General features: G+C 39.5%; 7 protein-coding genes across 10 annotated transcripts in view; 4 read left to right on the forward strand and 3 right to left on the reverse strand.

Annotated features, from left to right (window-relative positions):
- Positions 1-10442: 10442 nt before the first annotated feature.
- dchs2 (dachsous cadherin-related 2) lies at positions 10443-51901 on the reverse strand (the record flags this gene model as incomplete). The annotated part of the gene is made up of 20 exons (XM_079813175.1): positions 10443-13054; positions 14559-14700; positions 14823-15109; positions 15237-15367; positions 15880-16031; positions 16282-16493; positions 16769-16882; positions 17066-17917; positions 20775-20984; positions 22137-22271; positions 26459-26698; positions 26788-27628; positions 30914-31071; positions 31194-31290; positions 32528-32715; positions 33086-34099; positions 37442-37678; positions 44679-44910; positions 44988-45161; positions 50168-51901. The coding sequence occupies 20 exons, from the start codon at positions 51899-51901 to the stop codon at positions 10443-10445; spliced, it is 9762 nt and encodes a 3253-aa protein (XP_079669301.1).
- Positions 51902-57798: 5897 nt separating this feature from the next.
- Positions 57799-85220, forward strand: plrg1 (pleiotropic regulator 1). The gene is made up of 15 exons (XM_079812928.1): positions 57799-57940; positions 58138-58244; positions 62787-62923; positions 63049-63102; positions 63658-63751; positions 68700-68790; positions 75279-75377; positions 75586-75678; positions 80394-80543; positions 80641-80742; positions 80834-80936; positions 81049-81157; positions 83181-83320; positions 83936-84129; positions 84577-85220. Exons 1-15 carry the CDS (start codon positions 57932-57934, stop codon positions 84634-84636), a joined length of 1542 nt encoding a protein of 513 aa, XP_079669054.1. The 5' UTR covers positions 57799-57931; the 3' UTR covers positions 84637-85220.
- A 3544-nt stretch (positions 85221-88764) lies between these two features.
- fgg (fibrinogen gamma chain) lies at positions 88765-95127 on the reverse strand. The gene is made up of 10 exons (XM_079812929.1): positions 95098-95127; positions 93698-93866; positions 93542-93598; positions 93248-93431; positions 92129-92213; positions 91881-92011; positions 91639-91772; positions 91180-91364; positions 90500-90777; positions 88765-90389 (listed from the first exon to the last, which is right to left on the reverse strand). Exons 2-10 carry the CDS (start codon positions 93755-93757, stop codon positions 90208-90210), a joined length of 1296 nt encoding a protein of 431 aa, XP_079669055.1. The 5' UTR covers positions 93758-93866; positions 95098-95127; the 3' UTR covers positions 88765-90207.
- Positions 95128-104943: 9816 nt separating this feature from the next.
- On the forward strand, positions 104944-106539 carry lrata (lecithin retinol acyltransferase a). Its single transcript, XM_079811517.1, has 2 exons — positions 104944-105477; positions 105761-106539. Exons 1-2 carry the CDS (start codon positions 104959-104961, stop codon positions 105911-105913), a joined length of 672 nt encoding a protein of 223 aa, XP_079667643.1. The 5' UTR covers positions 104944-104958; the 3' UTR covers positions 105914-106539.
- Positions 106540-110570: 4031 nt separating this feature from the next.
- On the forward strand, positions 110571-113420 carry LOC307123120 (lecithin retinol acyltransferase; the record flags this gene model as incomplete). The annotated part of the gene is given in 3 exon segments (XM_079811518.1): positions 110571-110654; positions 110658-111077; positions 113265-113420. Coding segments are annotated over 3 exon segments (660 nt in total).
- A 3749-nt stretch (positions 113421-117169) lies between these two features.
- npy2r (neuropeptide Y receptor Y2) lies at positions 117170-119898 on the forward strand. The gene is made up of 2 exons (XM_079811651.1): positions 117170-117366; positions 118409-119898. The coding sequence occupies exon 2, from the start codon at positions 118422-118424 to the stop codon at positions 119565-119567; it is 1146 nt and encodes a 381-aa protein (XP_079667777.1). The 5' UTR covers positions 117170-117366; positions 118409-118421; the 3' UTR covers positions 119568-119898.
- Positions 119899-129463: 9565 nt separating this feature from the next.
- map9 (microtubule-associated protein 9) overlaps positions 129464-144179 on the reverse strand; it is a 26734-nt gene continuing 12018 nt past the window's right edge. For 2 of the 4 annotated variants that reach the window (XM_079812934.1, XM_079812933.1), the window contains exons 9-14: positions 143098-143254; positions 139201-139290; positions 138540-138695; positions 130573-130718; positions 130220-130355; positions 129464-129807 (exon numbers count right to left, since the gene is read on the reverse strand). In XM_079812934.1, the coding sequence (XP_079669060.1) occupies positions 129688-129807; positions 130220-130355; positions 130573-130718; positions 138540-138695; positions 139201-139290; positions 143098-143254 (805 nt within the window). In that variant the 3' untranslated portion in view covers positions 129464-129687. Of the gene's footprint in view, positions 129808-130219; positions 130356-130572; positions 130719-138539; positions 138702-139200; positions 139291-143097; positions 143255-144179 lie in introns of all 4 variants that reach the window. The other 2 variants (XM_079812932.1, XM_079812931.1) reach the window with 1 other exon arrangement.

The following is a 144179-nucleotide window of genomic DNA, read 5'->3' on the forward strand; positions in this document are numbered from 1 at the left end:
CGTGATGAAGAGATAAACAGTGTTATTCACTTCATAATGTTATGCCTGATCGGTGTACTTTACACTTTTTTGGTACAATATGGCATGTATTTAAAAACAGTTGTAATCATACATTTGTAATCATACAGTTATACAGTATAGTACACTTTAAATTTAATGTAATATTGAATGACATACATTTATTAAAGTAAGCAAAAAGTGGACATTCAATACAAATAAATGATTTTCTTTGCAATAGTATCTATGCAATAGTCAAATACTATTACACACAAATATTTACACATTTACACATATTCAAATGTGGGTCTCAACATTTATAATTTTGGCAGATATGGATAAAGACTACTGCAGTGCATGGGAACAACATTTCTACAGTGCAAACAAGTATGAACTGAATAAGTGACAGAGCTGCTCTATCATTGAGCATGTTGTCACCTCATTCATAACTGTGACAAGCCAGACATAAGCGTGTTATCTGATCAGCAGTGTGATTCATTGGCTGCAGTGTGTCAAGATCATAAATGATAACCCTTCACCTCTCACTCTGATCTTTCAGATCTCAACCTTAAAGAAACATTTCAGTCATTAAAACAACCAGTGAACAACCAGGCACAAATAGTTTCTTCCAACTGGGTAGTGTCTGTCATCAACAACTTAATTTACATAAATTAAGTAATGAACAGAAAACATATTATCATATTTATTCCTATAGTGTTGTATTACACTATTTATGCTTCTACAAAACATTCAAAGTTAAAGGGTTAAATCACCCAAAAAATGTCATTGTCATTGAAAAACTTCTGTCATTAATTGAAGAGTTCAGATGCAAAAGCCTCTAAAAGCCACTTCGGTCAAAAATGAGATAACGATACTGAGTGAATGCTCTCCGCATATAGTATACATTCATAAAATACTTTCACGTCAAACCCACTAAATCCCAGCCTCAGCCCATTCAGAAGTACCGGTACGGTACATAGGTAGAAACCTATACATAGAAGCCTGACAAAAATGCTTATTTTAAAGAAAAACGTCAGACGGACTTATAGGCTTTTGCATCTGAAGTCTTCATTATAACTCATTTGTTAATAATTCATCCCTCATGTCGTTCCAAACCCGTAACACCTTCTTTCATCTTCGGAACACAAATTAAGATATTTTTGATGAAATCCGAGAGCTCTCTGACCCCCTCCATAGAGTGCAACGTAATTGAAACTTTCAAGGCCCAGAAAGGTAAAGACATCGTTAAAATAGTCCATGTGAATACAATGGTTCAACCTTAAAGGGTCAGTTCACAGAGAAATAAAAAAATTAGCCCATTACTTACTGCCCCTAATGTCATCCTAGGTGTATATGACATTCTTCTTTCAGACGAATAAAATCGGAGTTATATTAAAAAGGTACTCCTGGCTAATCCAAGCTTTATAATGGCAGTGATTGTTGTTTTTTTAAGTTTTTGAAGTCTTTATAAAGTAAAGTTCCGGCCGATCGCCTTCCGTATTCAACTTACGGAAAAAGTGTTGAAAGTGCCTCTCGCAGTTCTAAATGCTTACGCTACGCCTGACGACATTTCACACCAGTTGCGAAGTTGAATAGGCTGTAACTTTACTTAATAAAGTGTTAAATATGGCTATTTTTCTTACACAAACGTATCGATTCGCTTCAGAAGGCCTTTATTAAGCCCCCGGAGCCGTGTGGAGAAGTTATATAACGGACAGATTTCAAAAACAGAACAACAATCACTGCCATTATTTACTTTTTGTGTGCAAAAACAAACAAAACTAACCCTTTAAACACACTGGTAACCTTAGTGATATGAAAGTAACTTATTGCTCTATGTTTTATTTTCAGTGTGTAATATATTATGCTTGTACTATTGTATTGATTAATCAGATGTACTGAACAAATTTTACATTCTAACAGTTATGTAGTCAGGCCAGCATTTTTGTTTTTTAGTACGCAATGTAAGATAAACAATTATCTTTATGCTAGTTTTACATTGGCCCTACATAATTCAATTTAGCAGACTGCATTTTAGAGAAATGTATGAACTGAAAGCACAGAAATCATGAGAAACACATTTGTTGTGTTGATCTCAAATACATATGGACAATCTCAATATCAATCCATAAATTGTATACTTTACAAAGAATTGAGTAAAATGAGAAATACATTTGGTACTGTATTTGTAAATCTTTGTTACTGTTTGTTAATATAAATAAAGCTGTCCATTGATTGTTCATGTTAGTTCACAGTGCATTAAATAATGTTAACAAATACAACTTTTGATTTTTAAAATGTATTAATAAATGTTGAAATTAACATAAACAAAGATTAATAAATGTTGTAGAAATGCAGTTTATTGGTTCATGTTAACTATGTTGACAAATGAAACCTTATTGTAAAGAAATTTTCTATCAAACCATTTAGTTTGTATGAAAAACTAAAAGGTTAGAGTCTAAATTGACAAATTTCTCAAGTTAAACCAACATCTTTGGCAAAAGCAAGTCTGAGAAATAATCTGAAAGCCCAAATGTGCATAAAAATAAGGCATTCCCCTTGCTTTCTTCTCAAGGTCCAGAGAGCGATTTGGAACACATGAAAGTCATAGAGCTATAGTGTTCCACATGGTTTTGATAAGGTCTGATGCAAACAATAGAATGTGAGGGAAGCTGAGGCCTATTGTACAAAAATACATGAATTCATAAATATGCACATAGATTTAATGCATTCACTGTCACAAATCAAAAGTACTTAAGCTTTTAACTATGTGATAATCATAAATGTAGCTTATATTATATACAAAATGAATGTGAAAAACAACTTTATAAAAAATATAAACATTCCAAGACCAATTAATTTATAATCTGTTTAGCATGTAATACCAAAATATATGCACCTAGCTTGAGACAAGGTGTACACGGAAGCTTACAAATAGCTAGCTTCTGATAGGCTGAAGAAAGCCGCTCTCAGGCATTCAGGAGGTGTGGCAAGGTGATTACAGGGTCACCCGAGAAGTTCCCTTTGCTACATTGAAGACGACACTATGGGGAATTCACCAAATTAACGGAATGCATAGCTGATATAAAAAAATTGGATGACTAATCATTTCCTACTATTTTTAATAATAATAATAAAAAAAAACTGAGATTCTAATTATTGGACCAAAAACCTCTGCACATAATAACCTAGAATATTGTCTGTTCGAACTAGAACATGATGGCCCCTGAGGTCTGGAAGTACCTCAAAGCTATACAGTCATTTTCTCCAGGCAATTTATGTGCCATGAGAGATAATGCTCTCTCCATAGACCCCTAATGAAATGGCTCTCCATGACCACTCCCCAGCCCATGCGGGACACATCTATTGTCACTATCCTCCAGCGAAAGGGTGTCCCTAACATTGGACCTTGAGACAGGAAGGTTTATATGGTTTCTTCCATATGACAAGGGTACGAAGGCATCTGCTCGTAACCTTGATCATACAAAACGGGTTTCCCCTCTGGGACAACACCCTGGTTCTGAGCCACCACTTCACAGTTCGAGCCTGATTGAACGTTTGGAAAAACTTTGCGATGCTGTGTTTTTTCATCACGGGATTCCTAGATCTAATTGAAGGCATAGTCAATGTTAGACCTAAACCATGACAATCCGGTATATTTTGGGACTCACCACTCCGCTCTTGCAACGAGATGACCCCCTCAACACTCCCGCTGGAGTTCGTCAAGCTTGACACAGCCCCCCGCTGTGGACGCACCTCAGAAAACTCCATCAAAGGAGTGACCGGTACAGACAACCACGGCAGCACAGGGGGTGAGTAGATACAAGCCATTGACCAAATAGCAAACAGGGGAGTGTAGGGCAATGGTTTGGGCAGATTGTTGAGGAGAGTTTCAAACAGGGCACATTGAAAGACGCCGGTTTGTGTTTTCGCTGTTGGTTGTGGTCTGGGATTGCGTTCTACATCACCAGCAAGAAGTAATAATACGGTGAGTTGAACGAGCCCATGGCATGGGTTAGATGGCATTTCACGCGATGTGGAAGACATCTTTACGTATCCATTGAGGTTAAGTTTGGGGTACAGCAGGGGTTGGCTACTGCCAACACAGGTGTTTTCTTTGTTAAAGCGATGTTGCACAGACAGCAACAACCGCGCCACAATGTATGGAACTATAATAATAATAATAATAATAATAATAACTTTAATTTATATAGCGCCTTTCACAAGACCCAAGGACGCTTAACAAATAGCAAGGGAAGGGATGGACACGGGGGGGGGGGGGGGGGGGTAAGGATAAGAAGGAGAGAAACCAGAGCATCTATGGCCCATAGGCCTCAGTGAAGAGGTGTGTTTTAAGCTGGTTTTTAAAGGTTGCTAAAGATGTTGCAGAGCGGATGGCATGAGGAAGCTTGTTCCAGAGTGATGGTGCACCCACACAGAAAGCTCTATCGCCAAATGTCCGTAGCCTGGACTTAGGGACAGCGAGCAGGTCCTTGTCTGAGGACCGCAGGGACCGAGCTTGACAGTACGGATGGAGTAGATCCGTCAGATACTGAGGTGCAAGTCCATGTAGAGATTTGTACGTCAGTAGTAGGAATTTATATTTGATCCGTGATTTAACTGGCAGCCAATGAAGCTTCTTTAGGATTGGACTAATGTGAGAACCGAGATTTGTGTCCAGATAATCCAGTGATGTAGTGAAAATTTGGGCTTAGATGGTTTAGACAAACAGCACAAACAACACCCAGTACCTGCCAGGCTACATACGTGCACGTCAGGGTCCACCATCTTGCCACTGAAGACTCTTTGCCATTGAGCCCCAAGCACATTATATGGCCAAGGACGACATCTCGATTCTGAACTGCCATCTCCTGCGACTGGACTAGAATCAACCAATCATCTATATAATTGAGGACACAAATGCCCTGGAGTCTCACTGGAGCCAGTGCTGCATCCATGCATTTCGTAAAGGTGTGATGGGCTAGTGCTAGGCCGAATGGAAGAACCTGATACTAGACCGTTTTGCCCCCAAAAGTGAACCGCAAGAACTTCCTGTGTTGAAGTTGTTGAAGGATGAGGAGGAAACATGGAAGTAAGCATCCTGTAGATCTATTGTGACAGTTTTCGGACTTGATCTGAATCATGATGAGTGGAATAGTTGAATCTGAAACTCTTCAGAGAATGATTCAAGTGCTGAAGATCTAAAATAGGATGTAACCCACCATCCTTCTTTGGAACAATGAAGTACCGGCTATGAAACCTGGACTCTCTCTCAGGAGGAGGAATAAGCTCTATGCCAAGAGGGACTGAACTCGATCAGTACTTGACCCTACTCGGGGTTCACGACAGTCTCTAAAATTCCGCTGAACCTCAGTGGATGGGATCCGAACTGGATCCTTTAGCCTTTTTTCACCCTACTGAGACACATTGGGTAGAGGATTATATGCTTCTAGATAGTCAACTAGGGGGACCAGTCTCTCGAGACTGACCTCAGGTACTTTGCAGATAGATAGTTCGCTGCCATGAAGTGGCTACCCGGCAGTGAATGACCGATATAATTTTTCTACAGACCTCGTGAGAGGGAGTGAACTCTGCAGGGCCGCAGCGGGTGGACATTGCAGAATATGTTTGATGGAAACTGATGCAACCCCGAAACGTATAAGACGGCAGGGAAAGAACATAGATTTCAACCCACGACATCCCATAGCTGTTCTCCTTTGAGCCCAAGATGGATGAATAGATATGTACTGTTGAGCTCATAAGCCCGTGAGGATAACAGCCTTTTCCATGATCTCGAGATTTCAGAATGGAGAATGGAAAAAGAAGGGAAGGCCAAATCCTCCTCGGAAGAAGACAATCCCAACATCTGGCTCTTGCTCGGGGCAGAAGAAGCCGCAGAGCAGGCTTCTGTATCCCGAACGGGAGTGTTGTAAACGGCAAGTGAGGGTTGAGAAAGGGCTGAAGCTATCCTGAGCTCTGTTGTGCCTCCTCTGCGGACGTGGGACCCGAACCATGGAGAGCACAAGCCTAGCCTGCCTCATCAAACAAGGCCAGGTGAGAGCGGAGCTTTCTGAGTGGCAGCTGCACACAGTGTACACAGGCAGACCCCTTGAGAGCTTCCCGTGCATGCTCCACTCCCAGGCAATGTAAACAAAGCTTGTGTGTGTCCCCACCCGTGATGTATCTTGGGAGGCACACACTGCCTGAGTTGCCTTACGTTCACCATGACAGATAATACAATAATATACAATACAATAATAGACAACAATAAACAAGATGGACAATTTCACACATATAGCTCTTGCTGAAGAAGCTAACGCTGTTGTGTCCCGACGTGCCTTTGTAAGCTTCTGTGTGCACCATCACACGCTACGTCACGATGTAGCACCAATCAGGATTTACACATGTAGTTTTACACATGCTTCAGACGTTATCACGCAGAGGGGTTCCGCATAGTTTCGTCTTCAACGCAGTGCGAGTTCCCTCGAAATGGAACCTCATTAATTTCATTCATACCTTTTTGTCCACTTCAAAATGAAGACATAGACCAGCAGGCCTACGCACAGCAGAGAACCAACAAAAATATAGCTAAAATGAACTTGGGTTTTTTTTGGGCAAACCTTTGACCCCATCCTCATCATTTCCCTAAACGTCTGGTGTTGTGGAAATTGTTCAGTGGTGATGAACGTTCGGCCATCATTTATGCAGTGCTCTACTGTGCTGAAAAATAGTAAACAGAGAACTGGAGCTGCTGTTAAAGTCTGCTGTCTGTCATTTATCTGCATTCAACGCATCACTCTAAGCTGGCTGAAATCTAACACAGATGTGTAGTCTCTCTTTTTCATGTTCTTTGGCTGCTTTGTCTTAAAGGTCCTGGAATACTATTGACAAATGGCATGATTTAATGGTTTGGGATTGCAAGGTTTAATTTTTACCTAAGTGTTGGCAAATGCCTCAAAGCTCATGGAGTTGATGTGTAATAAACTTTTGATGGCTTCTGCACAAGCTGAAATTAAATGAAGGTATTCCAGAAAAGGGTTGGGTGGACAGTTGAAATCTGAACTTTCCAAACATTGGATGATTGGATGGATATAGGCAGTGAATGTTTGAAATCTTTGGTCTGTAGTTTATTATATTACGATGTTTATTTTAAATAAGCAGTGCACTTCAAATTAGGCAATAATGTATTTTCAGAAACATTGCCAAAGACATTTATTCAAGCTCTGCTCTAAGTTTTCATATTAAACACACAGAGATAAAATAGAAAATTAATACAGAAGACAGTTTTGGCATGTTAAGTTGGGGCATGAGGTGATTATCTATCTTAGGAAAGTAGGGAAAAAAGGAAAAGAAAGGAAACATTGTTTGTTATGATGCTTCTGTATGTTTGAACTTAGAATTGTTTCTCAAGTCTGCCCAAGCCTGAAAATTATTATCCATGTTATCCACATTGGAGCACATCTGTACACATTTAAGAGCTGCTTCATAGTGTTTTGTTTGAGTGCTACATTAAGCCCTATGTAGCATCCTAAAATTTAATACAGGCTTCTGAACCAAAGGTTAATTTGCTGTCTTCCAACACCATTGCTAAAACTCATGCAAGAAAGAGATCAGATTCCACCGTGGAATGATAAACTTGAAAAAGAATAAAGAATTTAAAACAAAAAATATACAAATGTATTGATATGTTTTCTATAAATTAGTTTTATTGAAATACGAGTTTTAATGAAATGTTTTTGTAATAGGGAGAAGAAGAAAAAAGACGCAGTATGTGAAAGTTTACACATGCTAAGTAATCAAATACACTGAAGAAGGGCCTGTAAATCAAGCAGATCAATACATAAAATACACACATTCCATGCTTATCAAAACAGCTTCCTTGGTGTCCAAAGATAGCATGGTTAGTTTGTTGTCACCAGTATGATCATGAATGTGCAGATCTGAAAAGGAGAGTCGCATGGTTTAGCTGTTTTTTGTTTTTTATAATCTGCTGGGGTGAAAAAGTTCAAAATAGATCACATAAGTTCAAAAGACTGTAAAGACTTCATAAAGACTGTAAGGGGTGGGGGCTGATTTGTGGGAAATGTGGTCATTGTCTTTTACTGAGTTTGGATTATAGGAGTTGTTAAAATGGCTAAGCCATTTCTACAACCTCACTCATGGTTTTAGAGCCCTTTATCATGGTTCTGGAACTTGGAATTGGCAAACAGGTGGCCACATTTAACAACTCCGCTATAAGAACGTAATTCTGCCTCTTTAAAGAAGCGGAACTAAGGTTTTGTTGGAACAAAGTATAAACAAAATATTTGGTCACAATATTTTGGTCATGTGACACACAAAGTCTTGCAGCTCATACTTTGCATGAAGCCTTTTGTGTAATTTCACTAAACTCATTTAATGTTTTGACATAACGAAGAAACAAAAAGTGAGAGAAATTCTAATAGTGAGGAGATTTTCTCATAATAACAGGCCTGAAAATGTGGGGATGCACACACTTGTTTTAAACTTCCAACTATATTTAAAATAAAATGTAAGACATAACAGAATGTTATGCCAGTTTAATCAAAGTTTCACAAAATAAAAAAAAGTACTGTCTGACTGCTTTTTTATACTTTTGAAAAGTGGATAAATAATTATTTAAGGACATCTGAATTAATAATATTTCCTAATTTTGCATCATGTTTTCCAAACTTTGTTCAGCATAATATAACAATGTGCTTTATAACTCAATTTCTCAAGATGGCACTATAGATCAGCTGAGATATAGAAAATAAAGTGCTATTACTTTCTATATCACAAACGTAAACAAATGGACCACCACAATTAAAGGAATAGATCACCTAAACATTTCATTCCAAAACTGTATGATGTTCTTTCATGAAACACAAAGGGTGATTTATTTTTAACATTCTGGCCACAAAAGTATCATAAAAATGGTCCAAACTACTTGTCTGTTATATTCAAATCTTTGGAAATTTAAGTTGTAATGACATCTGCAGTAAACTGCAATTGGATTGAGTCAGTGACTCAAGTGATATTCAGATGTTTTTGTTAACTGGATAAACCACAAAACAAAAACATATTTTTATTCTGGATCAACTGGATAATTGAAAGCTTAGATCATTTTAATAATAATAATACATTTTATTTGTAATGCACCTTTCTCATACTCAAAATGCTACAACATGTTACAAAATACAAAAACAAATAAGTATATAATAGAAATAATCATGATATTTACAAATGAAAAACTTTAATAAAAAAATTGTTTTGAGAAGTTTCCTAATAGAAACAGGTAATGAATTCCATAACTTTGGAGTAATGCAAGAAAAAGTCCTCCCTCCCATGGTTTTAAGTTCACAGAGAGGCTGATAAAGAGAAAGAGAACCAGCACAGCGAAGAGAACGAGAAGGTATGGCTGGTGTAATCAAATCACAAATGTAAACTGGAACCAACCCATGTACTGCTTTAAGATAAAATAAGAATTTTAAAATAAATGCGTACTTGAACTGGAAGCCAGTGGAAGAAGTGAAGAAGTGGTACACGAACACGAGCAGCTGCATTTTGTATGACTATATTGCTACCTTTGCCAGTAGACCTACAAAAAGTGAATTACAGTAATAAAGTAATACAGTAATTGGTGTAATAAAGGCACAAATAAGACTTTCTGCATCAGGTCTAGACAGAAAAGGTTTAATACGGGAGATATTGCAAAGATTAAAAAAAGCAACTTTGGTAATATTTTTTAAAATGAGTATTAAAAGTCAATTTTCATTTTTGGATGAACGACGTATATGTATGAAGTGTGAATTAAAACTGGTCTCAGTTATAAACAGAAAACAAAACATACCTTATAGCAGGGCTATATATTTGACAGTTTTCTTAACTATATGAGTTTAGGAAATAGAATATGACCCTGATTATTGGGTATTGTTAATCAAGTGGTAAATGTTTGTCAGTGCAGTTAATTATAATCGCTACATTGCTAATAATTTATCTTAACTTAATCTTAATTGTATTCGTACTTATATAGGTACTCCATATTGTACAATAAAGTGCTTGTTCAGTTATATATACTCAGTGTACTTAGAGAGATCCTTAGCGTTATCCTAGCCCACACAATTCAGAAATTCCAAAGCAAATACTTGGCAAAATAAAATTGAGATAATGAGAACAACAACTAATTTAAGTGAATCAGCAATAAAACAATTAAAAATGATAAAAAAAGCTAACATAATACATATTTTTGGTTTATGTGTTGTATTTTTATAACAATACAATATTATGATTATAACTTTGGTTATTAGCATTATTTATAAAAAAAACAGTCATTACAGTAATCTTGATTCATGCGACACCAAAACACAAAAGCACATTCTGACTTACAGTAGTGAAGATTTTTACATATATATATATATATATATATATATATTTAAAATACATGATTACACTTGAATCTCTGCATCATCCAAAATGTCTCTTGGCAGTGTTGCTATTTTTGTATAGCATCCCAAACCAGTTTCTGAAACCACTGGGGAGGTACTGGGTGTCCTAACGGTAAGTAATGACAGCGAGGGAGAGAAACTGGGAGTCATTGCTGAATGGGTCAACTCTGTGTTTCTAGTGGAAGTCTTGGTGTTTGTGGGCAATCTGACCAGAGGCAATCTTCTATGGGGCATTCTGGGAGGGACAGCACGTATTCCTGGTTGGGCAACTGCTGTGATGAGAGGAGGTGGGTGCAGAAGGCTCTGTGACTCTGGCTCCACATCACTGGCTCTCATCCCTTCATCTGGAAGCTTCCCAATGTCTGTAAAAACAGAGGCCAAAGATTGGAAGCGTGGCTGCCAATTGAGAAAGTAGTCCCAACCGTAGCTTCCATGTAGCTGTTCCTCAGAGGAAATCAGATTGGTGAGTGAGCCCTCAACTGTTTCCTGGTCATCAGGCATGGACATGCACCTTCTTATGACCTCCTCCACTTCCTTCATGTTGACTACCTGAGGAAGCATTCCCTCACCTCCTCCTTCATCTCTGAAATTATGGAGACTTTCAGAACTGGGCATATCCACTATTCTAACTATACCTATACTGGCACCAGAAAGTGGGTCTACGTCTACTGAGTGAAATGAGAGTTGGTCTGAGTCACCAGGAATCCCTGAGTCTGAGACTCTTGATGCCTGTTGTGTTGTGATAGAGCCAAGCTGTTTGTAACATGGAAACTTGTTGATCATCTTGATCTCTTGATCTTCAGCAGTCTCTTCCTCTGTAGATCCTCTTCCACTCGAGGCTTTTGAGTTTGAGTTTCTTGAAGGGTTTGGGATATCCATTCTTTCCCATGTGTCTATTGGTTCTTGTAAATCTTGAAGGTTAATACCACGGATACTGCTGTTCAGGTTGCCATCTGTTGTTCCTAAAGAATCAGTCTCAAGGTTGAGGTTAACAGATAAAGAGGTTGTGTTTTTTATAGCATTCTCTTTGGACCTGTACCTTAGAACAAGGGCAACGAAGCTAATTAAAAGTAGGAGGAACACTATCAATGACACAGTGAGACTTGCAGTGTGGACACTGAGATCAACACTTGACAGAGCTTTTGCTAAACTGGATATGTTCACAACTACATGACACATTGATGACCTGGAGTCCAGTTTAGGGCTGCTTGCTAGAACTATCAGGTCCTCTGTGGTCTCATTTGAGATCGATTTTCTTCTCTGATACACAGAGTTTGAAATATATAGACAGCCAGTTGTTTTGTTGACATTGAAAAATGGAGATGGGTTGACTAAAGAGTATTCCACTAAGCCATCCAGACCACCATCATAATCCATAGCCATCAGATGGCCTATACTTTGGCCAACCTTGGCATTGGTCGGCAGAGAGAAATGGTACACATTCTGAGTGAAGATAGGGCTAAACTCATCAATGCCTTCAATTTTGATTTGTACTCTCAAGGTTGCCACTTGATCTCCTTTGTCACGTGCCTCGACCACAAAGCAGAATTCACTCTCTCCTTCGTAGTCAAACATCTGCTTGGTGTAGATGTCTCCAGTAAGAGGATCAATACCAAAGGCTTCTTTCTTGTCTGGGTTGGTACTGTCATAGTCCACAAAACAGGGGGTTAAAATGGAATAAGTAAGTAGTCCGAAGATTCCTGCATCTTCATCAGCAGCATGTACCGTGCACACAGGGGTAAAAGCCGGCAGGTTTTCAGACACAGAGCAGTTGTAGGTAGGGAACATGAAAAATGGGGCATTGTCATTCTTATCAAGTACCAATATGTAAACAACAGCAAAAGATACTTTTCTGTCACTTGGAGCACCACAATCTGATGCTTGGACTGTTAAGGTAATTTTTTTATTCTCTTCATAGTCCAATGTCCCATTAACTTCAAGGACACCTGTTGCAGAGTTCACTCTGATCAAGCCTCTGCTGTTACCTGAGATGATGTTGTACATTACAGTCCCATTTGCCTCTAGATCAGGATCATAGGCAGAAATATGGATAAGGGCTGTACCTATGGGGCTGTTCTCAGTGACCTGTGCATGGTACTCTGCATTACTGAAAACAGGTGCATTGTCATTAATATCAAGGACTTTGACTGACACTACAGTTGAGCTGTTCAGGGGTGGGGCTCCCCTGTCTGTTACTGTCACAGTTAATGAATAAGTGTCTGTGGTCTCTTGATCCAATGTATCACAGAGCACTACTTGGCCAACAGTTCGGCTGTGGGCTTCAGCTGGAATGCTAACAACTTCAAGGCAGAACCGCCTTTCGTCATTTCCACCTATGATCGCATACTCCAAATGGGTGTTTTCATTTGAGTAGTCACTGTCCTCTGCTAATAGAGTGAGTAGAGTGCTTCCAACAGATACATCTTCGGGAACACTCACCTGGTATGAGTTCTGTGTGAAGAAGGGGGCATTATTGTTAAAGTCCACCACCTCTATGTCCACAGAAGTGACACTAAATAGATTGGGGTCACCACTGTCACGTGCCTCCACCAGTAGCCGTAACATGTTTCCATTTGCAACATAGTTCAGAGGCTTGTTGGTAAACACTGAACCTGTAGGCAGTAGAAAATGCAATTTTACACACAGGATTGTTTTATTATTAGAGCAAGATATACTAAATAGAACTACTGTAAAACTAAAATCACTCTAACTGAATAAAAACCCAACAAAAAATAATGACTAAGATACTGTATATATGCTCCCTTTTTCTGTTTTTATTAGCATTTATACAACAGTTAGTTCTTGTTCTCGATTTGGCTGATTGACTAAGAGCCTTTTCCAGGCATGCAATATTCTACTAATATCACCTGGAAACCGTTTCACAATTTGTATCACGCTGCTTGTTTCTGCCAGCATTTCTAACAGCGAGTGTCAATGGCGGAGGAGCAAACTCACTATAATTTTACAAATGCTACTGTTATTGTGTCACAGAATGTAGTTTCTAACTAGAATGCTGCGTTTGTCCTTTTGACTGAATTGTTTGCCTGTGTTTATTTCCTATTGTACAAACTTATACGTTTATAATGGCTATTTTTGTTCATTTCAATATTATTGTTCTTCAAATAATATTTTATTTTATATAAATAATGTTTTGTATTTGGTATTGAGAAAGGGTCTGTTAGTGATTATGATTTCGACTTCAGTGAAATAAACATTATTAGGCCATTAGATGGCAGCAAAAACTGTCTATGAATGAGGCAGTAGACTTTTTATATTGAAAGTGACTAAAACAAGGTTATAAACAAGGACATTATTTTTACTACCTCCCTTCAGATCCATTTGTATAAATCTTGCATACAACATGATACAGAAAAAAGTATTTTTTACACTATTTTCTGGAATATAGTGGAAACAGCCCAAACTGTCTGTGTGCTAGAGCATACAGGGCCTGTGTTACATACTTTCAAAATTGAATTTATAACCAAAACATTTTGGAGGGGTTATTACAGCTTAGACAACATCTACTTACATGTTTATCACGTTTAGCAGTGGTTTATGAAACTTCAAAGGGTTTCTTTTAAAATGACACCAAAATTGTGTGTTTTGACCACTGTATGTGAGTATGGGAAGCTTTTCAATTTGGGTAGGCCAAATCCAGGCGGAAATCCCAAAAATGGTCCCAGAGTTTAAGAGGTTAAACAACACCTTATAAGACGTAACTGACAAATACATTGACTAGTGTTGTCATGGGAAATCCTGTTAACTGTTAAAGAATAAATGCTATATCAGATGCAGGTAGTACACTCGCTTAGTTGATCTCTCTCTCTCATAATACTCTACTCTACATGATACAAGAAGCTTCAATGAAGCAACTCTGCGTTCCTTCGTTGCTAATTCTAAAGCGACGTTTTAGAATTAGTAACAGAGCCTTGGGCTCATCTGGTAAACTGTCAACTTGAGATTTGAATATGTGGTGGAAGGAAGTAGTTCTGCGCAAAAGAGTTTTTTTATTTATTTACACACTTGTGCCATCAAACTGTTGTATAAAAGCAAGCTTGCTTTGTTGTATTGTTTTAGTTAGAGATTTGTGAGCAAAGAATTTTTGTGGAAAATTACCATTGTCAGGATCAATGTAGAACCCTCTCATTGGGGAGGATAGAAGCCTATACGAAATTCTTCCATTTTGTCCAGAGTCTTTATCAGTTGCTAATACAGACACAACATATGTGTCTGCTGATGTATACTCTGGCAACAAAACCTGGATGTGTGCAGGAAAAGATGGTCAATACTATAAAATTATGAATACTGCATGATTGTATCCTAAAATACTTAAAAGTGATCAAGACCTCTTAAAATAGTTTAATATAATATTTGTTTTACCTGGTAAGACTCCTGAGAGAAGACTGGAGGGTTATCATTGACATCCAACACCTGGATGGCGAGTTCGGCCTCAGTTTGATGGACAGAGTCTGATGCTTCCACTCTCAATGTATAGACAGCTTGATCTTCATAGTCCAGGCTTCTAGTTGTGGTAATTACCCCTGAGTACTGGTCAATTGCAAAACTTCTGCTGGTCTGATCCTTATCTTTGAATCTGTATGTTGCTGAAGGACTAAGGTCTACATCATTTGCAATCACTTGGGTGACAATGTAGCCAACAGGGAGATCTGTGGAGATGGAGGAAAGAATATTTTCAATGTGTTGTTCTTTAACATTTTGAACACATGTTGAAACAAAAATAAAAAGGTGTGAAAATGCTGGGATTGTATCAGTAAACATAAATACGTTTCATACTTTCTGCAATGGACACTGGTTCCATGGATGGAATTGTTGGACTATTGTCATTTACATCTACAACCAAGACACGGACAGTACATGTGCCTGTAAGGGGAGGACTTCCCATGTCCTTGGCCTGAAGAATTAATCTGTGTTTGAAAAAAAAAAGTTTTTATTTAAAACAGAAATTCATAACCTTTAGGGCTAATAGGAAAAGGAATAAAGATACTATGGTGTCTAAAGGACTTCCATGATTGGTCAATCAATTTTCAATAGACCATTTCCATATAAACTTAAAGGGATAGTTCACCCAAATGAAAATTCTATCATCTTTCATTCACCCTCAAGTTGTTCCAAACCTGTATGAGTTTCTTTGTTCTGCTGAACACAAAATATAATATTTTGAAGAATGTTTGTGACCAAGAAGATAGAGCAACCATTGACTACCATAGTAGGGGGAAAAAATACTATGGTAGTCAATGGTTGCTCTATCTGCTTTGTTACAAACATTCTTCAAAATTTCTTCTGTTGTGTTCAGCAGAAAAAAAGAAACTCATACAGGTTTGGAACAACTTGAGGGTGAATGAATGATGACAGAATTTTCATTTTTGGGTGAACTATCTCTTTAATTGCAAGTAGAAGAAGCCAAGGTTTGTCATACTTGTAAGATGAGAAAATTTCTCTGTCCAAGACAGCATTGGTGGCAAGAATCCCACGAACAGAGTCGATCACAAACGCATTATTGTGGTTCCCATCCACAATGAAGTAACTGATCTGCCCATTTATACCACTGTCAGAATCTGTCGCCAATACCTACAAAATTACAGTTATATAATGTTAAAATTGGGATCTGGAATGCAAGTTAAAAATCATTATAATGATCATACACAACATGATTCAATTTGTACTCTCAATAGCAACTTGGTAACAAAATAATTATATAGGTTATATATGTTATATAAAGTCTTTATAACTGTTATTGTGTGAATCAGAGTTACAAGATAATTTCTTAATAATTACCATAATAACCATGGCATGGTCAAACAAATCCCAAGATTTGTACCTGCATGACATAGGTGTTATGAATTTGTCCCTCCCATACAGCTGTTCTGTAGTAGCTTTGCTTGAAAACTGGTGCATTATCATTGACGTCTTGCAGAGTGATGGCCACCCTGGCATAGGCTGTTTGGTGTCCATTTTCAGCCAGAACCACTAGATACATTTTAAACTGTACCTCAAAGTCTATCAGTCTCTGCTCCTTAACTGTGATATCACCTGTCAATAGTGATATTTAAGAAAGTTAAAAGCTTGACAATGCCCCTGGACCACATACTTTATACTACAAAGCATGATACTGTTTATTCTTCTACAACTGTTTGCTACATTTACTTTATCAATAATAAATATATTTAGAATTTTAGAAGTGCCTAACTGAAAGGTGTCTAAGTTAGTTTTTTTATTCTGTTGTCAACAAAACTGCCAAAAGAATTGAAGAATTATACAACCACTATTAATAATATTCATAATTATTATATATATACATTTCTCACCTGTAATTGGGTTAATAGTGAAGGCTTCATTTTCATTGCCGTTGAAAATACTGTACTTGATTTTTCCTTCATCTGCTATCTGGTCATGAGCTACAACATTTGCAACCCAAGAGCCTTAGAAATGATAGGTGGTACACACAAATGCAGTCAGTTTAGTATCCACATTTACTGACAATGTCAGAAATACAAGCTTTTTGAAAGGAAACCACTTTAAGTAAATCAATGGTGAAAATGTCAAGAGAAACCGTACAAAGGTTGAAAAATCTGTAAGCTTAAAAAAATTTGCTCAAAGTATACCTGTTTTGCTATTTTCTGGCATGGTGACTTCATAGAGTTCCTCAGTAAACTGCAACGGCAGCTCTTCACTGTTAAGCTGAATGAGCAGAAGGCAGCTAGAGGTGAGAGAAGGTTTACCTAGATCCATTGCCCGTATACGGAGCAGCTTTGTCCCAAACACCTCATTACTCAGGGGGACTTTCAACCTGACCGCTCCAGACCCATCAACCTGAAACAGCTCATCTTCTTCTGCAAGGCTAAACACTACTGTTCCATTGTCTCCTTGGTCCGGATCTTGGGCTGTAACTGTTATGATGGATCGATTAGGACGTGTGGTCATGGAAGAGACTGATACCCGCATGGGTTCCTTAACACATACAGGTGGATTGTCATTAATATCTTCTACTTGTATTGTAACTGTAGCGATCGAGCTACGTGGACCTTGGCTGCAGCCGTCAGTAGCTACAGCACGGAAGACATGCTGGGAACGAGTTTCACGGTCCAATGGCTTTGTGAGCCTTATCACACCAGTAGAGCCATCAACATAAAAGTTTCCAGAATTCTCCTCTTCTAATGAGAAGGTCACTGCACCATTGGGCCCCTCGTCGGGGTCCCATGCTATCAGATGTAGGATCTCTGAACCTGCACGGAGCCCCTCGCTAATGCTGGCACGAAAGCTTTTCCGAGTGAATGAGGGGCTGTTATCATTTTCATCTGAGAGAGAGACGTGCAGCTGTGCAGTGGAGCTCAGAGGTGGACGCCCGTGGTCAGTAGCAGTGATGAGGAGGGAGTAGTTGGATCGCTCTTCTCTGTCCAGGAGTCTAATGGTGCTGATCGCCCCAGTCACAGCGTCAATGCTGAAACACTCTTCAGCTTATAATAGGGGATGAAAAGTAAACATTTTCTGTTTATACACTACCAGTATATTTTATTATATTGAAGTTTATCAAATAAATATTTTTAAAATACCAACCGGTTAATAACATTAAAGGGTTAGTTCACCCAAAAATGAAAATTCTGTCATTAATTACTCACCCTCATGTCGTTCGACACCCGTAAGACCTCTGTTCATATTCAGAACACAAATGAAGATATTTTTGTTGAAAGCTGATGGCTGAGAAAGGCTTCAGATAGGCCTCCATTGGCATTCAGTACATTTATACTCCCAAGACAGATAAAAGGCACTTAAAATGTCGTTACAAAGTCCATCTCACCACAGTGACTCTACAATAATCTTACGATGCGACGACAATACAGGGAGTGCAGAATTATTAGGCAAGTTGATTTTCTGATCATATTTTTTTTCCAGGCACATTTGACCAATTCCAAACCACAGTAATCCTAATAACTACTATTGATTTAGTATTTAATAATGTATAAGTGATATATAATTGTTCATGAAGGCTGGAAATGAAAAACACCTTATATTCAGGTGTGCAGAATTATTAGGCATGTTTTCTTTTACAGATAAATTGAGCCAAAAAAAGAGATTTAACTCAGACTGAAAAGTCAAAAAGTATTAAATGCCCATGAGAAGGATGCAATACTAATGCAATACTAGACATTGCAGTTAAGGCATGACCATTGGACAGTGAAATGCTCGTTGGGTCAGCAGGGTCAGACAAAAACATGTGGCGGAGAAAAGACACCTGTTAACTGCAAAAGAATTAAGAATTAAGGTGAAGAATTAAGGGTGAAACCATCAGGAACCCTTTAGTCTCCAGCGCCACCATTTTCCAAAGCTGCAACCTACCTGGAGTCACCAGAAGTGCAAGGTGTCAGGATCTCAGAGACTTCAGTTAGGTACAGAATGCTAAAAAATTACCCCCACTAAATAAGAATCACAAGCTGAAGTGTTGTAAAATACATGAAGCCTGCTTTTTTATAGGCTTTATAGGTTTTATAGGTTGAGAGTGACTCTTGAAGGACCAGCACCACATCCTCTAGTACCACTGTTTGAAGAATTCATCTTCCAGAATCTGGCAGTACGTTTTGGGAGTTCATTTTAGTCCATCCTGAAGTCCGTTTTGCAGAGATGGACTAAAAATGAACTCCCAAAACGTACTGCCAGATTCTGGAAGATGAATTCTTCAAACAGTGGTACTAGAGGATGTGGTGCTGGTCCTTCAAGAGTCACTCTCAACCTATCTGTCCATAAAGCCTATAAAAAAACCTTCTTCATGTATTTTACAACACTTCAGCTTGTGATTCTTATCTAGTGGGGGTAATTTTTTAGGATTCTTTACCTAACTGAAGTCTCTGAGATCCTGACACCTTGCACTTCTGGAGACTCCAGGTAGGTTGCAGCTCTGGAAAATGGTGGCGCTGGAGACTAAAGGGTTCCTGATGGTTTCACCCTTAATTCTTCACCTTAATTCTTAATTCTTTTGCAGTTAACAGGTGTCTTTTCTTCACCACCTGTTTTTGTCAGATCCTGCTGACCCAACGAGCATTTCACTGTCCAATGGTCATGCCTTAACTGCAATGTCTAGTATTGCATCCTTCTCATGGGCATTTAATACTTTTTGACTTTTCAGTCTGAGTTAAATCTCTTTTTTGGCTCAATTTATCTGTAAAAGAAAACATGCCTAATAATTCTGCACACCTGAATATAAGGTGTTTTTCATTTCCAGCCTTCATGAACAATTATATATCACTTATACATTATTAAATACTAAATCAATAGTAGTTATTAGGATTACTGTGGTTTGGAATTGGTCAAATGTGCCTGGAAAAAAAATATGATCAGAAAATCAACGTGCCTAATAATTCTGCACTCCCTGTAGTTGTTGTGCGCAAAAAAAAATTCAAAATAACACCTTTATCCAGTTTGCTATTGCCTTCCGCGTGTGCCTCCACGACACATGCGCGAGAATATGACGTAGCGCCGGGGTTCGGGAATCCATGAAATGCACACTTAAGCCCCATTTTGAGCACTACGCCGAGACCTAAAGCACGATCAATGTAGAATCCAACAGCTTAGACACGCGCGTCTTCCTCTGATTGTAAACAAATCGCTTCTGGGTCATCTGTCTGAACGCCGGATCTGCGTCATATTCTCGCGCATGCGTCGTGGAGGCACACACGGAAGGCAGTAACAAGTTGGATAAAGGTGTTATTTTGATTTTTTTTGCGCACAAAAACTATTGTCGTCGCATCGTAAGATTATTGTAGAGTCACTGTGGTGAGATGGACTTTGTAACAATGTTTTAAGTGCCTTTAATTGGTCTTGGGAGTATAAGTGTGCTGAATGCCAATGGAGGCCTATCTGAAGCCTTTCTCAGCCATCAGCTTTCAACAAAAATATCTTCATTTGTGTTCCGAATATGAACAGAGGTCTTACGGGTCTCGAACGACATGAGGGTGAGTAATTAATGACAGAATTTTCATTTTTGAGTGAACTAACCCTTTAATATTTAGTTGAATCCTTTCATTGTACACAAGAACCTCACTTCAACAGGACACTTTAACAGTTATGTTACAGAACTACAAGCTGTTTCTGTTGAAGTAGGTATGTCCTCAATATAATAACTTCCATAAATTATATACTATTTAAAAAGGTAGGCCATGGAATGCCAGAATGGGAATGTAAAAGTACTGTTTCTACTTAGAGCTAAAATTAAATTTGAGATGTTTTCTAATCCCTTGTATCAATGCCTAAAATATCATAAAAGCAGTAAAATCAGTAAATGTCAATAATGTGAAGGACAGATGGATTTACTGTACTTACCTTTTATAGAGTACTGTATAGTTCCATTTAGTTCATTATCAACATCTGAGGCCTGGATGATGTGAATGACTCCAGGAGGCAAGTTCTCTGGGATAACTATGTGCAAATCAGGCTGAGAGAATTCTGGAGTGTTGTCGTTATCATCCAGGATAAAGCAAAGGACTGTTGCAGTGCCGGAGAGAGACGGAGTCCCACTGTCCTCTGCCTGAACTGTAAAGCAGCCAAAAACACATGCATTTTTATTGGCTAGTCAGTAGACGTAGGTCATAACAGCAATCACTCTGTGAGATGATCATGGTAAGTTTCTGACACTGTCAGAAAATTACAGCAGGCTATCTTTGGTGGCAAGACCATAATAACGGACGCCTTTGAACCTCTCTCACTGTACGATGTAGGACCACCATTTAGGAGTGTAACGATTCCACTGAAGAGGCAAGTTGAGAACCCAAGTGCAGTTTAATCAAAAATATCAAAACATAAAACAAAGACTTGGCAATACTCAAAACAAAGACTTGACTTGGCTAACCATAAACCTCACCTACACAGCAGGTTACAACATCAATAACAGACCAAGACACATGTCAAACATGAGGGCTTAAATACACAGACTAATGACAAGACAAGTGACACCTGTGAACAGTGATGAGACAATTAGCCAATGACATGACACAACACATGAGGGCATGGGAATCACATGACAATAAAACACATGACAAAACCAGTAAGCAAGGTAATGGGAAAACAAACGTGAAAACATGAACCAACACCAAAACACCCTGTGACAAGGAGCCACGGCCACAGAAATCGCCACAATTGGTCATCTTTCGTCTGGGACAGCCCAAAATCGTACAATGTGTACTGGGCATTAGGGGTACTCCAGGACCAGGGTTGGGAACCACTGATCAAAAATAACACTGTGGCTTGATATTTGCATTTGTGTTTCACAATAATCATTTCAACACTGCCTCTCCATCTTCATGTTATCCTACAGATTTCTGTTATTGTATTTGATGATTAGCTCTAATTGCCCATTAGACTTTTTAAGCAAACACTGACTTGCAAAACATCTGAAAACATTTACCATGCTAATAGTCCTATTCCAAACCATATAATTCTAAAAATAATATTAATACAGCAAAAAAAAAATTCTGTTAATGTATCTTTGTCAAAAATTCTTGCCTACCACTAAAAACTCATATAAATCATGGCCTTCAGAGGCAAGTTTGAATAGACAATCTGACTGTGTGAGTTCAAAATATCCAATAATTGTCAAACATTAACTTGAATAGTGTTCTAGATTCTGTACACTCATAAAAGGAAGGACAGTGAGGGAGGATTCAGGCAGATTCAGGAAGCTCTCACCTCTTAGAGTAAATCTGGATTGGATCTCTCTGTCTAGCCGAGTGGAGGTGCTTATCTGACCAGTGTGGGAGTTTATCGTGAAGAGCTCATATCCAGGACCGGGTAACAAGCTGTAGCCAACAGCAGAATTTGCCTCTGTGGGAAACACACACATACTCTTCATACAACTCTTCACAGATTGGTCATCAGATCAGAAGATGTTTGTGTCTACAAGAAGTTGCCCCCAACATCTTCTGATTATGATCGCATGACGTCATGACAGAGAATTGAAGTACAATTGTACTAGTAATTGCCTTTTTAATGTCTGCCCTCCTCCACTTTTGTGTTGCAGGTGCCAACAAATACAGGAGAGTTGAGTTGTGACGAGTATTTGACAGCTGAATAAGGTCTATTTACTGTACTGTCCAGCAAAATGCAATTTCTGAGCCTCTTATCTGACCTCTGAATTGAAAAAAGTTCTAAAGAAATAAAACCCACTACAATGAAAAGAAATGCCTAAAAGAAACAGAGACTCATACTCGAACACACGCGCGCACTCACGCACACACACACACACAGCATCCAAAATCGCATACTTCCCTACTATATAGTGGGCAGAAAACAGTATGTGACAAAAGTATGTCTGAATTCACAGTACTCATAAAAGAGTGGGCAAAAAGTACCAGGATGACCTACTACTTCCAGCAAAATTCTAAAGTGTGCATACGATGGACATTTGACTATCCCATGAGGCCACGGGAGAGGATTTGTGAATGGCGGTGAGGCGACGTAACTGACGCTGGTAGGTTACGTGTTAATGACAGCATGGTGAATGTATAATGTGCGGATTACAATCATACTACACACACACACATACTATATAGAACATATTTTTTTAGTGGTCATGAAGTAATTACTATTAATTAGTAATTACTTATCACAATAAGTACCTATTCAAGAGAGTATGCGATTTCGGACACCCAGAGTGACACTCATTCAGACACAAATACAGATACATACATTTGGGTCAATGACAAACAGAGTGTAGACAATCAAGAAAAAAAAAAAAAAATAGAAGGAATTAAAAAGGGTTTGAGTTTTGATCTTATTGATTTTAACTGTTTCCTGTTCAGTTTTCTGAGTTAGTTCATGTTTCCTGTGTCTTGTGCTGCCTTCACATGCTTTTTGAAATGTCCTGCTTCCCACTTCTGAAGTTGTGATTATACGAGCTTGTCGAATTTAAGTGCTTTGTTGTTGGAAAGAACCGGAACCATGGAGGACACCAGGATTATTCTTGATTATTTATTGGGAAAATCTTATTAAAGCTAAAATTATATTTAGCGTTCCATTCATTGATAACCATATAAACATTCACCACGCAATCTATAGTCATCTTGCTGACAATTCAGGAATTTCGGTCAAATACAGGTTATTTTTGCTGTGTATAATACATACAATATGATTAAAATGATTAGACATTTATGTAAATATGCACTACTTTAACGACAACACAAAGCGATGTAGCGGTTGTGGAAAAAAAAACAATAAAGAATATCAGTCATAGCAGCAATCGTTCTTCCCTCCGCCATGTTTGGTGAACATGATTTCACATCTTTGTTCACATCAGTGTTACTCACCTATCATTTCCCTCTGGTTTTAGGAATAAGTTAATGGGTAGGGTTAGGATTAGGGGTAGGAATAAGGTTAGAACATTTTCGGACAGGAATTTTGTTCCAGGATCAACAAAATATGCTGATCCATGTCTTACTTGGCAAAATCACAGTGACCGTCATGTTTAAAGTTAGTGGCCCGCCCATCTCGGGAACTTGGGTATCAAAATAATTCCAGAATTTCCCAGTGGTAAATACTACTTGAGAAGGCATTAATGTCCAATTTTTAACTATGAAACTCGTATTTATGATAATTAAGATAGTGAAGGCAGCATAAGTTCATAGTTGTCATGGTTTTTGATTTGCCCTCGTTTATTACACCTGTGTAATCTAGTTAATAATCTGTTATTGTCTATGTTTAAGGTTGTTCTGTTCAAGTTCTGGACAGAAAAAAAAAAGTTCTGAGAAACTGAGTTCTGAGTTTAGTTATTTTGATTTTGTTAATAAATAAGACTGCTGCATATAGATCCTGCTTTTTCAATAAAGTTTAGTAAATTAATTTAGCTGCAATTACGTTCACTGGGCAATTTTTGCTTTGTGCTGCCAAAAATATAAACATGAATTATAACTCAAAATTAAAAATGTTACTGACCCACATAATGACACACACACACACACACACACACACACACACACACACACACACACACACACACACACACACACACACACACACACACACACACACACACACACACACACACACACACACACACACACACACACACACACACACACACACACACACACACACACACACACACACACACACACACACATGAAATGAATTTGTGGTTTACTCTCCATTGGTGTAATGGTTTTATACTGTACAAACCATATATTCTATCCCCCTACACTGACCCTACAAACTAAACCTACCCATCACACAAATCTTTTGCCATTTGGCTTTTGAATAAATAATAAAAAGAAAACACTGTTTAATATGTTTTTTAAGCCATTTGGATTACGAGGACACAGGAAGTGTCCTTATAAACCATGTTTACGTTGTAATACCCATGTCATTATACACATTTGTGTCCTCATAAACCACATATAACTGTACACACACACACACACACACACACACACACACACACACACACACACACACACACACACACACACACACACACACACACACACACACACACACACACACACACACACACATTCAAAGAAACTCATGCTGGAAACTTCACCAGCAGCCACAAACATCATATATCAGCTTTATGGGTGTACTAAAATCAAACTGTATTAATGCAAAAGTAAGAGATAGTTGAATCAATTATTAACAGTATCAATCTTCATCTGATGACCATTTGGCACAGTTGTTTCACTGGGTTTTGTGAGGTTTAACGTAATGGAAGATAAAATCAAAGAACAAACCATAGACCACACTGCTGAAAGGAGTGAATTCTGGGAGAAAAAAATAACCGGCCTTTATTAGCACAGATGGCTTGAGTTAGTGAATCATCACACACAATTTCAAATATCCTGCAGGAGGCCTGACTGCTGTTATAGGATAACGTCAGAAGCGCAGAGACAGGCAGACACTGATACTGAGGCTGAGGTATTTTAAAAGGGCCTGGTAGATTTGTGAATATTTGGACTAGGGACAAGACGCACAGAATAACACACGGCGTGTGAAAAAGAACACAAAGACCCGTTGATTTATGTTAGCAATCAAGTTCAACGAAACATAATTCAGGTGGATGTATGTTTATAACAGCAGTCTGCTAACTAAATACATTTCTAGTCTGATGACCGAGGCCATCTGGACTTCCAGACTGAAATCATGATGGACAAATATGAAAAGAAATCCACTACCTCAATTTACTAATGCTGACATATTTTGCTACATGGAGATTTTTGCATGCTACTGTTACAGAAATGTGTATTATGGAATAGTGAATAACAATACTATACTATCAGAAAGCTAGGTGAGGTACACGCTTTCAGGCTCAGTCTGGCACTCTCACGCTACCCAATTAAATCTCACGAGTCACGTCAAATAACAAAACAGCACAAAACAAATCGGAGGATGGGATTTCTGAGTAACATAGGACTTATCTGGTCTAATGCCTGCTACAGACTGTGCGATTTCGGCAATCCTATAAGATCAATACAAATCACACTGAACGACATGGATCTAATAAACTAGGGAATGACATGTATGTAGATCTACTCCTGGAGATCTACCTTCCAGCAAAGTTGAGCTCCAATCCTGATCAAACACAACTGAACCAGCTAATTAAGATCCCCAGGAGCACTTGATAATTGCAGACAGGTGTGTTGGATAAGAGTTGGGTCTGAACTTTGCAGGTTGGGTCTGAAGTTGGCAACCCTGCTATTGATAAAAGCTTAACAGACAATTAAGCGAAATAGAAGGCAAATGTTAAGCAGGTGATAGAAATTTAGACCAAATGCAGACACTAAGGCCATTATGATTAACCCATGAAAAAGGGGAAGATAGAAGCTTTATGAAATGCTGTTTCTGGTTATGAAAATGGCGTGATGGGAACTGTGAGTAACCATACTGCCATCTTGTGGTGATTTCCATAATAGTTTGACTACCAACTGGTATTTTACTGGTAATGACTGTTAAATGTTGAACTAAATTGAGCTAAATTTTGTTATGTTCTCATTTTGAGTTTTTAAAAGGTGGTAGCCTACCTGAATCCAGGTCGATTGCAGTGACTGTGACAATGATCTCTCCAGGGTCTCTGTTCTCCATGACAGTGGTATTGTAAATGTGCTGCTGGAACACAGGAGGATGGTCATTAACATCCAAAACCTCCACTGTGAGTGTCTGAGTGGAGGACAGAGAGGGAACACCGCTGTCTCTAGCCTGGACGGTGAGAATGTGGACATGCTGGGATTCATAATCCAAGGATGAATTCAGGTACAGATGCCCTGTAAGACAGTTTTTTTTTTTTAAACAAGTGATTTTCTCTTAGACCTACATTTGCATCCCTAATATCATCCCATAATAAATTATTTACCTGTGTTTTCCATGTAAAAGTAGCCCCGCTCATTGCCTGAAATTACACTGTATATGACGTGTCCGTTACGTCCTTGGTCCTTATCTTTTGCCATAATATGATGAATCAACAGTCCCATCTCTGCGTCCTCTGAGACACAAGCTTCTTCCATGGAGACAAATGTGGGGCTGTTGTCGTTGATATCCAAAATAATCAGCTGAGCTATGACTGACGTATGTTTCCTATTTTTGGGTTCTTCTGTGTTGTCGCTGGAAGTCACTTTAAATACAATGTTCTCAGTGCGCTCACGGTCCAACTGTCCATTTGTTGTGACAACTCCAGTGTGAGGGTTGATGCTTAAAGGCAGTCCCTCTATTGCAGGGTCAGGGTCATAAGTCAAAGAATAATAAAGCTCACTGTAACGCAGACTTCCATCACCATCACGTGCATTAAAGACATACACCGCCGTTCCATTGATAACATCTTCGTAAACACAGAACACAACAAAGTTGTCATTGCCAGGGAACCAGGGGGTGTGGTCATTGACATCAACAACACTAATCGCCACAAATACAGTGACATTGAAAGTGGGAATAGCTTCTGCGCGTACAACCAAGAAGTAACGCTGTGTGACTTCGTAGTCCAGATGTTGTGCCACATAAAGCTCGCCACTTGCACTTTTGATGCCAAACTGCAAATTACCATCGCCCTCGACAATAGAATATCGTGTCTGCATATCTTGTGTATTAGAAATCCCAAGTGTTCCAATGACAGTTCCCAGTCTGGCATCTTCCTGCACAGTAAAGTGTTTGAGGCTCTGTAAATCCTTGGAGTTCCCATTTTGTTGGTCTAAGACATAAACCTGGAATAAAACACAATTTGAGTAACCATTCTTAAAATTTGCATGATTTATATAACACTTCTATTCCTAAAATCATGGTGAAAATTTAATAGTGAAAAATCTCCCCCTCGCTCCGTTTGCAATCACCAAACAGACCTGCCCCGTCCCCCTAAAGCGCAGGGCCCGGTGCAGTCGCACCAGCCTAAGGACGGCTTTGCTTGCAGAGTTACTTATAGTCAGTAGAATGTCAGTTGGAGGACCATCATAATAAAGTTAGCAGATATTAAGCAGACAGTCTACTAGAGCTGCACGGTTTATTGTTAAAAGACCGCAATCTCGATTCAAAGACCCACGCAATCTCATTCCTAAATGACAAAGACAAAAATCACACCGTAACATTCAAGGCCCTGTCCCAAATAGCACACTTCATATGCACTTTAACAGGGACTGTTAAAAATGTACAGTATATATCACTGAATTGTTCATTCAAAATGATTTGTCCAGTAATGAATCAAATTTATTTATGAATGAGTCATTGAATCATTCATTCAAACTGATTTTGGTAAATAATTAATTCAGATTAATTTAACATTTTAAATAGACTGCTGCAATTAACATTTTGTTGTTATCTCTATTTGAAACAAAAAAAATTGTGATATTCAATTTAACCACAATTGTGCAGCTCTACTAATAGGCCCACTCTAATGAGAGTTAGTTTGCATGTAGTTGTTTAATTACTTATCGTTACGGTAACACTTTAAAATACTTTCCCATCATTAACAAATAACCACAGTAACAAATGAGTAATACAATATTAACATTCTAATAACTGCTATTAACTAGTGTAAAATAAGACAAGAAGAGGCCAGAGCTTCAAGAGCTTGTGTTGGCAGCTCCGATTACCACTGAAAATGTCAGAAACTGTTAAACCTTTTATGTTCAAACCGGAGTTGGACAATGATGGAGAGACTCAAGAAGAAGTGACAACATGTAGAATGCAACAGGGTGTTTCTGAATAGTTAGTTGATTAATTTATGTAGCTGATGTGGCGTTAACTATCTTCAAATCATTGATTAGCATATTGTGTCTTATTAATAGATCAATTGCTTGGGTGGGAACTCTTGTAAGATGCCTTCAGAGCCAGAGAATATACAGGGAGTGCAGAATTATTAGGCACGTTGATTTTCTGATCATATTTTTTTTCCAGGCACATTTGACCAATTCCAAACCACAGTAATCCTAATAACTACTATTGATTTAGTATTTAATAATGTATAAGTGATATATAATTGTTCATGAAGGCTGGAAATGAAAATCACCTTATATTCAGGTGTGCAGAATTATTAGGCATGTTTTCTTTTACAGATAAATTGAGCCAAAAAAGAGATTTAACTCAGACTGAAAAGTCAAAAAGTATTAAATGCCCATGAGAAGGATGCAATACTAATGCAATACTAGACATTGCAGTTAAGGCATGACCATTGGACAGTGAAATGCTCGTTGGGTCAGCAGGATCTGACAAAAACAGGTGGTGAAGAAAAGACACCTGTTAACTGCAAAAGAATTAAGAATTAAGGTGAAGAATTAAGGGTGAAACCATCAGGAACCCTTTAGTCTCCAGCGCCACCATTTTCCAAAGCTGCAACCTACCTGGAGTCTCCAGAAGTGCAAGGTGTCAGGATCTCAGAGACTTCAGTTAGGTAAAGAATCCTAAAAAATGACCCCCACTAGATAAGAATCACAAGCTGAAGTGTTGTAAAATACATGAAGAAGGTTTTTTTATAGGCTTTATGGACAGATAGGTTGAGAATGACTCTTGAAGGACCAGCACCACATCCTCTAGTACCACTGTTTGAAGAATTCATCTTCCAGAATCTGGCAGGACGTTTTGGGAGTTCATTTTAGTCCATCCTGAAGTCTGTTTTGCAGAGATGTTTTCCTGATGGTTTCACCCTTAATTCTTCACCTTAATTCTTAATTCTTTTGCAGTTAACAGGTGTCTTTTCTTCACCACCTGTTTTTGTCAGATCCTGCTGACCCAACGAGCATTTCACTGTCCAATGGTCATGCCTTAACTGCAATGTCTAGTATTGCATTAGTATTGCATCCTTCTCATGGGCATTTAATACTTTTTGACTTTTCAGTCTGAGTTAAATCTCTTTTTTGGCTCAATTTATCTGTAAAAGAAAACATGCCTAATAATTCTGCACACCTGAATATAAGGTGATTTTCATTTCCAGCCTTCATGAACAATTATATATCACTTATACATTATTAAATACTAAATCAATAGTAGTTATTAGGATTACTGTGGTTTGGAATTGGTCAAATGTGCCTGGAAAAAAAATATGATCAGAAAATCAACGTGCCTAATAATTCTGCACTCCCTGTATGCTGCATGAAGATAGAACAGGTATAGTTTAGTTCAATTACGGTTATCATTTATGATGTCATCTTACTTTTATGCCATGCTACTGCATTTGAGTAACTTACTGTATTGCAATAAATATGAAAAGACAGATGTGACAGCTTAGGCAGACTCCTAAATGTGCTTTACTACAACAACTCTTCCTCTTCTCAACATGGCCTCCCTCCCTTTGTTGCGTTCCCAGGGGCAGGTTTTTTGTAAATTGTAGGGTTAGTGATGTCACTAACCTGGGAAGAAGCTTGTTGTAGTCCCTATAAGCCGTTTATTGTAGTCCTTAAAAAGCGACTTCTTTAAAAGACAATATCTCCCTTTGAACTTTGAGCGTCGTAACTTTGAAGATGTTGTTTATGCTCAAACAGCAACATTACACACTAACTAAAGTTAGAAAAGGGAAATCATAATCAACCACCCCTTTAAGTTACGAATCTCTGCCCACACAGAGATCTCTGACAAACCAAGAGGCTTGTTACTCAGCATCTCTGCAAATTTGCGTTTCAAAATTCAACAAACCTGACATGAAATTAATTCATACCACTCTAATTATAACACATTATTACAAGCTTATCGTTGAGAATGGGGCTAAGGTAAGGAGATAGTTTTGAATACTGGCTTGTTATGTACTTGCTCAAAAATGAATTTTTGATCATATTTAACAAAAAAAAAAGTTACGGACTGCAGCTTTAATTACCATATTAATAACTATAAATTATGCCTATGCAAAATGACATGCAACTAACTATAAACCAAACCAAACCCTAATCCTAACCCAATAGTACGTAAGGTAATGTAGTTACTTACTCAGCACTTAAATGTATAATTACAGTGTAACAAAGACACCTGAAATAAAGTGCAACCGAAAAGTAACCAATTTCACTAACTTGTATGTGAACAACTGCAGTCTCCTCCAGAGGAAAAAGCCCATTGTCTGTGGCAACCACTCTCAGGGTGTAGCGCATCTGCGGGTTTGAGGAGAATCGTGATGTCACCTTGACATCACCATTACGACTATCAATACTAAAGTGTCCCAGCTGATTATCTAAAAGTATGTGGAAGAAAACAAGACATCTCAGATTAAATCACAAAGAAATATTCCCTTCAATCAGAGGGATATAAGCAGCCATAAATTAAAAATAAATGGTCCTCTTCTCATCAGTTTACCTTTTATGGAGAATTTGACAGTTCCATTCTCTCCAGCATCCAGGTCTTTAGCAAACATACTGATTACAACAAAATTCACTGGAATGCCTGCCCACACCTGCACAAAAATATATACATATTTGCATACAGTATATGCATTTGTTAGATGCTGTTATCCAAAGTAATTATGATAAATGATAAATACCATGATATATATTTTTTCACAATTCTTTAATAAAATAGAGGGTTTAAGAGAACAGCATTTATTTGAAATATTTTTGTTTTTATAGCAATGTAAATGTCTACTGTCACTTTTGATCAATTTAATTCACCCTTGCTGAATAAAAATAATAATCTTACTGGCCCCAAATTTTGTAATGGTATTATAAATGTACAATATAAATACATTCATTTACATTCAGAAGAAAATGTCACTGAAACATTTTACTTATTGTGGATACCATGTCATCATAGATCAGGGGTTGGCAACCTATGGCACGCAGGCCAACAATGTCAAGCGAATGGGTAATTGTTGGCACATAAGTAAAATAGAGAGGCATTTAGGAGAAGTTAGGAGACAGAGATATTATGTAAGTGTGAGAATTAAACTACGCAAGTCAAAGAAATTGTGCAACTCTGACAAACCATTAGAGACAGCTGCACATGAGCATCTGAAAGCATGATGCAGATCAAAACAGCAGATGTATCAAACAAGTTAAGTTAGTTTTACTGACAGATTATAGTTTGTTCTGAAAAAACAAACAAACAAACAAACAGTTAATGCTATACATTTTGAAGATATTCAACTAAGCATATAGAGTCCTATTAAACATTCCACACACATCACAATGATGGTGATGTGCAAACTTCGTTCATGCATAGGGTTCAATAGTCACTTTTGAAATGTGCTTTTTAAAGTTTAATGTAAGCCTGAAAATGAACAAACTTGTAGGATTATGACAAATAAAAAAAAATAAAAAAATGGAAAATTGGTTCAGAAATATTTACAGTTCTGCACTATTTCTATGTTGCTAATCAAATAAGCAAGTTTGTGATTGATCAGGTTATGTTTGATCATCAGGTATCAACTTTCAAATGTTTGAACATTTAAAATATGGTTATGTGCATTTATTAAACATGGGGGAGGGTGGCGGTAATGGCACTGTGATTAGAAAAACTAGAAAAACCTAAAAACTAGAAAAACCTAAAAAGGGCACTTCATGACAAAAAGGTTGCCGACCCCTGTAATAAATTGTCAATGTACATGAACTGTATAATTGACCAGAAAGTTCATTTAATTATAAAACCTACAATTATATTTTGTATTGCTCGTGTTTTCTAGAAAAAGTATTGACCTGTACGTTTAGCTCTTTATTTGCAGGTAGGTGTGTGAACTGTGGGGGGTTATCGTTGACGTCTGTGACAAGGATGCGAACGATAGTGGTGGTGTTGAGACGAGGTCGACCCTGATCTGTGACCATCACCCTTAAAACATGCTGCGCCTGCTCCTCACGATCCAAAGCCACCAGGTTTATGATCTCACCTTCAGCCAGAGAAAGAGAAAGACGACAGAGCGTGAGAGAGAATGATACACTGAAGAAGAAAAAAAAGGTGGAAAATTTACTTGGAAACTATTTCACTTAGAATTTTAAAAATATATAAATATACATATATATATTTTTAAAATTATTTTTATTTTATATGATTCATTTGTTTTATTTCAGTCAGTTTCAGTTTTAGTTTTATTCAAAATACAAAATAATAAAAAAAACGTGTACAAAATATATGCAATCTCAATGCCTCAACATTTTTTCTTTCTTTGCTTTATGAATTTCTGGAATGCTTTTTTGACAAAGCAGTTTATGAAAGACCATTTGAATGAAATACAGCACTAATTCAACAGTAATTCTGACCTGTTCGTGTGTTGATGTTAAAGTATTTTCCATCAGACAGCAGGATGTAGGACAACACTCCATTGTTAAGCGAATCTCTGTCTGTAGCTTTTACCGTTCCAATCAGGCCATGAGGAGACGGTCCCTCCTGCACGCTGAAGAAGTACACATCCCTACTGAACACTGGCTTGTTGTCATTCTCATCCTGAACCATGACGACCACTGTTGCTGTGGCCTCTGTTTTGCTATTTTGTGCCTTTGCACACACGCAAAATCTATACATGGGTTCAGTTTCGTAGTCCAGACTGTAAGATACAATCATCCATCCAGTCTCTGGATGGATCCTGAAAGGTGGGACTCCAAAGAGAGGTTTAAGAGAGTAAGTGATGACAGGGGGCGCTTCTGGCTGGGTTCTGGTTCCATGAGCACGTACCTGAATCATTCTGGTGTCTTTTGGAGCACTTTCTCCGATTTCCACCTGGTAAATCAAAGTTTCAAAGGATAGTGTGTCTTCCACAAAGCCTAAGGAATCTATCTCTATCACAAGCCCTAATGTAGAGTTCAATGAAGGATGACCCTCATCCTCAGCTATAACACTGAGCTCGTACCTTTGGCTCGCACCTCTTGAGAGGTCGCCATTCAGCATAAGAGTCCCAAGATTGGGGTGTATAATAAACACGTCACTCTCAGGACGTAAAATATAGTGAATTCTGCCATTAAGGCCGCTGTCACTGTCGTGGGCATGTGCAATGAAGAGTGCCGTTCCTGGAGGGGTGTTATGGGATATGGTGATGTGTTCTGAGGTTTTCTGGAACACAGGAGGGTTGTCATTGACATCAATGATGGAAACATTGACCTGAGCACTGCTGTAGATAGGATGGGTTCCTGTGTGGAATTGTATGGTCAAAAGAACATAAGAAATGGACTCGTGGTCCAGGGGACAGGCAGTGGTGATGATGCCTGTCTGAGCATCTACTGAAAAAAGCCCTTGCAGATCACCTGAGGATATGACGTATGAGACTACCTCCACTGAATCTGCAATTAGAAAGACAAATACCAGCAAAATATCAATATGATATTTAGTTAACAGTTAAAGGCATAGTTGACACAGAAATTAAAATTCTGCCATTATAGTATATATGCCATTCCGAATATATACAGTGGTGGTCAAATTGGTTATTTTCCATGAGGACAATGACCCAAAACATTCTTCTAACTATTGCCGGAACTACCTGCGACGGAAAGAATCTGCTGGAACATTGAAAATGATGGACTGGCCTACTCAAAGTCCGGACCTCAACCCCAATCGAGCACGTTTTGTACATTTTGTACATGTACAATCACCTATTGTACATCCAAAGGAAGGACTTTGGCTTCAGTTGCAGAAGGCATGGGATAACATTGAAGTTCTCAGAGGAAATATATCGACACTATGCCAGATATATGTGCTGCTGTAATTGCTGCAAAAGGTGGACATACCAAATATTAAAATCATGTTTTGGAGGCAAAAAGAGGTCAATATATTCATATATCATATATCATATATCATATATCATATATATATATATATATATATATATATATATATATATATATATATATATATATATATATATATATATATATATATATATATATATATATATATATATATATATATATATATATATATATATATATATATATATATATACACACACATACAAACTCACACAAACTGTATGCTTATAAATTTAGAAAATACTGACATACATATGACCCTGTCATATGTGTTAAAACCAGTATTGCCGTTATCCTATTGTTTGACAGTTGAGACCTTGATACAGCTGGAGAAAACCAAAGCCCCCAGAGATTAAGGTAGTGCCCCCCTCTCCAACTCAGAAACCTAGAATTTCTGGCCCTTCATTTGACTTAAAGAGAGGGTTAATCAGCTAATCTAAACGTTAACCTCAATTGACTGTCTACTGCTCAACTATTAATGAGGAAGGCTAAACATTTGTGTGTGTATGTGTGTGAGCAAAAAACTAATCACACATCACTTAAATAAGTCAAGAATGGAGTGTTTTATATGATTAATTCAATGCTCATTATGCTTCATTTTATGATTAAAATGGGTAAATTCTTACTGCAAAACCAAATAACAACTGCTACCAGTCCTTTATGTCATCTTTTACGCATTTCCACAAAAGCACATATATGCACAATCACAACAGCAAATAATTATATAAAAAAAACTAAAATGACCTCAAAGCAGGTAGTTGTGAATCTCTGAGTTGGTTAAGTATGTGTGATTAGCCCTAACATAGCTAACTACTGAGCATGAGATACTGTTCACTAAAAACAATTGATTGTAGACTAAGAGCCAAAAGAAACAGAGCATAGAATATCTTGTTATCTACCCTAACAACCCTGCCAACTAGACTGATATTTAACCCTCTGATCAGCTTATCCCTGACCCACAAGCTGGATTAGTCATTGGGGTAACAATGTCTGGAAGTACTAGGTTACTAGTGGAAAGGAAAGCTGTAAAAAAAAGGGTGGATGCATTTTGACACCTTGGACTGCAATTGATTTGGTGTTGTGCTTCTAACGGAATTGTATATTTATCATTGATTATTGATACTTGAAAAAGTTTTCAATAAATAATTTCAAGTGATCAACACTCATTTCTTGAAATAAATGACACGGTTCAATATTTTGTCTATTTTATCTAATCTACCTGTACAGAACATAAAAATGTGTTAACACTTTACAATAAGGTTGTATTTGTTAACATTAGTTAATGCATTTGTTAACATTAATTAACAATTAACAAGGCTCATATCCAGCATTAGTTAATCTTTTTTAATTTTAACTTGTACATATATAATTCTTAACATTAATAGCTTTTTTTTTTAAACATTTAATGCATTAGTTAATGTGAACTAATATGAAATAACACCTCTTAAAAACATAATACCATAATCTTAGTTTATGTAATTTATACATATACATTTCCTAACATTCAGGGTGCATGCTCTGCGTCAACATTACTTAAATCAATAGTTACAATTAACTAACAATTAACTGCATGTTATTAAAAGCAATTAAGTTTTTGTGAATCTCAGCTAAAGAGTCACAAGCGCCCGCGCACACACACTCACACACCCTTTATGACGTCATACAGTCGGGGCCATACTTGTTCGACTTTCCGAAACTTGTTTGAATCCTGAAGGAGTGTATTTGGCACAGAAATACTCTGTCATATGTTCAACTCGTTTTTTTTCAAGACTCTTGTGAATGCAACTCATAGGTTGAATGACACGTCTGCCATAGCCTGACGGGGTCTGTATCGTTTTTAATCGTACTTTTAAACTTCGGGTTTCGGGTAGTAACCCGAGAAAAAAAAGAACTACAAAATTGGACTGCTTTACGGCATATACATCACTTCCACCACCACCCCCACTTCCTTAAATTCGGACGTGCGAGCCCAACTATCATTTGTTTGCCGGATGTTATAGTCATGGCCGAAGCAGCACAGAAAAATAAGAAAGCAAAGGTTTTGTCGGAGGAAAGCAAAAAGAGGAAACGAGAAAGTGATCGGATTAAAGGCAGGACGAGGATCAACATTGGGCCAGCGTTTGCTCGTTGGCGTGAGCTGAAGGAGGAGGGGCTACATTCTTGCAAGTAAATACGTAAGACGTACAAAATCATATTTTAGGATACCTAACATGTCTGTGATATGATTTGTCTTGCCTCAAGCTATAATGCAAATCGATTTTTCAAATTTGCAAATTAATCTATGGTAGCTTGATATTATAATATTGACTATATATGGTTATTACCTACCACTCAAACATTGAATTGAAGTATCATATAGATTCTGTAAAACGGGAACTAATAGACTAGGCTACTATAATGACGCTGGCTTGTAAACGTGAGCATCGCGATCATTTGGCGTTTGAAAAAAAATAAAACCCATGAAATTATATTCATATGACATGCTGAAACATATGCCACTGTAACGTTACCTGGGATGAAGACATTTCACACGTGACGCAAGCAGAACACCTGCATGTGAACTCCTCCTGCAGTGTTCAGGGCTATCATGGTTGTCATGTCAATAAATGCACGTGCGATGCATCCCCTGATGTAGAATGACAGTTTTCGACAGTAGTAGAGGACAATACTGTTTCCCAACTGTAGGGGGACCCCGAGAGCAAAACCTACCTAGTGCTGCTTTAACTAAACAGTTAACTAATTGTTAACAAATATAACCTTATTGTAAAGTGTTACCAAATAGGTTTCTTCTTCAACTATGGCATCACACTGTCCAGTTTCTAACAGGGCATAGTGTGACAGGCATAACATTTCAGAAAAAAGGCACTGAAAACTCACTGGCAGGGGTAACAGCCTGAACCAAACCAACAGTGGAGCCCACAGGTGCATCCTCAGAGATAGAGAAGGTGTAGTGGGCTTTCTGGAAAAGGGCAGGGGGCTGGTCACTCTGCAAGACGTTCACAGTGATGTTAGCAGGATGAATGGCAGACATGCCTCCTCCGTCCTGAGCAGAGACAGACAGCTTCACACTGCTACTGCGTAGCTGGGAAAGCGAAGAACTCAGGTAGACAGAACCTGAAGAACACACAAAACCTACATTGACATCTTAGAGGGCACATTCATAAGGTCTTAGCTATTATTGCAGTGAAAGGAAAGTTTACATTTGGCTATAAGTAGATTACAGACTTAAATGTAAGAGAATTTAAATTAAAAACCTTAGTAATTAAAGCTATGACATGTTAATTTCTAATAAAATTAAATTCTTTGACTGATAGATAACTAAGAAATTCACATGGTCATGATGATTTTTTTTTGTACACTATCTTACCCTCTCCCAGATTTTTTAAATAAACTGAACAGACTTTAAACAAACATTAGTTAACATCCATTACTTATGTTGATATGGTGGATATGTTTGTGGCTAGTTCCAATTTTGACAGATGGCTGGGGTCCCGCTAAATTCTGTCACCTTGATCTAACTTAAAATCCTTAGCATCTGTTGATTTAAACCAGGGGTGGGTAACCTTAGGCACACATGCCCCCACTGGCACACATAAAGGTAATCAGTGGCACGCAAGTGAAGGAGGGGAGAGTAATCTGTGTGTATTTTATTTAGCTGTTTGTTTTTGAAGTCCCTAGTACCTGCATACCCAAAAAAATAAACAAGAAAAAAGGAATTCAAAATTACTGGCAGACCGATATTTCACAGAAGAAGACATATCGAATGATATTTGCCATTTTTTAATTACCAACATTAAGTATACATTTTTTTTCTGTTTGGTCAGTAAGAGTCGGAAATGGGACTTTTAGTTTGAAAGTGCTGAGAATCTAGCACCAAAGCACAGACACACATGAGCATTCTCTGTCTTCATTTGTTTACTATAGTTTTGTTTAATAATCGAAAGGCAAACATTATAATACTCCTCTGTCATACTGAATCAGCATTCAGCAAATACACTTTTACATCATTTAAACAAGTCTTTGCGTATCTAATAAACATTTCATGCCACAGACCTCACAAATGTTGGTGAATCCGAAGAGATCATCCAAAGAGCTCTATGCTATATTGTTTTTGCGGCTGTCATATTCGCTGCATACAATGTAAAATGTACATTACCTCTAATCCACCTTTATTTGAGAAAATATGATTCTCAGTGCACAGAAAGTTATGCATGTGATATTTACTATATATCTTTAAATTATATATATATATGGCATATAATGTCAAAAAGGTAAAAGCTCTAAACCAATTATGCTTAGCAGGGATTTCCCTAAGCGAGTGAGACCATCCAGGCGATGTAAAAGAAGGAATATTTACTTCGACTTCTGAGCACTATTTAAGATTAAGCACACTTAGGACAGAAAGAATTGTTCATCTGTGTCACTGCTGCATAATCTCAACTGCTGTCTGCTAAATGCAACAAAATTAATGAGATGAGAAATATGTAACAATTAACGGCAGAACTGTGATTGTAATGGGATTATGGAGAAATAATGAGCAGACCCCCCTACTTCATTACAGTCTAATCTGATTAATGTAATGCGTCATGCGGCACGCCAAACAGCACAGCTCAGCTGTAGCTCTATGTGTGCGAAAAGCCAAGGACAGTGATAGTAACACATGCCATACAAATGACTTTAATATCTGTATTTAGTAATATATCAACTTAGACTATTAATGTGTTTTTTATACTGAACGTCTTATACATTGTATAGATTGTTATACTTATAATAACTTAAGGAAAAGTAAATGTTTATGTATCTATATTAGTCTCACTGTACTATAATTATTTACACAATTACTTTGAATATCACAGTATATTAGTATTATATTGTTGCCAGATTAAAAATGAACACTTAGCAAAACTAATTGTCACAAGCACGCCAGGCTCTACCCTCTCCCAGACACAACGATCACTATCACCCGAGTACTGATCACACACACCTGCACGTCATCATCACTGCAATCACCACCTGCACTTAAGCCCCACGCACGCACTCAGTCACTGTCCGGTATCGTTTGCACATGCTCACACTAAAGCTTGCTTCCACGGACTCACCTGACTACCTACCTGTTATCCCAAGTCTCCTGAGTGTCTCCTGAGTGTCTCCTGAGTGTCTCCTGAGTGTCTCCTGAGTGTCTCCTGAGTGTCTCCTGAGTGTCTCCTGAGTGTCTCCTGAGTGTCTCCTGAGTGTCTCCTGAGTGTCTCCTGAGTGTCTCCTGAGTGTCTCCTGAGTGTCTCCTGAGTGTCTCCTGGTCTCGTCTCCTGGCTCCCTGATCTACAATCAAGAACGTATCGTATTACCCATTGTCATCACCATTCTACTGGACTTACACTTCTGATACTCACCTCATCTGCTCACTTCCTGGTTCTGTCAAATAAACCCTGTTTACATCTGCCATCTGTTCTCCGTGTCACCTCTGTTTGTAACAGAATACCGGACCAACACCGCACAGCACCAGGATGAGGACCCCGGATCCCTTCAAGGAGCTCGTCGACGCTGTTCGGCGAGCTCTTCCCTCCAGCACACCTGCACCTTCACCAGCTAGCACTTCCGGGAACAACACCCCTGCTTCACCCCCCGAGTGTGCCAGTCCCATGGCCAGACCGGCGCCCTTCTCTGGTTCGGCGGAGGATTGCAACGGATTCCTGCTCCAATGTTCACTGGTCCTGGAGATGCAGCCGCACCTGTACCCACATGATCGCGCCAAAGTGGCGTTCATCACCTCGCAGATAGCTGGTAAAGCGCGCTCCGATGGGCGGAATCTCTATGGTACAACGACAGTCCTATGATCCAGACCCTGTCTGGGTTCATCCCACACTTTAAGGAGGTCTTTGGAAAACTGTCTTGGGATTCGTTGATCGGTGAACAACTCTACCACCTAAAACAAGGTACATTATCTGTAAATGAGTATGCCCTCCAGTTTCGGACCCTCGCTGCTGCCAGTGGGTGGAACGAGCAATCCCTGATCACGACCTACCGACAGGGTCTGGATCCTCGGGTGCGGCTGTATCTCGCTGCATACGAGGACACCATCGGGCTTGAACGTTTCATCCAACTCTCCATTCGCTTCGCCACTCGTATGCAGTCGTGTATCGAAGAACACCAGGGACAGCCGTCAGTCTCATCTTTCCTCCACCGACCAGATGGTGTCAGCCCTCCAGAACCAGCCCACGAGGCCATGCAACTGGAGAACTCCCGTCTGACAGCGGCTAAACGGCAGAGGCGGCTGACCCAAAATCTCTGTCTGTACTGTGGTCTTCCTGGGCATTACATCTCCGAATGCCCAGTCCGTCCTCCACGTCCCATGGTGAGTGCAATCATTCCTTCACTAAATAAGATGAAGCCACTCACCACTACTGTAGACCTTACTGCTGCCAGTATCTCCCTTCCAGTTACTGCCGTCCTCGACTCTGGGTCAGTCGGGAACTTAATCTCGGGCACCCTCTGCCGCCAGCTCAAGCTCCGCACGACTGCTACTCCGACCATCTACCAGATCCAGTCGATAACCGGGACACCCCTCAGTCGGAGGCAGGTTAGTCGCTCCGTGGGCCCCATTGGAGTGCAAGTGGGAATTCTCCACATGGAGCGGCTACATCTGCTGGTTCTGGAGGAATCCACCGCTGACATCATCCTAGGGCGCCCATGGTTAGAGCAACATAACCCAGTCATCTCCTGGAAGACAGGAGAAGTCCTGAAGTGGGGCGACAGCTGTTTCCCGGACTGCTTCCCATCGCCACCGTTATGTCCCTCTCCTCATTCCCAAGATCTCCCCATCTGCGCCACGTCCATCGAGAGTCTGGTAGAGAGACGTTCGGTGGATGTTCCCCCCTGCTATGCCCCCTTCAGTGACGTCTTCTGTCCCCAACGGGCTTCCAAGCTGCCTCACCATCGCCCATGGGACTGTGCCATCGATCTGCTGCCAGGTGAACCAGTGCCCAAAGGTAAAATCTATCCCCTCTCACTTCCGGAGGAGAAGGCCATGGAGGATTACATCAAGGAGGCACTGGAGCAAGGCTACATCCATCCATCTACTTCCCCTGCTGCTTTGAGTTTTTTCTTCGTGGCAAAGAAGGACGGAGGCTTGCGGCCCTGCATCGACTACCGAGTACTCAACAATATAACAGTTAAGTTCCGTTATCCCCTTCCTCTCGTCCAAGCTGCCCTGGAACATCTCCGTAGTGCCACTGTGTTCACAAAGTTGGACCTCCGCAGTGCGTACAACCTCGTTCGAATACGTGAGGGCGACAAGTGGAAGACCGCCTTTGTCACGCCCACCGGCCACTACGAATACCTTGTGATGCCCTATGGACTCGCCCCCTCCGTATTCCAGAACTTCATCCATGAGGTGCTCCGAGAGTGCCTTCACAAGTTCGTGCTGGTCTACATCGACATCTTGATCTACTCCCGGAGCCTGGCCGAACATCGCCATCACGTTGTGGAGGTCCTTCAACGCCTGAGGAACTTCCAGCCCTACCTCAAAGCCGAGAAATGCTCATTCCATCAGTCCTCAGTGCAGTTTCTCGGCTACAACATCGACCGCAGTGGCATCCGGATGGACGAGGGGAAGGTGGAAGCCATCCGGTCCTGGCCAACCCCCTCCACTGTCAAAACTCCAAAGATTCCTCGGCTTTGCCAACTTCTATCGTCGCTTCATCCATCTGTACAGTTCCATCGCCAGTCTCCTACGCAATAAGCCCAAGTCTCTGTCCTGGACCCCATCTGCCACCGAAGCCTTCCAGACCCTGAAGACCGCCTTCACAACCGCTCCCCTCCTGGTCCACCCAGATCCAGATCTGCCCTTCGTCGTTGAGGTGGACGCTTCCACCACCGGAGTGGGAGGGGTCCTTTCTCAGCAGCAGGGGAACCCCAGTCGTCTCCACCCATGTGCCTTCTTCTCGCGGAAGCTCAACCCGGCAGAGGTAAACTACGACATCGGGAACCGCAAACTCCTCGCCATCAAGCTCGCACTGGAGGAGTGGAGGCACTGGCTAGAGGGCGCCAAACATCCCTTCCTAGTGCTTACTGACCACAAGAACCTGGGGTATCTCCAAGAGGCAAAACGTCTAAATCCACGGCAAGCTAGATGGGCTCTATTCTTCACACGGTTTAACTTCAACATCTCCTATCGACCAGGTGCCAAAAACATCAAGGCGGACACCCTTTCCCACATCCACAGCCCCGAGGAGAAGTCAGAAGAGACAGAGCCCATCATCCCTACCCAGTTATTCCTTGGTCCTATCTCCTAGTCGGAGGAGACCCTGCCCTCTGCCAATAACTCCACCAACGTGCCGCCGGGTTGTCCTCCGGGCATGCAATTCCTTCCTCGAGCACGACGCACCCCTATCATCCACTCCTCCCACACGTCACTTGGCACTGGTCACCCTGGGGTCAATGAAACCCTCTCGCTGCAACGTCAACGCTTATGGTGGTCCCAGATGTCAGCAGATGTCAGAAGGTACGTGCAGGGATGTAGGGAATGTGCCATGTCAAAGTCCACGTCACCTGCCAGCTGGAAAGCTCCATCCTCTGCCCATTCCCAACCGCCCTTGTTCACACCTAGGGGTGGATTTTATCACGGATCTCTCAGACAATTGTACCTGCGTCCTCGTAGTGGTGGACCATTTCTCCAAGTCCTGCCAACTCCTCCCACTACGAGGATTACCTACTGCCCTGGAAACTGCCGAATTGATGTTCAATTACATCTTCCGCTATTATGGTATCCCTGAAGACATCGTATCGGACAGAGGTCCCCAGTTCATCTCCAAGGTATGGAAGGCCTTTTTCTCCCTCCTAGGTGTGACCGTCAGCCTCTCGTCAGGATACCATCCCCAAACGTATGGGCAGACGGAACATAAGATCCAGGAGATTGGCCGTTTCCTCCGTACCTTCTGTCATGACCACCAGGACTCCTGGAACCAGTTCCTAGGATGGGCCGAGTACGCACAGAACTCACTCCGTCAGCTTACCACCGGCCTTACCCCATTTCAGTGTGTGCTCGGCTATCAACCTCCCCTCTTCCCGTGGTCAGGGGAACCCTCCGATGTCCCTGCGGTTGATTACTGGTTCCGGGAGAGTGAGAGGGTCTGGGACTCAGCCCACCATCAACTTCAGCGGGCCCTTCGCAGACGCAGGATGACAGCCGACCTTCGCCGCTCAGAAGCGCCTACATTCCAGGTTGGGCAGAAGGTCTGGCTGTCAACCCGGGACATCAATAATGTCACAAGCACGCCAGGCTCCACCCTCTCCCAGACACAACGATCACTATCACCCGAGTACTGATCACACACACCTGCATGTCATCATCACTGCAATCACCACCTGCACTTAAGCCCCACGCACGCACTCAGTCACTGTCCGGTATCGTTTGCACATGCTCACACTAAAGCTTGCTTCCACGGACTCACCTGACTACCTACCTGTTATCCCAAGTCTCCTCGTCTCGTCTCCTGGCTCCCTGTCTCCATCGCTCCGTTGTCCTGTCGATCTACAATCAAGAACGTATCGTATTACCCATTGTCATCACCATTCTACTGGAATTACACTTCTGATACTCACCTCATCTGCTCACTTCCTGGTTCTGTCAAATAAACCCTGTTTACATCTGCCATCTGTTCTCCGTGTCACCTCTGTTTGTAACACTAATGATTTTGTTCACTGTATGTCTTTTACTTTGCCACAATTGCAACAATTGAGTACATCAGTCATCTTATAAAGCCTAATCACAGATTTCTGTAGGCACTCATTGCTGTATGACACTTCAACACTTTGCACCCATGTCCAGAAAGTATTTAAGAAGATGCTGTGTAAATCCTCCAACTGGGACTTGACAAAAGCAATTATATATCTGCTATGGAAGACTCTCAGTCTGACTGTCAAGACAAGCACGCACTATGATGTCTAAACAGATTATATGAGTTCTCTTGTCTGATTGACTATGACTATGGCTTTATACTTTATTTAAAATAAAAGACTCTCTTAGGTGAACATTGTAGTTTCGTGTACTATAAATAAAGGTGTCTGCAATACAGATTTCAGTCCCAGATAAAAACATTAACTTGGGGCATGTTACCTGTTGACTGGTCCACAGTGAATAAAGAGGCAGAATCTCCAGGCAGAAGCTCATAGATGATTTTTCCATTGTTTCCAGAATCTCGGTCAGAAGCGAAAATGCTGAAGAGCTCAGTGCCAGGTTGAGCATGGATGCTCACACTCGTGACATATTTCTCAGGATTAAAAACAGGAGCATTATCATTCACATCCTCCACATCAATGTGAACAAATGTCTGCGAACTGAGCCCATCCTATTCAAAAAGAAAACATAATTACTATCTTCTTATATGGAATTTCAAAATACCAGGATTAACAAACTTGAACTCACTTGATCTTCAGCTTTAATCAACAAGTCAAAGGTCACAAGGCCAGCTTCGTGATCAATATCTTGAGACACACAGATTTCCCCAGTAACAGAGTTGAAGTGAAAGAAAGGGTGGTCATCATACAGGGAGTATCGCACTGATCCAAACTCAGCATCATCCGCATCTATGGCAGTGACCTGGACCAGATGGAAATTTATAATTAAGGAAAATCTTATTGATACCTGCAGCTGATACAATTTCCTTGGCCTCCAATGCTAGAATCACTCCGAATCACATTTAATGTTGTGGTCACCCTAATATTCCCCCCTTTTTTTTTTTTTTTTTTACATTTCGCATAATGAATTCATTATTAATCTGTAACAATTCTGCACAGACTGTAAATCAGTGTTGCCACAGTTACTTTGAAAAAGTAATCTGATTACTGATTACTCATTTAAAAAATAACTTAGTTACTTTACAGATTACTTGATTTTAAAAGTCACTAAGTTAGATAACAAGTTACTTTAAAAGTTACATTCAGCAGTTGCCGACAACACCCCTGCCGCCTCAACACAGAAATGACAACCGTTTTTGCCTACACTCACTTTATTGTAAGTGCATTTTTAACAGTAACGTCTACAATGTATCTCCTGACATTTTAAGTTGAAATGAAAAAATTTTTCCTGAAAAAAAAACATGTTTCAATAAAAAATTTAATAAAGACAGTCTTTCTTGACTTCACTTAATATAAATACTCTCCCCGAGACGCAAGAAGAAAGCAAAAATATAAATTTTTACTAAGTAAAATGACTATAATAGTAACTCACAGTGACTTGGATAAATTACTTTAATCTGATTACTGGTTTAGAAAAAGTAACGCGTTAGATTACGCGTTACTGGTAAAAAGAAGTCAGATTTGAGTAACGCGTTACTGGCATCACTGCTGTAAATAAACTGCACCATCCTTCTAAAACTAGGAGCCTGCAATCCTGTAAAACCATCTGTGTATTAGGAGCACCAAAATGACCATATGGGCAAGCTTTATCTCATTAAATTTGGTTATGGTGTTGGCACAGCAAAGGGTGTCTCAGATTAACACTTCCATCTTCACTCTTTCAGATGACTAAAACCCGTAAAACCACTGAAAAACATCATGCAAGCACTTGTGATTTCCAAGTAATATGCAGGTGCTGAAAGACTGTGTAATGTGCTTTGTGTTTTCATCAAGACTAATTGAAGAGACGTCTTTTCAAACAGGTCAATTCATAACAATTTTATGTTTTGATGAACTGGTGGCAAATTCATACAATCATATTGTACAACATATGTTTGCATACAATATGCTTGTTATGGTTGGTAGCGCAGCAGGGATGAAAGCAGACTTGGACTTCAAACAATGGATGGGTTTAATGGTCGAAGGAAACAAACGGGAACAAAACACAGCATACAAACATCAGGAACATTAACATTTAGAACGGACAAGGAGTGTTGGGAGTGAGTTCAATATAAAGGGAGTGCAAACGATGATGACCAGGTGCAGGGAATCCGGGGAGAGCGGGAGAGACGATGAGGAAGTGAGTTCAGGTGTGAGACAGGGAGGATTCTGGGAAATGGAGTCCGGGACAGGCATGGAATGTAACAATGCTTACGCCCTCTGACAGTTAGGTTTAGGGTTGGGGTGGAACTTCATGTGTAATTCTTTATAAAAAATCTTACATTTTCTATTAATCAAATTGAACAAATTCTTACAAATTCGCAACCAATTCACCAATTTCTCATAATATTGGGTTAGATGGAGTGTAAATTAAGCTTTACTACAACATTATTATACACAATTTTAACATATTTTATTCAATTTAAAGCTTACGCTAAAATGCGTCTTTTGTAATACCTAAGTGGTCTAGATTGTGATAACATTGTTAACAGTATGTTAACTGAAATGTTTTAGCAGACTTGTCAGTTTGTCTTTCAGAAAATCTGACCAAAAATATTGATGCTCATCCTGCACTAAACAGACATGTCCAATCAAATCTTTTCTAGACTATGAATGTCCTTCTCCCAATACCATAATCAAGTACTGTGACAGCTATAGTATATTGTGCTTTTTTTTCAAAGGGGATGAACCTGAAATGAGAAATTACTATTTTTAGTACATCAAAATGGGAAAGAAAAGTATGGAAGCATGTTTCCGTTACGGAATAATTTTTTTAAAGATAATTGGGCCTTTTCATCACACATTTTTTCTGACTTTTTTTCTCAGCATTGCGAGATATACACTCACAATTGCAAGTTAGCAAGTTAGAAATTCAGAATTGCGAGTTGCTACTTTATATCACGCAATTCTGACTTTATATTTTGCAATTGCGACTTTATATATAGAATAAAAAATATAAAGCTTGGCTTGACAAGAACACTTTTCTATGGAAGCCTTCTTTCACCACAGAATAAAAAATAAAAAATACTTTTTATCTCGCAATTCTGACTTTATAACTCGCAATTGCGAATTTATATATCAAGCAATTCAGATTTTTTTTTTCAAAACTCGCAATTGTGAGAATATAAGCTGCAATTACCTTTTTTATTTTTTATTCTGTGAAAAGTGTTCTTGTCAAGCCATTCTCAAGGGGTCTTAAAGCTTTCCATTCAAATTTGCTATATTATGATTACACACAGCAGAAAATGTTGCTTGGATTATATCATTAGATCTTCATCACAAGTTGTCTGTTGTTGAATCATTGGGGTACGAGTTCTGTCCTGTCTTTAGCAGCACCTCATGATCTCAACCTTTCCGTCATAAAATAAATATTATACTGACTTTTATGAGCTCAGTGGTGGGTGGAAGGACTGGGACTTCTGGTCAAAGTCTAAAAGCAACTGTCTGGGATCATAAATTACAGAAACACTCTATGCACGCAAAGCTGATTGCGGCCATGATCAAAAAGATAGATATCTAAAAATATATCCTTTTAAATTATGGCCAAAGTAAATACCTATCAAACATGACATTTTCTCACAATATACAGTACTGTGTAAAAACATTTGCCTTTAGATGGCTATTTATATATTCTTTAGCGTGTCAGTAGGAAATAACAAGTACTCACTTTATATTAGGTGGCCCTAATGTAACTACTATTTACTAACATTTAAATTAATAATTTGATACAATGCACTTATTGTGTACATACATGTTTTTACATTGTACTTACATTAAAAAAAAATACCTGGATGTAATTACATCCTTAATAATTTCTGTGGTTACATTTATAATTACACTGTTGACACTTCCCTTACACCTAACCCTACCCTTATACTTACCCATACCACCACACCTGTCCCTAACTTTACCCGTATCCCACCTCAATATCAGCAAAAGTGTCTTGCAATACAATATGAATACAATAAGTATATTGTACTTATTTTTTGATGTCAGTACATAGTAGTTATGGCCACCTAATATAAAGTGGGACCAATAACAATTTCAGATGTCTACATTCCTTATGCAAATAAGGACATTTTTGTATGGACATGGAGTCCTACAACATATGGTGCGGCATACACAGAGCCCTGATCTCAACATCACAGAGTCAGTCTGGGATTACATGAAGAGACAAGCAATTGAGACTAAAGCCTAAATCTACAGAATTGCTGAAACTTCTCTAAGATGCAAACTTCCTTAAAAACTGTGCACAAAGTATATCTAGAATTAGTGCTGATTTGAAGGCAAATGGTGGTCACGACAAATATTGATTTGATTTAGTTTTTTAAAGTTCACTGATATAACAAAAACTATTCAAGGTGTTGTTTTTGAACATTCTCCCTCTACAGCAATTTTTTAGTGCCTAAAACCTTTGCACACACTCTTAAAAATAAAAGTTATTTGGCGGAGTGTATGGTTCCACGAAGAACCGTAAATATCCAAAGAATGCTTCCATTGCACAAAAGGTTCTTAGCGTAGAAAGGTTCTTTAGACTATTAAATGGTTAGAAAAAAAATGGTTCTTTAAAGATAATTTCCCAAAACGGTTCTTCAGGGAACCAAAAAGGGTTCTTCTATGGCATCGCCATGAAAACCCCTTTTTGGTCCTGGCACCTTTTAAGAGTGCAGTTCTGTAAAACTCATTGTTCTGAATGTTTTGGGACATGTAATCAATGGTGGCTGGAGAGAGACAACAAAATAATCTTTAACTAAAATATTTAAGATCCTTGTAAATGTATATTTATTCAAATTAATGAAAAGGGCTTGATGTGGAACTCAAGGTACACTAATGTTCAAAAGTTTGCGGTCGGTAAAATAATTATATAATATAAAATAATTATCTTATGCCTACTAAGGCTGCATTTATTTGATCAATTCAAATATTATTGTGACATTTTAATATGCTATTACTATTAAAACTGTTTTGCTGCTTAATATGTTTTGGGGAACTGTGATACTTTGTTTGTTGAATAGAAAGTTTAAAAGAACATACATAATGAAATAGAAACCTTTTGTAACATTATAAATGTCTTTAACTCTTACTTAATTAATTTAATCCATCTTACGGAATAGTAGTGTAGGTGTTTCCAATAAAATTTTGAAACTACAAACATGATTTCATTTGTCATGCCGAACACAATTGTGCCAGGCAACCATTTTTCACACAAGGAGGCAAAGCAGTGAGCAGTGTGTTGCAGGCTATTTTGCAACACTGCTGTCTTTGTCTCGACAAAAAGTCTTAGTACCCTCTCTGTTTTGAGAGCAAGTGTGTGTTGTCGTGAGAGTAACTGAGTGTTTCTTCTGACCTTGTGATCCCTACAATGATTTGTTTGTTGTGCACCAGTTTCATCCACGATAGTTAAGAATGCAATGGTTTTAATTTTTTAATTGCTTGTTTGTTTACAAATTAAAGGGATAGTTCACCAAAAATGAAAACAAATTTGACGGTGATAATATGACACTATTCTTTTTATGTCTAATTCATTCCAGTTTTTGCTTTGGTTACCCAAACAGTTACAACATTCTACAAAATATCTCTTTTTGTGAAAGTAAGTCATTCAGGTTTAGAACAACATGAGGGTGAGCAAATCATGACAGAATTTTTATATCTGGGTGAACTTTAATATTGACAAATCTTTTTTTTTCCTTACAAATAATAGTGGCATATTTTGATCACCATCAAACTGGCTGCAGTACAATTTCATGAAAAGGAGCGTAAAATAATTACCTGTAAGATGCATGTCCCAACAGCTGTGTGCTCTTTGACGGTTGCATTATAGAACTGTTGTTGGAATATGGGTTTATTGTCATTGACATCCACCACGTGGATGGTCACAGTGGCTGTGGAGGACAGAGAAGGAGAGCCACCATCGGAAGCCACCACCAAGAACCTCAGTTCCGTCTCTCTCTCATGGTCTAGGCCTGCAGCAGCAGTAATGACACCTGATGTCGGATCTATGTTTAACAGGTGCTCCTGCTCTGACTGTACAATAGAGTAGATGATTCCAGAATCCCCTCCTAGATCTCTGTCCATGGCCTTGACTCGGAAGAGAGCTGTTCCCTCACGCACATCTTCAGGAATGCTCTCATCATAGATGTTTTGTTCAAAAACGGGTGGGTTGTCATTCACATCTGTGATCTGAACCTGAAATGTTATCTCACTGCTCAGAGGAGGAGAGCCGAAATCTGTGGCAGTCACAGTGAGTTCATACATGTCCTTTATCTCTCGGTCCAGTGGGCCATCCACACAGAGAACGTAAAGAAAATCATCTGTGGGTTTGAGGGAGAACGTCCCATCCTCACCTTGGAGGAGAACATCAATCTTTTTGATATCTCCTAAATCTGGATCTGAGACTGCAATCCTGGCAACATAGTCTCCAGGTCTCGCTCCTTCGGATACTTCAGGTGCTCCGGCCTCATTTAGGAACAGGATGCTAATATTTGGGTGGTTGTCATTGACATCCAGTACTTTAATACTAACAAATGTGCTGGAGGATTCAGGCTGAATCCCAGAATCCCATGCTGTCACAATGAGCTCAAAAAATGAATGGTTTTCATAGTCCAAAAGCTTATTTACACTAATCATACCCGAGGAATTATCAATAATGAAAAACTCATTTGGATCACTTTGGCGGCGGTTTATCTCATAGGTGACTTGACCATTGCTGTCAAGATCTGAGTCTGTCGCAAATACCTGGCAGACCGGTGTCTTTAATGGGGTGTTTTCCAATAAGACAGCATGATACTCTGTCTGATTGAACACAGGCTGGTTGTCATTTTCATCAAGTACAGTAATATGCACTTGCAGCTGGCCTGTTTTGGGTGGTACACCACCATCAAATGCCTCAATTGTAAAACTGTAGAAGGCTGTAGTTTCTCTATCTAATCTTGCTAGCAGAATAAGGTCTAAACGGAACACTCCACCTCCACTGCTGCGGATCTCCACTTTAAAAAGTTTCCTCATGTCTCCGTCTGTAATTCTGTAGCCCTGGGTGCCATAATCACCCATATCCTGGTCCTGAGCTCCTTCCAACTCAAATTGGGTTCCCGGAGGGCTTAATTCAGACACATTAAGATGGATTGATTTGACAGGGAATACAGGGGAATGGTCGTTCACGTCCTTCACCTCGATGCTTACTTTAATAACCTCTCCTGTTAAGGCGGCGGCCGCGAACTCGTACTTATCTGTGCGCTCTCGATCCAACACCACGGCGGTGGAGATAATCCCGGTGTCTCCATTGATCTCAAAGTCTCTGAACACATCTGAATCTCTGCTCTCAGATATAAAGAATCCAGAAATTTTGTTTTGCGCTGGCAGTCCAACACTTAAATCCCCGACAATAGTTTTTGCAGGTAAACCTTCCTCTATGGAGAGACTGAGATTGAACACCTGCGCGCAACCGTCCTCACACAGTAATGTAAATAAGAGAAAATGTAATCCAGTCAGTACGTAAAACCCCATCTTCATGTGAAAACATTAGTAGGCTATAAGTTTGTTACATTCATTATAACGAGGAAACAACGTCTTCGCAGCTTCGAGCTGAAGTCTCCAAAGCGCTCCTCTTCTTCAGGGGCGAATGTTCCTCCGTTTCTTTCCAGCTTTTACAGTCTTCCGCTGTGTGTATGTGTAGGTTCAATATGTAATCGCCTTCTCCCGGTTAAGCAAATGCGGCACATGAGAAGAAGATCAGCATGAAGTGTCTTATGTTGAGCGGCTGCGGCACGCGCGCCTGATCACTCTCCCTGTCACGTGACGCGCAGTATCTTGAAGCAGGTGTAAAATGCATGCCATTTAGATTTTAAAAATTACATGATTATTATATTAATTATATTATATTATATTTTATTAAATATTAAATATTATATTATATTTATTATATTAGATAGGCTACTGTTACAGTTTTTCTCAATTGTTTACATAGCTACTGGTTGAGACACAATGACCACAACATGTAACTCATGCACCAACCCCCTGAACCAATTCTGCTAAACTACAAGCACAATTCATGCTTTACACTCAAATTGCAGTTCTAAAACACACTTTTTTCAAAACACTACACACAATTCTCTGCACTTGGCACAGTTTTCATGCAGAAAATCTCTTGTTTTCACAAGGAACACTCTGCAATATACACACTGACTCTTCACACGGGCAAACACCTGTCACAGTTTTACAATTAGCAAACAGAGCTTTCGCATAAAAGGGCAACGGGTGAGAAACCGAAGAGAGGATAGCGCATAGTTTAATTTTTTTTATTTTTTACTGTAACTGTATACAGTAAATTCTTCTGTTGTTTTGTATGTAGACCACTGAATGTGCAACTTTGTGTTGGTTGGGGTGTACACTGTGTACATTGTTTTTGTGGGAAAAATTGTTACTGTGTATTTGTGTGTTCTGAGTATGAAAAAAATATTCTCAAATATTTTACAACACACTTTTGTATGTACTGTCTGTTGCAAGTGTAACACTGAACCAAAAAAGACCTAAGTCATTATGATGAATGGAGAAGAAGTGTTTTCCATTCATCATAGTGTTTTACATTGAGCACATCAGTGTTCAACTGGTTCTTATAAATGTCTATTCATATGATGGTTTGTGTGTGTCATTTGAAAACAAAATACCATTTTGAAAAGAAATAATATTGTTTTGAATGTAAAGTTGCATTTTGCAGGAGAATTGAGGGGTTTTGCCCATGTGTGTGTGCTTTTGGATTTGCTGAGAATATGAGGAATGCTTTCAGAAAATGTGTGTAAACAATCAAGAAAAACTGTAAATAGTGCAGCATGAGACTGCTGGAATCCCCACAGCCAAAACAAAAGGTTTGGGGGATTTTCACAATAAATAAAGGTAATTCTGACTGAAATAAAACTAGGTTGTGATATTTTTAACTGAATTGAACAACAAGGTGCTGGAAACATTCCTCAGAGATTTTGGTCCATATTAACATGACAGCATTGCGCAGTTGCTGCAGATTTGTCGGCTGCACATCCATGATGCAAATCTTTTGTCCTGATGGAAGACCCACTATAAAATTTCTAGCAGAAACAGTCAGGTTTTTATTTTTTTTTATCTGTTAGAAACCATGATGTCATGTATCTGAACAAGATGTCCAGGACCTCCAGCAAATAAATAGGCCCACAAAAGTTCCAGTAGTATATTTAACCATGGGCATGGGGTACTTTTTATATTTTTGTTTGCACCAAACCCATCTGATGTGTTTGCAAACAAAAAATTTTTTTTGTTTGTTTCATCTTGAAGTTCCAGTCGTTTCTGAATTATGCTGGAGTTTGTTTTTGGATGAGCGAGGAGGATTTTTCTCGAAACCCTCCCAAACAACTTGTTTGTTGTTTGTTGTAGGTGCTGTAAGGTGCTTTTTGATGATTATTTTAGGCTTTCTGACACCAAATCTCAATAACCTCTACAATTCTCCATCTGTGATCCTTGGATAGTCTTTGTCCACTCAAACTCTCCTCCTCACTGTGCATTAGGACGATATAGACACATGTCCTCTTCCAGGCAGATTTGTAACATCTTTAGTTGATTGGAACTTCTTAATTATTGCCCTGCTGGTGGAAATGGGGATTTTCAATGCTTTAGCTATTTTCTTACAGCCACTTTCTACTTTGTGAATCTCAAAAATCTTTTGCTGCACATCAGAACTATATTCTTTGGTTTTACTCATTGTGATGAATGATTAAGGGAATTTGACCTTTGTGTTTTCCTTGTGTTTTATTCTCCTGTGAAACATAGCTAGATAATTTCATGTTCCTAGTCACCCTGGGGTGCTAAAAACATAAATATGAATGGGAATATACTTCAGAGATATTTTACTCATAAGAATTTCTAGGGTTGCCAATAATTGTGGCCAACATGCATTGGAAAAAAAAACATTGATCTAATAATGTGAGTTTCCCCCACTTTCAACTGTTTTACTTCAATGAAAGGTCAAAAGATCAAAAGGATAAACAATGCAGATTTATTTTCACAGCCGCCTTTGCTCATTTTACCAAGGGTGCCAATATTCGTGAATGGCACTGTATATACTGTATTTTGCTATTTTGCAAGTTCTCCCACTTAGAAATCATGGAGTGGTCTGAAATTGTCATCGTAGGTGCATGTCCACTGTGAGAGACATAATCTAAAAAAAAAATCCAGAAATCACAATGTATGATTTTCTAACTATTGATTTGTATGATACAGCTGCAAATAAGTATTTGAACACCTGAGAAAATCAATGTTAATATTTGGTACAGTAGCCTTTGTTTGCAATTACAGAGGTCAAACGTTTCCTGTAGTTTTTCACCAGGCGAGTTTTTCACCCACGAGGTGAGATCTTGCATGGAGCCCCAGTCCGAGGGAGATTGACAGTCATTTTTAGTTTCTTCCATTTTTTCCAATGATTGCTCCAACAGTGGACCTTTTTTCCACCAGGTTGCCTGGCAATTTCCCCGTAGCCCTTTCCAGCCTTGTGGAGGTGTACAATTTTGTCTCTAGTGTCTTTGGACAGCTCTTTGGTCTTGGCCATGTTAATAGTTGGATTCTTACTGTTGTATGGGGTGGACATGTGTCTTTATGCAGCTAACAACCTCAAACAGGTGCATCTAATTTAGGATAATAAATGGAGTGGAGGTGGACATTTTAAAGGCAGACTAACAGGTCTTTGAGGGTCAGAATTCTAGCTGAGAGACAGGTGTTCAAATACTTATTTGCAGATGTATCATACAAATAAATAGTTAAAAAATCATACATTGTGATTTCTGGATTTTTTTTTTTTAGATTATGTCTCACAGTGGACATGCACCTACGATGACAATTTCAGACCCCTCCATGATTTCTAAGTGGGAGAACTTGCAAAATAGCAGGGTGTTCAAATACTTATTTTCCTCATCCAGTTTGATTCATTCTGATAGATATTTCAGATCTTCTACCCCTGTAGATATTTAATAAAATGTTATGCTATATAATATATTAAAAGACAAAAAATATATACCATCAACCAACAAATATGTATTTGGCTTGGAGATGTATATGGAGATCACATAATTTTTTCCAATATTAAATTCTTGAGATACTGTAACTGTTCCATGGTTGAAGACATGAACATTTATGTGAACTTATTTTATTTATGTGAACTTATTGAACCATTTAATGATGCCAGCCAAACCAATAAAACCAATAAAGATAACCAATAAACAATAAAGAGACCAATAAAACAATGTGACCTATGAGAAAAGCATTTTTTATCTTGTCGACAACTTCTTTTGTCATTTATATTGATATAAATTGCTGAAATGTGATATGTCATGTTGTGTGTTGTCGAGAGGCCAGGGAGGAGTTAGGAAGGCTCAGTACAACAGAGTAACCCAAATGCCAGAGCTCATTTATTTTACAAGCCACATTTGCTTTAAATTAATTTAAAGAGATGGAAAATTCTGTCACCATTTACTCACCCTCAAGTTGTTCTAAACCTGTATGAATTTCTTACTTCTGCTGAACACAAGAGAAGATATTTTGAAGAATATCATTAACCAGTTGATGGACCCTGTCACAAGCTAAGCTTGGTGACATAAGGAATTACATGGACTTGACACACATGCAGACATCACAACCTGATTATGCCGGCATTTAACATCTTATAATCAGAAGGTGTTTAATTGTTTTACCCATAAATGAGTGTGATACTGGTTTTTATTTTTGTCTGTTTGCTCCAACATTTTGTTCAGTTCAATTATTCCTTTAAAAACAAACTCACAACCCAGTTTAATTTCAGTCATTTTTCTTGTGAGAATCGCCCAAACGTTTTGTTTTGTCTGTTGGCCTCCCATTTAGCTACATTTCGAATAAATCCAGATTATTATTATTATTATTATTTATTAATGCCATAACCAGAACAACATAACAAGATATATTCATTCAAAGGAAAAATACAGTAGCTAACCAAAGTAAAATAAACTAAAACAACATTTAGCTCCATATTATAAGCGGACTTTTGTGTCATTCTGACGTAGCGCTCCATATATATTTATGCGTATGCATATCTGTCTGATCCATAACTGTTATCCGATAAATCATAAACTTGCTAAATTTAACAGTAGTATTTCACCCAATTGCTCTTTTTGCCTTCAGTATGAAGAGACTATTAATCACTTGTTTTGGGACTGTACTTACTGTAAAGTCTTCTGGATTGATTTTTCAAATTTTGTTAAAAAATATTTATATCCAAACTTCTGTATAACCCCCAAAATTGTGTTTTTTGGTTATTCTTTGAAGTTAGACCCTACTCATTGTAAATTTATTATTAATTTATTGCTTTACTGTGCTAAATTTTACATTCATAAGTGTAAATTTTCAAAAAAAACTCCCTACTTTTTTATTTTCAGAAAAGATTTTGATATGTATTTAAACTTGTTAAGAAATTCTGATAATTCTATTGCATGTAAGACTCTTTTATGGTGTAAATCATTTAAGCTAGCTTAATTTGCTTTATTGTTTGTAACCCTCATTGTTCTTTGTTCTTTGTAATTGTAATTGTTGTTCTCTTGCATATTTAAAAAAAAAAAAAAAAAAAAAAAAAAAAAAAAAAAAAAAAAATGCATATCTGTCTGTAACGCTCTACCTAGTGATGGGGAGTCGACTCCACATAGCCCACTCTCGGCGTCGACTCTGTTGGTGTGTCCGAAATCGCTCACTTGTTAACTGATTCCCTAATCCCTGTGCATGGCAGTTGAGTGCACTATTAAGCAAGTGACCGAAATTAAGCGAGGAATTTAGACACTGACGTAGGGTGATGGTGATTCAGGGTGATTGGGACACTTTTTGCCTTTGAGATGACTTGGAAAAAGTGTCCTAATCACCCTGAATTTATTTTTCTATTACACCGCGTCAGAGAGCTGCGTCGCAGAAACGTTCTCACAAAGGCTTAACTTATCCATGTGGCTACTGACTCACTTTAGAAATAGATATCATCCATAGAGACTCTAGTTTGTGAGTTTAGCGCATCATTAGCCTATAAGAATAATTATTTAAAGAATACCTTATTTTTCGTTTATTTTCGACCACGGCTGTGAATTCGTGAATTTTCCCTCTGTAAAATCAGGTAACTGTTATTGGCAACAGGTAGCAATGTTAGTAACTTAGCTACTCATCAAGTCATCGCTAATTTGAACAGTCACACTAAAAGTGTGTTGTTTTAATTAGGGGATTTTAAGACATTGTAATTGTCTGGGGTAAATAAACAAATCCATCCATCTTGTCTAATTTCTAAAGTAAATGGAGTTGAGAGTCGGAGAGTCGGACTCTTGCCTATAGTGGAAGTCGGGAGTCGGAGTCGACTCCAAACCCAAACAGCCCTGCCTACTACCGGAAGACAGTTTATCGCGGCCGGAAGTATTGAGTTTTCACGTCCGGTTCAGGTCGTGATTGTTTGGTCTAAGGTGAAGTTTTTATATTTAAGTTTGAGCATCGTGTTCGTGTTTTAGGGAACCCACAAACATGACTGAGGTAAGTTAAAGCGATGAATTTCCTTTCATTGGCGAGTGTTTTTGATTGATAGTCAAGCCGCATAGTTTCATGTTTGTGAATGAAAGCGGCGCGCTGCACATGTGTGGTCATCTGTATATACAAATCTAATAATAACGGATTTCTATCAGACTGATCCGATCATATGATATTAATATTATGTGTTTTTATTCCCATAGGAAGTGCAAAAGCACTCGGTCCACACGCTAGTGTTTCGCTCTTTGAAAAGGACTCATGATATGTTTGTGTCGGATCATGCCAAACCAATATCACTGGACGAACAGAGGTAAATTCTCAGTCCTGTTGCTCTCGGTTTTATTAACGAAGAACGGGAATATGGAACGGTGCTGATACGATGTAGCCAGAGCCATTGACAGAGTTGCGACAACCTTTGATCTCGCTGTCACGTGGTTCATGTAGCTCTCAATAGTTGCAAACAAATCCGCGTTGAATGGGTTTAATTAACACAGCAGCAGCGAGTATAAATGTATAGCAATTGTCATTTTATATATATATATATATATATATATTATATATTATATATTATATATATATATATATATATATATATATATATATATATATATATATATATATATATATATATATATTATAATTATATATATTATATATAATATATATATTATATATTATATATAGGGCTGTAACGATTTGACCAAAAATAAAAACCTCGATTAATTGAACATTTGACCTCGATTACGATTAATGAACGATTATTTTGCTTCTTTTTTTTTGCCCTCACAAGTTTTTTGAGTAAGTTCCTGATAAGGTTTGTACTGCAAATATTTTCTACTATTAAAGGTGGATTTTTTTTTTTCTAATGAAAGTGCATTTCTTTGTGATTTTAAAATACTTGAAGGAAACGGTTCACTTTCAGTAGTTATTGTCTATGGAGCAGATTTCTGTTTGTTGTACATCAGATACAGATAAATTAACACTGTAGGCCTACATTACATTTATTTGAATGCATTAATGAGAGAGTGATTGTGTGTGTGAATTACTCATACCGTCTCTATTCATTATGAAGCTGCGGTTTGTACTTACTTCAAAGGTATTAAAATAACGGTTGAGTTTCTAAGCTACTTTAGTGACTTTACTTTAGTCACAGGACAGCGTTGATCCTGCGTTTCTGTGCTCCTCTGCCCGCGATCTTCACGTGATGTGCGAGCTTCTGTCTGAGTGTTCGTTTGTCACAATAAATCAGGCATTAGTTCAACGTAATACACATCTGATGATCTAAAGTTGCTTTAATGTTCAAACTGACAGGGCTTAAACCACATACAAATGACAAAGCTTTGTGAGGACACAGGTGAAAGATCTGCCTTCAGGGCGCGCGCGTTGTCGCGTTTAAACTCATTTACTTGACAAACTCCACGAGCACGAAAGTGAAAGCGGCTTCGGGGCTTGCACGCGCCGTCTCTCTCTGTGTGTGTGTGTGTGTCAGCGCGTAGGCTATAAGAACAGCAATTAACTGACCTGTATAGTGATTCTGGGCATCTATTAGAGCCCGACCGATAAAGGATTTTTAAGGCCGATACCGATACAAATATTTGGTCACTTAAAAATCCGATATTCCGATATATCAACCGATATATATTAAAAATAAATAAATAAAATAACAGAAACGCGTAAAAAACACTTAAACAGATTTCCCTTATACATTAGTTATAAGTAGTTATTCATGATCCCTCAGCCTCTCTAAAATAACATGATAATGCAGTTTAAAAATAAACTTGTTTTATTGTCACAACAGAACAGCGGAACATAAAAATATATTAAAGTTCTGATAAATAAAATGTATAAAAATACAAACTTAAGATATGAAACTTAGTCGTTTGGACGAAAACACAATAACAAAAACAAAAAATCTAAGTTACCAGTATTAATAGATGTGGTAAGCTTTATAAATATAACTTTGAGCAAGACTGGAAAAAAATATTCAGTTAAGTTCTAGAAGTTCTGATAAATAACAACAACAGCAAAATATAAACTATATACAGTATAAATATGAGCCACCTTATAATTACAATGTCAACTTGCTTATCCCTTTACATGCACTCTTTTAATTCTATCCATCAAGCTACAACAAACCATTTTCAATCATCATTTGCTGCCTGCCTTCTAAAATCTACTACTTATGATGATGCAGTAAATCCATTATTTGACTTGTTAATGCTGCGTCTGAACGAAGTCACGCACTTTCGTTCACTCTTCACGAGCCTAACTTATGATTTACAATGCAGGGACTGGAACTACAAATATACTAGTTATAAATACAGTAATCATTACTTTATTTAGGCAGAATAAGTTTGTTGTGATTTCCAAGGCGCATTAGTGTTAGCGGTCTCCCACTGATAGCCATGGCATTAGCTAGCTTTGTGGTTAGCGTCTATGATAAGTTATAATTTAGAAATATGTATACTTTTTCAAAATAACGGGCAGGGGAGAGATGATATGTCTCATGCTGTCAAACTGTCAGACTATTAAAGAAATACATCTTATTCAGTCACATTGTCCGAGTTAAACTTAGTCAGTCAACTGTAACCTAGCGTAATTACCAGCTCTCTTGGCTTACATGTAACAGCAAAACTGGACTTGGCAGTTACAAATTGTCATGTTATTTGAGTTAAGAGAACTGATGGGGATGTTCTTTTAATTGTTATTCAATTCAAGCAATGTATGGCTCGTTGCCAACTTACATGCACTTCAAGGATGATCTGTGTTGTGAATGCAACGCTCACAGCGCTGAAGCTCAGCATGACTCTGCTGGATCAACTGGTGGTGTTGCCAGCCGGCACGTTGTAGGGTGCCCTCTGGTGGACAAACTGAAACGCCAACACTCAATGTGTTTGAGCGGTGTTTCGTCCGTTTTTTTTTATTTTTTTTAAAATATTCATTTATCGGCCATCATAAATGCCGATACCGATAGTTTGGAAAAAGCCTAATATCGGCCGATAATATCGGCCCGCCGATATATCGGTCGGGCTCTAGCATCTATAAACACAGATAACTGCTCCTGCATCTCTGTGTGCCTTCAAACTGCACTTGATGTGACTGACGGGGCAGAGTCACGTGAAAACCGAAATAACCGACATGGGAAAAATACGTCGGTTAGAGGTTCTGAATGTCGGTATATATATATATATACCAGTCACTGCTCAAAAGTTTGGCCAACAGTGCAAAATAAACAAGGCAACCAGTCGCACCCAACAAAACATTTCAATGGGAAGTCTTTATAGGAACGTATTCATTCAAGCTTTAATATAGGTGGCTTGGCTTAAAGGTGCACTATGTAAATTTTAGCTGCATCTAGCGGTGAGGTTGTGAATTCACCGCTCACCCCTCCCTTTCGAAGCACATAGAGAAGCTACGGTGGCCAACACAGGACAAATATGTCGTCGTCTGAGACAGCAGAGAGTAGCTAGCGCTTTGTAGAGCAGTTTCCATAGACAGTAAAAGAAATGGACAGAGCGACTCCATAGACTTCAACGGGGAGAATTGAAGTCAGGTAGAAGCACTCACTTCCTGATGGCTGAGCGTACTAGTACGCGCAGCCTCAGACTGAGCTTGACGACGTAGATGTGACGTGATCAGCCTGTCCGACAGTGGCAAGTCTTCTAGTAGTTGTGCAACGTAAAATCTGAATCACCGAATCTTGCAGAGACAGAGAGGGTGAGCAGGAGCAACTTTTGATGAATGAAGCAGGATCTGCAACATCTCTATCTGCGTTTATGCCTCCACGTCCCCCCGATTGCCTCATAGACAGTAAAGATTGCCTACGAGCTTCTCCTCGGGTCTATACGGTAATTTGCTCAACAGCGCGACACAGTCGCGTGGTTATGATGCAATCGTTAGCTTATATTTTACAAAAACAGCTTCAAAGGGGCGATAGTGTGAGATACAAGGTAATGGAGCATTTTATACATTGTCGTGTTTGTTTAGAAATAAACAATGGACGAATGGAGTCTTTAAACGCCTCAGATGTAAAGATATTCACTGTCAAAGTGAGGCCAAAATGAATGGGAGTCAATGGGATGCTTACAACAGGTGATGGCTTGGTTAGCAATGGCCGCGCTTATGGGTGGTATGCTTTCCGGGGGCTGGGCTACCCCCTTGGCAGTTTCTCTGTTTAGGGCTACTGTAGAAATAAGGCGGCGCAAAATGATGACTTCACTGTAAGTGGGCCCTTGATGTATGTAGATAGAAAGGGCTCATTTAGGTAATAAAAACATAACGGTTCATTATGTAAGGTCTTTATACTTCACTGAAAATAGTTATATATATATTATATTGCATTTCTGTCAATAGATCCTCATAAATATTACACACTGCAACTTTAAAAAGTAGAATACTTTTCTTATCCCGTAAAAGAACACTTAATCTTTCTGTTTATTGTAAACATTAATCTTCCTAAATCACCACATTTGGAGAGATGGTTTTACTTGACAGGAATGGTATGACAAATTGTAGACTGAAAGTAATTACTGCAGCAAATAAAGCAGTCAGACAAATGTAGTGGAGGGGAAAAGTACAAGATTTGCCTCTGAGTGTTTCATAGAATAAAAAAAGGTAATTGTGACTTTATATCTCTCAATTCTGACTTTTCCTTGAAATTCTTTTAAAAAGTCAGAATTTCAAGATATAGGCTCGCAATTGAGTTATAAACTTTCAATAAAAAAAAAGTCAGAATTGTGAGATGTAAACTTGCATTTGTGAGGGGGGGAAAGAGGGAAATTGTGATTTCTTTTTTTAATTACGTTGTGAAAACAATACAAGTTAATATTTCTTGTACCTTAATTGTCTTTAGCTACAAGATGAAGATGGCAGTGAAGATGAGAGCTGAGTACAGACCTGTGTTACACATGCCTGTGCTGAAAGAGGGCAGAGACAAAGGGCCACTCCATGCCTCTGACCCATATGGCCAGCCGGAATACCCATTGCCAGGTACGTCTTTCTCTTTGGCCTGTTTTTTTTTTTTTGTGTGATTAAACCTCTCAAAAGGTTTGTTAGTGAAATCAGCAACATTGATTCTTCAGTTTACTCTAATTGTTTTACATTCATTAATGCAGATACTAGTCCAGATTACTTGGTGACAGGAACCCATCCATACCCATCAGCTCCAGGTAAGACTTGAGAATTTCACAGACAAGCCTTAAGCTAGTCCCACACTAAAATGCATGTTTTAGCTGTTTTAACTGAAAAACAACTTGCACTGACATATCTTAAAGGATTAGTTGACCCAAAAATGAAAATTATGTCATTAATTACTTACCCTCATGTCGTTCGACACCCGTAAGACCTTCGTTCCTCTTCGGAAACACAAATTAAGGTATTTTTGTTGTAATCCGATGGCTCAGAAAGGCTTCCATTGGCAGCAATGTAATTTACACTCAAAATACCCATAAAAGGTACTAATGTAAGTAATTAATGACAGAATTTTCATTTTTGGGTGAACTAACCCTTTAAAATATTTCAGTGCCATTGTTTTCTCTCAAGATGCACATTTATAAAAGGTACTTAAATGCCCTCAGATGGGTTTGGGCCTAATTGAACTAAGGCCTAATCCTGGTTTACTCTAGGCCTGGTCTGTGAAACCGGGCCTTAAAGTCCTTTACTTTAAGCATGAGAACCTAGATGCTGAACATTTTACACTAATTTTTTTTTTGTAACGTGTTCAGGAGTGGCCCTCACTGCAGACACACAGATGCATAAGATGCCCAGTGAAGCAGGTGTTCACTCCATGGCTTTGGCTCTTCCTCCTTCTCAAGCTAGGTACCAAGCTAAACACCAATACTTCCCATTACAATCTCTCATTATCTCCTAAAGGCCCAGGTATTCTTAATTTTCCACATTCTGCTCCGAATTTCAAAGTATACTCATTTGACCATGAATGTGGATGGATGTGCTTGTCATCTAGTCCACCGGTTTTTTTTTTTCTTCCAAGTGCTCAACTCACTCACACGTACTGTTGTCCATACTAGGTCTGTGTGGACAGAAAAATTGGGCATCACACAGACAGAGGAAAGTACGCTTTCAGCTTGACTCAATTTTTGGGGGGAATTCTATATGCAATTTAAAAAAACAAAAGCTTCAGTTTTGCTGTGCTTGATATGGCCAATACATTTTTTTATATATCAATATTAATTATTACTTAAAATATCACACAAAATAAGAAACCCCTCTTGTAATTTCACTGTAAGATAAAGTATGTAATTATAGTAGTAATAAAAATAAATAATTTTGCAGTACATCTTTAAAATGACAATGCTAATGTGTTTTCAGGTAGGCTACCGTAGGTCTTAAAGGGGTGGTAAAACATTCTTTTGAAGGCTTGATTGTGTTTGTGGGGTGCACTGTAACATGTGTTCATGCTTCGTTTAAAAAAAAAATGCATTATTTTTCATATATTTGACCTTTATTCTACACTGCTCTGTCCCTCCTTGTAAAACGGTCTGATGCTTTCCGGGTTGTATGAAGCCAGTCCCTCAAAAATACGCAATGGGCTCAGATTGGTTAGCTGGCCCAGTGTGTTGTGATTCGCTAACCGCAGTGCACGTTTGTCGGAAACGTCACGCCCCTTACCTTTACCTGGAGGCTGTGCTTTGGTCAGTATTAGAAACCATTGCGTCAATAAAAACATACCAATCTGAGCCCGAATCAGACCCAGAACATTTTAGTGAAGATGATCGAGCAGAACCTGTTCAGTCCTCAAGAGTAAAGACTGCGGATATATAGTGATCGCTACTGAATGGCACTGTTACTTTTGTATTTTTAGAACGATTATAGCCAAATATCTGTCGCAAGAACTATTAACCCAAAACAAACACTAAACACTGGCTTTACTAGTAACGTTAGCCAAATCACACACAGAACCATGTTTAGCATGCCTGTAGATAAATAATACATAAACTCTAATCAAAGAATCATTTACACTAATGCCAAGTTCGCTGTTGAGATTTTAACGTTAGTGTTGGTAACGTTAGGTGTTCGTCGGATAACGTTAAGTATGAATGAGCATTTAACAGACTGGTTTGCAGAACAGCGTTGTCATCTGTTTACTTCCTTGCTACAACCTATTACAGGAAAACGCATCGATGAAAAATAAATCAGACTTACAGGTTGTGGCCCGTAAACAGCTTCTGTTTGTAAATCCAGCTTTCAGGACAAGCCGTTGTGCATATCCTGCATTGAACTCGCGAACATTGTGGAAGTTTTCCTCCGTGAAATGTGCTGCGGGAGCCCCGCACGCGCCTGTTCCCTCATACACACTGTCTCATACACACATGCATATAACATGTATGTTAAACGCTCTGCAACGCACCCCTGTCCCAAGGAAGGCTGAACAAAGCAAGTACTCCAGACCTGCAATCCGGATGAAAATAACAGCGTTTCCTCGGCATCGCGGCAACAACACTCCAGCCTAACTATACCACAACAGCGCCGCGATACAAAATGGCTGGTAAATATTGAGGCTGGTGATGTCACCAACCCTGGAGGAATGTCTGTAGTCGCCTGCTGGCCGTTTGCTGTAGTTCTTAGAAATTGATTTCTTTAAAAGCAAATATCTCCCTTTGCTTTAAACTTTGAACGTTGTAACTTTGCAGATGTTGTTTATGCTCAAGCAGCAACATTACACGCTAGCTAAAGTTAGAATAGTGAAATCGTGGTTTACCACCCCTTTAACAGTAGCACCTATGAATCAGCCACCGATATTCATCGGCTGTTTTTTGATCAGTTTACAACCATCGTGTATTGGCTATAGCATGAAAGGCTGATGTAACAAACCGATGATTTATCAATAAACTGCATGAAGGCACTGAGCTGTAGAATGTCTGTTGTCGCTTTGGCTGGTGCTGAGCCAGAGATGGACAGCCTCAGCGCTGTCATATATCACAACTATTCAGTGTTTTCAACCACATGCGTTTTATCTTAGGTTTTAGACATACTAGTACTAGCAAAACAATAGATTTTATATAGTTTGTAAAATACACACTAATGTCAATGGAACGGCAATAACAATCCTTTCAATTATAAATTGACAATGTGTTTGAATCATTTCAGATACACATTGTGAAGGTAACTAACGTTTACTCTATTCTTCTCCCACTTCACCTTCCACATTCATGTATTTCGGGATGAATTTACATTTTGTGATCCGATTCTCTGAACTGCGGTGCAAACTTAACTTGGTGGCGCACATCGTGCTTTATAGATCAACTAACATGATCATTATTAAGGTTTTTTAACAACAAAATAAATTGACTTACACACATTTTCCAATCGGACTATCAGGTAGTTGATGACGTAGCCAACAAGTGTGTGAATATTTTGATTAAAAAAGGAAATGAGCGATATTGTGGCTGCAATGTCACGTGACAATCATGGCGCAGAACCATGGAAATAATAGTGATGCGCTCTAAAATAACGGTCGCCTTAACTCAGGCTGGGGACTTGGATATTTGAAAGTTACATAATCTAATATTCCTGCTGTCTGCGTTTTAATGTTAAACAACAAGACACAAAATCACTCACTACTCTTAACTAAATAGTTTTTGTAACTTTCATAAGGATTAATCTGCATTTAATTTATACAGTGAATATGCAGTTTTTTTACATTTGTTTACTTTCTGTACGTGAAAACTGTTAGACCTACCTAAAAAGCATTGTTTATTTCACTGTTTATGTATCTCTTTTTTTTTATATATTGATGCATTGCATCGTTATCGGCCAGTAATTGTTTGTTAATCGTATCCTCTCCAAAAAATCCTGGCATTCTATGACGTTGCTCCGACTTTGCTTTTCAACTCGGAAGAATGAAATTGCTCAGAAAAATACAAACATAACCAATTTCCACTTGTTGGTAAAATGTATGAGTGCTCTTAGTGTTTTCAGTTGATGTGCACCCTGTACATTTTGGTTCACATCTCAAATGTGTTTTGGGGCTTCATGACTCTTTAAGTACCTGCTGCTGTCTATATTATTAATTTTAATCAAACATGAAAATACAACTTTAACAATGATGAATCTGTGTTTAATGTATACAGTGAACGTTGTGCAGTTATTTTACATTAATTATTACTTTTCTGTATCTGAATACTACTGTTAGTTAGACTTTATTTGAGACTTTATTTTGTAACTTTGTATTTTTTTTTCCCACTGTATTACTAATAGGGATTGGAATCGTTAAGGTTTTAATGGTATTACTACTCTTACCGATACTGCTTATCGATCCGGTACTTTAACAGTATTTTTACCGGTTCTTTTTATTAAAAAACATAATTAAGAACATAATTAACATGGCTTTATAATCTGAAAAGTAAAATATCTATAGCAAAAGAAACTGCAAAGTTTGAACAAAAATATAAAACATCTATTTGTAAATGGACCAGTGTGCAGGAATTCGGAAGGTCTGCTAACATTAATATTACAGTAAAGAACAAACCTACAAAGAAATCTAATAAAGTAATGAAATGTAAAATAACACTGCATAGTTTTCACTGTATAAATTGATAGATTAATGCTTATAAAAGCTAAAGTTATTAATTCAAGAGATGTGAATATTTTCTATTTGCCTTTTGTTCGATTCGAATTAATGGCTCAATCGTCAGCAGGTTTATTAGACGCTGCCCCTTTAAGACCGATCGAATGTAGAACTAATAATATCATATTCTCCTATTTCTCCAAACTATTTACGCCCATTTAAGATATAAACTGTTAAAATAACTACTCTCCAATCCGGTCATTTTGACACCGGCTATTTGTTGTTTATTTGATGGTTTAGACGCGCACACAAAGCCTAAAATATAAAGTGCAAGTTGGTCCATTTCGCTGCACACACACATAAGCCGCCTTGAAGTTGGAAACCGCATCTCTAGCGCGGATTATTGTGCATTTAATAGCTCTTTATTATCAAACACATCCCGCAGTTTAGCAACAGTAGAGACTGCAGTTTACAACAACCACTGATTCTGACGTGATGTTTAGGTTTAGGGAGAAATGACCGCGCAGGGCTGTGAAGGGAAGGATGTCGCGCTCGACTGAACACGGCTATAGGAATAGTTTTACCTCTTACCATCTTTTTATAATTCTTGGAAGCCAAAATCGAAAATAAAATTAGATTAATATCACAGCACATCCCTAAAGTTTAAGCAGACTAAACTTTTCTTTAGTTCTTGGCCATCGTCACTCATTAAGCTGACTGTGGTGTTGTGTTCGCTGTAGCTCGCTCGCTTTCTCTCTCTTCTGGATTGCGAATGGCAAAAATGCATCACAGACAAATTGTTTAAATTCTCATATAGAAACGGCTGGCAAAGATAGAATTTGCCAGACATAACGTCTATCGATTATAATTAGTAAGTGTATTTTCTTAATTTCTCCAGTCGCGCACTCTCAAATTTTTGTCGCAAAATGCGACCATTTAGTCGCACTCTGGAGCCCTGGTATTGATGAACTTAAGTGTTTTCTTTAAGTAATAAAAGCAATACAAAACAGGTTTTTTTCCCCCCTGCTGATCTGAAAAATGTATCTGTCTCAAACTGTAATATGATCTGAACCGCAAGATTTGTGATCCATTGCACTCCTGTTAAAAAACACCAAATCCTGAGCTGCTCATGTGTTAAAGGACTTTGGCCCTTGTTCTCCTGTATTCAGTTAAACTCCTGTATTCAGTTAAAGTGCAAGTGTAAACTAGGTTTGTGAGATTTTATTCTTTGCATTTTAGGCAGGAAGCCAGTCGAACTGCAGCCAGTGTGGCAGATATCCACAGACATGCAGGAGGTGCAGAGAGATCTCAACCCCCACAACACGCACTGGTGAGCACCACCTTTTTTATTTCCCGTTTTCATTTCAGTAATTTTCTGTGCTTTGTTCATTTTTGTACATATATATATATATATATATATATTTTATTTATTTATTTATTAGTGGTGGGCCGTTAACGTGAGACTCTTATCGGGCGATTAAAAAAAAATATCGCCGTTAATCTATTCTCAAAGTTGGGTATGGAGCTGGGTCTATACTACGCAAGCTATGATGACTAGCTTGATATTTTAGCGCGGATGTATACCTAGCCGAATTGCACTGTAGGGGGCGAAAGAATGAGTCTTCGAACCTGTGTGTATGCCTACTAGTGTTGTCAAAAATATCGATATTTCGCTATGTATCGATACTGAAATATCTGAAACGATACAATACTCATTTTCTATAGTATCGATTCCAGCTGCACTCTCCTCTCCGACCGATTGCGAGTTGACACGCACCGCCTCCTCTCATTCAGTCTGTTTAACTCTCTGAACATGTCGAACGGGTGTTCTGCTGGATCATGACAGTGTTAGTATTGGTGTGACCGATCTGAATTTCGAGCGGGATTGCACATAACGTTAATTCTACTAATTCCCGCAGATTTCGCGCTCGCATCTGAAGCACACGCACACATACCGTAATAAAGCTGCCTCTGACATACAAGTGCAAAAATGAGCTCCTTTTTCCATCTTATTAATGGTCAAATACACTCAAAAATGTCTCAATGCCCATCTTGGTGAGTTTTAACGTAAACACAGTCGTAACCAACTCACAGGAACAGTGGGATCCATGCGTGCGTCAGGTCTTAAAGGAACAGAAGTTATTTATTATTCAAACTACAAAAAGACAAACGATCACTTACGAGTACACATATTCTGAATGCCTTCGGCAGAATTCAAATGAGCCATTTTAATCTAGATTAATTCCAAGATTACAGTGAGATTTTATATATATATATATGGGCTGTGCAATTAATCGAATTTCGATTTCGATTTTGCCTTCCAACGATCACCAAAATAGTACAATCGAGAAAAAACGATTATTTTGCCATGTTCAGTTTTGCAAGAACACTATTTTGTCTTGCGTTCTGAATGAAACGCGCACGCGCTCATCCGCCCCTCCCGAAGCCACAAACTCTCTCACCAGTTTGTTAGTCTCGTGTGCATATCATCCGCTGGAATTTAAAAACTTGGCGCGAGTAAAGATGGCAGAAGGAGGGCAGTTACAGCAGCGTTTGGTGAGCAAAAAAGGCAAAACCAACTCCGTTGTCTGGGAACAGTTTGGCTTCGAGGAATCAGACGACGAGCAGAAATATGCTACGTGCAAGATTTGCTACATGGTAGTGGCTTTAATGCAAGGGAACACCACAAATTTGTTTAACCACTTGAAAATTAAACAGTGACCTATGACAATCTAATAAAGAAACAAAAACTGATGAGAGCAGGGGTGCCGTGTAAACGTCCTTTTTTCCCCTCATATTTTTCAAATAATTCTCTCTTTGTAAACTTTGTTCAATGCATGCGAGTGCTGCCATATTTTCGAATATGACCAGTCGTTTTCACCGTCATCACCCGGGTTTTGTGCTTTAAGGCCCTTTCACACCGGACGCGTAACGGAAAAGCGAAGCGGAAAAAGCAAATATTTCGTGTGCGAATAGTTCGCGTCAAAACCATTCACACCAGCCACAACGCGAGTTCGTACGGACACGTAATCATTCACGTAATCATTCAGTGGAGACGAGCTTTTCATTTTCTTTAAAAGACAGAGAAGAAGGCTTTGGGTGCACCCAGTCTTAAAGAACAGAGAGTCTGAAGTGGAGGATGCTAATCTCGTACAGGAGCTAAAACTTTATCATGGCCGGTTCCGCACTTACTTTCAAATGTCCGTGGGACAATTTGAGGAGCTCCTCCAGACAGAGACGGTAGCAGCGCATCTGACGAGACAAAGCACACACACACACAATCTCTAAAGGAACGGCTCGATCCGGAGCTGCTGTATTTCCAGTTGAGTCACAATGTAAACATTTAAGTGCCACAGTCGTACTGACGGAAACACATTCACTTTCCATAGTCGCGGACGCAATTAGATAAAGAAAAAAAAAAAAATTTATTGATTATAATATCTGTAGCCTATAGTGGGCAAACCAAGCGGCAACCTCCCGCAGTTTCTCTTGAAGCCAATACGGAAGTGCCTCAAACTGCAATTCATCGACTGGCCGCTAGGGACAGGATCCAGAAGGGCGCAGAATCTCATTGAGCCCCATGTTAAAATGGCCAACTTTAGAGCAGAATAAAACATGTTTACAGCCTGGTACAAATTGTGCTTTTGGTCTATATGGCTCATTTTGCCCTTCATGACAACTGTGAGGGGGGTGAATTTTTTTATAACTCATTCGTTTACATTATATAAAGCCTTAAAATTCTGCATAATTAAGGGCGTGGCCATTTCGAGTGACAGGTGGATAGCCATTTATCTGCTGTCTGTTAGTCATCGCGTCACTTAAGCTCCGCCCACGTCCCGCCTTTTTGCCCATTTTCTGTTATCCGGGAGTGACGCGCGCTGCCAAGATGGCTCGTCCCTACTTTGCGCTTCAGAACGGCTCATCAGAATCCTATGGGTGATGTCACGGACACTACGTCCATATTTCTTTACAGTCTATGGGGCAAACACAGCTGCATCTGTACAGCTGTAAACACAACTACAGCTGTAATCTCGTGAGAAATGCCATACCTGGCAAAGGTTAATGTTGATTGAATGGCTAGTGACATAAACTGGACATTTCGTCACCTTTGTTTCCTTGTATGTGATTTGGTTTAAGCCTTTTCTGTCGCTGCGAGTGTAAAAAAAAATCGACATCGAAACGAAAAAAATAAACATCGTTTTTTTGCCACAGCACATTCGCGTTCGGTGTGAAAGCACTCATTACACAAACAGCTGATCAAAAAATAAAACCATTGCGCGAATTATTCGCGCGTCAAAATCGCGTCCAGTGTGAAAGGACCTTTAGGGTTTAGAATGAGAAGCCGCGCGCGCTGTGAGAATGCGTCTCTGTGCACTCATCCGAGAGCGCGCACACGTCTCTCAGCGCCCAAATATTGAGTTCTCTTTCAAGTATTGCTCTTGAACGGACAAACTCACACAAAACGTATGTCAACATGTCCATCTTGATGAGTATCCTAGCAGACATAGTCTGTATATGCCTTAAGTGAACTTTATACAGTCGAGAAAGACGACGCGAGGTCTTAAAGGGGCAGTAGCCTTTACTGCTGTCTGTTTAATGTCAAACAACAAAAGACAAGGACATCACTCACTGCTCTTGATTGAATAGCTTTTGTAAGTTTAATAGGATTAATCTTTAATTTATGCACTCAAATATGCAATGTTATTTTACATTTGATACATTTCTGTACCTGAAAACTAATGTTAGACGTACCTGAAAAGCATGTTTAGCCGAACCATATTGTTGATCTTATTTATTTGTGGTTATCATTTTTACGTGAATACTTTTATACTTTGATTTGAATATATGTTATATTATTTATTTTAATAGTTCAAAAAGTACAACAAATGTTACAATTTCAATTGAATTGTTGAAAGGTGTATTTTTTATAAATACAACACATTCCCAAAGTCATGTGAAATAATCGTTTTACATAATCGTGATTTCAATATTGACCAAAATAATCGTGATTATGATTTTTTCCATAATCGAGCAGCCCTAATATATATATATATATATATATATATATATATATATATATATATAGTGGATTTTTTGAAAGAAGTCTCCAATGCTCATCAAACCTGCATTTATTTTATCAAAAATATAATCACTGCATAGTATAAATTAAACATAGAGCAAAGAAAAGTTATTCAGACGAGCAGAGTGATTTTCTTTGTCTTTTGTTGTTTGATTAACATTAATGACACGGACGGTAGCAGGAATATTAGGCTGCTGTCACTTTATGACCTGCACCGATCCAATATAGGCTATTGATACTGTCTGTACTCATGCGTTTTCTTTCCCAACTATTTACGTTGACTTAAGACAACTATGTTTACTAGTAGACTTTGTTTAACCCTTGTGTATTGTTCAAATACACTACCCTTTCGTTATGTTCGGGATGAAAACATCTATTAAATGAAACTGCTGTAAAAATGTCATACATTTTTCTTTTTTTTTTCTTTTGCGTAAATCTGTTATTCAACCTCATTTCTGTTCTCAACTACTAAATCTTTTTAAATGATCCAGGATTTTTACTCTTTATTTGCCAAATTCATAAATTATGTCACTGATTTGGGGAAATAAACGCACAAAATGACTTATTTTCAATATATAAAATGATTGTGGACTGGATATATATATTTTTTTTACCTTTTTATCACAGTCTTGGACATGTGAGAGATTAGTAACAACATTGGCTTTCATGCAGTGTTAATTTTGACAGCATATTTTGATTTATTTTTAGTCATAGTCTTTTGACTAAAATGCCATTTAGTTTTAATCTAGTTTTAGTCGCCTAAATATCATAAGATTTCAGTCGACTAAATCTACAGTAGATTTAGTCTCCTAAAATCTAATGAGTTTAGTTAAATTGTAATACATTAAGCATTTAAGTATTACATAACCGACTGTCACTTGAACTGACATATTGACATCATTTTGTTTTTGACATAAAAAAGTGAATTGAGCTCTTTCGTGTATTTTTAGTTTGTTTTTAAAAACATCTATATAGTTTTTATAACTTTGTATTTCTGTTTTAGTTAGTATATCATGTTAAGCTAAAGCTTCAAATAAGTTTGTTTATTTATTTTGTTTAATTTCAGTTAACATTTATTTTATTTCAAGTAACAAAGATTTTTTTAAATGGTTTTAGTTAACTATTTTAACCCTGATACTTTATTTAATATGTGTCAAATACTGGTCTTTCCTCCTGACTATAAATTAAATGGGAATGAAATTAAATACAGTTTATTGTGTAAGCAAAAACGAATATATAATGCGTGACTTTTAATTATAAACAAGCTGGAAATACACTGGGACTCTTATTTTGAAATCTCGCCTTACTATTGCAGTGGAAGGGGCTCATTCAAGTTCAGATGAGGAGATAAAATATGCATTGTTACAACCGTCTAAAACATATTACTATATAAACATTGTAAAGTAAACATTGTCATTATTCATCAGCATTAGTTCATAAACAATTGCCTGGCATAAATGTGTTATTCATTGATTGTAAGCCGTTCTGGAGCGCTGGATTGGGGATGCGTGAGTGAGTCTGTAGTGTAGAGCGCACAACAGCGCCGTGTTCTCCAGCGGTTAGATCAGTTCAAATCAAATGTGCGCATCTGTTACACAGGATATCAGTTCTGACTGGATCTCTTCCCTAATCGTCCCTTCCTAACATTTTCGTCTTGTTTTTATTTGTTGATGAAAATGATCGTTGATTTTCGTTATAGTTTTTGTCATCCAACACTTGTTCTTATTTAGTTATCGTCTCGTTTTCGTCAGTGAAAAAAGGACGAAAATTATGACAAATTATTTGTCAACGAAATTAACACCGCTTTGATGCATTGTTACTTTTTGTGCAACATCAGATTTTTTTTTTTTCCTCATTTATATGCTGTTATACTCCATATAACTCCATATAAAAGCCAGAAACTAAGCTTCTTCTTTTTTTTGCACAGGCCTATCTAAAGGGTTAATTGTGTTACCTGTATAAAAAACACATTTTACCTCTTCCCAACAGGGAAAACCACCCACAATCAGAATGCATTGCATATGCATATGGTGTCATGGCTTTGAATTAAAAAAAATGTTGTTAGTCAATTGGGCAAAAACAGCCACAAACAGTAAATGAGGGAGAAAATATTAAGATATGATGCTGCACAAAAACTAACATATGATGCTGCACAAAAACTAACAATGCATCAAAGCCAATGTTGTTACTAATCTTTGACATGCCCAAGACTGTGAAGGTAAAAAAAAAATACTTGGACTATCAACTGAGGTTGATTTAATAGATTTATGCAAAACATTTTGAAAAAATCTTTATCTGATACATTTTTACAGCATTTTAATTTAGTGGATGTTTTTATCCCGAACATAACGAAAGGGTGGTGAATTTGCCCACAGTGTATTGATTTTTTGAAAAATGTCAAAGCATTTTCCCAAAATATGTGTCAAAATAATGATTTGTCACAAAAAATCATTCCATTTGCTCATAAACAGAGAAAGTTGTGGCCAAATTAAGACTCAACAGCACCCCATAGTGGATGAAAACAACATCCTCAACATAACATAAGGGTTAAATTTGTTCTTTCAAGCAGATGATGTGAAAGAGCTCAATTCAGTATTTGCGCTGTCTGAGAAATGGCTTTCTGTGCATTTGCTTCCGATGTTTGCGCACAGAAAACTTCCCACAGTGTGCAAGAAATGTTTATCTATCTGCAAATTTTTTTCAAAAATGACGCATCAGCCTTTCCTTTTTCCTCTCAGTCTCTTATGGAAGGAGGCACAAAGAGTTCTGGATTGGTGCCAAGAAAGGCTCCTACCATGCCCAAACCTCAGTGGCATCCACCATGGAAACTGTACAGAGTGAGTGCTTTGTCTTCCAGGAGTTAATCAGCATGTTTGTTCATATCATTTCTGAATACTTGTGAATAGAAACTTTGTCATTGTGTTGCATGTTATGTGATGATTGTGGCTTCCTTTTTAAAGACCACAGGCCCAAAAGGGCAGTTTTTACAGTTGTACAGTGTGGTGTTTCATTGGTAATGAATGTTCTTCTCTGGTTGTCTCTCAGGTCATCAGTGGCCATCTGGGCTGGGTCAGATCTATAGCTGTGGAGCCTGGAAACCAGTGGTTTGTGACTGGATCAGCAGACAGAACAATAAAGGTGATCTAATTTTTAATTTATATATATATATTATATATATTAGGGATGCTCCGATCGATCGGCCAGAGATCGGTATCGGCTGATAATCATATTTTATGACTCGATCGGTACTCACTAACTTGGCTGATCTCACAAACCGATCGCAATTTGATGACGTCATCGCACGAGGGCTTATATGACGCGTGGGGTAGTAGCAAATATTCAAACGAGAGCTTTGAAGGCAGAAGTGGAGAACGGTTCCATGTGAACAGCAGTTGAACACGGGTCAGTCGGTCCTATGGGATGGGCGAACGCCAGAAGAATAGCGGAGTACGCAGAGTGAGCTGATGCAGGGAAAATGCATGATACAATTTGTCCTAAACATGACGCATGCTTTATATTAAGGGCTTTAAAATAACTGGTAAGATATTGTTAACGCGTAGGCATGTGCCGGTATCAAATTTTCATGTTGCGATTAATTGCTGAAGCTTTTATCACGGTATACGGTATTATCACGATATTTATAAAAAAAGTTGCAAAAAAAGTGTTGTCATACTATAACAGGTTTAAAAACTTTCTTATAACAAAAGAACCAAACATTTAAATACAATAAAGAAATACACAAAAATGTATAAAGTAAACAAATATTTGAAACAGATTCAAGTGCTAAAGAATTATAAAGAACAATAGGTAACACTTTACAATAATGTCTCGCCAGTTAATGCATTAACATTAACAGAGCGAATAGCTACATTTTTACAGAAGTTATTCTTCTTTGATAATGCTAGTTTAAAAAAGCAACTGTTAGTTAGAGTAAGCTCAGGTCCATTAAATAATACAGTAACAACTTTTGATTTTAATAATGTGTTATTAAATGCTGAAATGTACATTTAACTAAGATTAATACATGCTTTAGAAGTATTTTTCATTGTCAGTTTGTTAATGAATGAACTAATGTTAAATAATGGAGCCATATTGTAAAGTGTGTGATTGAACAACAGTCAGAACATATTCAAACAATATCTAGGGCATGTAATTTAAAACTTTAAAAAAAAAATTAAGTTTGAAAATGACTTTAAGTCTCTAAAGGGGTGGTAAAACACATTGTTTTGAAGGCTTGATTGTGTTTGTGGGGTGCACTGTAACATGTGTTCATGCTTCGTTTAAAAAAAAAAAAAACATTATTTTTCATATATTTGACCTTTATTCTACACTGCTCTGTCCCTCCTTGTAAAACGGTCTGATGCTTTCCGGGTTGTATGAAGCCAGTCCCTCAAAAATACGCAATGGGCTCAGATTGGTTAGCTGGCCCAGTGTGTTGTGATTCGCTAACCGCAGTGCACGTTTGTCGGAAACGTCACGCCCCTTACCTTTACCGGTAGACTGTGCTTTGGTCAGTATTAGAAACGATGGCGTCAATAAAACCATACCAATCTGAGCCCGAATCAGACCCAGAACATTTTAGTGAAGATGATCAGCAGAATGATGAGCAGAACCTGTTCATTCCTCAAGAGTAAAGACTGCAGATCTATAGTGATCGCTACTGAATGGCACTGTTACTTTTGTATTTTTAGAACGATTATAGCCAAATATCTGTTGCAAGAACTATTAACCCAAAACAAACACTAAACACTGGCTTTACTAGTAACGTTAGCCAAATCACACACAGAACCATGTTTAGCAAGCTTGTAGATAAATAACAAATAAGCTCTAATCAAAGAATCATTTACACTAATGCCAAGTTCGCTGTTGAGATTTTAACGTTAGTGTTTGTAACGATAGGTGTTCGTCGGATAACGTTAAGTATGAATGAGCATTTAACAGACTGGTTTGCAGAACAGCGTTGTCATCTGTTTACTTCCTTGCTACAACCTATTACAGGAAAACACATCGATGAAAAATAAATCAGACTTACAGGTTGTGGCCCGTAAACAGCTTCTGTTTGTAAATCCAGCTTTCAGGACAAGCCGTTGTGCATATCCTGCATTGAACTCGCGAACATTGTGGAAGTTTTCCTCCGTGAAATGTGCTGCGGGAGCCCCGCACACGCCTGTTCCCTCATACACACTGTCTCATACACACATGTGCATATAACATGCTGTGTGTTAAACGCTCTGCAACGCACCCCTGTCCCTATGAAGGCTGAACAAAGCAAGTACCCCAGACTAGGGCTGCACGATATGAGGAAAAGCTGCGATGTGCGATAACATTGTTTAATATTGCGATGATGATATGACTTGCGATAAATAATATAAAAATGTGAATGTTAGCTATACACTGTTCTCATGTCTTAGTGCTTTAATAGGTCGTGTTCAGTGTTGGGCAGTAACGGGATACATGTACCGGCATTACATATTCAGAATACATATTATGAGTAACTGTTCCGTTACAGTTACAATTTAAATAGTTGATATTTAGAATACAGTTAAATTGTTGAAATCAATGGATTTCAACTATATATATATATATATATATATATATATATATATATATATATATATATATATATATATAGGCTACCTCAATTAAATAGCCTACATTTAAAAAAAAAATATATATATATATGCCTATATATAAGGCTCAAACATGCGTGTTTATTTTAGTAGGCCTACTTCTGTTAGTGAAACAACAAACTACAGTCTGTAAAACATTTAAATAAATATCTGTAAATAATCTAAATATAAATAGTATAAGTTAAATATTAGTTAAAGAAAAAAATCGTTTATATTTCCTCACAGACGTGCGTCATGCCTCTTTGCGCTGAAAGGGATGACACGAGCAGGAAAGAAACATCGTTTTCTAATATCTTAATGTTTTCTCCTGATGTTCCAAAACTGATAGGCTACTTGTAGTAAAATGTGAAGAACGAAATGATCTTCCGCAGGGTCAAGAACTGAGGCTTTGTTTGATTATGCGCTTTGAGAGAAAGCGAAACTAAAAATCTCCGGCGTGTATGAACTACGCTATACACATAAACTTGACCAAGTCTATAGCAGCACAAAGTGTGTTAAATAGTGTAAAGTTTAAAGTAAAATGTATCTGTCCTACTCCGTTTTCTACTTTACCACAGTTAATGATGCGAATATAGCCTAGGCTACTCCTAAATTAATCAAACAAGGAAGACACGTTTAATCCCCTGTGAGAGACGTAAATGATGATTTGGGGAAACAAATAAGAGATTCCATGTCCAGTAGAATAAAATGGAGTAAGCCTAAGCCTATTGTTAAATTCGAGGAAAATCGTGTGACCAGATAGCAAAACGCAAGCAATCTTAAATATGTCTCACCACACAAAGCTTCCTCTCTCGTTCGGCATGAATCCTTATGTTTCCATGGCTGCGATGTAACATTTAATTGCAAACCTATTATTTATTTTGTAAATGAAGCTTTGTGCTTCACTCGTGTCAATAATATTCACGTAAAACAGCATTCACAAACAAAAAAAGGTGTTTTGGCCGACCACCGCCGGTGCTCCTGCTTAGTTGTCAAACTAGGGATGCACTGAAATGGAAAATCTGGGCCGAAACCAAAAATTCAACAAGCACTTGGCCAAAAGCCGAAACTGAAAATGACTTAAAAAATAAATAAAAAATACAAGTCAGTAAAATAACCCCAATTTTATTTAAAGTTATGCTCCAAAATGTGACAAAATATATTACAATATTAAATAGCTCTATGCAACAGAATCAGATTGAACAGATTTTTTTTTGACCAATTATCAAAATAATGTTTAGTCCTACAAAGCTATTATCAGAGCATAGTGGGGAGTGGATCAGTGAACGACAAGGTAGTGTCATTTTACCAGCTTTGCCCAGCATGGCTATATCACACCTTGTTGGACTGTTCTGAACAGAAACAAGTCTACTACAGAGAAATTTAATGTCGACACGTTATTTGAGCAGACTTTGCTTTTCTGGTGCGTGTTTGCTGTTAATGAGTGGAGCATTCGCTTGGGCTGTGAGCAACTGAGCAGAGAGCGCACACACAGAGCGGAACATTGAGCAGTGCAAACTGGGTGCTGGTAGACTTACCTGCTCAGCCAGAGCTTCGAAGTTGTGCATCTTCGGAGGCGGTGCTGCTGGCAAAGTTTGAAAAATTTGTGTATCCCTACTACAGACGCAAATAGATTAAATGTTTTTGCCTGTATTGTCTTGCCTTAAAGCGTAGCCCTATAAACATTTATAATCACAATTTGTTTCTAAAAAAAATTATATTAGACCCCCCCACACACACACACACAGTGCAGAAAGGCTTTCTCTGCCATTGATGAGATTTTCCATAATTTGGAAAATTTTCCATAATTTATGAAACAACACATTGACGTGTTTTTACAGCAATCCATGTTTTCGCTGTTATACATGTATATATCATCCTTCTGAATCTGATCTGGACAAAGTCTTTGACAATGCAATTGTCTCAATTTTGTTCAAATTGCTTTTTCAAGAAACTTACCCACATACAAGTGTTGATAAAAAAAGGCATAAAACTAAAATAGATTTGTTTTTGTTTCAAAGCAGAGTCTCTGTTCTTTATTTTGATATATTGTATACTAAGATATTCATACAACAAAATGGCCATTTCATGTTGGTCATGAAATTTGTGAAAATTTTCAAAAAAGCCGTCACTGACTGGCACCTTAAGTGTAAAAATAATAAAAAATAAATGCTGGTGGGGAAAGAGGTAACTTGTCTTGTGTGTGTGCGTATATAGTGTTAAGCTTTTGTTCTGTAATGCCAGATCTGGGATCTTGCCAGCGGTAGGCTGAAGTTGTCTCTGACGGGTCACATCAGCACTGTGAGAGGCGTGGCCATCAGCACACGCAGCCCTTACCTGTTCTCCTGCGGGGAGGACAAACAGGTTAAATGCTGGGATCTAGAGTATAACAAGGTACACAATTTTAATACAAATACAAACAATGTGCATTAAGTGCAAAGAGATCAATATAGATCAATTTTAGATACATTTTGATTTGTGTTGTCCACAGGTAATAAGGCACTATCACGGTCATCTGAGTGCAGTCTACGACCTTGACCTCCATCCTACCATTGACGTACTGGTGACCTGCAGTCGAGATGCCACAGCAAGAGTATGACAAAAAGAGTATTTTGTGTGCGCGCGCTATCTGATCATGAACCTGTTGTGCAAAAGTAGTTATGCATGTTGTCTGTGTGTGGTAGGTTTGGGACATTAGGACCAAGGCAAATGTTCACACCCTTTCTGGACACACCAACACAGTAGCTACAGTCAAATGTCAAAGTGCCGAGCCACAGGTGATTACAGGTATGCATACATTTTATTTTTGAATTCTGCTGCTGGTAGATTTTTACATGGAAATAGCATGTTTTTGTCTAGGTATTGTTCATGTTTCATGTGCTTTGTATTCCATCTTCAGGAAGTCATGACACCACCATTAGACTCTGGGATCTGATCGCTGGCAAGACAAGAGCCACACTAACTAACCACAAGAAGTCTGTCAGAGCCTTAGTGCTCCATCCCAGGCAGTATGTTGAACAGTCTTTTTTTTTTTTAAGCAACATTTGTGTTGAATAATAAATAACTGCTGTCCCTTTAAGACCCAATGTATGCATGGGCCCCAACACTGTTCCTGTTACACATTCTTCCTGAACTGGACGACTGTTTACGTTAATACTCACCAAGATGGACATTGAGAAATTTTTGAGTGTATTTAACCATTAATAAGCTGGAAAAAGGAGCTAATTTTTTTATGTCAGAGGCGGCTTTATTGCGGTGTGTGCACTTCAGATGCGAGCGCGAAATCTGCGGGAATGTGTAGAATTAATGTTATGTGAAATCCCGCGCGAAATTCAGACCGGTCACCAACACTAACACGCAGTCATGAGGTTAAATACAGCAGAACACACGTTCGCCGAATGAGAGGAGGCGGTGCGTGTCAACTCGCTGTCGGTTGGAAAGGAGAGTGCAGCTGTTATCAGTACTATAGAAAAGGAGTATCGTATCGTTTCAGATATTTCAGTATCTATTTTGTTCTCATACCGCTGACATGCTTATTTTTTGATATGCAGACGCGTGATAACCGCTCGACCGTGAGTGAAACCTAAGCGCTTGCGCTCAGATGGGAGGGGCGGGTGACATTCATTTTCGGTTTACGCTTTTGGCTGTTTTTTTTATTCCGGCCCGAAACCGATAATGGCATTTTCAGCCGAACATTTTCGGCGGCCGAAATTTCGGTGCACCCCTACTAATGTAAATAGAGTAGAAAACCTGTAAACAGAATAAAGTAATTAGTCATACATTTAAGGCCCATAATCTGTATTTCCATTCCACATTCAGTTTTTTACTGGACTGTTATGATTTTGATTTAATTTATTCATCAAAAATATAACATTACATTTTAAAAACAGACTTATTTTAATCTAATTATATACAACATAACATTCCATATCAGATCAAGGGCTTCACTTCAGAGCTTCACAGCATAATTTTGCAAATGCTAATTTATACAGTGAAACTGCTGTAAAGCATATTGTTTTGGTATTGTTCATATAGTATATTCAAAATTGGTTTTTAATATTATATGCATTTTCAATTGTAATTTTAGTCATGTGCTTGTCATTTTTTTTCTTATTTATATTTGCCTTTTATTTATTTTTTTAGGTTACAAATTTAGTGCTTCTATTTTAAACTGTTCTCAGATACTTGTCAAGGCAACATTTAAATTTTGCGTATACGTTTTTAAAAAAAAAAGTGTATTTGTGTGTTTATATAATGTAGTAGCTTTAGTTAAAGCTGCTGTCCGTAACTTTTTTTGCGTTCAAGATTTACAAAAATTATATAATGAGGATGTAAAACATGAATCAATTTTCCAAACCGTGTTTTTGTCTAACCCTGAATCATTATGGTACACTTATAATAAGTGTTTATATTGGGACTATTCAGACCGGTCTGGTAGGAACCGCTGCGGAGGAGCACAGTCCCTGCGTGACTCACCATAGACATAAACAGAGAGAAGTAGCTCCGGCTGCAATGTTCTTCTGCAAGATGCATGCAGTTCTGTTTATTTACCGCTAGAGTGCAAAAAGTTACGGACTGCAGCTTTAACAATAACAACAGTGGCTAAGACCAAATCACAGCTATGCTGACTTTCAGTGTTAAAATGTTAGTACATATAATGCTGCTTTCAATAATTTTATATATTTATTATAAAAAAACTTATATTCATGTATTATTTAGATTAACCATTACATTTTATTACATAATAATAGGAATGCATATTCTTTTGATATTGGCATCCAGTTAAACAGAGCTTTTGTTTAGGTGATTATTTATTCGAATCAAATAAATCATTGTTAAAGATGGTTTATCTCAGTTCTCCAGATCTGTTTCAAAGTATTCTTTGGCTGTTTTCACAGACGAGGCTTATGCTAGTCCTAGAATAAAATGCATGTTTGAGCTGTTTTAACTGAAAGCAACTTGCACTGACATATCTGAAAATATGTGAAACTGGGCCTTTGACTTTTTAAAACCATATCCTCTCTTCAACAGGTACACCTTTGCATCTGGCTCTCCAGATAACATTAAGCAGTGGAAATTTCCTGATGGGAACTTCATCCAAAATCTTTCAGGACACAATGCCATTATCAACACACTGGCTGTCAATTCAGATGGTGTTCTGGTGTCAGGAGGTGAAAATACTCCTTCACACTTTATGTTGCAAAGCCAGTCATGCTAGTTTCTTAAGTTGTATATAAACCATATTGAATTTTATCTTCTACATTTGTTTCCCCTTTGTCTTGTCTGGGCTGCGTTTAACTCCACTTTTAGACATATACTTGCAAACTTCCATAATCACTTCCCCTCAGAGGAATCCCTGCTGCCATTTTGAAGTGCATTCAGCTTCAAGTAGATATGGGAAGTTTATTTGGATAGGCCTACAACCCCTCAGTTTTGACTGAGGGAGCGATTCTACTCCTATGTACACTTCAGGCAGATCCATAGTCCACAATCCAACACGATTGTGACGTCACACATAACGAAAGAGCAACCCCGGCATCCATGGCAGGATCCATAGCAGATTCCAAGTGATCAAGGGCTTAGGGTGTTCCATTTAAACCCATTGCAAGGGTTCTGCCAGTAGTGGGCACTTGTGCAACGTAAGCAATGACGGACATCCGAGTAAATGAGAAGGGTGGAAGAGGGTAATTAGCAAGGGAAAGGCATAAAAAGTGGACTTTAATTCCATTGTGTCCCTCAATTGTTGCATTTGTCCTGACTATCCTTTCTATGGTTTTTCACATCAGCTGATAATGGAACTATTCATATGTGGGACTGGAGGACTGGCTACAACTTCCAGAGGATTCATGCAGCGGTGCAGCCCGGTTCTCTGGACAGCGAGTCAGGAATATTTGCAGCCGTGTTTGATCAGTCTGAGAGTCGGCTCATAACAGCAGAGGCTGACAAAACCATTAAGGTCTACAAAGAGGACGACACAGCTGTAAGTTTCCAGTTCATTATTAATACTTGCTCAAAACTAATCATAATAATAATAATAATAATTAAAAGATTACATTGACTGTTGATGGTAAAAGTTTATAGTGAATTTACCCCGAGTTTCACAGACAAGGTTTATGACAAGTCCCTGACTAAAATGTTTGAACTGTTTTAACTGAAAGCAACTTGCACTGACATCTCTTAATGTCAGTGCCATCTGAATATGCACACCAGTAATGTTTTTTTCCAAGGCATGTTTATAAAAGCAGCATAAGTATCCTAATTGAAGGGAGGCCTAATCCTGGCTTAATCTAAACCCTGTTTGTAAAACCAGGCCTTAAATTCTAGATTGAAGAGAATTGCCTTGATGTGATTTAGCAATTTTTCGTATTAAGGTTTGCCTTATTCAGACATAAACTCTTTTAATTGATGATTACTTTTTTTCTTTCAGACTGAAGAATCCCACCCAGTTAATTGGAAACCTGAAATTCTGAAGAGAAAAAGATTTTAGTTTTTTTTGTTTTTTGTATTTAATTTTTCTATTTTTCAATCCTTTTCATTTAGTTACATTTTAGCTGGCTGATTTATATGACAATGTCTGATTAAGGCATAAAATAACAGCATATCCACAATTTAAGTGAAGTCAGGACTCAGGAGACTTGAAATCATATGAGACATTTTGATTTGCTCTACCTATTAAAATAACAATGAACATTGCCGTTGTATTCATGAGGAAAGGTTTCTTCCCTGTCTATTCCAAACACCATTTGCAGGTATATGTGATAAGGCCTGACCAACTATTCATTCTAAACTTCAAGAAATCCTGCAGAATAATTATAACAGTCAATGTTCTATTTTGGATCTGTGCACCGTTGCTTCTCTCAATAAGAGCCAAACAATACAAATGTCATTTACATATATATTTGCTGTACTTTTTTTTTTAGATTCATAATTTGACATTTCTTGTCAATTTACAGTGAATTCCTGGAAGATGAAAAAACATGTCTATATCATGGATCTGTCTTGTCTGGAAAAGTCTGTTGTATTTCATGACATAACATTTTGTAAAATAAAGAATCCTGGAGTTTAAAACCCATTGTTTTCATCATATTTTCATCCTATTTCATAAAAGCGTAAATTCAAGAACAAAAAGTTTAACCCACTGCCCTCATTCACGAAAGTGGAATAATTTTTGTGCATTATATACTATTGTGCATATCAGCTTTTGCAGTTTCTGCTATTATTCCTGTGAAAATCAATGTTATTTAGAAAAGTTTTAGGTCACACTTTATATTAGGGTCCAATCCTCACTATTATCTAACTATTAACTATGACTTTTGTGGCAATTAATTCCTAATTACTGCTTATTAACAGTTAGTAAGGTAGTTTTGGGAATTGGGTATGATTACGGGATGTAGAATATGGTCATACTGAATGAGGCATTAATATGTGCTGTAAGTACTAATAAACAGCCAATATCCTAGTAATATGCATGCTAATAAGCAACTAGTTAATGAGAATTGGACCCTAGACTAAAGTGTTACCCAGTTTACATTCTTAAAAAGGATCCTGTTTTATGCACTTTTACAAAGTCTTGATTTTTGTTTTTGGGGTGTACTAGAATATGCTTTCAAGCTTGATTGTTTGAAAAAAAACATTATTTTCACATTTTACATTATTACGGCACCTCACTCAGGCTTGAACATCATCAGTTCCTGTTTTGATGAAGCCCCTCCTTCCGAAGTACTAAATGTTGTGATTGGTTGGCTGGCCCAGTGTCTTGTGATTGGCATTGCATGTTCGATAAATGTCATGTCCCTTACCATAACCACACGTTTCATCTGCTCCAGTGTAAACAGTAAGGATGGTGTCAATTTCAAACCGGATTCAGACTTTTCGTGTTAATTTTCTTAAACATTTTAGATACTATGTTACATGGGCGTCGGAAGCAAAAAAAAAATTCTCAGAAAAATTTTACTGGATTAGATGCCATTTACATTAAGTACAAATATAATACCTTGTTTGCTAAACGTCTGGTTGGGCAAGACAAAATTATGGAAATCACAATATCATTAAGAGCACCAATAGTGTTGGGTTAAGACTCACGGCATCAAGTTTTGATGCAAATCGACCTGAGGTTCGAATCCGCCTTTTGCCGAACTCGCTCTACTCCCTTTTCCCATCACATATCAGATCGGAAAGGCATTTATTTTCAATAAAAATTAAGAAAATATTAGAAAAGTGCAAAAAAGCGTCTAACGTGTTTAATAAGTGTTTATCGGTTAGGGGTATGTGAACAGACTGAATTAGTGCTGAATTAGAGACGATAAAGTGAGTGGGTCCAATATCATTGATCGTAAAAAGTGGGTGGGTCTTGTCCCGACGCTCATGCTATGTTATACACCATTAAATCATGATATTTGTCAGAAAACTATGGTAAAACAAACAATTATTTTAGCACAAAACCATGGTTAATTCTCCTATTCAAGAGCTTACAAAAGCTACAGCAAACACTAATGTTGGCTAGCAGGCGAGTGGAGGCAAAGCTTTACCCTTTTTTTATATCATAGCAACTACATAAAACTTATACTGTAAGTGAAACTTTTAATAGAAAATTCAACTACAAATAAGACATACAAGTTCCAAAAACAACAGATTGTCTTGACAAAGTGGTAACTGCTCCACTTCAGGAGAAGCTTTTGTGCATAGCCTGCATTGTACTCATTTAGTTTATGTGCAGCAGCACACAGATAAATGTTGTTCAGGAACAGTGTAATGCATTTTAACAACTCTAATTTTGTCAGCCTTAGGTCAAACCTGTGAGTTTTGGAAAAGGAATGGACAAACCATGACATAGTGACAACACTGTCTTCAGCCAGGCCTTGTCCCCTTTTTTACATATTCTGTGTGCGGGGATTATTTAATTAAGTGACATTATCACTTCACAAAGCCCGGAAAAAACACTTTGTTGTCCAAACGAGTCATTCGTTGTAGTTCTTGGAAAGTGGATTCTGTTAAAAAAAAAAATCTCCCTTTGGAGTGGACTTTGAGCTTTGTGACCGTACAGATCTTTTGTTATACTCAACAGCAGCATTACACACTAACTAAAGTTGAAAAAGAGAAAAAGCATAATAGGACCCCTTTAAACTTTTATTTTTGGTCAACTATAATCCATCATCTAAACCAGTGTTTCCTAACCCCGTTCTTGGAGGCTTCCTTTTCTGACCTAAATATTTCTGGTCTTGTAGTCTCTAAATAACTGATAAGTTGAATCAGGTGTTTGATTATGAAGAGTTGGAAAATATGGGGTGATTCTTAAACGGAAGACTGCATCATAGTGAGGCTGTGTCTTTCCTAGTCCAGTCCTTTGGAGGCTCATAGGCTAGAGTCCACCTCAGCATTAAACGCTAGAATGAGACGGTCATCTAGTAAATGCACGTGGCTACGTCATACATTTTTCCCCCCCTGTGGTGACGTTGTGAAAATACTATTAAAATATAATTAGAAAATTACTTTATATTAACTGCCTTTCTATTAATGCAGTACAGATAATGACAACCATCTGTGGTCACCCAGTGGTTTACATTGTGTTTAGCATTATGTGATTAATTTGCCACAAAAAAAGAAAACCAAAATCTCCAAAAGCATTTTTTTTGGTCTTGCATTACATAGTGAAATTGGACAAGCTCAGCGCAGCTTCATTTTCTAGTTCCTTGCTAGTTCTTTTTGTGAAGTGGAATGTGTGCAAAGGATTGTGAGTGATTGGAGGATGCAAAGAATAAACTTGATCCATCTTTTAAAACAGGCCGAATGAAGGAAAATGTAGGCTGCCTTCAAAGGATCCTCTAAATTGAGACCTTTGACGGAGCTTTAGACACATGGCAGTCGAGATATGCAGTTTTAGGACTAGGATTGAGAAGCAGCATGTAGTTTTGGTGTGCATTCAGGAACAGGGTTGGGAAACACTGTTCAGGCTGTTTCCCTGCCTAGCGATTAACTATTGTAATTCCCTGTATCTGGGAATAAACAGTTCTTCATTATCTAGATTACAAATGGTCCAAAACGCGGCTGCAAGACTCTTAACCGGTGTTTGCAAACGCCTCCTGTTTTAATGTCTTTACATTGGCTCCCAGTCCGCTTTAGAATGGATTGTTTTAGACGTGCTTTTGCTTGTTTTTAAATGTTTAAATTGCCTCGCCCCTTCTTACCTTTCTGACTTGTTGTGTGAACACCATCCCTTGCGAACTCTTAGGTCTTCCAACCAGAGTTTGTTAACTGTTCCAAAGTCAAAGTTAAAATGTAGGGGTGTTCGAGCGTTTGGCATAGCTGCACCTAAACTTTAGAACAGTTTACCAATCCATATTAGAACTGCACCAACATTACATATTTTTAAAGCAAAGTTAAAATTGTATCTCTTCACTATAGCCTATGATTTTTGATGTATTTTGTTGTCTGTTGTTTTGTTTTATATATACTTAAAATTGTTTTATTCATTTGTTTTTTGATTGGTTTTGGTGTATTAGAAAGTGTCTTTTTAGAACATTGTACAGCACATTGGTCAATGTGGTTGTTTTTAATTGTGCTTTATAAATAAATTGAGATTGAGATTGATTGAGATCTCTAGCTATGGACAATGATGCAAAAAGTCATTGCTATGATGGCAATAATAGTCTTTATTTTTCGAGAATGATAGCGTTACATAAGTCTATGCCTGATTTAAAAAATTCATAACCCCTTATCTATTCACTCTGTATGTGAATAAAGAAATACATGGGGAAAAATAAAATTCAAACAAGAAGGCACTTGTTTTCTGTGTCGAAATAGCTGAATCAGTATTTATTGATTGGTGCTCCACAGCAGGGATGATGAAATACTTTTACATCAGGGAGCTTGGAGTGCAGCCTGGTCACCCCATGCTAGTGTTCTATCACGGTACTGGGGCAATATTGCCTTACTGACCATGTGGTCCACAACTCCACAGAGGTTAACACACCTACACAAAACCCGAATAACAAACAAACACTGATGCACTCCCAAGTTCACCTTTTGAATAGGGTGGATGTTTGTAACAGGCAAAGAAAACGGTAAACAGAAGAAATAATACATTTTATGATAGCATTTTTTACACTTTTTGATGACAGTACACAAATAAGTACTGAGTAATATTAATTAGGTTTAGGGTTCTGTTTAGTGTTGGCGCCGTTCACACGACACTTTCAACTAAAAAACTTTTTGTGCATTTTCACTTAACAACAGCGTTTTGGTGGCAAACAGGTTTCAAAGTGCATGTTTTTGAAAACGATCGCCTCAGTATAAACTACAAAAATGCGAATCTGTGAAAACGGTGACAGTATGCAAATGCATATTACGTGTTTAGCCTATAGGCATGTGCGTTTGAATGTGTATGTGCGGAGACTCGTAGTCTTTCTTTACAAAGTGACATCACCACACTACTTGTCTGGCATGCATAATACAGCGTTTTTAGTCGTTTTCGTGGATCCATGTGAACGGGGAACGTTTTGATAATGTTGTCATCTGTACAAAGAAAAACATTTCCGTTTTTAGTAGCCTTTTACATCATTGTCGTGTAAACGTACCCTTAGTTGCTTGTAATTATGCATAATGGATTGTTATTACAATGGTAATTACATGTAACCTGTGTATGTAACCGGTTCTATGTATCTATTTTTTATATATAAAATGAAAATAAAATTAGCATACCTTTGTGATATGATATACCTATTATAATTTTCATTTCACCTACATTGTCAGTGATCATTATATTAAGTAAAGGACTACAGAATACCTTTCATTTACAAAAGACAGGGTTTTATTTATTAATTGACAGGTGCAATTAGGTGCATTAGACCATTACATTTTAAATTAGTTATTGAAATTTAAAACCATGACTTGTGTACGAAGCTTTTGCAGACCTAATTTTCGAAGAATGGATAATATCAGACACCAATTGACATGTTTACACTGAAAATGCCTTGGCCATGTCATTCCCATGTATTGCAACAATTGCTTCACAAAAACTTAATGATAGCTCATAACAATGGGGAGAGCTTTGGTAAGGTCTTTAAATGTCTCCCAGGCCTCCAAATTGCTTGGCACCGCTTTCCTGCCCTCCAGCAGTGATTCTGTTGATGGGAATGATCTTCATGGTGGTCTCCTTGAGAGAATACCAGCGACTGTGCCACGTGGCCCAGATAATGCCGTTGTCATATCCATGCTGTGTGTCTTTCTCTGTGTACTTGCCACCTGTGAAGACAGAAACCATACATCAGCAATGAGATTCCTGCATGTATAATATTTATGGGTTTTGGAAGGCTGACCATCTCCTATGAATAGGGAAGGGTGTAAGGGTTTACCCTGAAAGTATTTTCCATTGAGATGAGCAGCATGGCAGCGGTTCATCCACCAGCCAGACCCTTCCTGTAAGGCACAGTGTTCATGGAACTTGTCATTGTCTTTGTCAGGTGTACTGAACTGCATGCCATTGTGAGATGTGTAGAATTTGTCACTGGGATCGTCTCCGAAGTCGTGCCCCTCAAAGGCATCACCAGCATCTCCGCCATAGTAATAAGCATACGTCAATCGGTATGCATCAACTTCTGGTCCAAGTTTGAAAGTGGAGTAGTCGGCATACCTGAGAAGGCAAGTTTTACAAGACAAATTTGTGACAAACATTATTGATTGCTGTGCAGCCTAATGTTCAGTAGCATGTTTGATCTAACTGAAGAGGTCATGAAGTGTTACTTGGCACAAATCAATTTTGGTAGCAGAGCAAAGTCCTGTTTGACAACTGCCGATAAAGAACACTTGCACCAAATGCATTCCTGTAACCCAAACCGTAGAGTATAGTGCTAATAATGCTAGCATGGGTTTGATTCCCAGAGAATGCATGAACCCCCGAAATTATACCTTGAATGCAATGTAAGTCAATTGGAATAAAAGTAAATGAAAAAATAAAGTTATTGTGGAGCTCCACTTGTGAGATTCAAACCTAAGTAAGAACAATAAAAACTCATGGTTTCCTGTGGTTCATTACTTTTTGTTGCCTTCCCAATCAACCATCTCTATCCTCAGTATATAAGGCACGTTGGACTGAACCGACAGCAGATGTATCTTCTCATTCCCCAGCCAGAACTCTGTTCTGTCATCTGGTGAGAGGTACCCAAAGCCTTCCTTATACTGTATCCAGTTTTTGTTGAAGTCAACGCTGCCATCACGTCTCTGAAAAATATACAATTCATTTTGATTGATCAGTAAAGTTGCATACTTGTAACTGGTCCTACTCACATCACATCGAGTGGGATTCGAACCAGGGTCGACTGGCATGGGATAAAATTACGCTAAAGATCTCAGTATGTAAAGTCAGTATTTTGTGCACCTCTTGAGGCCATGGAAGTTTGCCTGAACAAGCTGGACCCACCCCCCTGAAACCTCAGTCCCATCTGGGTTACTAAATGTAATTTTGTCACTGTGAATTGTCTGTTGTGTTGCGTACCCTCTGAAGTACAGTCCATCCACGTCCAAAGCTGTCTATTTCACAGTAGACCAGGAACGCCTCAGGAGCCCTGGCTGGTTTCACATAGTAGAGCCCACTGACCTTACCACCTTTGTTTGCAATGTCCTGACAATCTGGGGAAAAGTACACATGTACAATTCAGCTGTCTAATCTAATGTAAAGTAAAGTAAAGTAAACACCATGTCAGTTGTCATTAATATATTTAAATCTGCTGATTTTACCTTTGCCTGTGATTGTCTGAATCTCCACAGTGTCTTTGCAGGGCTCTTTGCACAACTGGTCCAGCTGGAGAGACATCTGCTTTAAATCGGTTATTCGTTTTTCATTAGCCTGTAGTATTGACTGCAGTTGACTGGAGAGGGGGGTTTAAAAAACAAATACATTTAATAAGACTATTGATCTTTATAATGACATTTAATAAACTATCAGGGAAAAAAAAGTGGTGTAAAACATAAGAAAAAGTGCTCACTATATTTGATCTTCCTGAGCGAGAATGCTCTTCTCAAATCGTAGTATATCATCCAGCATGCTTGAAGATTTTTTGATGTATGTATCTGTCGAAAGGATTGTGATTAACATTTAACATTCATTTTAAAAATGCAATTCATGCAGACAGTGACTATTCAATGATAAGCATGTTTTACTTTCTATATTAAAATTAATTTGTAAGTATTTTGACAGGTATAATGTCAAAAATGTCCTGATATTATAATGAAGAAAAAAAAAACATAAAAAATTGCTGGAAAGTCTTTAACAGAACAGTCTTTATTTATTCTATAATTATCTAATTATTGATTTTAACAAAACTGTTTCAAGTTTTAAATTTGAAAAAAATTAGTCAAGTGTTGTGACCAATTCATGTGGCCCAATTAAGATTTTGTTAATGTTTTGAAAAAGATTACATTTTTTTATATTTTCTGTTTTCCCTTTCATTTTATTTTTAATAATTGTATAATGTTTTGGTCATTTTTTATTAAAATTTTTTTTAAAGGTCTATATATAAAAACAATTATTTATAAGTTTTAGTTTATTTACTTTTAGCTATTTTAGTACTTCAAGTTAAACTGAATGGAAATGAGAAATGTTACCTTCGCAACTAGCTGAAATAAAGTTTTTTTATATTATATTTTATTTCAGTCAACATTTAATTTGTTTCAAATAATGCATTTTATTAATGTTTTTATATTTGGTTTTATTTAATAATAATAACTCTGGTGTCAAGGTCAGTAGGGCCTCTTAAAATATAAGATAATTTTGGGTTGTTATAGCTATGTTGTGCGACTCCTATAATCTGAATTATGAATGAATAGTTATTGACATTTGAAATAAATAAATAAACCCTTATATTTACCTTTTTTTAAATAATAAGATACACACATGTCCAAGGTGAAAGAAAAATATGTTACTACTTGATGCTTGCACCACATGACGATTTTCATGACATTCAGGGGCCTTATCTATTATTTCAAATAACAGAAATCTGCATCAATCCAAGAGCAGCAAGTGACAATCTAAAAAGCTCACCCGAGACAACTGTAACATATGTATGCATTTTTGTCAATCCAAAATTAATGAAAATTTGTGCTACCTGGTGCTTGTTTTTGTGCTTGTGCTTCTGAGTCTCTCATGTAGACCACTTTGTCCTGCGCTCCTCTAGTAAGGTTGGCGATATCCTCCAAATCCTGTTCCATCTCATCAAGCTGTCTGTCCATATCAGGCTTGTACTTCTGCAGGTAATCAGCAACTCCACATGTGGTAGGGCAGTATGTCCCCTGAGGAAAGAGGACGGAGAGTGACTATTAAACCAGTTACTGTTACAATGAAGCATTTTAAATGCAAGTTTATTAAATAAAACAATCCAGAGCAGACAGTCTGTACTTACAAACCCATCGTTTGGGTTACACGTGTCTTGTGATGGTGAATAGTCCCCTCTCATTTGCTTAAGGTGAAAAAAGGGAGAAAAGACGATTAGTGAAAAACATTATAAAATATTTGCTATTATAATAACGATAGCCTAATAAAAAAATGTGTCTCTCACCGCTGACGTTAATGTAGACAGCAGCAGGATGGAAGAAACCACACGCATGAACGAGGCCATGTTGGACCTGCAATCTGTCTGGTGTACTCTTGAGAATGTGAGGGACTGTTTACTGCTGCTGGATATTTATCCGATCAAGGTCCTCCTCAGAGATGAAGATAACAGTCCACTATACAAATAAAAGCAAACACAATCCACCTCTTACGCACTGTCAGACTCAGAACTAACCGTAAATGATAAAGAGATTGGTCAATGTGTCCATCTTAATTCTGAATCATAAATGGGCAGAAACAACTTGTAAGGGTTTCATCACTGGTATCTGAACATTACTGTAGATCGATCAGGGTGATTCAACCTTGTTCAGGCCAAGAACATTTTGGTGGTTGTATATTGTAAAACGGTGAATGCTAGTTTTTAAGCGTTGATAACATGGGTGCCATATTGATGTTTATCTAAAGTCATTTTTGCTCATTAGTATTTTTGAATTGGATCATCAAAGGACAAAGACATTGCTTAATAAAGGGAGGTTAAATACAAAAAGTATATTTCTTTATCATATTAATTATTACAGGTTTGCCTAATATTTTGAGTTTAAATTTCACTGATTTTATTCATTTTGTGCAAGTGAGAAGAGTAATGAGTAAAGTGAGATGAGATAAATTGGAAAACAAAGTAACCTGCGTTATTTGAAAAAGTAACTCAGATGTTTTGTTGTAAATTTAAAAGTAATGCGTTACTTTACTTGTTACCTGAAAAGAGTCATTTGATTAGGTAACCTGCGTTACTTGCAAAGCCATTAATTAAATAAACATTATTGGTGAAAGAGTCATATTGTAGATTACTTTTTAATTCTTTATAGCCCAGTTTCACAGACAGGGCTTAGATTAATCCAAGTATAGGGCTTAGTTAGGATATTTATGTAGCTTTTTTAAACGTGCCTTAGAAAAAAGAAAAAAAAAAAACATTACTGATGTGCATCTTGAGACAAAACAATGGCACAGACATATTTTAAGATATGTTATTGCAAGTTGTTCTCAATGAAGACACCAAAAACATGCATTTTTGTCTGGGAGTTTTAAGCCTTGTGAAACTGGCCAAAAATAGTTTAATGAGGGCACAATTAAACATTCAGCTGAATTGTAAGCTTATTTAGCTTTGGTTGAAGTTAACAATATTTGATCTTTCTTTTCTCCCCTAAAAATAATTAGATTAATTAGACTAAATTACACTAAATAATTGATGGACCCCCTGCATTATCCCCTTTTAAGGAACTTTAAATTACATTTTTTTCCCCAGCAATTTTTATCACTGCTTTGTTAAGCGTAGTTTTTCCTTATAAATCATAATGAACCTAGGCATAAACAAGCAAACAAACCCAAAAAGACAAACAGATCATTTACCACACAGCGACCCATTCCTTTTAAGTTAATGATTTGTAACTTTTTTTTCCCAGTGTTTTGACATCAAATGTTCCACAAATCTCTACAGGACATGTACACACACAAACTTTAATCTCCGCCACCTGAGTCACTGAGGCAAAATTCTATCTTCATTTTACGGGTAATGACCAAAGCAAATAATTACTATTTTTCAAATGATAAACAGATAAAATAATAAAATGATTGACATCCACACATTGAATAATGTGATATTAATCAGTCTTCATAATATTCACATAATATTTATTTGTCACTTAATAGTTATTAGCAAGAATTTACGTGCACTAAAGATTCTCTACTTAACTAAGCGGTATTTTAACTGATTATCACACACAATTTAACAGCCTGATTGATAATTTGAAACGTCTGATAGTTATACACTTTTGGCGTATTTGATTTCTGAATATCACTAGTAAATTTTAATCACTTTGAATATCAATATTCTTGCTCAATACTTGTATATATTTTCAAGGCTGCAAACCTCAGTAACACAAGTTAATATATATACATGTCTTAACCAACTAAACCACTAGGGGATGTTGCAAATCAAAAGTATTACATGATCCTTGTTACCAGAGTAGCAACATACAAATCTGCAGCTGTTTAAAATTAATATAGCATAAGCTATTTGATATACTGATACTTGTATACTGAATAGGTTTTTTAATAAAAAATTAAATTGAGGTACATTTTTGTTATTATTTTATGTTAATCAGATTATTTGTTTAGAATGCATATTTTGTATAATTAAGTTTGTAAACTGGTGAGAAATAATTAAAAGGTATGCAAATCTGGCATAAATGTGTCTCCTGAAACTTCTTATGTGAGCATAGTCTTGTTATCTTGAGGTGTTTGTATATATTTCTTTCTTTTTCCTTCTGTGTATGTGTGTCATACTAAGTGATGTTTTTAGAAAACGTAAAAATGCCGAAAGTTTTCTTAGCTGGGGGTTTACGATATAGTTTTTTACGGCATGAAAATCATTATGTCTATGGATGTCTCCGTAAAGCATGAAAACCCAAAGCGTGTGTTTGTTGGATTTAGGGGTAGGAGCAGTTATGGTAAGTGGATATTGTGGCTATTCCACAGGTTTGCAAAGGGGCGAATATAAGCTTCTTTGTTTGTGTGAATTTAAAACCAAATTAAACAGAACTGGGTTTTAGTGCAGTGTTCAGTTCAGTTATTAGGGGCCCCATGACCTGAGACTGCTAAAGAAAGCTAATAGTTAACATGCAGTCAAGCTGAATACTAAGCCCCATTCTGTTATCGCTGCATACTTTGCTATTTGAATGTTATTCACATTTTTTAAATATTACAACAAAAACCCTCATTATAAAATGGATAGATCTGGTCTTCGATTATGGCTGAGCCACGTTCAAAGCTGTTGTAAAATAGGCCTACTCTATAAACACACACCTGTAATCTCATTACATCAGTATTACTGTTGCTGTGTGTATATTTCTTGAAACTTGCCAGGTTTATGTAGTTACAATTTATCAAAGCAACAAGAATGCATGGTTTACAGTGTTTTTTAGATAAGCTAAAATGGATGCTCTGTATAAAATTACTGTAAATCATGGCTTCATGGGGCTTAATGCTCAATTTTTGAACACTGAACACTTGTTATTAGTCTTATAATGTTAGTCCAAAAAACAGGGTTTCTAGTTTTTTTTTTTCAATACCCATCTTAATTTGTCTTCAGCTTAATCTGAGTCTAAATGCAATACCTCAAATTAATACTTTTTATTTCAATTATATAGAAATGTCTTTCTTCTGTGGAACACATTTTGGTAGTTTTATAAAAACATTATGAGTGTAGTGGTAAAATCAAGGTTCAGTGTTTCCAATTTTGTCCACTCTGACACGTACAAAGTGGCACAAATAGATCCAGAGGCCCATTTCAAACAATGTCCGTTTCTCATATGCGTTCTTGTCTGTACTTGTACTCGTGGACTAGTGAAACGTCATCAGTCGCTTCCCAAGTACTGTTCCAATTCAAAGTTCACATCTAGCCAAGTATAGTTCAAATCCCCGGATGTGTCCTTGATCCGCCTCTTTTATCAAGGATGCACCGAGAGGTGACTTGTGTGGACTCGAGACAGACAGGTATCCCAGAATGCATCTCGCACCGACCAGTAAGCATCAATGGCGAATGAGAAATCCTGCGTTATTAAAAAAAATACTAGTTATTGTGTCACGAAATGTACAACCCCAAATCAGAAAAAGTTGGGACAGTATGGAAAACGCAAATTTAAAAAAAAAGAAGTGATTTCTAAATTTACTTTGACTTGTATTTCATTGCAGACAATATGAACACAAAATATTTCATGTTTTGTCTGGTCAACTTCTTGTAATTTGTAAATATGCATCCTTTCCTGTCATTCAGACCTGCAACACATTTCAAAAAAAGTTGGGACAGTAAAGCATTTACCACTTTGTAATGTTGCCATTCCTTTTCACAACACTTAAAAGACGTTTAGGGACTGAAGACACCAAGTGATGAAGTGTTTCAGGTGTAATTTTGTCCGATTCTTCCTGCAAACAAGTCATAAGGTGGGCAACAGTATGGGGTCTTCGTTGTCGCATTTTGCGCTTCAAAATGCGCCACACATTCTCTATTGGAGACTGCAGGCAGGCCAGTCAAGTACCCGTACCCTCTTCCTCCACAGCCAGAACTTTGTAATGTGTGCAGAATGTGGTTTTGCATTGTCTTGTTGAAATATGCATGGACGTCCCTGGAAAAGATGTCTTCTTGAAGGCAGCATATTATGCTCCAAAATCTCTATGTACTTTTCAGCATTAATGGTGCCTTCACAGAAGTGCAAGTTACCTTTGCCAAGGGCACTGACACAACCCCATACCATGACAGACCCTGGCTTTTGGACTTGTTGCTGGTAACAGTCTGGATGATCCTTTTCTTCTTTGGTCCGGAGCACACGCCATCCATTCCTCCCAAAAAATACCTGAAATACTGATTCATCTGACCACAGTACACGTTTCCACTGTGTGATGGTCCATCCCAGATGCCTCCGAGCCCAGAGAAGTCGACGGCGCTTCTGGACACTGTTAACATAGGGCTTCCTTTTGGCACAGTACAGTTTTAACTGGCATTTGTGGATGTAACTACGTATTGTGGTACTTGACAAAGGTTTGCCAAAGTAGTCCTGAGCCCATGTGGTGATATCGCTTATAGATGAATGACGATTCTTGATGCAGTGCCGCCTGAGGGATCGGAGATCACGGTTGTTCAGCTTAGGCTTGCGCCCTTGTCCTTTACGCACTTTACAAGATTCCTTGAATCTTTTAATTATGTTATGCACTGTTGAATGTGAAATATCCAAATCTCTTCCTATCTTTCTTTGAGGAACATTGTTTTTAAACATTTCAATAATTTTTTCACGTATTTGTTGGCAAACTGGCGATCCTCGGCCCATCTTTGCTCCTAAAGGATTAGACCTTTCTTGGATGCTGCTTTTGTACCAAATCATAATTACAATCACCTGTTGACATCACCTGTTTCAAATCACATCATTATTTAACCATTTTACCTCATTACTAGCCCTAAATTGCTCCTGTCCCAACTTTTTTTGAAATGTGTTGCAGGTCTGAATGACAGGAAAGGATGCATATTTACAAATGACATGAAGTTGACCAGACAAAACATGAAATATTTTGTGTTCATATTGTCTGCAATGAAATACAAGTCAAAGTAAATTTAGAAATCACTCATTTTTTTATTATTTGCGTTTTAAATACTGTCCCAACTTTTTCTGATTTGGGGTTGTAGATTTAAGACTTTTTCAGGCAAGAATGTACTTGTTGAAAGCTCAAATCTGTGGTTTATTTATAAAGACAGCACCTATTTGAAAATCAGCCTTACCTCGGCTAGTCCTTCTGATATCTGCCACTTGCTCTGATGTCCTGTAGTGGTTACAGTAAACATGAGATATAATTTGTCTTGTGTAGATCTAACGAGCAGTTTATAACTTTATATTTTTATGCTATTTAACTTTACATTACCGTTGTAGCCTACTAGCGCTGACTTTGTATGTTTGACTGAATTGTTTGCTTTATTTCTTGTATAGCTTCTTATACAGTCAGGTCCATAAATATTGGGACATCGACACAATTCTAATCTTTTTGGCTCTATACACCACCACAATGGATTTGAAATCAAACGTACTGTACCTTTGACTTTTACATTGTAAAAAAAATTCAGGTCTCCAATTGAACATTTTCTAGTGACTGATCACATCTAAATTTTTCAGTTGGCCAAATTGAATTTCTGTGAATTGATGCAATTTAATTAACAGAAATTCAATTTGGCCAACTAAAAAAATTAGATGTGATCAGTCACTAGACAATTTTCAATTGGAGACCTGAATTTTTTTTTACAGTGTACTTTTATAATGGCTATTATTGATCATACATAAACTGACATCTAATAAAAAGAGACTGAGTTGTGTTTTATGTCATATTTCCTTTTATTAGTGATAATCATATATGCACAGTTGTCTGAACCACATATTAATATGTTTAATTTTTTTTTTATGTAAACGAAAAGAGGCAGGGTTGTGTTTTATATTTTGTTTTGTTATAAATACAGCCTACAAGATAATCAAAGTACGCATTGCCTGAACCACATTTGTGTCTGGCTATTAATTTAAGATTTTTTTTAATGGAAATTAAAAGAGGCAGAGTGGTGTTGTATGCCATATTTCGTTTTATTGTAGCCTAAACTATACACACAGAGATAACCGGAGTAGCCAGAGTGAGCTCGGTGAAGCTATCAAGAACACTGCTGTTCCATTAGCAGAATCACCGGACTTGTGTCCTCCTGTCCTTGTGTCCTCCCATCCTCGGGAGTTCATTCTCCCGAGTCAAACTTGGCAAGTCTGAACTACCAAGGACGTAAGTCAGAAGTTTGCGTACTTGGTATTGAGAAACGGCCAGCGACTTCAAGCTGTGGTCCGTAAGTTTTGCCTCTGTGTCGCCATCTCTGGTTGGAACCTGCAATTGCAGTTATTTGCGGAGTTATCATCTGAATGTGAGTTGTGAGTCGGCACAGCTCCTCAGCGCAGCTCCTTAGCGCGGATGAATCTAATGTTTTGATGAGTATGTGCGGCTTGCTGTCAGTCCCCGCACCGGTGTTGATACTACTGTACTTCAGAATCAGAGATTCTACATCTTTGAGTATAACCTAAATAATAATTTGCAACGGAAAATGTCATCTGAACAAGTAACATGTCTGCCACTTTTGGGAACAAAACATTACAATAAATCGCGCTACCAACAGTGATTCAATCTAACAATCGCTCATATAACATCAAACCGTGCAAATTATTATTATTGTTATACTTTATTCTCAAATTGTTAATGTTAACAGCATTAGCATTGCGTGACTACGTGTATTTAGTGTTTATTAGCTTTACCTGTAGATTTCAATTTCCATACAGTCTATTCTTTTTCTTTTCACTACGGGTGAATCTCCAGTTGTCATCGGCCTTTCTGGATTACAATCCGCCATCAAAATTATAAGAATAATTACTCCAGCTGCTGTGAGAAAAGGCTATAAATGATCCGCTGAAGAACATGCGGTCCGCTCCTCACATGCGATACTACTAGCCAGACTTTTTCTTTATGCATACAGACGTGACGCAATGACACAAAGACATGCTTGAATTTCTCGTGGAAATCCACCATACCACTATAATTATAACCCATTATTACAAGCTTACTGGTGTGAATGGGGCTAAGGTAAGGAGATAGTTTTGAATACTGGCTTTTTGTGTACTTGCTCAATTGATTTTGGATCATTTTTAACCAAAAAAAGTTACGGACTGCAGATTTAAGTTTATTATATCAAAATAAATAAGAACTGCAACATAAAACAAACAACTTATATGCCACTTGCAACTGTGGCTCCATGTGCATGGTCAAAAGACTGTATGCTCTTGCTCTTGCGCCCCCTTTCTGTCAGGGGTGGCATATCCTTTTAAATGTTCTTTCCCCTCATGCCAATAGAGGGCACAAACTCACAGAAAGAAACTACATGAACAATATTATAAGCAAAAGATTTGAAACTATCATCATGCTCTCCAAACTAGATTCCTTGTTAATTTTTAATTTGAAAAATACACATGCAAGTTTATCAGTTAAGACTGAAGCTAAAGTTTTGGAAAGCTGCATAGCTGGTAAACTTATGTTTTGTAAGGACTATTGCAAATGCATGTTGAGAGGTGCAATGAATGCATTCGACTAACAAATATATTTTGTAGCATCCCTGTATGAGGAGTTTTGTGACAAATGTCCAGCTGCCATTGAAAAAGATTAAAGTATTATAAACAACAAGTGATAAACAAGATTCAGTGAGTCAAGCAAAGGTCAGCTCTTTTTTTCTTTAACTGTGGAGCAGTGGTAGGTGTATGAAAGACGACAGATCTCATTCTGCAAGGCGATTTAAAGCTCTTAATTAAAACAAACCTGATTTGATACAATCAGCTTTAAGACATAAAACTACTGGATTCAGAAGCTGATCCACAATAAATCCACAGAGTTGTCCAAAGTAGTACCTGGTGAAATTTTGAAACTTTAGGTTACTGGAGTGTGGGTTTACAGCTTTGTACCCAATAGCAGGTCAGTAACCAAGGCAGTGGGTCTAAAGAGAGCTATATTCTTTACATTTATACGTCTACAAAGATTCACATTTCTTCATTCTGTTTATTTTCTGCTTAGGTGTATCATGAAGCTCTGACTCAGCCAATAACATAATTAAAGTGACCAGGCTGTGACCTGATTTTATGGTGCAAAACCATATTGAATGTGGTAGACAACAGATATAAGGCATGGCTGACCCGAGAGTCAACTTGAGCGTCTGTGAACTTAAACAACTCTGAACTCTGCCTGAACCTCTCTTAAAACCAGATGGAGAGCTGCTTCCATTTCACAAGTCCCAAGAAGCAGCCTGCCAACTCTGTAGTCTCCCAAACAAATGATAAGAAATGTCACCACCATTGCAGCCATCATGGGAGGTCATTGCCGTCTAAACTGTACTGAAATGCAACACAAAGTCTTAGTTCATTTTGAGGTTATTTAGTATACTGCCTGAATCGAGCTTACACCAGTATACATACCAGGCTGAACTCTGTAAAACTGCCAGGCTTGTCGTTTTTATTGGTTTGTATACAAATGACTTATTGTATTGTGCTGAAAATTGTAAAATGCTATAAAGGCCTGTTCACACCAAATATAAAGATAACTACTGTATATTAGCATCCACACCAATGCACGATAACGTTATTATAAGTGCTCCCCACGCTGCAGTTATGTTGTCTGCTGCATTAAAGGCTTGAGCAAGATGGATTCTGATTGGCTGTCAGTGTTTTTATCATCCATCAACTGACAAAAATGTATCTTTTCTTTCTTTCATTCTTTCAACTTATTTATATAGCGCTTTTTACAATGCAGATTGTTTCAAAGCAGCTTCACAGTGTTAAACAGGAAAATAATGCAACAGAATTTGATTCGGCTGTACAGCCTTGAACCAGCAATGAAAGTATAATCAATAAATGCACAAAAACATTTAAGTATAGTGTATTTGTTTTCTCAACAAGAGTACTCTTCTCTGGCATATCGTAATATGATCACAGTGAATTTGTAATTGGGAGGTCATAGCAAGGGCAGTGTGAGTTCAGCGGACGTCGCTTCAAGTGTAGTTTGCAATGGCCGCAGTTTCACATTTGCCCTTAAGACCTTAGACTGCCTGGTGAGCACAGCTGCCAAATATTCAACACAAAATAAATGCTTTTGAAGGCCACAATAATGAAACTGTATTTTCTATTTATCTGGTTTATATGCTAAACAAGATGGGTATGGACAGATAACCTTTCACAAACTAGGAAACAGAAGACATGAACAGATGAACATGATGACCTGATCACAAACATGTATATATATATATATATATATATATATATATATATATATATATATATATATATATATATATATATATATATATATATATATATATATATATATATATATATATATATATATATATATATATATATATATATATAAAGGATTTTATATCTCCGTTTTAACTATTGCACTTAATAGTTATCACAGCCAAAAGCCTGTACTACTGGACATACAGCACCTTTAAAACCCAAAGCCCTAAAGAAGCATGATCAGTTCTTATCTTTGTTGAACAAAGAAAAACAAAACTGGCCTGTGATCAGCAATTGAGAGATTTAATGGTTCCCTCCCTGGTGTTACCATCTGTATGGTGTTAAACCATGCATGTTTAGACCTTATGATTACTTTATTACAGTTGTACCTTCATTACCTCTCCCAGTTTGTCATCTAAACTGGTAGAAATCATACACAAAACCACTGTCTAAGCATAGTATTGATTCTGAAACCAATTGCATTGCTTGCTTTTGTATTATTTTGAATTATGCGAGATTAATGCTTATAAGATTCATGAAAAAATAGTTTTGACCATTGTGAAAAAAAAAAAAAAAAAATCTCATAGCGTTTCTCTTTGAGATGTCATCAGATGCCATTATCTCCTGTCTCTTCTGATTAGCCACTGATATCTTAACAAGCACTTGGAACCAAACTTTGTGGAGGAAGAGTAGATATTCTGATTTCATGCACTAGATTGGACAAATGGGTCTAATGATTTTAAAAGAAAGAGGATCTGGGAATAAAATTCAAGTTTATCAGATGACCTGATTACGACAAAGAATCTCTATTACACGTTGTTGCAAATTCGGGTCACTTCTTCCTTTTAAGTTCGCATGAATTTTTTTGGGTGCTTAGGAGAAAGGCTGGAAGGCTAAAAGGCTAAAAGGCTGGACCAAAGCGTGTGAGAACAGCAAGTGGTATTGTTATAGGATAATCAGCTCCTGCCTCTAATTAAGAGGCTCGCGTTTCACAGACAAAATCAGCTCAAAGTGGACTTCAAAACATGTTCAAGCATAGGGAAAAATATGGTTTTGGATAAGCTTATTCACATGTCTGAGACGGTTGAGGTCACAGACCTAGACGTATGTGGAGAAAAGTGTATAATATAATGGCCACAAAATATATTCATTTTAGTCTAATTCATTTTAGATAACAAAGTCTCATTGTGGAGATTGCTGTTTTCTGTTTGCTTTTCCTACAAAAAAGAATTTACAGTCACACAATTAATAAGCACTAATAACATTGTTCTTTTATCTGATTAATTGCAATGCTGTTTGCAAGCGGTTTAAATATAAAAAGTACATTTATTGTCAATCAATTTCTATTACTATCTCACTGTTAGAAAATAAATCCGTAAAATAACAGAAAGGTACTGGCAGTTTATTATCCGGACATTATCCAGTAAATTTACAAACATTTCCGTTAACCTAACACAGAACGCAATGCAGTGCAAAATTCAAAATACAGGTAAAGTTTCTGCAAAGAATGAATTCTGTTAAATATTTTTACAGATTTTTTTAGAGTGTAGGCCCTATATCAATGATGTCATATCAACATATTTTATAAATATATTAGCCTAATCAAGATTTCCTACTATTTGACAGCTAATTTAAATAATTTTTTTAATCAAAATTATTATAAAGTGTTACCAAATAAGCTCACTGTTTATTTCCAAAAACTACACAACTTTAAGTAATCAAGTGTTGAAGCATTAATGTGGTTTAGTGTGGGAATGTAGCCTAACTTCCAGCCAATCACAATGCTGGGAACCTCCTCAGTCCTAAAGCACATGCCATATATAAATTCTCAATCGACTGTGAGGGCTTCACTGTCATAAAAAACACTAAAATGCTAGACTCGCTGACATTTCTATTTGAGAAATTCTTTCTTTTCTCAAACTTGAATCTTTTTAAAAGTCCATGGCAGGAGACGGAGGAGTGTGCAGTGAAATCCCCAATGCTCAGAAGAGGAGACCTATTGGAGGTGCAGCGCACTTTATTCATTCATTACGGCATCTATCTGGGCGAGAACAGAGTGGCGCACCTGATGCCTGACATCATGCCCATATTAACTAACGACAAACAGCTCATTAAACCAGTTGTTACCAACAAAAGACTAATTTTAGGCTGCATTTACAGAAGCGCGAGTATACGCGTCGATTCGGTTGAAGATTTCGCGTATGGAGCTCAGATTTTGGTGAATGATATGGATATGAAACTGAAGTGTCAAGCACTGGCGAGCGAGGACGTCGCGAGAAGAGCAGAGAAACTGGTCGGCGACATTCCGTACAGTTTATTATGGAATAATTGTGAACATTTCGTGACGTATTGCAGGTACGGGACACCTGTGAGCCAGCAGACAGAGAGGGTGAGTTCTCTTTCATACAAAACGTGGAAAATATAGCCTAGAACACACCTTTTGTACTTAAAAATGTAAATAACAGAATTAATATTATAATTAATAAGTATTATAGAATTAATACCATGTTATCAAAATGCCAATATTTGATCACAAATGATCAAATATTATTATTATTATTATTATTATTTTGTAGTGCCTATAAAAAACCTAGGGATTTTGAAAAAATAATCAGTAAATTGGATTTGGACAAAGTCTGTTAACAGTATCTTGAATGTATTTTCTTGTGCAGTTCTGTGACTGTCTGAAAACCATCATTCGGGACCAACGAAGTGTGGCCTTAACGGTTGGGATGGGAGTGATGTACATCCTTTGCTTTGGCGTGGCACCTTCAACTACATTACCCACAATACTTATTCCCTTCATTCTGTGGATGGCTGGCTGAGGGACACTTTCAGTACATCACATAAAACAACACAGCTCGGTCTTAAAGGGGACAAATACACAACAATGCAATGCATCGGTGCAGCAGTGGAATATGTGTATGCAAAGTCTGATTATGTAGTCAAGCAATGTTTGAGCATAGTTTGCATTTTGCCTCTACATATGTTAAATGGTAAGCTTTATCATTTAAGCAATTCTTGAAAACATTAGCTCCATTTTGCTGCATTTTTTTCTCCTTCATTTTAAACCATACTTAAAATTGGTAAAGCCAATATTGTTGTAGCTTAAAGTTACAGATTTTATGTATACTGCTCACTAAAAGTGCCTTATATTTGGTGTATAAAGCAGAAGTGTTTAAGATAAATTTCACTAATATGATCAGTTTTTATTGTATATGGACTGTGATTTAAACATACATTATAGTTTTTTATGCTTGGTTGTGAATTTGTACAGTTTAAAATATATGTTTAATACCATAAGCTCCTGAACAAGAACAGGAATAAGAACATTTAGGCAGAATTTAATGAATGTAAGTAGATAGTACAAGTATTTCTGGTTACTGTTGTAAACAGTTGATTGGATTTATTACCCTATTTACATCAAAATAAAGCCAAAATTGTTGAATTCAAATTTTTTCGATTCGATTTTTTTTGCAAAGTTCTTCCTGACATTAAATCATATAGAATAAAAAAGGGAAGTAATTTAAAGGGGTGGCAAAACACGATTTCACTTTTCTAGCTTGAGTGTAATGTTGCTGTTTGAGCATAAACAACATCTGCAAAGTTACAACGTTCAAAGTTTAAAGCAAAGGGAGATATTTGCTTTTAAAGAAATCAATTTCTAAGGACTACAGCAAACGGCCAGTAGGGACTACAGACATTCCTCCAGGGTTGCTGACATCACCAGTCCCAATATTTACATAAACCCCTCCTCCGAGAATATTAAATAGGGGGGGGGGGGGGTGAGGCCATTTTGTATTGCTGTGGGGAAGAGTTGTTGTGGTATAGTTAGTATGCTGGAGTGTTGTTGCCGCAATGCCGACGAAACACAGTTATTTTCATCCGGATTGCAGGTCCACTCTGTTCACACTTCCAAGGGACAGGGGTGCGTTGCAGTGCGTTTAACATACATCATGTTATATGCATGTGTGTATGAGACAGAGGGGAACATGGTCGCATTTGCAGCAGATATATGCTGCCCATCATAAATCAAAGCACGAGACAGACGGGGGTCGGAGGAGAAGACAAGAAAATGTGACATAATGGAAAATATTAGACTGTATTCGCAATACACGAGCCGCGGTTCATCTGCACGAGACAAACGCTGCCAGTGTGTGAATGCACAACGGGTGCGCGCGGCTCCCGCTGCACATTTCACGGAGGAAAGCTTCCACAATCTTCGCGAGTTCAATGCAGGATTCGCACAACGGCTTGTCCTGAAAGATGGATTTAAAAACAGAAGCTGTTTACGGTCCATAACCTGTAAGTGTGATTTATTTTTTCTTGATGTGTTTTCCTGTAATAGTTTGTATTGTTAATTGTACGTTGTAGCAAGGAAGTAAACAAATGACAACGCTGTTTGGCTCTGCAAACCAGTTTGTGAAATGCTCATTCATACTTAACATTATCCGACAAACACCTACCGTTACAAACTTTTTTTAAATATCAACAGCGAACTTGGAATTAGTGTAAATTATTCTTTGATTAGAGCTTTTCTGTATTGTTTATCTACAGGAATGCTAAACATGGTTCTGTGTTTGATTTGGCTACTATAGTAAAGCCAATGTTTAGTGTTCGTTTTGGGTTAATAGTTCTTGCGACAGATATTTGGCTATAATCGTTCTAAAAATACAAAAGTAACAGTGCCATTCAGTAGCGATCACTATAGATCCGCAGTCTTTACTCTTGAGGACTGAACAGGTTGAACAGGTTCTGCTCGATCATCTTCACTAAAATGTTCTGGGTCCGATTCGGGCTCAAATTGGTATGGTTTTATAGACGCCATTGTTTCTAATACTACCAAAGCACAGACTACCGGTAAAGGTAAGGGGCTTGACTTTTCCGACAAAGTGCAATAGGCGCTTAGCGAATCACAACACACTGGGCCAGCTAACCAATCTAAGACCATTGCGTATTTTTGAGGGACCGGCTTCATAGAACCCGGAAACCATCAGACCGTTTTTACAAGGAGGGACAGAGCAGTGTAGAATAAAGGTAAAATATATGAAAAATAATGAAATTTTTTAAAAACGAGGCAGTGCACCCCACAAACACAATCAAGCCTTCGAAGGAATGTGTTTTACCACCCCTTTAATGAATGAATTATGTCTCTATAGGAAGGATGTGGGTAGGATTTAATTGTCAACGTTCACAAAAAGTGTTTATATTTTAATTGTGGGACTAAAGCAGTAGTTCTCAACACTGTCGTCCCACCATTGTTAAAGACAAAATAAAGACACCTATGGGCCTCCCTCATGTTTAAGTGCCCCCCTACATAATTTCTACTCCTGCTGTAATGATAAATAAGCTTCTTGTTTTCAAATATATTATTACCAGAAACAAGAAGTGGCCGTAGACTGAGCTAGACTATTAGTAGAAATGCTGTTTACACTAACTACACCTACCATTGTCTGCTTTGGCCAGATAAAATGACAAAAAATATTCAATTCAGCTTTTGATGCAACAAAGAGCTTGAGTCTGCCTTTTCCTGATCCCATTCTTCTCCCTATTCCCATTGCAAATTGATGCATTAAACTCAATTATCTATAATCTAAAAACGTGGCTCCCTTCCTGCACCTTCAAGGACATTTTTACTGTCTGCAGGCTATGGTTAGGGGTATTTGTAAGGGAGGGCTTTAGGAATAGGGACAAGTAAGGTCCCATTAAGTTAGCATACATATATGATTTTAATAAATATGACCATACATAACATGTTTCAGGAACAAAAGATAGATGAAGTGTGGATCTGAGTGGAAGAGAGGACCACAGTGAAACCAGTGGAGTTGATGACCGTTGGAGCCGGTAGGACAGTGGATAATGGCAGAGTCCAAGGGATGGAGGACCACGGGGACACCAAAGAGGTGGAGGACCAAGGCACAGCTAAAGTCCATTGTGGAACCAGGGGATTGACAGAGGATGGCGAGGACGAGGGTCCACCATTAGGGCCAGCATGATGGAGAACCACATTGGAGCCGTGGGGTTGGAGAGCTGAGGTTGAGCTGAGGGATCGGAGGACCCAGAAGGAGCCTGAAGTCTATAGTATACTTCGGCCGTCTTCACGCCCTGTCTGTGTGCAGCCCATTTTTTGAGACAACGAGAATGGTGCGCGTACAACAGCGCAGGCACAAGAAAGACAGAATAATTCGCTAGGTGGCAATAAGCACAGTACTTTGCGGAGTGTGCAGTCGTTGAAAAAGAGTTGCGGAAAGAGTGATTCAGAAACAACATGCTTGAAACAGGAGGAGGAAAACACTACAAAGGATGGCGAACCGTGACGAGTGTTTGTGCAAAGTTCATGCGTTTTTGTTTGTATTGTGAAAAGTACTGGGACACCCCTCCAAATCATTGAATTCAAGTGTTCCAATCACTTCCATGGCCAAAGGTGTACAAAATCAAGCACCTAGGCATGAAGACTGCTTCTACAAACATTTGTTAAAGAATGGGTTGCTCTCAGGAACTCACTGAATTCAAGTGTGGTACAGTGATAAGGTTGCCATCTGTGCAATAAGTCCATTCATGAAATTTCTTCACTACTAAATATTCCACAGTCAACCGTTAGTGGTATTATAACAAAAGTGGAAACAATTGGGAAAACAGCAAATCTTAAAATCACACAGCGTCAGTGCATGCTGAGGCTCATAGTGCGCAGAAGTTGCCAACTTTCTGCAGAGTCAATAGCTACAGACCTCCAAACTTCGTGTAGCCTTCAGATTAGCTCAAGAACAGTGCATAGAGAGCTTCATGAAATATGTTTCCATGGCTGAGCAGCTGCATCCAAGCCATCACCAAGTACAATGCAAAGTGTTGGATGCAGTGGTGTAAAACATGCCGCCACTGGACTCTAGAGCAGTGGAGACGTGTTCTCTGGAGGGATAAATTACGCTTCTCTTTCTGGCAATCCGATCGGCGAGTCTGGGTTTACATTATGGTTTGGGGTTTTTCAGGGGTTGGGCTTGGCCCCTTAGTTCCAGTGAAAGGAACTCTTAATGCTTCAGCATAGCAAGACATTTTGGACAATTTCATGCTCCCAACATTGTGGGAACAGTTTGGGGGTGGCCCATTACTGTTCCAACATGACTGCGCACCAGTGCACAAAGCAAGGTCCATAAAGACATGGATGAGCGAGTTTGATGTGGAGAAACTTGACTGGCCTGCACAGAGTCCTGACCTCAACCCGATAGAACACCTTTGGGATGAATTGGAGCAGAGACTGCGAGCCAGGCCTTCTCATCCAACATTGTGCCTGACCTAACAAATGCATTTAATATCTATTCAGACACAATGTGGCTTATATAAAAACTTACAAAATCACCTTGTCGTAGTCAACATGTGATGCCCAAAAGCTGCTTAATTAAACAAACCATATCACTCCTCCCAGGGCAGATCAAATAAATTGAGTAGATGTGAAGTAAACAGCATTACTGTTCACTGCCTTCCACCATGATCGCTCTCAGATTGTTTAATTTGTTCTTCATCACCTCCACACTGGAGGATGAGTGTGAAGAAAACCGAGGGATTAAAACTTAGGACATCTCCCTTTACAAGCGTGGTGACCTTTTGGTGGTATCAAGGACTCTTTTTAAACATTTTGGAATCTACTTAGGTGAAGGTTGCGTCGCTCATTTTATCCCAGACATCCTACCAGTGTTCACTAAAGAAAAGTTCATTGTTGAGCAGATGGTGACCAACAAAAGACTGATTTTTGGAGTTTTGGCTAAGACAGCCAGTGTTCGTATAGACTCTTTGGCTGATTTTGCATATGGTGCTAAGATTCAGGTCAATAGTACAGATAGGATGGTCAGTGTACAGCCACTGAATGGAGAGGAAGTGGCACAGCGGGCAGAGAAGCTGATTGGATCTTTCTCCTACAGCTTACTGTGGCACAACTGCGAACACTATGTCATGTATTGCCGCTATGGTGTTGCATTTAGCTTTCAAACCTTCCAGGTAAGAAAAAAAAAGAGGGTGTTGTGTGATTTATGTGGAATATAGATACAAAAGTTTGGTGTTGGTATGATTTTTTAAGTCTCTTATGCCCACCAAGTCAACATTTATTTGATCAAAAAATACAGTAATCTTGTGAAATATAAATTACAATTTAAAATAGCTGTTTCCTATTTGAATATATTTTACAAGTAATTTATTCCTGTGAGGGCAAAGCTGAATTTTCAGCAGCCATTAATTCAGTCTTCAGTGTCACATGATCCTTCAGAAATCATTTATGCCGATTTGGTGTCAATGTTGCCGTATACTTCGGGTCGTACTAACCCCAAACTTTTGAACGGTAGTGTAAAAATATAAGTGATTTATAAATATGCCTGAAAAAGACCTCTGCATAAGAACATGGATGACTGACTAACTGAATGAATGAATCTTAGTTAGAAAAAAAACAACTTGTTTCAGACAACTTTTTGGAGTATTATGTGTTGTGAGAGAATGCAGTTAACTGGCAGTAAGACTAATAGGACGCATATGTGATGTACAGAAAATCCATGAGCTTTAAAATAGCATATTAGTTGATCTTTGCATAAGTGGTGAAGTTAAGAATGAATACTTTTAAGATCATTTTTTAAGATAATCAATTCTCTGTTGACATGACTGTCACACATTAAGCTTCCCGCTGCATTCATTTAATTGTCCACTTTTGTTTTCAAATTCCAAGCAGGATTTCACAATTTCCTCCTACACAAGTACAGATTATCTCCTATTCGAATATGTCAGTGAACTCTTCTCCTCATGGTTTATTTCCCATAAATAGATCTGAGAAAAGACAAAACATCTTGTGCTTTTTTAGTAACCTTAACCACGCTATGAAAAGCTGCTGAATGCAACAAACAAACAGGATAACTGTCAGAGCACAAAAGTCTAGTTTGCATAGCTGCCAACTTTTGAGTTTTGCTTGGAGTGAGATTTTGTTGTTGGGATATAAACAAATTATCTTGCATCACAATAAGTTTATTGTGATTGTCAAAACATTTTAGTGTCTAAACTGAATTTTATTAGGTTTAGTGACAACATGTTACAATGTTTATATGGTACAATTTCTGGTAAGCTACGTTTTTTTTATTATTGCTTGAAACAAATTTCAGGATTTCAATTCAGTTCAATTCTTGTGATTTGATTTAATATTGACTAATTTGGATAAATATTAGGTACACAAGATAGGCATTTTTCTCAAGAAAAAAAAAACTCACCTAATGCTATAAACATACAGAGAGCCTTATCAGCTGGTAGTATTAAAAATAATTCAAATGAAATATAATGCGTTTTTTTATTATAATAACAACTTTATCTAATGATATAAGTAAAAATATAATAAATATGTAATATAGTAGGCTACACATATTTAGCTAAATACTCTCTATAGCTCTTTTTTTCTAGCCAACTAACTTGCTATGGCCTATGGTCATTAAATGGCTTTCCTGAGGTAGGCTAAATGTTATGTGACATAATTGTTCTCCAGCTGTTTTATTGACCCTTTAATTTCTTGCAGCGATATGAAAATTAGATTAAATGAGTTACTGCATTAGGTAACAATGACAATAGTATTTAGTAATCTTCAGGTTATTGCTATTTTTTTCACATTTAAAGTTGTATAAATTAATATTAGATTAAATTCAATCTCTAGAGTAGACTGAATTCTATAAATAACATAACATTAAAATGAACATTGTTGTTAGTCAATGATATTAATGCATAAATCAATGTTAAAGAATTGAATCTTTTTGTAAAATGTTACCAAAAATATATTTTAATAAAAAACAGCATTTAATAAAATAATATAAAATGAGCATGGTTCTTTTCCTATTAAATGTGATGAGCATCATGCTACTAGCCTACATATGCTGATACATTTGCAATTGCTTTAAAAATAATAAATACCAGTATATTCCAGTATACTCCAATATATGGTGTAATTTGAATACATTCTGAAAAGGTGACAATGAAAAAGCCATCTTATTTTGCATTTTGCAATAGCGTCAAACAACAGTAGCAGCGCCATCTAGTGGACAGTCATAATGCACAGTGAAATAATGAATCATGATCAGTTTGTGAAACCTGCAGCAAATGTTCCTAATAGAACACATAAGCATCTTATTCCATGCTAAACAATTCCTCTCCCCTCTCTTTCAGTTCTGCAAAACTGTAAGGAAAATTCTCTTCAGCAGGATGATGGCCTTCCTGTCAGCTATAATCGGGGTCTTCATCATTTTACATCTATGCGCGATGACACCTCTCACCACCCTACTCATTGTCATTATTCCCTTTACCATCTGGATGGCATCTTGAAGACACTCCGGGTGGAATTTGTCCTTTAATGTTGATCCAGAAACAGCCACAAAAGCATCAAAGCATGTACTCCGTCAACAACTGCCCTTCAATACACAGGCTACAAAATCTTGCTATGGACAATATGGGTCTGGTATGCAAACTATAAATGTTACAAGAAGTGGTGATGATGGATTAGTCATGAAACTTTGATTCAATTATTGTTTGTGTTGTCACGTCATAGGACATAGACCCTGCATCTGTTGCTTATCATGAATGATAATTATGATTATAAGTCTCATTTAACCATTTTAGCACTATTTTTGTAATAAATAAAACTTTATAATGAGAAAACAACACATTTTCTATGTTTAATGTGCACCAAGATTGCAAGACATCTGCCACTTGCCCAAGGCAGAATTCTAACCCTGGAATGAGTGAAAGAAAGAAAGAAAGAAGAAGAAAAAAAAAGGAAATCTGTCACTGGGTATGACTGAAGGAAACAAACAAAGAAAATTCCCAGTGCCATGTAGTCCGTTTATACTCAAATATGTGAGTGTCAATTATACACGGATGCATTAATAATTTATGAAAGCGTTCTGTAATTACTTCCATCACTTGTGCAATTATCAAATTAAATTTGTTAACTGATTCAGTATAATTCATGTCCAAATTTAAGGTACTGCTATTTCATACAAATTACATTCAGCCATTTTGGATTACAAAGAAACATTAAGTAATATTTGGACGGTCCTGAGTGCCATGATGTAGTCAGAAAGAACAGTAATTGGGATAATTATGATGAATGGCAGTACATGGAAAGATGCTGCAGACAGCGTTTACATTAGTGTGTCCTACACGGAGCCTGGATCCAGTCCTGCTTTGTTAAATTCAATGCGGGGGGTAATTACTTACTGCGTCAACTTAAGGTATATTCAGGCTTGTTTGTTTGCAATTATAATAATGGCATCCTTCAGTTATTTTTAGATTAATTGAGCATTGCAGCAGACAGGTACTATTTCCCATTTGAATGAAGGATGCATTACTTGCAAGAAACAAATCAATTTTTAAGTTGATTATGAAGTGAAGTGAGCATACATTTATTAATTTCTTTCAAAATAAGTGAAATATAATTTAGGTTTCTTTATTTACATTTGAGATAATTTTGCAAGAGAAAACTTGCAAGTATCCTAAAGTATAAGGTCATGAATATGTCATATTGGAATAATTAAAAATGTTAGGTTACATTGCCAATAAAAAGCTGCTCTGATCATAAAAATCTTTGACATGCATCTCTCTAAACAGTTTAAAACTGTGCCCAAACGAACTGACCCCTAAGCTTAAGCAAATAGACAACATACACATATATTATCAATACACATCTTAATAATAATAATAATAATAAAAGAACAATTTATCTAATCAGTTATAACTGCAGTCCCACTTTGACAATGACAGATATGATTCTTTATGTTTCATGTGTTATATTCTTACCCTGAAGTCAAACAGCTAACAGCACTATGGATGGATTAACATCAGAACAGAAGCAGCGCTTTAGGGAGCTGGTTATTTTTGTCAGTGTTCTCTGTAGTGTTGTTGCACTGTTGCTATATGTCAATTTGCCTGACTGGACATTTACCTCAGTGTCCCTGTGGAAGTGACTGAAAATCTATACCAATTAATTATACAGCCAATAAGTGACTAAAGCTGCCAGCTTAGTTCTATTAGAAACCTATATTGAGATTTAGGGCTGTTTAGGTGTATTATGTACATAGATGTCATAGCAACCAAACTGTAATTATTGTTTCAACAACCTATATGAGAAGAAAACACATCAAAAGACAGATTTCCTATGATATAAGCTCCTGGATGAGATGGATCAGGGATGACACACATAGAAAAGTTCTTTAGACAGTTGTTCATCCAATTACTAATGACATGCGGTGGATTTGAATGCTATTTTATGAATGCTAATATTAAAGATCACGATTCTTTGATGGAAAAATCTTCATGGTATTTCACAATTCACAATCAATCATTCAAAGGTTGTTTTTTATTTTTTATAATGGATCCATCCAAAATGAAATATATTTCACATGTCTGAAAAGATTTATATATTTCTAAAGCTAGGATATCAACATTCTCAAGGTTTAAAAAGTACACAAAGACTGTATAAAAGTAATCCATAAATCGAGCTGTAAAATCTTCTGAAGATACATGATTGCTTTATTTAATTTAGGCTTTTATTAACATATAAACATTGATCAACGCAAATAAATAGAGCATGTGAAATATGGTAAAAGGACGTTAATTTGTGTGTTTGCTTGTTTGTGACAAACATGATGAGAGAATATTCATTTGTGCTCCAAAGGTGAACAAAACTCTTATGAGTTTGGAACATGAGGGAGAGTAAATAATGAATTTGGGTGAACGATCCCTTTAATGCATGTTCTTGGTCTTACTGTGAACAATTGATTGGTGCGTGTTATTCCAAAGAGAGATTCTTAAACCAAAAGTAATTTGCTCTTCCTCTGGGCTGCAAAGGGCAGTCCATGTTGACTTTATCCTTATCTAATGTCCTTATTCCTTAACTATAACTAATCTAATTTATTCTTAAAAGAATAAATGGCTTCAGAAAAACCTTATGGGAAAAGAAAAAAATCCATGACACAATCAAATTTAAATTTAGAAACTGAAGTGGTGGTGGACAAGAATTGGAAAATGATAAATCACTCAGATGTTTGATGCTGCGATATTTAACATTTATAATCTCAGTGCAGTTCTGCATGGTTGAGAATAATAATGCTCAGACAGTTTGTGAATTTTTAGATTGAATTATTGCATGCATTAGTTTGTTTCCTAAAAACTGCCCTGCATGCGAAAGATCATCACTGCAGTCTCACTTTGAAACAAAACATAATGGACTAAAATTCTGAGGTTCTTATGTCTGTGTTTATTATGTGTAAAGTGGCTGGCAGGTTACAACTAGATCATGCATATAATATATAATTGTACTCCATCAGATGAAACCATGTAATATAAGGGAATAACCTTGTAATAGCATGCATTTTTATAAAAAAAAGACAGGCATGGTAACGCCATCAACACCTGAAAACAGACAAGATTAGATCTTATGGCCTACAACAACAAATGTAAATATTGCTAAGGGCATTATTCAGTTCATTCTGTTTAAATGGAATAGGTCTGGCAACAAAATGGGATGACTCTTATCTTGATTGTTGACGTCATGTGTCCATTTCTACCTGATGTGGATCAGGAGGACAGACATTTGTCCTTTTGTCTTAATGATTACATTTCCTGACATTTGAAACCCTCTTTAGTTTGTACCTGTACCATCTGCAAAGCTCAGCTGACAATAGAAAAAAAGCTGAGAAAACAATGTTGAAAAAAAAGGACATCAACATTATTTATGAGTTAATTAGCTGTATATTGCAGTTATCAGAAGAAAATAGAGATCTTTTCATGTCAGTACTTTTTTTTATTTATTAAGTAATAACTTTCATTAATAGTAAAGATGATTAGCATAAATTACATAGACTGGTGCTTAACAGATAATTAATAAGGATTTAAATGCCAAAAATCCTTCTAGATTAATTCATTTTAATAAGAAATATGAATTAAAATAACATTAATAAATCTCCGATCTATTATATTTGTAATTAAAAAGCAAACTGTGGCTCATGAAGTCCGATGTCAATCAACAATCTCGCGAGTATACCTACTGGTGGATTAGCGCACGTAAAGATCATGCAGAGGCAGACTCTCAGCAGACTGAAGCGGTCCTTTCCCTTTCAATGCATCACATTCATTCGGACTCGTGTTATTGACACTTCTTGAATTCTGTCGTAGAGTCATGCAAGATCGTACTGGTATGGATTTTGTCTATTTTGCTTCTTATGACAGATATACGAGCTTCTGTGGCATGAAACTTCTCAATTTGAAGAAGGTAAGACACTTTCAGGTCTGAAATTACTTTCCCTCGAAAGGGACTTCCTTCCAAAATTCTGTGCACTTTTGCACAAAACGTTTTGCTCGGTTCAATCCAAGGTGTAAAACTTTCAAATGTATGCATGTCTTTGTTATATTAACCGCATATTATTAGTGACAGTACATTTACACTATAGGTGAAAACGTGCATTTAACACATGTGAATAATAGCTACTGTTTTACAGATGATAAATAGGCTATAGTACATTCAAACATATGAATGCTACGAACACTTGATTCGTGTATTTATTTATATAAACTATGAATTAATATGTTTAGATTCAAATACTAAAACGTTATGCAATAAATCCACAATGCATATAATTGTATGCATTAAAAATAAAGTCCACGTTATAACATTGTTTTAAAGTGACATAGTTGTGACATGTAGTTACTATGGTAAAGACAGTAAATTATGCACAATTACAAGTAACTAACTCTAAACTAAACTGAACTAAACCCTAACACTATAATAAGTACATGCACTGTAAAAAAAAAAAAAAAAAAATATATATATATATATATATATATATATATATATATATATATATATATATATGATCAATAAGTTATGACAACATGTTTTTACATTGCTTTAACTCTTCAAAATAAGTACATTTTTATGTTATACAAGATTCAACTTATTTTTTAAGGCAATTTTATGTAATTTAATTAGAAATGATTTTATATCCAAATTGAATGTACTTAAAAATTGAAGGCAGCAACTGTTTTTACAGTGTGTAGTAATAATAGCCTACTTGTGTAATTCCAAGTTACACTTTATTTGAAGGTGTCATTGTTACAGTGTAATTATATATTTAAGTACTGAGTAATGTTAATTAACTACACATACTTACTATAGGTTTAGTGTAGGATTAGGGTTTGGTTGCGGGACAGGTTAGTTGCATGTAATTATACATAATAAAATGTTTCTGTTTTGAATACAGAATATATTTTTTAAATATAAAAATTTTCACTTTTCTCATTCTTTTACTTTCCAGAGTAAGTGAATGAATGCTAAACATGGATATAAGAAGCGAAATGAACACATCTGAAGACGAATCCCTGAACTCCTTAATTCAGTCCACAAACTGTTGTACACCAGCCGCTATCCAAGTTAATGGTGTCTTAGATGGTCTGGAAGACAGTACAAAACTTGTGGGTGTTCAAGTGATCTTGATTTTGGCTTACAGCACCATCATTGTCTTTGGCGTGACCGGGAACTCTTTGGTCATATATGTCGTGTACAAGTTTAGAAATTTACACACGGTTACTAACTATTTCATTGTCAACTTGGCTGTAGCAGACCTGTTGGTCAACACATTGTGTCTACCTTTTACTTTGATGTACACTCTCTATGGAGAGTGGAAATTCGGACAGGTGATGTGCTATTTGCTGCCGTACGCACAAGGCTTAGCGGTCCACGTTTCGACCATCACACTGAACGTTATAGCTCTTGACAGGTACCGTAGCATTGTCTACCACATGGAAACCAAGATGTCCAAAGACATGTGCATAGTCGTGATTGCCATTACCTGGGTGGCAAGCGCGATCCTTGCCAGCCCTCTAGCTATCTTCCGTGAATATGTGACCTTCGACCTAACGCCTGAGCAGACAATTCAGGGTTGCGCAGAGAAGTGGCCTGGAAGTAGCGCGGATGGTACAATCTACAGCATCGCCATGTTTTTCCTGCAGTACGGGCTGCCACTGTCTATCATTTCTTTTGCGTACACTCGAATCTGGATCAAGCTAAGAAATCACGTCAGCCCCGGTGGTGGGCGTAGCGACCGCCATCAACGGCGACAGAAGACGACGAAAATGCTGGTGGCTGTAGTGGTGGTCTTCACCGTTAGCTGGCTGCCCTTTCACGCCTTCCAGCTGGCTGTGGATATTGATAGCAGTGTATTGGAAATGAAAGACTTCAAATTGCTCTATACGGCTTTCCATATTGTGGCCATGTGCTCCACCTTTGCCAATCCCATCCTTTATGGATGGATGAACAGGAACTATAGAAGATCTTTTGTGGCCGTGTTCAAGTGTGGAAGGTTAAACAATGGAATAAGAAGAGTTTGTAGCAGTGAGGCAGTAAATGAGAAATGTACACGCAATAAGCAAAACACAACCAGTGTTGCCTTTAAACAAGAAAACACTCTGCTTTGATGGCTGTGTTTTGAAATTTCAAAACACAAAATGTAAACATATTAAAGACAAATATTCAGAAAGTCTATTGTAAAGAATAACTATAAGTAAATCTGAAGACTAAACACTCTACTAATTGCCTGATATTTTATAATTATATGAGACAATTGTGGTGAATTTGTGACTAAACACTTATTTAGTTTGAAATGTTGTATTTTGTTGTTGAAATGTAATATTTATCTGGTTATGTTTGGAATTAACATTTGATCTGTAAAAAAAGTCAGTGAGACATGGATCTCAGATTAATTATATTGTAGATTTTGTTGTTGTGAAAATAAAGGTGATTTTACACAAAATGGTTCCCAAAGCATTAAAAAGGGGGAAGGGGGAAGTAGGACGACATCAGGGCAAGTTGGAATCAAATGTTTGCATTTGATTCTGTCTACTACTCACTATCTTGTGCATGTGATTCGACATATCATCAAAGGAATAAAAAATAATTTCTGACAGTACAGTAGGCTGGTTAAAAAAAAAAAAGTTTCTTTTTTTCAATGTATGATTTAATTTCTATAGAAAAATAAGCACTTATAATTTATTTGCTTGGTTGTCTCTACAACTCACTTGAATTTAATATATTGGTGCTTTGAAAGCTGGTCTGAAACAAGTTTAACAAAAGTATAAAAGGTTTATAGAAAAATTCTGTGTGTGAATCAAAAAATGTGTTGGGTAGGGAGGCAGCAAGCCAGCTGCTTTCTATTTCAGACACCCCATGTCTCGCAGGTAATTAGGTTACGTGGTCTCTACTGCACATTGTTCACAATAAGATCTTTAGGATCACAAGCAATGAAATACTGCACCATTTTGATTCCAAGAGCGAAGTGTTCCCTTCTAAAAACCAAATACTCTTTAAAACGCAAATATGCTCTCAAAATGATGTCATAATTAAACAGGAAGAAGTCTGTCTGATGGGATGTTGTCTCAACTTTTCTCTTATGGAGATTCATATTCCATATTGGACAAGACACTAAAACAATAAATAAGAAATATGTATTACAAATGGAATATACTCCATTAAGATCAGTATTCCTAATTCTGATAGCCACTGGCCTATGAAAGATCAATCAACTGACAGGAACAGTCCAATCAATACTCACTGAACAACATAAAAATAGAATAAGAGGGTCTCAGAGTATTGATCCTTCCAATTACTGTTCTGCCCATCTTTGAATGTCCCAAAAGCCACTTCTATTATATCTACAATTCTCAATTTAATTCCTGTCTCTGCACAAAACGATTTATCGACAGACATCATTGCATTAGGGATTTTATTTCAAGAAGATGGCTTTTAGCCTCAAAGCTTAGGCATGTGCATTACCAGTGGGCATGTCTTAGTCATTCTTTGCTGGTTTGCCCACAATAAACTAAAAGCAAAGACACTACCGCAAATGATTCCAGGCAAAGAAGCTTTAAGGTAGTTATACTTACCTCACTTATTTCACTGTGGATGCCAAATTTCCATTGCTTTAGTGTTAAGGTCTTTGATGCCACAAGCAATACAATTTCCCTTCCCACAGGCATACATAAAGGTTATTATGCTATACTTTCTATTATAATTAATAATTAGTTACATTTATATAGCGCTTTTCTAGGCACTCAAAGCGCTTTACATATAGAAGGGGGAATCTCCTCAACCACCACCAATGTGCAGCATCCACCTGGATGATGCGACGGCAGCCATATTGCGCCAGAACGCCCACCACACACCAGCTGATTGGTGGAGAGGAGATAGAGTGATGAAGCCAATCTGTAGATATGGGGATGATTAGGAGGCCATGATGGAGAGGGGCCAATGGGCAAATTTGGCCAGGATGCCGGGGTTACACCCCTACTCTTTATCGAAGGACATCCTGGGATTTTTAATGACCACAGAGAGTCAGGACCTCGGTTTAACGTCTCATCCGAAGGACGGTGCTTGTTACAGGAAAGTGTCCCAATCACTATAGTGGGGTGTTAGGACCCACACAGACCACAGGGTGAGCACCCCCTGCTGGCCTCACTAACACCTCTACCAGCAGCTACCTGGTTTTCCCAGATGGTCTCCCATCCAGGTACTAACCAGGCTCAGCCCTGCTTATCTTCAGTGGGAAACCAGTCTTGGGCTTCAGGGTGATATGGCTGCTGGTTAAAGTTATAGTATAGTATTATAGTAGGACAGTGATTGGTAGGGCAAAGAGTGCTGATGGTTTGATCCAAATGTTTTCACTTATAATGTGAACACTAACAGCAAACATGATTCAACACATGCCTTTTTTCACGTCGGTTTTGAAGCCTTTTTTTACTGACTGTCGGCCAGATCGCCATCATAATGTAATAACATTAACTGGCGAGTAAGTTAAGTTCACCTTTATTAGCCGAAATAATCTTTTAAACAGATAAATATAACGTTTCCTGAACATAATTTACTCTTGTTGAGCCAACCAGGGCTATTGCTGTTCAGACTGGTGCCCTTGTGCAGAGTTGCATGAGTAATTTTTTCTTTTTTTTGGTTACCATTGTGGTGATTAGTTTGTGGGTAGCTGTCGTGCACACACATATGTTCCATGATTGTTGGATTGTGAGGGGTAGAACTGATGACCATGTGTAGACTGTGTAAATAATGTGCTGGCCCTCAAACTAAATTGATGATTTATATAAACACTAATAGGCAACACAGCACTTGTTCATGCCAACAGCCAAACCCCAAGATCTACACTCAGATCAACATGAACTGGTCTTTCTCTTTACTTAAAAACTACTTACTTGATGTTTTCATTTTGTAATAACATGTTTCAATTGAGTAACCCAATCAAACAGGACTTTAACTTCCTATCATGCTTTGCAAAGGGGCTGAATTCGGAGATTAAATGTTTAAAGGGGTCATGAACTGGCTTTTTTATATACTGTTGTCTGAGGTCAACTTATGACGTTGGCGTGGTTTTTACATTCAAAAACATCATAATGAATAAGTAATAGGCTATTTTCTACCCTGATTTTGAGCCTCTCTCATAGAACGCTCGGTTTTTATGGGCGTGCCGCACTGAAGACTTGGAAGTAAATGCCCACTGCTATGATTGGATAAGCTTTGCATAATATAATGAGCTTCTGCTTCCCCGTGAGTACACGTGAGGGATTGTTTTGAAAGCGTGTGGGAAACGAAAACCGGAATTTTTCGCCCCACAGGGCTTGCAAAATGTCTTTATCAAACAAACACAATGATTTATCGCTCATCCACCCACTATTAATTGTAATGTTATTTTTTTATTACTTGGTCCGCCAGATCGGTGGATATAACCACGAACCGTGCATCACTAACACACACACGCACAAGCCTCACTGCAGAATCAGACAAATCAAAGCATGGTCAAATTTTCTGCGATTGTATTTTTTCTTCAAATATCAAGTCAAACAACGCACATCAAGAAAGGAATGCTATTTCACTATTTAAGCCCGTCGCCAGGCCGGTGATACGTTTTGGTAGCCCGTCTGGAAAACACATAGCCCCGGGACGTTGGGCTTTGCGAGCCCTGTGACAGTGTGCTAAGTTCCCTTTTAGTCGGTCACGTTCGACGTACGTCGGAACTGACCGACGAATTGGGATCTGTCTTCAGAGACCAGTCTACTTCGAGTGTATTAGAAACGAGCCAATTGTATTCGCATGCGGTCCACGCACCGCCCCGCACCGCGGGTATAAATATGGAAGTGGAGTACCGCATATTGCTTTTAACTTCGGAGCCGAACGGTTTGCTGTATCAAGCTGTTTCTGCGAAGAGTGTTTAAACGAGTCTCGAGGAGGATCGCTCTCTTACTTGGGTGTTGGTGTGACGGCGCGAGTCAGCGAGCGGCCGCTGCAACATACACTTGTTCCTGTGTTGGTTGGCTAGGCGTTTCCGTTCTTGAGTGCTCACACGCAGGCTTGCAATCGGACTGCTGTGAGCCGCGGTCATCTCCCTGAGTGCTTCAGCACTTCTAAAAGAGCATTTCCTTCTAAAAAGAGCAACACGGTTTGACCCTGCGTCTTTTTCAAGATGTCATTCAAACCGTGTGTTTCTGGATGCGGTTGTTTCCTGTCCTCATTTGACGGCCACGATCTCTCTCGCATATAAACATGTGAGATTGCGTTCGTGGGTGATCCACGTTCTCCCAGGAGAACGTGGTCACGTTGGCGCGTTGTTCGGGCTTGAGCGTTCAGCGCGCCGTGAGCGTCCAGCGCGTCACTCGGTCCTCTGGTGCGCGATCGAGACTGTGATACCTCAAATGGGGTTGAGTCCCATTGCTTATTCCCCGATCTAGTTCCTTTTCTGGTGCACCGGAAAAGGTCTACTTTGGCTAATAAGTCTTGGTGGCCTGAGGATTATAGTGGGGCTTCCCCGCCGGGTACATTCCCCGTGGGCCCCCACTCCTCTATCGCATCACAAGCATGCTGAGACTTTGTTCGTGGGTGGTTCATGTTCCCTTATGAGAACATGACCACGTCGGCGCGTTGTTCACCGTGCCTCTTTCTTGGAGGCTTGAGTGTTCAGCGCGCCGTGTGCCGTCAAGTCGGGCGGCCACGCTCATTGTGCCACATGCCTGCTCATAGCTTACGGATGGGATTGCTGGTCCTTTTTTGAAAAAAGGGGGGACCTAGCGTTTCATTTGGGGCTCTGGCGGAAGACAGATGTCAATTGCTGCATCGGAGAGAGGGCTGTTATGCGCTGGAAATGATAATGCTGAGTTTCCCACTATAATAGTGTGCTCATGCTGAATCAGATTCAGAGTTGACAGCCATGCTTTCTGGGGTGGCTGCCCGGATGTGCATTGGAAAAACTTATCAGTGTGGAACTATTTGGTGCCAAAATATGGAACGCCAAAAGGGCCATAATGTTTAAGTTTTTTTCCCTCTCTCACTGCCCTCTGTCCTGCATGCACAAGGGTAGTCCCGACCCAGGGTTATGCAGGAACTGCGTGTTGTGATGCACCTCGCCCTCCGGGTGACGGAAGTCACTGCACGCTCCCTGGGTCAGGCGATGTCCACACTAGTGGTCCAGAAAGCTGGGGCTAACCTGGCAGATATGCGTGAGCCCGACAAAGTTCGGTTCCTCAACGCCCCTGTCTGTCAGGCTGGCCTCTTCGGCGACGTCATCGAGAACTGTGCCCAGCAGTTCTTGGTGGCCCAGAAGCAGATGGAGGTAAAAAAAAAAAAAAAAAAAAACTTCATGCCATGACGACCAGCTGCTGCCTCCACCCAGTCGTCGTCCGCAGCACCTCCATCTGCTTGTCGCCGAGGGTGTCTCCCTGAGTCCGCCTCCGCCTCTGCTAAGCCAAGCAGCAGCCTCCACCCAGGCAGCAGGTGGCCGGGCGCAAGGGAGGCGCCCAACCTGTCCAGGGTCCCGCAAAGTCCGCTGGCAAGCACAAGGGCAAGCGGCCCTGAAACGGGCAGCCCAGCAAGAGGGGAATTGCTCAGGGAGTCGGTGTCCGCACCCCTCCCTCCCCCGGAGGAGGACCGGGGGGAGAATATATTTTTCGGTTTCGGTCCTGCCGCTGGCTCTCCGGAGTCCAGCGGTACCCACATTCTCAGAGCAGTTTCCTTTGTCCCTGGGCCCAGAGAGGCTCAAGCCGGCTGTGTGCGACGCCCCCGGGCCTTGCCACTCCTGGCTTTCCCTCTCTTCTTCACCAGGGGGCGGTGTGAGGCTAGAGGACGCCCCCGGGCCTTCTCTCCCACACACTGCCCCACCCTGGAACGATCAGACACCACTCCGGGTCGCACCGGGCCGTCCGGGTTGGGTCTGAACGTTCCACCTCGCTGCCCCACCCCGGGTTCGTCTATAGTGCCGTTGATCCCGCTTGCACGGCTTCTGGGGGCCTGGCTAGAGCCCCCAGACCGTCTCGCTGGCTCATCCGTACTATCAGACTCGGCTACGCGACTCAGTTCGCTTACCGGCCTCCCAAGTACAGGGGCATCATCTTCACCTCCGTGCGGAGCAGCGATGCCCATGTCTTGCGGTCAGAGATCGATGAGCGAAGGACGCGGTCGAGCCGGTTCCTCCAGCCGATATGAAGTCTGGGTTCTACAGCCCCTACTTCATTGTACCCAAGAAAGGCGGTGGGTTACGGCCAATCTTGGACCTGCATGTTCTGAATCGGGCCCTGCACAAACTTCCGTTCAGAATGCTAACGCAGAAACGCATTTTCGAATGCATCCGTCCCCAAGATTGGTTTGCAGCGATCGACCTGAAGGACGCGTACTTTCATGTCTCTATTCTCCCTCGACACAAACCGTTCCTACGTTTTGCGTTCGAGGGGAAGGCATATCAGTACAAAGTCTTGCCCTTCGGGCTGTCCCTGTCGCCCCGCGTCTTCAAGAAAGTCGCGGAGGCAGCCATTGTTCCACTCCGAGAACGCGGCGTTCGCATCCTCAACTATCTCGACGACTGGCTTATACTTGCCCAGTCTCGAGAGCAGTTGTGCGAACACAGGGACCTGGTGCTCTGTCACCTCAGCCTGTTGGGCCTTTGGGTCAACTGAGAGAAGAGCAAACTCTGTCCCACGCAGAGGATCTCTAATCTCGGCATGGAGCTGGGTTCGGTCAATCGGACTGCGTACCTCACAGAGGAACGAGTCCAGTCAGTGTTGAACTGCTTGAATACATTCAAGAGCAGGACAGCGGTCCCACTGAAATTCTTTCAGAGGCTCCTGGGGCATATGGCATCTGCAGTCGCGGTAACGCCGCTCGGGTTGCTTCATATGAGACCGCTTCAGCGCTGGCTACACGACTGAGTCCCTAGGTTGGCGTGGCAGAGCGGCCAGTATCGGGTCCCAGTTACCCCGTACTGTCGCCAAACCTTCAACCCTTGGTCCGACCCCTCGGACCAAGAGTGTCCAAGACAGGTGTCCAGGCATGTTGTGGTATTCACAGATGCCTCAGCCACGGGTTGGGGGGCCACGTACAACGGGCAGGCAGTCTCGGGTCTGTGGACGGGCACCCAGCTGCATTGGCATATCAGTTGCCTGGAGTTAATGGCAGTACGTCTTGTGCTAAGTCGCTTCAAGAAGCTGCTTCAGCACAAACACGTACTGGTCCGCACGGACAGCACTGCGGCCGTTACGTACATCAACCGTCAGGGTGGTCTGCGCTCCCGTCGCATACTCCAACTCGCCCGCCATCTCCTCCTGTGGAGTCAGAAGCATCTGAGGTCACTTTGTGCCATTCACATCCCTGGTGTGCTGAACCAGACAGCCGACAAGCTCTCTCGTCAGTGTCCACTTCCGGGAGAGTGGCGACTCCACCCCCGGAGCGTCCAGCTGATATGGGACCTTTTCGGAGCCGCACAGGTAGACCTGTTTGCCACTCCGGACTCGTCCCATTGCCAGTGGTACTATTCCCTGAACGGGGGTACCCTCGGCAGATGCACTGGCGCACAGCTGGCCCCGGGACCTACGCAAATATGCGTTTCCCCCAGTGAGCCTTCTAGCACAGACTGTGCAAGGTCAGGGAGGACGAGGAGCAGGTCTTGCTAGTTGCGCCCTACTGGCCCAACGGGACCTGGTTCGCTGAACTCACTCTCCTCGCGACAGCCCCACCCTGGCCGATTCCCCTGAAGAAGGACCTTCTTTCTCAGGGAGGGGGCACTCTATGGCACCAGCGTCCAGACCTCTGGAAACTCCATGTCTGGTCCCTGGACGGGACGCGGAGGTTCTAGGTGGTCTGCCACAGGCAGTGGTAGACACCATCACTTCAGCTAGTGATTCAGCTAGCCTCTACGAGGCGCCTCTATGCTCTGAAGTGGAATCTGTTCGTTGAGTGGTGTTCTTCTCGCGAAGACCCCCGAAAGTGTTCGATTAATGTTGTGCTTTCTTTCCTACAAGATGGGTTGGAGCGAAGGCTGTCTCCCTCCACCCTGAAAGTGTACGTCACAGCAATAGCGGCGTATCACGATGTAGTTGAAGGTAAATCCTTAGGGAAGCACGACTTAATCGTCAGGTTCCTCAGAGGTGCGAGGAGACTAAATCCTCCTCGTTCTATCTCGCTACCCTCTTGGGACTTAGCCCTGGTCCTCAGAGCACTTCAGGGCCCTCCTTTTGAGCCTTTGCAGTCCGTTGAGTTAAAAATCCTGTCTATGAAGACGGTACTCCTGAATGCATTGGCCTCAATAAAGAGGGTGGGGGACCTGCATGCGCTTTCGGTCAACGAATCGTGCCTAGAATTCGGGCCCGGTAACTCTCACGTCATCTCCGGATACGTGCCCAAGGTTCCTACCTCTCCCTTTCGGGGCCAGGTGGTGAACCTGCAAGCTCTGCCCTCGGAGGAGGCAGACCCAGCCCTGGCTTTATGTCCTGTTCGCGCTCTTCGCGCTTACGTTGACCGGACACAAAGCTTTAGGACCTCAGAGCAGCTCTTCGTCTGTTACGGAGGCCAGCAGAAGGGAAAGGCTGTCTCCAAGCAGAGGTTAGCCCACTGGATAGTGGATGCTATCGTCTTAGCGTACCAATCGCAAGACGTGCCTTGCCCGTTCAGGTTGCGAGCGCACTCCACAAGGAGTGTTGCCTCCTCCTGGGCGCTGGCTCAAGGCGCCTCGCTGACAGACATCTGTAGAGCTGCGGGCTGGGCGACACCTAACACGTTCGCTAGATTCTATAGCCTCCGTGTGGAGCCGGTTTCTTCCCGTGTACTCGCCTCCAACGGCCGGTAGACGTGAAGTGCCCATTCCTGTGTCGGCTTGCTACGCCACTCCCGCCTATGGCCGGATTCGTGCGTTTATCTTCTCCAGTTGTGTTCCCCAGAAATGGTGAACCCTGTCGAGCTCCTCCGTCACCCCTTCGGTGTCAGACGTTGCGGCCGTCTGACGCCAGGCCTGCACCCGTATGCTTGTGGAACATGTGTGTAGGCTGGGTTCCATATGTGTTGGTCCCCTCACGGCAACCCCATATGTGTATTTCCACGGTACCTGCTACCCTACTCGGCTAGCCCCGTGTCTTTCCCTGATAGGTTAGTCCTTATGAGTATTCCACCTCTCCTCCCTTGGAGGACGTGGCTCCGCAGCGTTCCATCTCCCTGAGATTGGCACGCTTCCCAGCGTTATCCAGTAGTCATGCTGAGTGGGTCTTGCAGGAACAGCAGTGACTGACCTTCCCTGCCGGGAGCCCTGACTCCCACTCCAACATAGGAGTGGTCCAGTGAGCTCAGACAGGGCACTGGAAGGGCCAGCATCCCTGGCGTGTTGGTAGGGATCCCAATTCGTCGGTCAGTTCCGACATACGTCGAACGTGACCGACTGAAAGGGAACGTCTCGGTTACGTATGTAACCCTCGTTCCCTGAAGGAGGGAACGGAGACGTACGTCCCGTCGCCAGGTGCTGTGCTTCCGCTGAAGGGCCGAGTCACTTATTCGGCTCCTCAGTTGGAAAAGCAATATGCGGTACTCCACTTCCATATTTATACCCGCGGTGCGGGGCGGTGCGTGGACCGCATGCCAATACAATTGGCTCGTTTCTAATACACTCGAAGTAGACTGGTCTCTGAAGACAGATCCCAATTCGTCGGTCAGTTCCGACGTACGTCTCCGTTCCCTCCTTCAGGGAACGAGGGTTACATACGTAACCGAGACGTTATGTTCAGTTAGACACGTACACACAAATCAATAGATATCAAACCATCTGTAACAATGCAATACTGTCACATATTTAAAAAAATATATAATTCTGTCTGCAAAGCCAGTCTCTTGTTTACAAACAAAACCGTGGTCCAGCTGCCAGTAAGTTACTGTAAAATTGACAGCAATCTCTTTATGGTATAAGTAAACTCTTACGTTATTAAAACGTAAGAATTAAAAGATTCAAACAGTGTATGTTTTGTCAACAAGTAAACAAATTCCATAAAAGAACAAATTGAACACATTATTTAACAACACATTTATTGTAAATAAGGTTAAGGCTTTGGTAAACCTATAATGAAAAGATATATAAACAGCACATTTATCTCTCATCTTGCCATGTTTATGATCAACGTATTTAGACAAATATTTTAAAATTACTTTTATAACTTAAAAATGTATTTATGTTTCCATGGTTCCTGAAATAATTATATCAAATGTAAAAAACAGGTAAAAAATAAACTTAAATAAAGATTATTTTCCAAATGGGATGGTTTTATTAGGTGGGCTCCAGGGTGGAGGGGGCTCATCCTGAAGAATAGCCTGTATCCTCTTTTCATTTCTCTCTCTTTTTTGTTGAAACTCTTTTCTTCTCTGTAATAAAAGAAACAGGACCATATAAATCCAACATCAACAGAGGCAAAACAATGAAAAGCTTTTGTTTAGTTTGCTCATTAAAAATGAATTCATTTTAAATACAGATAAAAATATGTATGTCTCAGTCTCAACGCATCTATTTAAATGTGTATATACACATAAGAACCTTTATATTTATGTGAAAAGGGCAGATCAGTGATATTTGTATAAAGTGGTGTTGTTTAGTTGTTTATTTGTCACGCCATGCACTAATTTGCCAAAATGACAAATTTGAATGGCAGATGACATTTAAGAAGAGCAAGCAAAATAGCAATGTCATGGAAATTTATTTTTTGCAAAACTGTTTTTACATTGCAAAATGATACGTGTGATTGGGAAATTGTGTATAAATACATTTACAGTAACATACCAGCCATTTGTTGTACATCTCCAAGGCAATTTTTTCTTTTTCCTCCTTTTCATATTCCTCCTCCACTTCCTTTATTTTCTCCTTCCTGCGTTCTGCCCTTACCTTCTCTTCAATTACATCCTTCTTTCTGTCACTCCTGTAATATGTAAAGTAATTAACTGAAAGTCATGTTCTGTTCACAATAGCACAGTCATTAATGTCAATCTGTAACCTGAGGCTTCACAAAGAGCACATTTACATCTTAATCAATACTAATGGCTTGAGTAACTTCAGCATGATCAAATACGAGCTATTTAACAAGATAAAAGGAATAAATTAGGGTAATATATGTCATTTAAATGTGTCTTTCTTACCATTCAGTGAAAGCAGAGGTGCTGTCCTTCTTTCTTTCCTCTTTCTCTCTGACCTGCTGTCGTTTCTCTTTTCTCTCAGTCTGCTTCTTTTCCTTTATCCTGTCTTTAAGGATACCATCATGCTCCTCTTTCCACTTTTCAAAAACCTGCTTTTGCAAATTAGATTGTGATATCTTTAAGTGAATGATGGTGCTAAAATTGCATTTAATAGTATATATTGTGTCTGTCACTATATTATAGGTTCTGGGTATCATGTCTCTCTCTCTCTCTTTTCAATTTTTAAATCACCATTATTTTTTATTTTTAGTCATGTGCTGTGGCAAATGGATTTTTAAAACTACAAATATTCCAAGTTCTCCCAATCAATATGAAGTCACCAAAGCTGCAAGCATTTATACAATTAGCAAACTTAATTTAGTCTTAGATGAGTACAGTACGTCACATAGCAGAATATGTCAACTTCCAATTATTTACTAGTATTTCAGCACAGATATTGCCTTCTCCCAAACCTACACACACACCGCAAAAACTAATTGCAGTGGCAAAAAAAAAGTATGTGAAATGCTTGCAGAATCTGTGAAAATGGGAATCATTTTAACTATATAAGAGGGATCATACAAAATGAATGTTATTTTTTATTTAGTACTGTCCTGAATAAGATATTTTACATAACAGTCCACAAGACAAAACAGTTGCTGAATTTATTAAAATGACCCCGATCAAAAGTTTGAACCATTGATTCTCAGGGCTGTGTATCGTTACCCGGATGATCCACGGCTGTTTTTTTGTTTTGTGATGGTTGCTCTTGAGTCCCTTGTTTGTCCTGAGCAGTTAAACTGCCCATGTTCTTCAGAAAAATCCTCCAGGTCCTGCTCATTCTTCAGTTCTCTTACGAGAGGTTCTCTCGTATTGCGTAAGTTCCTTACGCTACGGGAAAGTATTCTTTCTTCGAGATTTCTGAAAAACCCAAAATTATCCTTAATTTTGTAACATTGTCAACGCAGTGCGGCAGCCTGGCAGACCATAGCAGGCTATTCCAGCGTGCCATTGGCTGCTCTGCTGGCAACTGCAGCAGCCTATCGGTGAGCCCGCGTGACGTGGCGACCAATGAGGGCGCTTCGCGCCCACCTGGCTTCATTTGCCTACAGGTGGGGCGTGGCCACGTGTATATAAGCAGGGCTCACGGGCTGCATATTCGATTTTCTTTTCTTCAGCGAAGCCCTTCGCATCGCTGGATCTGGAACCCGCCGCCGTTGAACGTGCAGACGAGCAAGCAGAGGACAGCGCCTGAAGAAGCCGGCAGCATCGCGCCACCTTCAGCCATCCGTGCCTGCTCTGCTATCCGGCAGCATTATATCCTTTTATTGCTCAGTGTTGTCGCCGCTGCGTCACACTTTCACAAAAAGAGCCGAGCGTTTTTCAAAAAATGTCTCGTTCCACCTGCGGCTCGTGTCACGCGCAGCTCAGTTCCGGGGACCGCCATGTGATGTGCGCTCTCTGCCTGGGCCGTGATCACGCCGCCGCCGCACTTCTCGCCGGCGGATGCCCGGAGTGCGAAGAACTAACGATGTCGACCCTGCGGGCTCGACTCGATCAGTTCGAAGATGACATCCCTCCAGTCTCTGCTAAGCCGCGCAGGAAAAAGCGCCGCTCGCAGCGGACTCCGGAGTTGGCCGAGAGAAGCTCGCCGGAACCCTTCCCGCCCGCTTCACTCTCGCCTTCCCCGCCCCCATCCCAGGCCGCCATTTCTGTTGCCGCCTCTGGGGATGAGGCGGATGCGGCCGCGGAACGCGCCGACAGCTGCTCCATCATGGCTTCCGACAGCGAGGAATGGTCTTCCGCGACCTCTTCAGTCCGAGCCTCCGGACGCTCTCGAGCGGGTGAGGACGCCGAACTGTTGCGCCTTCTCACCCGGGCTGTCGAGCAGCTAGGCCTCGAATGGGCCCCGCCTAAGGTGGCAGCGCCGAATCGGCTCGACGGATGCTTCCTGAACAGTCGCCGCCGTGCGCCCACCGCCAGGACTGCACCCTTTCTGCCAGAGCTTCACGAGGAGCTCGCGAAGTCCTGGAACGCGCCATTCTCCGCGAGGGTCTCGTCTCAGGCTTCTTCGACGCTCTCACAAGTTGACGGCGCGGCTGAGAAAGGCTACAACGCTATCCCTCCGGTGGAAGAGGCGGTCGCAGCGCACCTTTGCCCGCCTTCTGGTTGGCGCTCAAAGGCTGCCCTCCCGTCTAAGGCCTGCAGAGTGATGTCATCGCTGATCGGCCGCGCTTTCGCTGCCTCCGGTCAAGCTGCGTCTGCTCTGCACTCTATGGCCGTGCTGCAAATCCTCCAAGCCAATCTCCTCCGTGATCTGGACGAGAGGAGCTGTGACGCTGAGCTGATCACGGATTTGCGAAGCGCGACGGATCTCTCCCTCCGCGCTACCAAGACCGCAGCACAGGCCCTCGGACGCTCCATGGCCTCCCTCACGGTAGCTGAGCGCCACCTCTGGCTCACGCTCGCGGACATGCGAGAAACAGAGCGCGCGGCCTTCTTAAACGCCCCGCTCTCTCCATCTGGGCTCTTCGGACCAGCGGTCAAGGGGATCGTCGACCGTTTCTCCGAAGTACAGAAGACGACGCAGGCCATGAACCTCTTCCTGCCTCGACGCCCAGGCGCCAGCGGTAGCTCCGTTGCTCGCCGTCCTCGCGACCAGCCAGCACCGAGCTCCACGCAGCGCCCAGCGCGGCCCCCTTCGTCTCAGCGAAGACCGAGCGGCCGCCCCAGATAGCGCTCTTCCAGCCACGGTAAGCCGCCTCCCCCTCGGGGCCCCCGGCCTAGGATCGTGCTGAAGTCCGAGCCTCCAAAGCCCTCCTAGCCAGAGGCAAGAAACGACGGTTAAGTCCCGCTGCGGCCGGACCACCGTCAAAACTCTTTTTCCTGTCAGCCCCCACCACTGTGGCTGCTGCAGAGGAATTTCACGCAGCCAACGAGCCGGCAAAAACGCCCTCTCCCCTGTCAACCACCGCCGTTTTTACGGCGAACCAGAGAAATCACAAAAGTTGCATTATTTCTGGTTGCACGGCTCACGCCGTATGTGTTTCAAATGCAGTAAATGTGCCCACTTTTCTGTGTTCACCCCTGCATAATAAACCCCGTGTCCCCCACTCACATAAAGCGGCCTCCGGCCGCTCGAGTGCTAGAGTTAGGTCACGTGTCCGCTTGTCTGCGTCCACGCCTAGCCACCACACGCGCTGTCACACAGCCACTCTTAACCGGTCATATTCCACGCGTAAGAGTTGTGCCCGCTCAAACGCGCTCACACATTTTCGCGAACATTATGCCCCAGGCGCTACGCGCCGCGCCACACACCATTTGTTTTCCGCCCAAGGTGGCCGAAGCGATGAGTGTAGGGCCACACACAAGACATTCCCCGCTCAAAGCGGTAGAGACACAGTGTGTAAGGCGGCCAGCCACCGAAAGCGAGCGGCTGGCCCACAGCACAGAGAGCGCGCGCACCGTGCCCGCCCCTCTTATCCGGGCCGTCAAACCCGCGAAACGCGGCGTTTCGAGCCCAGAGGCCGTTCTGTCCCGTTTGGCACACGCGAAAGCGTGGGAAGCCATTCCAGGTGTATCAGAATGGGTGCTGAGAACAGTGAAGCACGGCTACACTCTGCAGTTCGCTCGCCGCCCTCCGCGCTTCTGTGCGCGTATAGAGACGAGAGTGAGCGAAGAAGTAGCACATCTACTTCGAGCGGAGATAGCCACGCTGCTGTGCAAAGGGGCTATAGAACCGGTTCCCCATTCTATGAGCGAGTCAGGCTTTTACAGCCGATATTTTCTCGTGCCAAAAAGGGACGGGTCGCTCAGACCGATTCTGGATCTGAGGCGTCTGAACAAAGCTCTTTTGAGGAGATCGTTCAAGATGCTTACGACCAAGCAGATCCTCGCGCATATTCGCCCGAGAGACTGGCTAATTTCCCTAGATTTGAAAGACGCATATTTTCAAATCAAGATAACGCCGCGTCACAGGCCATTCTTACGATTCGCCTTCGACGGCCAGGCTTATCAATACACCGTCCTTCCGTTCGGCCTGTCACTAGCACCCCGTACATTTACGAAGTGCATGGACGCGGCCCTCGCTCCCCTGAGAAACCGGGGGATGCGAATATTGAACTACTTGGACGACTGGCTCATCCTGGCGCAGTCAGAGGCCGAGCTCCTCGCCCACAGGGCAATGCTGCTCAGCCATTTGGACAGCCTGGGGCTCACGGTCAACTGGACCAAGAGCTCATTAGTGCCCACGCAATCAACCTCATTTCTGGGTTTGAATCTGGACACTGTGGCTATGTCTGCCCGCCTGTCACCACAACGCACGCGCCAAGTTCGGCGCATGGCTGCGTACTTCCGGCCGGGCAAAATCGCACCTCTCAAGCTTTTTCAGAGGATGCTGGGACGTATGGCCTCAGCTGCAGCTGTGCTCCAGCTGGGCTTAATGCGCATGCGCCCGCTGCAACGCTGGTTAAACGCCCGAGTGCCTCACAGAGCCTGGGCTGCCGGAGGTTTCAGGATCAGAGTGACTCAGGGCTGTGTTGCAGCCCTAGAGCCCTGGTTAGTAGCCGACTGGTACCAGCGGGGAGTGACAATGGGAGCCATCTCACACCGCAAAGTCATCTCGACGGACGCCTCCACCTCGGGTTGGGGCGCCGTTTTCGAGGGCAGACCGGCCTCGGGCCTCTGGTCGAGCGGAGAAAAACTCCTACACATAAACTGTTTGGAGATGATAGCGGTAGAGAACGCGCTCAAGCAGTTTCTCCCGTTTATACGGGGACACCATGTGTTGGTCCGGTCGGACAATACCACGGTGGTGTCCTACGTGAACCGGCAGGGCGGTGTCAGGTCCAGGTGTCTGGGCAATCTGACGGAACGCCTGCTCGTGTGGGCACACAGCTCGCTGCGCTCGCTGAGAACGGCGCACGTTCCGGGCCACCTCAACGGCCACCTCATCAGACGACGCTAGGCAGCACGCTAGGAAGGAACGAGCTCATCATCCGTTTCCTCAGAGGAGCTAGACGGATGAATCCCCCGCGGCTCCCATCGGTTCCTATTTGGGATCTGGCCTTGGTCCTAGAGGCCATGAAGGCTCATCCCTTTGAACCGCTCGAGACTGTGGAACCAAGGTTCCTTTCGCTAAAAACCGCGTTCCTGATAGCTCTGGCTTCAGTGAAACGCGTGGGGGATCTACACGCGCTCTCAGTGAGCCCGACGTGTATGGAGTTCGGTCCTAATGACTCTAAGGTCATTCTCAGACCGAGGCATGGTTATGTCCCCAAAGCGATCGGCACTCCTTTCAGGGCGCAGATTATCTCCCTCTCGGCTCTGCCAGCATCCGACGAGGGGGACGGTGGCAATATCCTCTGCCCTGTCAGGGCATTGAGGGTTTATGTCACACGCTCCGCCGCCTTCAGGCGTTCTGAGCAGCTATTTGTTTCGTTTGGAGGGCGCGCTAAAGGTCTCGCCTCCTCGAAACAGACCCTGTCCAGGTGGATAGTGGACGCGATTGCAACTGCATACGCTTCCAAACACCTGCAGTGCCCGCTAGGTGTCAGAGCACACTCCACCAGAGGCATGGCCTCTTCGTGGGCTTGGGCCAGAGGGATTTCCATCCACGATATTTGCGTGGCGGCAGGCTGGGCCTCCCCGTCTACGTTCGTGAGATTTTACAATCTGGAAGTTCCTGCCTTACAGGCGAAAGTGTTATCAGTTCAATAAGGCTGTTGGTTCTGCCCGGTGATTCTGCGCAGACATAGCTCACATACTGGTAGTAAGTTCGGTACAAGGCTTATGTAAATTTGAAGGAGACCGGCGGTACCGTTCCCTCATTTACGAAAAGAGCTATTGTGAGTTTGAAGGTGACCGGCGGTGCCGTTACCTCACTCATATGACAAGATATTGTGAATTTGAAGGCGACCGGCCTTGCCGTTCCCTCATTCATGAGACAAGGTGTGGTGAATTTGAAGGCGACCGGCAGGTGCCGTTCCCTCATTCATAAGGCAGGGTGTTGTAACCACCCGTTGTAACCACCCGTCAGTTCAAACGAAGTGTCCGTATATGTGGTGGCCCGTTTCCTTTACCGGCCACCCTGCCCGAGCAGTGTTATGGTCCCCAGTTCCCTGGGATACATATGCTGTATGCGAGGCGCGCACGGCGTTGACAATATGTTCCCGTAGCGTAAGGAACTTACGCAATACGAGAGAACCTCTCGTAAGAGAACGATACTCGATTACTTAAAGTAACCTCGGTTCTCTCTAGAAGAGGGAACGAGTATTGCGTTCCTTGCCGTGCGCCCCGCGGGCTTTTACGCTTCAGAACTACGAAAACCGAATATGCAGCCCGTGAGCCCTGCTTATATACACGTGGCCACGCCCCACCTGTAGGCAAATGAAGCCAGGTGGTCGCTCATTGGTCGCCACGTCACGCGGGCTCACCGATAGGCTGCTGCAGTTGCCAGCAGAGCAGCCAATGGCACGCTGGAATAGCCTGCTATGGTCTGCCAGGCTGCCGCACTGCGTTGACAATGTTACAAAATTAAGGATAATTTTGGGTTTTTCAGAAATCTCGAAGAAAGAATACTTTCCCGTAGCGTAAGGAACTTACGCAATACTCGTTCCCTCTTCTAGAGAGAACCGAGGTTACGTTAAGTAACCGAGTATCGTTTTCCAGCATCTTTTGCATATTTGAACCCTCTCCAGCAATGACTGTACGATTTTAAGATCCATCTTTTCACACTGAGGATAATTGAGGGACTCAAACATAACTATTAAAACGGTTCAAACATTCACTGATGCTCCAGAAGGAAACACAATGCATTAAACTTTTGAACAGGATGAAGATGTCAACATTTTTCTTACTTTGTTTAAATAAAAATTTTAGTTAGTACTGCTCTTCAGAAGCAACAGAAGATACTAACATTGGGCAGTTTAACTGCTCAAGACAAACAAGGGATTCATGAACAACCATCAGAAAACAAAAAAAACAGCCGTGGATCATCCAGGTAACGACACACAGCACTGAGAATCAATGGTTCATAAACTTTTGATCAGGGTAATTTTAATAAATTCAGCAATTTTTTTTTCTTGTGGACTATATTTAAACATTTTTTATATAAAATATCTTATTCAAGACTACTAAAGAAAAAAAATAACATGCATTTTGTATGATCCCTCTTATTTAGTTAAAATTATTCCCATTTTCACAGATTCTGCAAGGGGTTCAAATACTTTTTCTTGCCACTGTATAAGAGTAAAGCCTTCAAACCCCGAAACACCTGTAGACAGACTAGGCATAAGAAAAAAATCAGACATGATAGTTCTGGAAGCGGCTAAAATGCTGGATCTAAAATGCCTTGAAGCCAAAGGCACTGTTATGATGTCCTTGACGGCATGGTGGCAAGGGGATGCTACTTGAAGGGACATTCCAAATGAAAGTGAGCAACTGAATACCTCCACAAAGGTCCCTTTAACAAAATACTTTTAAGGGTTCACAAGGCTGCTGCACAGTTTACTGGCCAGAACAACAAACCACATTCACACATCTAGAGAAAATATGAAGCATTTCATGTATTTGAGCTATGGTTATTTTGCCTGTGACAAAATGTAGTTTCTGTTCTCAAACCATTAGTATATTCCAACAACTGAGCAACCGTCAGTCTGGGCAGACCAGTGCCACCTTGGACTTTATGTGGACTGGAGTGTATTTTTCCAGACATATTTTTGTCTTTCTGGAAACGCTAACTATTGATGTGAAAACAAAAAGTTATTTTTAATTCTTTTTTAAAAACCATAAAGTACAGCTGTTTGAAAATATTTTTTGTGTCATGCACACCTCACGTGTAGTGGATAATTTACAAACAAATTTCTTCTTTTTAATACTGTTAAAGTTCCCAATAAACCAAATTTTTATAATTACCCATTAAAAATACTGACCTGTTTTGCTGTTTCCTTTTTTTCTTGTTTTTGATCCATTTCCAGTTGTTGTCGGTTGATTGCCTCCTGTTTTTCTTGGACTTTCTTTTTGATGATTTCAGATTTTTTCTCTTTCCAGGCATCATAAGAGGCCTTTGCATCTGCAATTTTAGTAAGCTTTTCCTCGAAGGGAAATTACAATAAATAAATCATAACATGACTGTGGTGACTAAAGAATTCAATGAATTTATTGCAAAAGAAATGTGCATTGAACATTTGTGGTGCATCCGAAGTCGCATACTGTCTAGTAGGTACTACATTTGAATTTCAACTTAATTTTCAACGGTTAAAAAGGTATGTTCTATGTATTATGAATATCGTTAATATGAGTGAAATTCACACATACTACATCCACCATGTTGTTACTGTCACGTGACCTTCCAGCGTCAGTTGCGTCGCTGCACTGCCATTCATAAATCCTCTCCCGTGGCCTTGTGGGATAGTAAAGCATCCATTGATTGCGCACTTAAGAATCTCTGCGTAGTAGCTCATCCGGGTACTTTTAGAAAACAGTTTTTTTTAATACTATAAATTCGGATATACTACTCTTTTGGCATTTTTCACATACTATATAGTAAAGAAGTATTCGAATTCGGATGCAGCGTTTGTTTATGTTAATTACCTCTTGCATTTTCTCCTCTTTCAACTTCTCTTCCTGCTTTTTTGCCCTCCTTGTTATTTTTAAAGTTTCTTCTTTCTTTTTTAGCCATTCCTGTTAAGATAATAGTTTTCCACATATATTTTAGATGCATTAAAAAAGGTTTCCTTTCAAGGGAACTCCCATTGCATCGATTGACGTTATGGGAACGCAATGCGTGATGATGTCTTGAAGCACATGTAAAATCAGTCCACTGGTGTGACGGGATGCTAGAGGCAGGTGAGGTCAAGAACCAGGAAGCTATAAAGCCAGCCCAAAACAAAGCCGCGCTAGCTTCTGTGTCTTCAGTAGTGCTTTGTGTGAATATGTCTGTCATATTTGGTGTTGTATTGTACAAGTTATGTAGAAATGGCGAGCAAACAGCAGTTTAAAGTGTGTGTGCACCCCTGTCAGCGTTATTTAATGGGTGGGGACACACACTCTCTTTGTGTAGCTTGTTTGGTGAGGAGCATGCACAGTCAGTGCTCGAGGGCACTGGCTGTGAGCACTGAGAAGTGTTTCCAATGCGGACGCTCTGATCCCGTCTGGCTTTCTTTCACGAGGATGCTCAGGCTCATCTTCCCCAGGGCTCTTGTCCCACTGCTGCTGAGGCACAGCGGCGATCACAGTCATGGGGTTCGCAAATGGATCTCTCTCTTATCTCTGCTTTCACCTGATAGATCTTCCGCCCCGATTGAGGCACCAGTGATGCAGTTCTCCAGTTCTGAGGATCTGGAGACTGTCAACGTGAGAGTTGTGACAGCACAACAAAAAACAGAAGCCATTCTTGAGAGGATGGTACCTCTAGTAGAATTTTTGGCAGCATGGCAGCTACTGCCAAATGTTTCTCGTTGGGTCCTGCAGACTATAGAAAAAGTGTATCAAATACAGTTCGGGTCTCGCCTACGCAGGCTTATGGGGGTCCTATCCAGAGTGGTGGGCCCCGAGCAGGTTCTGGTAATGGAACAAGAAGTGAAAACTCTGTTAGAGAAAGGAGCCATAGAATATGTTCCTCCCTCAGACAGGGAAACCGGGTTTTACAGCCGGTATTTCATAGTTCCAAAGAAGGATGGGGGGGTTGAGTCGCATTTTGGATCTTCGGGTTCTGATCGTCTCAGTCATGCAACTAAAGTTAAAAATGTTAACCTTGAGACAAATCGTGCCACAGATCATGTCCGAGGACTGGTTTGTCACGATAGATCTCAAGGACGCATACTTCCATATATCCATCTTTCCATATCACAGGAAGTTCATGAGGTCTGCTTTCGGGGGCAAAGCATACCAATATCGAGTTCTTCCATTCAGTCTAGCATAATCACCCCGCACTTTCAAGAAATGCGTAGATGCAGCTCTGGTGCCACTGAACCTTCAGGGTATTTGCATTATGAACTACATTGACAATTGGTTGATTCTAGCTCAGTCACATCAGTTGGCGGTTCAGCATAGAGAATTCGTTCTTGCCCACATGAAGGAGTTGGGGTTACGGCTAAATGCCAAAAAGAGGGTGCTTTCTCCACTACAGAGGACCACTTTTCTCGTGGTGTGGGACTCAACGTGGCTCAGGACCAAAGGGTTTTCCCCGAGGGGCAACCCCTTTCGCATGATCAGGGTCAAGTGGCGATGCTTGCGTGCCCTGGTTATGTGGAAGAAACCTTGGTCCCTGTCCCAGGGTCCCATGTTGGGGGCTTCTGGTCATCGCAAAATGCTAACGACAGATGCTTCTCTCATGGGCTGGGGAGCAATCCTCGATGGACGCTCGACTCAATGTCTGTGGAGGGACCACCATCTCTCATGGCACATCAACCGCCTGGAGATGTTGGCTGTATTTATTGCTCTGAAGGAATTTCCTTACAGACCTCAGCGGCCATCATTTGCTAGTCCGCACAGACAACACATCGGTGGTCACCTATATAAATCATCAGGGGGGTCTGCACTCGCATCAGCTTTGCAAACTGGCGCACCAGATCCTCCTGTGGTCCCAGAGAAAGCTACTTTCACTCAAAGCAGCTTACATCCCGAGGGGCCAGAATATAGGAGCAGACATCCTGTTGAGACAGGGGCTGAGGCCCGGGGAATGGAGGCTCCACCCGAGGTGGTGGAGCAGATATGGAGGGTGTTCGGCTAGGCCCAAGTGGACTTGTTTGCGTCTCGAGAGACGTCTCAATCTCCACTCTGGTTCTGCCTTCACGCATCCAGCTCCCCTGGGTTTGGATGCGATGGTACAGACGTGGCCGTCTGTATGCGTTTCCCCTGATCACTCTGCTCCCGGGAGTTCTGGAGATAGTTTGCAGGGACCAAGTGAGCTTAACTTTGATAGCCCCGTGGTGACCCCTGGCCTCCACTGAAGTTACCTGTCAGAAGGGACCTTCAGTCCCAAGCAGGGGGCTTGATTGTTCACCCTGTCCAGAACTCGGGAACCTGTGGGCTTGGCCTCTGAGGGGGCCAGGTCATAGGGGCAGGTCTCTCAACTGAGGTTGTGGAGACCATTCTACACTCCAGAGCTCCTTCCACGAGGAAACTTTATGCCCTAATGTGGAAAGTCTTCACTTCATGGTGTAGTGACTGTCAGTGGGATCCAGTTAACTGCCCGGTTGGTACAGTGCTGGAGTTCCTGCAGGACCAGTTCACTGCAGGTCTATCCCCTTCCATCTTAAAAGTTTATGTGGCGGCCATAGGTGCTTACCACATACCTTTGGGTGGTATGTCTTTGGGTAAAGATCCGTTGGTATCTTGTTTCCTCCGTGGTACTCTGAGGCTGAGGCCTGCCGTACTAGGGTGCCGACTTAGGATCTGGCTACTGTCCTTCAGGGCCTTTCCCAGGCTCCATTTGAGCCATTGGGGGAGGTTCCTGCTAAGTTTTTAACCTCAAAAGCTTTGTTTCTCCTCGTTATCTCATCTCTTAAAAGAATAGGAGATTTGCAAGCACTCTCAGTTGCACCCTCGTGCCTGGAATTTGCACCTGGCATGGTTAAGGCCTTCCTTCATTCGAGGCAAGGTTATATTCCTAAGGTCCCTACGAATGTAGCTAGATCTATTGTACTACAGGCCTTTTGTCCTCCGCCTTTTCAAAATGCAGACCAGGAGAAGAATAATTTTCTGTGCCCTGTTAGGGCGTTAGATGCTTATGTCCACAAAGCTGCCCTGTGTCGTAAATCTGAACAACTGTTTGTGTTTTTTGGGCCCCCTAACAAAGGGTCCCCTGCATCTAAGCAAAGAATGAGCAAGTGGGTGGTTGAGACTATCTCACTTGCTTATGAGTCGGTCGGACAGCCTTCTCCTATGGCTGTCCATTCCCACTCTACTAGGAGTATGGCAGCCTCTAAGGCCCTTATGTCAGGAGTTGCTCTGCAAGACGTTTGTGATGCGGCTGGGTGATCCTCACCACACACATTTGTGAGATTTTACTCTACTGCTCTCTCGTATTCACACTGGTCACTTCTCGCTGGTATTGGTATAGACGTTCCCATAGCGTCAATCGATGCAACAGGAGTTCCCTTGAAAGGGAACACCTAGGTTACGACAGTAACCTCGGTTCCCTGAAGAGGGAATGAGCATTGCATCGCCCTGCCATATCTCCGATTTGCCTGTCAAAGAAACTACTTCAGACTTTTCAAAGCTAGAGCGGCTTTGTTTTGGGCAGGCTTTATAGCTTCCTGGTTCGTGACGTCACTCGCCTCTGACGTCCCGTCACACCATTGGACTGATTTTACATGTGCTTCAAGACATCATCACGCATTGCGTTCCCATAGCGTCAATCGATGCAACGCTCGTTCCCTCTTCAGGGAACCAAGGTTACAGTCGTAACCTAGCCGTTTTTAAGCCAGTCTCTAGATGTATTATTGTATAACTATTATGATGTTTTTAGTAAACGATTGGTCTAACCTGGTACACAGCAGCTCTTACTGAATCTGCTGCTTCTGGAACCTGTTGGGTTTCCTGTGTCCTCTGATCCAAAATCTTCAATGTTCCCAGGTATTTGGACTCCACTATATATGTGCTTTTGGACTTTCTGGAACTGGATGACCAGGAGCTTGGAGGTCTAGTGTCAAAAATATATTCTTCTAAGAGTTTTCAATGTTTGGTACATTTTTTATATATATATATATATATATATATATATATATATATATATATATATACACACACACACACACTGAACAAAATTATAAAATGCAACACTTTTTGTTTTTTCCCCCATTTTTTATGAGATGTACTCAAAGATCTAAGACTTTTTATATGTACACAAAAGGCCTATTTCTCTCGAAAATTGTTTACAAATCTGTCTAAATCTGTGTTAGTGAGTACTTCTCTTTTACAGAGATAATCCATCCACCGATTAGACAGCATGATTATTGCACAGGTGTGCCTTAGGCTGACCACAATAAAATGGCACTCTAAAATGTGCAGTTTTATCACACAGCACAATGCCACAGATGTCGCAAGTTTTGAGGGAGCGTGCAATTGGCATATTTACTACAGGAATGTCCACCAGGTCTGTTGCCCGTGAATTGAATGTCCATTTCTCTACCATAAGCCTTCTCCAAAAGCGTTTCAGAGAATTTGGCAGTACATCCAACCGGCCTCACAACTGCAGACCACGTGTAACCACACCAGCTCAGGACGTAATTTTAGATCTTTGAGTTCAGCTCATGAAAAATGGGGCAAAAACAAAAGTGTTGCATTTATAATTTTGTTCAGTATATAATATATATATATATATATATATATATATATATATATATATATATATATATATATATATATATATATATATATATATATATATATATATATATATATATATATATATATATTTTTTTTTTTTTTAAATTGTATTTTTTTAAATTTTTTAATTTTTTATTAGGGGTGGCATGGTACATGAAAAAACATCCGAACCGTTCGGTTCGCTTGTCTCGGTTCGGAGCATGTGCGTCGCACGGTTCAACGCATGCGCAATGTAGCAT

Source organism: Gobio gobio, assembly GCF_949357685.1.
Source record: "Gobio gobio genome assembly, chromosome: 3".
Classification (NCBI taxonomy): Eukaryota; Metazoa; Chordata; class Actinopteri; order Cypriniformes; family Gobionidae; genus Gobio; species Gobio gobio.

Excerpts from the sequence above, each read along its gene's own strand:
- plrg1 (XM_079812928.1), top strand. Across the intron at positions 63,103-63,657 it reads TCCATACCCATCAGCTCCAG|GAGTGGCCCTCACTGCAGAC; the intron begins GTAAGACTTGAG and ends TAACGTGTTCAG. Across the intron at positions 84,130-84,576 it reads ACAAAGAGGACGACACAGCT|ACTGAAGAATCCCACCCAGT; the intron begins GTAAGTTTCCAG and ends TTTTTCTTTCAG.
- fgg (XM_079812929.1), bottom strand. The coding sequence starts at position 93,757 with ATGGCCTCGTTCATGCGTGTGGTTTCTTCCATCCTGCTGCTGTCTACA. Across the intron at positions 92,214-93,247 it reads AGCACAAAAACAAGCACCAG|ATACATACATCAAAAAATCT; the intron begins GTAGCACAAATT and ends TCCTTTCGACAG. Across the intron at positions 92,012-92,128 it reads GCTCAGGAAGATCAAATATA|TCAACTGCAGTCAATACTAC; the intron begins GTGAGCACTTTT and ends CCCCCTCTCCAG.
- lrata (XM_079811517.1), top strand. The coding sequence starts at position 104,959 with ATGCTAGACTCGCTGACATTTCTATTTGAGAAATTCTTTCTTTTCTCA. Across the intron at positions 105,478-105,760 it reads TGAGCCAGCAGACAGAGAGG|TTCTGTGACTGTCTGAAAAC; the intron begins GTGAGTTCTCTT and ends TTTCTTGTGCAG.
- npy2r (XM_079811651.1), top strand. The coding sequence starts at position 118,422 with ATGCTAAACATGGATATAAGAAGCGAAATGAACACATCTGAAGACGAA.